At 43.5% G+C, this 144,179-nt stretch overlaps 1 protein-coding gene and 1 long non-coding RNA gene across 2 annotated transcripts; both read left to right on the forward strand.

Annotated features, from left to right (window-relative positions):
• The first annotated feature begins 20,046 nt into the window (after positions 1-20,046).
• On the forward strand, positions 20,047-116,264 carry LOC106998194 (uncharacterized). Its single transcript, XR_013416975.1, has 2 exons — positions 20,047-20,588; positions 112,326-116,264. It is a non-coding gene; the product is annotated as an uncharacterized LOC106998194 (long non-coding RNA).
• LOC106998193 (putative transcriptional regulator encoded by LINC00473) lies at positions 67,415-68,922 on the forward strand. The gene has a single exon (XM_028846993.2). It carries the CDS (start codon positions 67,521-67,523, stop codon positions 68,220-68,222), a length of 702 nt encoding a protein of 233 aa, XP_028702826.2. The 5' UTR covers positions 67,415-67,520; the 3' UTR covers positions 68,223-68,922.
• Positions 116,265-144,179: the final 27,915 nt, after the last annotated feature.

The raw sequence follows: 144,179 nt of genomic DNA on the forward strand, positions 1-144,179 counted from the left end.
ACAAATCCAGAGAACTTGTCCTGCTATAAGAATGCAGTGAGAACTAGATGATGCGTGGAAGCCGTCCAACTGCGCAGGGCAATGATCCTAGGCGGTGGCTACTGGCCGACAAGTGCGCCCCTGCGGCAGCTCCCAGCCTGGGTCTGCAGCTCCGGAGCGCTGCTGTTTTCACTGGACCCTGAGAAAACCATGACTCAAGACCAGAAAGGTCTGGAATTAGAAAGAACAGACCCAACCGCTCTGCTCCTGGGCATCCTATATGTCCTTTGAAGACATCTGGAGAAATGCAGAACACAGGCTGGGAAGAGGAAATTAAAATGATCATGAATATATACAAAATATCAGGCCACTCTCCTTGTAGCCACTTTACCCTAAAGCGGTAGCCCTCTGCCCACCTGACATGTGGTCCAGGCTTTTAATTGAAGACCATGCCTTGAGCTCTGTGAAGTTTTGATGAGCTGCGAGCCAGCAAAGGCTGTCCCAAAGGTTCCCGGAACACTCGCCCATCAGAGGCAGGATAATTTCATCGGGGAATCTGGAGACCTGGCTTCAGAGTGACCAGATGACGGGCTTGCAGACCCTTCACAGTTCCCTGTTAGATGACCCCGTGAATATATATGGCTGCTCACAAGAGGCAATTCCCAAGAGGTGGAACATATTTTTCTGTGTCCGACTCTGGAAACTGGGACCTCCCTCTCCAAGGGTCCTTGCCCCAACAGCTTAGTCCCTGGACCCCCTTTGACTTTGCTTCGCTTTCACACTCTGGTTGAGTCTCTGACCAAAATGAGGAAGGGGCTGCACTGAGATTCCTTTGGGGGTTCACCTGGCTTCCCATCTCCCATGGCTAATAAGTGCTGTCCAGTGGCTTGTTGGAGGACAACCATTAATTAGATACACCAGTGCCGATTTATCTTATTAGAAATCTACACACAAGTAGCCATGAGAATGCAGAAGCTTTCAGGATTCCTAGCGCTCCAGATCGCCTTAGTTGCTGACGTCTTTGCTCCTTGATTTGCATTCATAGCTGGGGGTTTGTTTTGTGTCAGTAACACAAGCATCAGGGCAGGGCTGCTCCAAAGTCTGTGCCCACAACCCCCACTGATGCAATGTTTACATAGATTTATGTTGCAGTAGCTTGAAATATCTGTCGGTTCTCTCTAACCAACCTATTTGCCTGCAAACCCCATTTTTTACCCTTTTTTTGTTTGCAAAACCAACAACTTTGCAAAACCACTTCCAGGGAACGGGAGGACCAGCTCTGCATCCGTGTAGAGCTGCACCAGCCACAGCAAGCTGAGCTCTGTTTATTGCTGCGACTTTCAAAACATAAAGATAAAATATTTGAAGATTTTCTTGAAAAGGGGAAAACGCAGCTCTAGCCCCCTCCATTTGCCGCGGGGGGCGGGGAACGGGGGTGTTGTCCACGTGCCAGACGTGACGGCTTAACGGTTTGATTTATGAGTCTGATAATAAAAATCCCATTAGGCTCCTCTCATTGAGAAAAAGGAGCAGAAGAAAAAAAGCTGTGTGTGTCACCGAGCAGCATTGACGCAGGCGGCTCTGACGGCAGCAGCCGCGGGCGGGCGGGGGGCCCGGGGGGGCCCGCGAGGGGCGCGCGAGGGCCGGCAGTTCCAGCGCAGGGTCCCCTAGCCGCCCCCGTGCCTTTTCAGCTCCCGCCTCCGCTGTCACCATTCCCTCGACCCACACGCACCAGTGCACTCGCCCCCGCGCGGCTCCTGAGTGCCCCAGGCACCCCAGCCCCCGCTACTGCAACCCTGCACCCCTCTGTAGTGACGGGTGCCACCCTATGTGATCCCCTGCCCCTGCGGACCCCTAGTCCTCCAAGGGGAGAGTGAAAGAGGGAAGGGACCTGGGAGGGAGCAGTTCACAGCCCCCCAGGAAGGGGTCACAGCCCTCCCTTCCCTCCAAGGAAGGAGGTAGGACTGGGAGGCTGGGGTCCTGTGTTCCCAGCCCCCGGGGAGTTGCAGTCACTGGAACCTCCCCCACAGGCCCAAGCTGCCTGCAGATAGGGCCCGCAGCCCCTTGTCCAGCAAGTATCCATTGTTCACGGGCTGAGAACACGTTAGAGTCAGGGTTATTTTTCTATTTAAAAAGTCATCTGGGCAGGAAAAAAGAGTAATGCGCTGTGCTCGGAGTGCGCATGTGTGATCCAAGACCCAGTGCCTGCACCCACGCGTGGTTCCCCGTGGACAGAGCCGGACCTCAGCCTGGAGCTGCGGCCACTACTCCCCGGCAGTAGGAGGACCTGGGCCCGGGGCCAGCCCTGCAGACGGTGCGGGGACAGATACCACTGCTGGGCCCACGCACAAATGCTGCTTCTGGTATCCAGGCAAAACAAGCCAAGGACTGCACAGAACATCTGGGGTTCCAGACCAGTGGTTTTCTCACGGTCTCTGAACAGAATGACTGACAAGATGTACTCCTAAGGACACTAGAAAAATAATTGTATCGGTTAGGCCTGATTCAGCCCTCTAGCCTTAAATTTTTACATGTCTACTTGAAATGTAGTGAGATTGATAAGGAATTAGAGAGACTGATAAACAAAAAACAGCCCTTAAAATTCCACTACTAATTATCAAAAAAACTAAAAAACTCAAGTGCGTCCAACTCCGCAATTCCGAGTCCATAAGTCATTCTATGAACATTTTAATCAGCCAGTGCCTAAACTTCCCCCATCAATCTCGCTACACTACATCCCCTTGGGGAGGGAGATGTGCAATTCATAATGTCCCAGGGACATGCAGCTTTCAACCCTCCTGGGGGAGAAGGCACTGCATGTCCCTGGAACTAAAAATGGGAATGTCTGATGCTTGTGCACCAGGATTCACAGCAGCCGTAGCCAGTATTCACCATAGCCGAGAGGAAGGATCAGCCCAGTGCCCCTCACGGATGAATGAGTACACAAAACGTGGTGCATCCATACAATGGAGCATGAGCTGTAAGGAAGGGAGCACTGACCCGTGCCTCAACATGGATAAGAACATTGTGCTCAGTGAAACGAGCCAGTCACAGAAGGACAAACCCTGCAGGATTCCACTTACATGAGGTCCCTGGTGTAGACAAATTCATAGAGACAGGAAGTGGAGTGGTGGCTGCAAGGAGCTGGGGGAGGGGTGTCGGGAGTTATTGTTCAATAGGTAGAATATTGTTCTGTTGGGGATGATGGAAAGTGTTGGAAATAGATCATGGTGCTCGTACCACACCATCATGAATTTAATCAATGCCACCGAATTGCATCCTTAAAGATGGTGACAATGGGAAATTTATATATATATGTGTGTACACACACACACACATATATATAACCACAACAAAACAAACAAACAAACATGAATGTCAGTTAGCACTGATACTTCACCCAGGTTTCCTCTTCAAATTGCCTTCTGGGAACAGCACCCCCAGGCATGGTGTTAGCACCCTCAGGCACCCCAGCTTGAAATGGACCCTCTGCCTTCTTAAAAACAAAGTGAGATAAGATACCAAAAGCCACCAGGGCTCCCTCGCTCATTTACATCTTTTACAAAGATCCCCCTGTCTATTTGAGAATTTGGGGGAGCAGACTACATTCTTACATCATTTGGCTCTTCCCTTCAATAGTGCCTCACCATGTGCACCGCCGAACATAGAATGGATTTTGTGAAGAAAAGTAATTTTGGTGTTTTTGGTTACTGCTAACCTAAGTGTATTAGGTTTCTATTGCTGCTGTAATAAATTACTGCAAATGTGGTAGTTTAGAACTGCAAAAATCCATGATTTATGATCTTACGGTTCTGCAGGTCAGAAGTGTAAACTGAGATGAAAGTGTGGGCAGGCTCTGTTCCCCTGGAGGCTCTCAGAGAATCCCTCTCCTGGCCCCTGGCTGCATTCCTCTGCTCATAGCCCCTTCCTCCATGATCAGAGCCCGCCAGTCTCCCTCTCCTTCTGAACAGCTGAGGAAGGAGCGCCTCTCTTCAGGATTCACACGAATAAATTGGGCAGGCTCACCTGGATCATTTAGGTTGGCCTCCCCATCTCAAGCTCCATACCCTTGACATCTGCAAAAATCCACTACTTTGCAAAGTCAGGTGACATAGTCACAGGCTGTGGGGATTAGGACATGGACATCCTGGGGCCATCTTTTTGCCTACCACACTAAGGAACCTATTCTAGTTTATGATTTTATGTGAAGGAATATTGCTTATGGGAACTCAGAGTCATTTAAGCCAGCTTGCTCACAATTTATAAATATCAGGGTAGAAATAAACTAAGGCTCTCCTGCAGTGACTTCTACTTTTTTTTTTTTTTTTTTTTTTTTTTTTTAGTGGCTTTGATCCCATCCTAGAGTCCTGGGGTGGTTGCTCTGCTATCTCCCTTTTTTGCTGAGTGAGTTAGGCTGGTTTTTGCTCCCTCTTGTCATACTGGTGATGCTCCTCCAATGAGTGTGAACCTTGATTCAGGGCTCTTCCTTACAGCTGAGGCCCTGATGGACATTCACAGGCTCCTGGGTGCAGCCTGCTGGGAGATGGGGCAGCTGCACAGGCAGGAGCTCACTGTTTCAGGATAGTAGTGGGGTGGGACAGGCCTGTTTCCTGGGCCTTGTAGTCTTTTACTCAGTAATGTCTTGGGCTTGCTTATTACTTGGCTGTCACCTTTTTGAAATTCTGAATAATTTTTGAATAAGGGGCCCTGCATTTTCACTTTGCACTGGGCCCTGCAAATTACATAGTCAGCCCTGGGTGAGTGAGATGTGCTACCCAGGTACCAGCCTGTCTCCACAGCCGGGCTCTCCATCCTGAGCATCACTCACCACCAGGAGCCCTGCCCTGAGCACACTTGAGCCTAGACACAGTAGTTATTCCAGGTTCCTGCCATGAATGCACCACTGGGGCGAGGAGGATGCAGGCCTGGCTGCTCCTCTGCTCTCATTAGTCAGCAAGAAAGGCTCTGCTGCTGTAACAAGTGACCCCACAATAGCATGACTCAATGACAAAGACATGGACTTCTCGCCTGTGTTACAGGCCTGAGTCCTGGGAGCCCGGGTTTGCAAGGCTGCACTTGTCCTGGCTTAGCAGCCTACAAGGAGAGGAAGGAGGCTATAACAGGCGACTGGGCTTGGGCAGGGGCACAGCAACTTCACTCCTGTTACTCAAGCAAAGGTAACCCATGCTGGCCACATCTAACTGCAAGGGAGCCTGGGAAATACATGGCCTTTTTTGGGCTCTAATTGTTTGGGCAGAGGGGAGGGTGGGTTTTGTGAAGGATCTCCACCACACCAGCTGCTTCCCTATTGGTCTCCCTTCACTCCCTCCTGCCCCCTCATCATCCTCCATCCTCTGATTCCCTTCTCATTCGCACTGGCTTTGCCTCTCCAGGGTCCTTACAGTCTCCTCCTTTGAGTGCAGAGATGGAGTCTCACTCAGTCACCCAGGCTAGAGTGCAGTGGTGTGATCTCGGCTCACCGCAAGCTCTGCCTCCTGGGTTCACGCCATTCTCATGCCTCAGCCTCCCAAGTAGCTGGGACTACAGGTGCCCGCTGCCACGCCCGGCTAATTTTTTGCATTTTTAGTAGAGACGGGGTTTCACTGTGTTAGCCAGGATGGTCTTGATCTCCTGACCTCGTGATCAGCCTGCCTAGGCCTCCCAGAGTGCTGGGATTACAGGCGTGAGCCACCGCGCCTGGCCTAAAATGTGTTTTCTCATTTTCTAGATTTTGGTGCAGGGCCAGGAGATAGCCACACATTCTCAGTTTACTGTCCTTCTAAAAACTTGCAAAGGCAATGTGGGATGGATTGCATGGCTAGGGGAGAAGGGAAACTGCTGGCCTTTTGCAAAAGAGAGAGCAAATTGTCCCCTTCTTGCTTAAAACTCTTTGATGACCACCCACTGCCTTAGGATAAACCCAAGTCTGAGTGTCAGTCCCAAGGCCCCATGTTATCTGCTCCTTTCGTTCCCTTGCTGCCTTGTGCACCTCCCTGTCCCTCAGTCTCCAGAAGGCCCTTTCTGTCCTGAGCAACCTCACATGCTGTTTCCTCCACCTAGGTCCTCCCTCCCCTCACCTCTCTCCTGGCTGTGGCTCCTACTGTTTTGAGGCTCTACCAGAAACGTCACTTCAAAGAGATCTTCTCTTCCTATTTTCCATCCCAACTGCATTTATTGTGATCAATGAATACATGGTGTAATTTTCCTTCCCAGCACGTATTACGACTTGTAGTTATGTATTGACTTATACATTATTCCCTTTGTTCAGTCCCTGTCTTCCCAACCCCCAACCCCACACACTCTGGCGGGCACTGGCTGTGCTGTTTGCTTGCAGCCTGTGCTCCGTGCCCAGCACGTGGGCAATGCTCAGGAAGTGTGCTTTCTCTAACTCAACAATGACAGAAAGGGATCCTAGGCCCTTAGACTGAGCTACACCAGGCAAAAAGAGAGCGCTTACTTGTAGGTCTGAATTCAGACTCCCACTCTTTATCCCCAGTGATGGCTACTGCAAAGCTGAGAACTAGGACCAGGGTTGACCCTACAGTCTCGTCCTATGGGCTGCTGCAATAATTGGCCACACTTCTGATTTTCTTCCTGCTTCTTCATTTTTCAACCCATATGCAGCATGTTTCCCATTTTCTGTCATCTATGAACACTGCTAATTATATCCTTTGCTTTTACAATTACTTGCTGTTGAAATATTTTATTAGCTATTTTGAGAATGTATTTAAGAAATAAAAGACAATTGTTAGATGCAAGCAATCTCTTTTAAAAAAAGAGACTTAGCGCCAGCGAAATAAATTAAAGATGTTCATTGCAACCATTCCTTGATTTGTATAGAATTTCCTCAGACACATGGTTGTATAAGACTTTCCATCTTTGATCTTTGTTCAAGCTGAACATGTGCACATATACACCATAATAATTCTCTTACAGCACTCGTTGTATATGTTTATGTTTTATTTTAATATTACTATGGTTACCAAAAGAAGTAATCAAAAAATTTTGGATCAAAGATCCAATTATAAATGGATTACATGCCGTGGCAGCGTGTTCTTTTACTTGTACGTTAGTCAAAATCTTAGCATTTCTCTATGGAAAATTCCAGATTTGCAAGAGAATCCCTAACATTTAAAGCCTTAGTGTGTTGAGAAATGCCTCAAATCCGAGACAAGCAACTTCACAACTTTCAATGCCATATGATTTATTTTTGACAGAAGGAAACCCTTGTGTTGCGTTGTTGCAGACAGCACAGGGGAGGAGGAGTTGGAAGACAAACACTTAATAAGAAACAGCAGCGAAGCACGTTCCCAAACATCTCTGACTTTCAGTGCAGCTCACTAGCATGTGCTGCCTACATATAAAAAAAATTATTCCCAAAGCGTACATAGTTGAACATAGGATGTCCAATTTAACTTTGAGCAAAATTCTGCATTTTGTAATTTATAAGAAGACACTTTTTTATGTTGGCATTTAGCTGGGCCTAGCAATTCTTTTACCTTTTTTTTTTTTTTTGACAACTCTTCTGTCTGTTCCTTAAAGACATTTGGCCTCCAATTGATCAGTGCTATCTCTGTTATTGCATATCAGTTACTATTCTAAAGTCAAGATGTTTTGATATATAATAGCTCTTTTTTCACAAATTGACCCAAATCTGTAGTCACTAATGGGTAGCAAGAGTGAAATCTCACAAGAAAATGGAAGTAGTTGAACAAAATACTTTATACCAAATCAAAACATGTTCAGTATGATGAGCGCAGTGCCTACTGTATTTAACTCCTGCCTGGAAACCATCAGAAAATCATTTCGTGCTAAGACAGATGAAAACGTAAGTGATACACCAAAAGCCCCCTTGACTTCTATCTGCCTGATTTTGATTCTACGTCTGTTGTGCGCCAGGTGCCTACCGAATGCTGGAGACTGAGAACAGAGAGGGACATGGACCTGTCGCAGGGTTTCGGGATAAAGCTGAGTGATTGCATTTCCAAGTTCTGTTGGGGGCTGCGTGCTTTGTCCACGTGACACAGTCATGCTACCTTCTGCTCTTGTGGGCAGAGGTGGTCTGTGACACAGTCCCGGCCAATGAGGTGTGAGCCGTCTGCTGGAGGTTTGTGGAAAAGGTTTCCTTTTTCCTAACGACATCAACAATGATGCCAGTTGATGTCAACCTCTCTTCCCTCATCTTCATACCTTAGACACAAAATGGCCCCTGGATCTCCACAGGGAATCTTGTTCACGAAAGGAAGAGTGGGAGGAAGAGGAACAACAGCACCACCAAAGGGCTGACTCTGGTGTTGCTGGGTCTCTGACTGGAAGCAGCAACCACCTCCTTTGTTCTGTGAGAACAAGAGGTTAGGGTTTCTGTTCTAGATCACACGTCTTACCACACACAGGCACACGCAGACACACACACACACAAACACACACACAAACACACACACACACCCTGACTGCCATAATACAACGGGATAAAGTATGCCCTGTCATAGGTTGTTCTGAGGAGCTATCCAGCTTCCTCCCAAGGTGGAGGACAGAGGGTGAGAGCTTCCAGGAGCAAGTGGAGTGGAGCACCACAGAGGGAGCACAGCCAGCCCGGCAGACCGTGGCCTGGGAAAGGAGCCCAGGCAGGATGTCCTGGCAGAGGACTGAGCATCAGTAAAGGACAGAAGCATGAAGGAGCTGGCATGCTGGGAGCTCCAGGTGTTTGTGTGACTGGAGAAGAAGATGCCCCAGGCCAGTGGAGGAAGACAGAGCTGGAGGAGTGGGCAGGATCCCGCCATGAAGGGCTCACTGGGCTCACCTGGGCTGGGGCTCTGTCCTGAGGAGAGTTTCTGGATGTTGTTAAGCTGCTCATATTTCCATTTCATACAGTTATAATGAAGGCTGGGACAGAGGAAAAACTGAGGAAGGGGACGTGTCAGGTGGCCTCCGTGGAGTCTCAGTGGAAAATGAGAAGGGCCTAACGCCAGCCACTGGGAATGGAGAGAAGGAGGGCTTGAGTGATGCCTGGCTAAGGACAGTGATGCAGCGTCTGCAAATGATTGGAGGCAGGTGGAAGACAGGCAGACTGGACCTTGGTGTCTTCCAGGGTGGGGAAAGGGTGGGAAGCACAAGGAGGCTTTCACAGGAGCCCCTGGCACAATGAATGAGAAAGCAGGATGGCACTCGGGACCTGGCTGGAGTTGGAGATTATGTCAGTCCTACATCCCAGGAGCTGTGAGTAAAATACCACAGGGGACTTAAAGCAAGAGACTGGGCACTACCTCACCCAGGGAACAGTGACATGGACTTGACGGACTTGGCCAGCACAGCCAGGCTGATCCTCTTCCAGAAGACGAAGCCCTTTTAGAATCAGAGTTTCAAAGTCCTTGATAGAGGTAAATTTTATAAAGTACACATCAGCGATATTGATACATTCTCTTTCCTTCCCACCTGCACTCTTCATTTTCCTCCTACCAAGGGGAGGATTCCATTTTATTTCCTGGTCACTGAGTTGGGCATAGGATGTGTTGGGAGTGGACATACATAATATCCTCTCCTCTCCTCTTCTTTCTTCCTCCTTTCTTCCTTCCTTCCTTCCTTTCTTCCTTCCTTCCTTCTTCTCTCCCTCCGTCTCTCTCTCTCCCTCTCTCTCTTTCTTTCTTTCTTTCTCTTTGTTTGTTTGTTTCTTTCTTTCTCTTTGTTTCTTTCTTTCTCTCTCTCTTTCTTCTTTCTCTTTTTATCTTCCTTTCTTCTTCCTTTACCTTTTTCTTCTCCTGTCCCTTCTTTCCTGCCTCACTTCCTTTCTTCCTTTACAGCCTTTGTTTGTTAGCCAACTATGCTCAAAGTTCAAAATCTCAAGATTCCGAACTCAAAAATTATACTAAAAACTTCGAGATCTTATGGAAAGGCAAGAAAAAATATAAATACTTTCCAATGAATCAAAGGTGGCTGGTCTCACACCTCCTAGGTGGAAAACATGATCTTCTTCAAAATGACTTTAGGGAGCTGTACTAGTTCTCTTTTTTCAAAGTTTCATTTTTAAATAATTTATTTCTTACTGAGGATCTTCAAAGAGGGGGAGTGAAATTCTTTTCCACTTTCTTAGTGCACTCACCACCAACCTAACACAGGTTACATGAAGAATCAAAATGTTTTAGGACCAGAAAGAATCTTACAGCTCAATGAGTTTAGCCCTTTCATTTTATAGATGTAGACGATAAGATTCAAAAAGGTGAAATAACATTTCTAGAATTAAACAGTGAGTTAACAGTGGTTAGGATAAAAATGAATGAAAAAACCCAGGTTTCCTGAATTTCAGTTAAAATTTTTTGTCTTCTCACTATCTTGAAAGGGAGATGTTTCAAAGACTGTAGACATATAGAGATATGGGTAGATGACAGACAGCTAGCTAGCTAGCTAGCTAGATAGGTGATAGATAGATAGACAGACAGATAGATAGAACTTTGTGATTATGCCTACAAACGACACACACACTTGATTCTTAAAACAAATTCATTATGTAATTATGAAAATTATTATTTTCCCCCTATTTTACAGACAAGGAAACAGAGGCTTAGTAGCATTAAATGACTTTCCCAAATTCACAGAACAAGAGCATGTCAGAATTGAGAACAGAAATCACATTTGGTTCTAATCAATTTATTTCATAGATAGATAGATAGATAGATAGATAGATAGATAGATAGATGAAATCTCGCTCTGTTGCCCAGGCTGGAGTGCAGTGGCACAATCTCTGCTCACTGCAACCTCCGCCTCTCACATTCAAGTGATTCTCCTGCCTCAGCCTCCCTAGTAGCTGGGATCACAGGAACACACTACCATACCTGGCTAATTTTTGTATTTTTAGTACAGACTGGGTTTCGTCATGTTGGCCAGGCTGGTCTTGAACTCCTCACCTCAGGTGATCTGCCTGACTCGGCCTCCCAAAGTGTTGGGATTACAGGCATAAGCCACTGCACTCGACCTATTTCTAGTATATTTTATTACATAATATGGAGGACACCAGATGGAAAATAAATATGCTCGGTTTAGTAGACTAGTATCACAGAAACATGCTTTTGTATTCTATACTCTCAAGTTCACCAGAGCCCAAATTGCTTGAGGGTAAAGTAGGCCTTAGATCCTAACCATTCCAGCTGGGAGAACCAAATTACTTCCTTAAAACACATTAAATATTTTTAAACTAATGCAGATTGATATGGTTTGGCTCTGTGTTCCCACCCAAATCTCCTGTTGAATTGTAATCTTCAGTGTTGGAAGAGGGGCCTGAGGGAAAGTGATTGGATCATGGGGGCTGACTTCCCCCTTGCTGTTCTGGTGATAGTGAGTGAGTTCTCACAAGATCTGGTTTTGTAAAAGTATGTAGTACTTCCCCCTTTGCTCTCTCTCTCCTGTTCCACCATCTGAAGATGTGCCTGCTTCTCCTTCACCTTCTGCCATGACCGTAAGTTTCCTGAGGCCTCCCTAGCCATGCTTCCTGTTCAGCCTGTGGAACACTGAACCAATTAAACTTCTTTTCTGCATAAATTATCCAGTCTCAGGTAGTTCCGTACAGCAATAGGAGAACAGACTAATACACAGATCTATCATGCTTTGGAATTTTTATTTACTGTTCTTTAAAAAAGAAAATAATTGGTAAATTAGAAACTGGTACAAAACCTTTGAAGAATAATTTCACAGTATCTAATGAAACTGTTTGCAGTTACCTGTACTCCAGCAAACCTGCTTCTTCTAGGTCTACACCATGAAGTTATACCTCTCATAAACATCTACATGTGCAAAGTAACTCATTGCAGCATTATTTGTAATTGTGAAATATTAGAAATTACCTAAATATAAGTGTGCAAAGTAACTAATTGCAGTGTTATTTATAACTGTAGAATATTGGAAATTAGCTAAATGTTCAAGCACAGGATACTGGCTGAATGAACTGTGGTACATACACACTGTGGAGTTCTACACAGCTCTTGACAAAATGATGAGGATGATACTGATAAACTGATATGGAGTGATTTCTAGAAAATATTATTAGGTGAAAAGCAGCAAATTGCAAAACAACATATATAGTACACTGAGTTATATAAAGCAAAAAGAGAAAATAAGAAAATAAATTTTTACCTGCTCACCTTTACAACAGGAGATGAAATTCAGATAAACCTGAATACAACGAAATTTGCTTCCTACAGAGTCTGGGAGTGGGAGGGAGATGGAGTGGAAAGAATACAGTGGGAAGGACTCTTCTGCCTGTATTTCTTTAAGTGTAGTTTTGGCTTTTGAAGGCATATTCAAAAAAATATTCAAACAATGACATTAAATCAGTAAGAATGGAAAGAGAGAAAGACCCAAAAACTGAAATGAAATTAAAACAAATGAACTTAACCATGTTTCCAGTGAAGGGCAATAAAAGGGAAATCAACTAAATAAACACAGAATTTAACTATAGATCCTCCAGATTCTGTACTGAGTAGTGAAAGAAATTAGGGGGAGGAGTTGCGAACAAATCCTGACCTTTATTTAGTAGTGCATTTTGTTGTGGAGGCATGGGCAAGCAATTAGGAAACCATTTTAGATGCACTATAGGATACAGCAAGTGAATAAATACATTGATGTTTTTGGGAACCAGGGATTTCACTGTGATGAAAGAGACTTAGACAAATGAATGGCTCCTAATTTCTAAAATAAGTACATGTATGTATATGTGCACATGTATGTGTTTGTGTGTGTGTGTGCACGCGTGTACATGCACTTATTGCTTAGATCTGTCTGCTGCAAAGGCCAGGAAGAAAAGACACCCCAGCAGCAATGAGCACACCTAGTAACTGTGTCTTGGTCTGTCATTCCATTAAAAGGAACCGGTGTTCTGGAGAAATGGCTGACCCCAGGGCCTGGAACAAAGTAGGTACAAATGAGCCCAAAGCATCTTATTACGCCAGAAAGTAAGGAAGTGTTTAGAAATGGTGGGGGCGGCCGGGCGCGGTGGCTCAAGCCTGTAATCCCAGCACTTTGGGAGGCCGAGACGGATGGATCACGAGGTCAGGAGATCGAGACCATCCTGGCTAACATGGTGAAACCCCGTCTCTACTAAAAAATACAAAGAACTAGCCGGGCGAGGTGGTGGGCGTCTGTAGCCCCAGCTACTAGGGAGGCTGAGGCAGGAGAATGGCGTAAACCCGGGAGGCGGAGCTTGCAGTGAGCTGAGATCTGGCCACTGCACTCCAGCCTGGGCGACAGAGCAAGACTCTGTCTCAAAAAAAAAAAATAAAAAGAAATGGTGGGGGCATGCCCTGAGAATGTGGGAGCCAGGTTGAGGGGATTCTCATTGGCCCTTTTAATGGATCAAATATGAGCATCAAAATAATATATAAAGGAATGAATTATGAGCGATTAAATACAGGAATTCATGAGTCCAAGATATTGTGCTATGAATAAATAGGTACATACGTTAGTCATTGAGGCATAAGGAAGTGTTTTTGCCTGTATGAGGGCTGATGTGGAAGAAGTACTGAGTTCGAACATCACCAAGGCACCAGTAGACTAAGCAGGAGTCAGGGTGCTGAGTTAGGGAACTGAGTTGAGGAGCAGGATACTTGTCTTGTCTTCTCGGCTACCCAAAGGCTGCTTATTGGTTGTACCTGAAACAAAAAGAGTAATTATACAATGGGAAAGTCAGATCATGCCTCGATCAGAATTCATACCACCCATGGGACATAAGTGCCTCCAGATTTGAAATTCGGAAACAGACACCACCTCACCTCCATAGCAGTCCCGCCGAGATGGCAGAACCCTAACCCATGCTGAGAAATGTTGTATTAAAAATAGAAGGAAGATGCCAGACGCAGTGGTTCATGCCTATAATCCTAGTATTTTGGGAGCCTGAGGTGGGAGGATTGCTTGAGCTCAGGAGTTCAAGACCAGCCTGAGGAACATGGCAAAACCCCAGGTATACCAAAGAGTAAAAAAATTAGCTGGACATGGTGGCCCATGACTGTAGTCCCAGTTACTCAGCAGGCTGAGGTGGAAGGATCCCTTGAGCCATGCAGGTTGAAGATGCAGTAAGCTGAGATTGCATCACTGCACTCCAGCCTGAGTGACACAGTGAGACCCTGTCTGTATTCTTCAGAAATGTCTATGTCATAAAAGAAAATTTCCAGAAATTTTCCAAAGAAAAATTCCAGAAATTCTCCAGATTGAAGGGCTATAAGAAATAGGGCAGATAAATGCCGTCCTTGAGCCCTAGACTGTAATCTATATGGGACAGGAAGATGGGGAGAACATCATAAAAGACATTATTGCATCAATTGACAAAACTGGGATATGGGTGATAGGTTAGATAAAAGCATTATAGTAATGATGTTAATTTAGTACTGTTGATACCAGTACTGTATCTATATAAGAAATTCTCTTATAGGAAGTTGCATTGAAGCATTTGGGGGCCAAGGGCCTAGAGATATATAATTCATGTTTAGCTGTTTTATAAAGCAAAGGATGACGGTGTACGTGATAGACTAAGTGGGATAAGATGTTAACAAGAGGTGAATCTGGGTAACAGATGTTATGGGTGTTTTTGGTATTATTTTTATTCTTGCAAGTTTCCTGTAAATTTGGAATTATTTCCAAATAAAAGAATAAGACTGTGGGTGATGGAATTTAAATAAATGAACGTATATAGAATAACTAAGCTATGCCACTTATGGAAGGACAGATATGACATAATATTTCTGCAATTATATGATTAGTTTAAAATCCAAGCATAATGCATAGCTATAAAGTCCTTCTTCCCAAAAAAGCTACTTCAAGGCCTACAACAAATGTTCTACGTTATATTATTGGCCCTCCTTTTCCTCATTTATAACAGAGTATTTTGGGGCTGGAGAATTAGCCTTCTTAGATAATTTAATGTTTCTTGTAGCACTAAAAATCAATGATTACATTTTGAATGTTTTTAGATCTAACCGATTTGCAACTTTAAGTAAGCTTCTTCCAGACTTTCTGTGTTTCCTGTACTTATTTTCAAATAGTTTCCCACAAGTTGGAATTTTTTTATTTATAGAAATTGTTGTGCTCAGCTGGTCAATGTAATGGGGTGTCTTAGCCTGTTTTGTGCTGCTATAACAGAATACCTCAGACTGAGTAATTTATAAGCACGGAAATGTTTTCTTATGGTTATGGAGGCTGGGAAGTCCAAGCTCAAGTGGCCAGCCTCTGGTGAGGGCTTTCTTGCTCCTCATCACATGGCAGAAGGAGGCAAAAGGGATTAACGCTCTCCTTAAGGCCTTTTTATAGTGCTGTTCATTGGTTCCTGAAGGCAAAGCCATCAGGACCTAAACATCTCCCTAGGCCCTACCTTCCAACACTGTTGAGATGGGGATTAAGTTTCAAACACATGAGTTTTGGATGGCGCATTCAGACTACAGCTTGAGGGAAGTATCAGTTTGTCTAATGGTGAGTGCTTATAAAGTAGTCTGTGAGCTACTTTGGTTTTGCTCATGTTTTCTGCACTATTCCTTGGAAGTGGACAGAACGAACACTCCATTTATCTGCAGGTCTCTCTTCTTCTCAGAAGGAGAAGAACCTAAAAATGCCCTTCCAAGAGAAGGGAAAATGAAAAGGTCTGACTATGTGAAGCAGCTCTCACACTAAAGCTAAGGTCATCCACATGGCAGAAGTGCTGAAGCCTTGCACAGGGCATTTTTGTTCTTAAAGAACTCCTTAAGGTCTTAGGGGGTCATTGTGGAAGCAGTAATACAGGGATGAGGAAGCAAGGCCACTGACGGCCAAGTGGACACCTGGCATGGAACAAATTGGGGAAGCATCGTCAGAGAATTGCACTACATTTCCTAGGCTCACATGACAAATTTATTACCCTTACCATAGCTTAGATGAAATTTGCCCTGTAATTTGATCAGTTATAACTCTGATAGGAGTAGAGGTGGCCAGAGGAAAGGAAAAGAGTATTCTAGTGCTCGCAAAGACTAATTGCCCACTGTAGAGTAATAGCGGGGCTTTGGGTTCCTACATCAATCTCTCATGAGTCTTAATCGAAGCTCCTTTGACACTGATCTGCTCAGATTAAGTTGGTGACATGGAGTTTCCAGATGTGCAGGATAGGTGACAGATTATAAACTGCACTCATACCACCAGAGTGGTGCCCAGCTAAGAGGGCTGGCATGAAGCAGCATCTGCCCCCTTGACACCAATAACCCGTAATCCTCAGCAAAGTCTAACTTTTTTTCAGGTCCTTCTGCAGAAGGTGGGCAATTACACGTGCACTAGAAGTGTGGGCCTACACACCCTCTCGCCCCACATGGCCAACTCTTCTCCTTTAGCTTCTTAACCCAGAACAGCCTCTTCTAGCTGTTCCTCCTGCCTCTGATTTCACCTCCTTCTGATCCACTCATCAACTTTCCAACTCAAACATGTAGGACACCATTTTATCTCTTTCATAAAGCCCTTCAGGATGCAGGCTCAACCCTTCAGCATAGGCTGAAGGCCCTTAATTGTCTGTTTACCCTCCATCCCAGCACTGGCACCCAAACCACCCTGATGCTCAGCAGTCCAACCATCCCACTCACTCCCGCCTCTGGGGTTGCACACCTGCCTCCACTGTGGAGCTCCCCCAAGGCCTGCAAACCCATCTTGGATGCCGCTCCCCTTGTGGTCCTCTCTCCCACCTCTCTGGTGGCCTGGGCTCCAGGAACTCCTGCACTGGCTGCCTTCATCAGTGCCCTCGTCAGCACCTTGACACCTTGATAGTGTGCCTGCCCCTCTCCTCCGCTGGATTAGGACAGCCTTGAGGGGAGATCCCAGGACTTCATTCTGGAGCCCTAGAGCTCAGCAGTTATTAAATGACTCAAATGTTTGACACCTTATTTGGGTACTCCAAAGCTCCAGAAACAGATATATTTATTTGCTAATGAGAAGGGATGTGAACATATTGAAACAGGAAGGATGGGAAGGAGCAGGCGGCTTTGAGAACACAGGTAAGCCTGAAGGTCCCGTTTACCTCAGTGGTGGCCAAGGGCTAGGTGGGCATGCCCCTTGGTGCCCATGGAAGGCTTAAGGCAGAAAAGAAAAGAAAAGAAGACTAATGGAGAGAAAAGAAAGAAAAAGGGGAAGGCAAAGAAAGGATTGAAGAAGAAAGTGAGGAAGGTAGAGAGATTGCATTTCTCAGGAATCACCAGAGATGTGACAGTGGTCTTGGGCAGATACACACACACACACACACACACACACACACACACACACACATACACATTTAATGTGGGAGATCACTATGGCAGAGAAATGGCCTTTGCCAACCTCCAAGCTCACTTTCTTCTGTGTTCTAAGAGAAGAATCAGGCAACTCCCGAATGTGTGTGAGAGGTAAAGAAAGTTTGATGAGGTTATGTAGTTTTTATGCAATTATAAGCAAAGGCAAAATTCCTGCCATTAGGAAGCTGACATTTTACTGGGAAAATAGACTAAACAAGGCAGGTAAGTGAACTACAAGCAATGCATGGAGGAAGTAAAGCAAAGAAGGGCAGGAATAAGTGCTGGGAGAGGTGGTGTAGCAGTGTGTGGTGGGGTGGACGCTGGAGGCTTCTTGAAGAGGTGCAAGAGGAAAAAATGTGAAAGAGGAAGAGAATGTGCCCTGCAGATATTCAGGACATTGGGCAGAGGAGTTTCTGGAGAGGAATCAGCAGCTGCAAAGGCTCTGAGTTGGGAGGGTGCCTGGTGGGTTCTAGGAAGGCCCATGTGGCTGAGAATAGAGTGAAGGAGGTGTGGGCAGAGTGAGAGCTGAGGGAGGTGGTGACAGCTATAACCCAGACATGATGAGTGTGGGCTTTCCATTCACCAAGGTGGAAAAACTGTGGGAAGAGCAGGTTTGTGATGGGGGTAAAATCAAGAGCCCAGTGATAGCCTTGTTAGGTTTCAGACACCTTCGAGATGCCCCAGTGGAGCTGGTAGTTAGAAACATGAATCTAGAGTTTAGGGGATGGGTCTAGGCTAAATATATAAGTGCAAGCATCATTAGTATTCAGATTTAAACCCACGAGGCTGAGCAAGATCACCAAGGGAGCAGGGAGTGATGGAAAATAAAAGGTCCATGGATGAGCCTTGGGACACTGCAACCTGAAGACAGTGGGAGATGAGGAGTTCAGCAAATGTGACTAAGAGGGAATGTCCAGAAAGGTGGGACACAAATCAGCAGAGTGGAGCGTCTGGAAAGCCTAGTGAAGGCTGTGTTCTAAGGAGGTGGGAATGAGGATTTCTGTCCACTGCAGTGGCTAAGTCATCTTAGATGTCTAAGAATGGACTCTCTGATACAGAGTTTTGGGTTGAATGGTGACCTTCGTAAAAGTGAGATATTGCAGGCGGCAGAAGTAGAACCCTTAAGAAAGTGTTCTGGAACGATTCAAGACCCAGAGAGAGGAGAGAGACCAGAGCCACCCTCTAGACAGCTGCAGTCTGTTGTGAAGGAAAACAGAGAACCTGGGTGGAGATGGAGGGAGAAGGTGGAGAGTCGAGAAAGTTCTGATTTATTTTTCCATAGGGAAATGACATTATGTGTGTGTGTGTAATGGGAAGGACCCAGGAGACGATTTGGAGTGCCAACACAGTTGTGCGGGCTTCCCTCTCATGGCACAAGGGGTTGGGATCTAGTGCCCCAGTGACCTTTTCTGGGGTATGAGCACTAGGGGAGAAAGCTAAGACAGTGGCATCTTCTTGCAACCTTCTCGGACAGGTTGAACCACCAGGAGCTCTGCGCAGGTGTCACCACACTCCTAGGCGTCCGTTGTCACCTGGCCTGAAGCCCGGGTCTTGGGGTAGCAAACGTCCTTAGGTTCACTTCAGCCACATCTGTGCCGTCAGTCCATGGAAGCTTTTGGGTGCATTTATGAAGCTGCGCCCTGTGCCTGGTGCCTCAGAACTCAGTCCTTTAAGTTCCTCCCACCCAGGATCGGGAACGGGCCTTACCATTCTGCCGCTCCTGCAGCAGCTCTTTCTGGCGAGTGCAAGCCCACGGATTCCCCGCGAGCCGGGTTCGGGTGGGGAATCCGCGCAGCAGTCCCCTGCACGCACCCCGCCGCCGTGCCCTCCTTCCCTGCGCAGTGCATCGCTCGGTGCTCAGGAAGGGAGAGCGCGCGGTCCTGGGCCGCCAGCGGTGCTCAGGGAGAGGCTACAGGCTTGGCTTCAGCCCCCGCGTTGCGCCACGTCGGCGCTCCCCTCTCTGTTGCTACCCTCCGTGCTGCGGGATGGCCCTGGCTTTGGTCCCTATCTGGACCTCTTCATGGTGCGGAGACTGATCGCAGTTCCCTACGTTTTGCGTCCCAACTTCTCAGGGACAGAAAATAACCCTGGTGTGTGTTGGGGAGAAAGGGGAGAGCAGGCCTTTGGCCTCTTAAGGGTAGTTTGGGGTCCCCCCCAACTGCGCCGAGGCGAGGGCGCCTGTCCCCAGGCGGGAGGAGCGCCCCTAGCGCCGGCGACGTCTCTGCGGACCTGGTGGTCCCAGCGCGCGGGCATCCATCCATTCATTGCGACTCCAGGCGCGGCGGCCCTAGGACTCCAACCGAAATCTATGAATGGGAAGAGGAAAGAGAACCAATGTCTGTTTGCGCTCCCTGCTTCCCCGCACCCCAGCCTCCCTCCTGGCAGAGCGAACCCGACGCGTAGTGACAAGGGGCGGGGGTCGGATGGGGGGTACTGCGGGGGCGTGCAATAGTGGGAGAGCGTCTGGCTGGAGACTGCACTATTTATATACTCCGGTGCTCCAGGACAAAGAGGGCAGATTCGAGTCACCCCCCTCCCCCAGTCCCAGCACCTCCCCGGCCCGGCCCCCTCCTCTGGAGGCTTTGATTTCGTGACCACCCCCCCGGGGGGGGGCGGGCTGGCAGGTGCGGGGGTGGGAACCGTCTCCGCGGGAGCAGCCTTGCCAAAGGTCCGGCTGCTGACGTCCGAGCGCCCGCTCCTGTCAATGAACGGCAGCGGCAGCCTGGGGACTGTTCTGGCAACGAGGCTACAGACGTCATCGCCTCCTGTTGGACGCGGGGGGGTGTCCGAGCAGCATCTCCGGCTTAAAGGGAAACTCTCTAAGTTCTGGGCAGCCGGGAGAGTCGTTCTTGAGAGCATATGCACCCCCAAATGTCAAGTGCACGCGGACACACACACACACACACAGACACACGCACGCACACATGAGCACTCATGTTCTAGAGAGAGAGGTCTGAGTCCGAAGTTGCTGCTGCTGGGAGCTTGAGCTGAGATGGACTGGTCTTCATGGGCGCCCAAGGCACTGGGTGCAACTTTCCGCGAGACCCCCAGATGGAAAGGTGGGAAGGAGGAACCCCACACACTCGCCTTTTGCGAGAAGATCGGCGCGCACCCCAGAGTGCCCCAAGCCTTTGGAATCTGCCTGCTGAGCGGAGCGCGCGAGCGTGGACAGGTCCCGAACTTGGCCGGCGGGCTTTCTTGGCAACTTGCTTTGCGCAGTTCTCCATGGAACCCTGGACCCACTGTGCTCCCGGAGCCTTACCTTTTTTCTTTCTTTCTTTCTCTCTTTCTTTTTAAATTTATGAACTCGAAATGAAGCGGAAAGCAGATACACGCGTCAGCATACTTTGGCGGGTAAGTTGACCGTTCCTTTTACCTATTATTTAACCCTTGAGAGTCCAGAAAAACTTAGTCCCAATCTTTGTGTGTGTGTGTGTGTGTGTGTACTTAAAAAAACTTCCTGTCCTTTCCCTCCACCCTGTTTAGCAACAAGAAAACGTGTGCGTGTGTGTGGTGTGTTGTGTTTGTGGACGTGACTGTTTGGGGGAAAGGGTGATGAGTGAACTCGAGAAAGAAGAAAGGGAGTTTTTAAAGCCGGAAGACTCAAGGGTTTGCAGAGGAGGGGAGAGAGACTGCAGCCCGCCCCAGCGCCGACTGACAGCCTCGGGGCTAACGCTTGATCCGAGGAGTTTGGGAGCTCCAAGTTCCCAGCGAGGGCTGCGCGCCAGCTGCAAACCGCAGCGGCTGCCGCGCCAGACCCGCAGGTGCCTCCCGAGGCGGCCTGGAGAAGGGATGGTGTGTGCACTGCAACTTCCTTCCTCCACAGCCGGCCGCCCTTCTCCAGTTCTCAGTGGGGACAGGACCCCCTGCGCTTTTGATCTTTCCCTCTGCCGCCACTCTCTTCTCTCCCCCCACCTTCCCCAGTCTCTTTTGCGAAAGATCCTATGATGTCATAGGGGAGGAGGGGGTCCGGAGTCCCCAGCACCTGAAAGCATCACTAGATTGCATTCTGCAGGATTTTATTTTCTTCATCTCACCCAATTTTCCTTGCAACCCATTGAAATCGCATCCTCCCCAAACACTGCAAACACTGTCCTGCCCCTCCTCCCCCCAAGCCAAGCCAAGCCCAGCCAGAAGATACCACTCCTTCATAGCTAGACAGGGCCAGGAGTCCTCACAGCACCCCACCCCATTGCCCCTCCAAATGGGGAAGAAATCCGCTGAGGCACCCAAGGAGCCTCTCATCTCTGGTTTGATCTCTCCTCCCCTCTCGGCTTACCCTTCTAGTTGAAGGAAAAGGAGGAAGGAGGAAGGAGGAAGGAGAGAGAGAGGAGAGAGAGACAGAGAGAGGGAGAGGGAGAGGCAGAGAGAGAGAGAGAGAGAGAGAGAGAGAGAGAGAGAGAGAGGCGCAACACCAGCAAACAGTCTCCTAGACGTAGGGCTACACTGATGGACCGGATTGTAGGATTTCTGCACTGAGTCCCTGCCCCTCTGCCTTTCCTGCCACCCCAAGTCCCTTCCCCTCCTGAAGCAGCAATCTCTTCCATCTCCCTCTCTGGGCTCTTCTCCCCACCCCTTCCTCTGCACCTAACCCCCTCCCCTCCATCTAACCCCACCTTCACTCTCCTCTCCGAGGGGGGAGGGCCAGGGGGTGGGGAAAGAAAACCCCCAAATCCCCAGCCCTGGGCAGAGATGTCGAAGAAACGCAAAGCCCTCGAGGGTGGAGGAGGTGGCGGAGAACCCCAGCTCCCAGAGGAGGAACCCACTGCCTGGTTTGGGGACAGCAGCGAGGAGCAAGGTAGGGGGCGGGGAGGGGGAGGAGAAAAAGGAACAGGAGCACATGCAGGAAGACGTTTGGGAGTTGAGATCCCTCCGCAGGAATGCCCTCGCCACACTTCATCAGAGCTCCCTATAGCAAGACAACTTGAGTAGACTTCTCCCCCACAGATGGGGTTTTACATGTTTCCTCAGGATACGGGGAGTGGGGTGGGAGTGAGCTGATTAGATAATGCTGGAGACCCAGATCTGCGTGGACTTGAAGCTGTGTGGGGAAGAAGTGAGGGTGGGGTGGGAAGGGAAGAGGCCAAGAGGTATTGATTGGGGACAGCTGACTATTTTCCCTCATGCCTGCCTGGCTGTCATGTGCATTGGTGTGGACACACTGTACTGGGGATGGAGGGCCTACATGAATGTCTGTGTGCAGAACACCTGTGTCCGGAGGGCAGGGGTGCCGGTGAGATCCCCCTCAAGCTCGTTGCTGATGAGGGACAGCAGGGAGGGACGTTTACTTCTTCCATGCTTCTCCAGTCCAGGGATGCTTAGGGCTGCGTCATGTGAAATCTTCATTCCCTGCACAGGCAGGGCCCTGTGCCTCCTCCTGAAGTTGGAGGTGAGGTTTTTGAAGCAAATGGGGTGATGTGCTGTGATTTCAAGGAGAGACGTGGTGGTGAAAGCAGTTGGGTACTTCTTTGCCTAGAATAACACCAATGAAAAACTGAAGATGGAAAATTTCCTATGGAAACACAAGTGATCCTTGGGTATCTGATTTCCACATAAAAGAAACCCAGGCAGACACCTTTTATTTCCCTTAAAGCTTTCTGGATTTGGTTTAAAGTAGGCCCCAATGAACTAGCCAGGCTTTTTCCGGGCTGCAGTTAAAATGCAAAGGAAAAATGAACCAGATGGAGATGTTTTGTTGTTGGCTAAGCTGTGGAAAATTCGGTGAACAGGCATGTTGGGGGAGAATCTGAATCTGGATAGGTAGGCAGCTAGGTAGAGGGGTTGTTTGTGTGACTGATTCCTTCCTGCAGCCCAGCTCTGTGGCTTCGGTTGTGGCAGGGGCCGAGCTGGGCAGACAGAACATCCAGAGAGATGGGCTTGGGCTCCTGTCTCCAAAATGGAGGCAATGGCTTTTCTCCTTTGACGTCACAAGAAACACCAAGTCACAGAAGTCCTTTCCCCTGGAAAACATGAATCTTTGTGTGCAATGGGAACCTTCGGCATGGCTTGCGTCCATTTCCAAACAAAGGACGGGTTCTGGTCATGCCCGGAAAGTGCATTTTGGTGACACTGAAAGGAGTTGAGAAGAATCCCACCGCTTAACTCAAAAGGGGTATTTCAGTAACTGCAGGCTTTGACTTTCTCTGCTCAGTTATGATTTTAGAGCAATGCTAGGGCATTTCTTAAGTTACTTTTACTGAAAAAAAATGGCATTTGGTAAGAAATTCAAGGTGTTGCAGGTGACTTTATTTGTATGGTTGGTATTTTTCCATCTTTGGGGGAAATAATTCAATATCACCATGAGAGTCTGGCAAATTCATCAGCTCCATATGCAGCATTTAGTTTTGACCTCGGGTCGCTCTGTAAAGGCGCATAGCCTTTTCTTTTGGTTAATAGCAAACCAAGTCTATGGGAACTGAAACCATTATTATGGTAAATAACAACCTTAATATTTTAATGCTATTTTAAAAATTAATAAATGTATGACTGCCGGCTGTGAAAAGAAATAAGAATTGTGTTTCAGCAAACATTTTTCATCTTTTTGGTGGACATATTTGGTATTAGGATTTAAAAAAATCTATGCTATGGAAATCTATACTACCAGTAGCAAGTCATTCCCACATTCCCCCGGTAATACGAGTCTACAGAGAATATTTTGCAAATCAGAAGAGTCAACAGTAAATACCTGTATCCATAGTACTCGGAGATGATCCTAATTTCAAAATGATTTATTGTACAATTTTTTTTAGCATAAAAATGTCTAAAGATTTTATTGTATCCTTTGTATTTGGCAACTAAAACTGCTACTTGATGATTGTCTGAGAATATGTAACTGTAGAAACCATTGAGGGGTGAACGCTCCACCACCATGGTGTTGGGAATATATTTCTTTGGGAAATGGCAACCATGGCCCATGCCTGCAATGGCGGGAGCACATCTGTGCATTTCTGGTGGATGTCTGTGGTATATGGCTATATGAATACATGGCTGTGCACGCTTTCACGATGGGAAACTGGGAGGCCAGGTAGCTGGCAGTGTTTGAGTGACAGCTGTTCATGACACATAACCACGTACCCATGATTAAGATACTACATTTTCTCTGCCTCTCAAACTCAGTGCTGTTGGTTTTTACCCCTTTGGGCCTCTAAGCCAAATTTGACTGTACACGCACTGCAAAACAGAGAAAAGTATATATGTTGGTGTTGCTGACCTGGATGATAACCTCAGAGGGTTATCTTTTAAGTTCCAACAACTTGGAAGGTTTACGTGTTTGCTCATTTCAACCATTGAGAGTATATTCATAGAATGTATGAAATGAAGGCAACTGGAAATTAAGTTTCAGTGGTGGTCAATGATTTTAAGATGGCCTGTTGGCAGGTTGCTTTGACTTGAAGTTTTAAATAGCTAATAGCTGACAGGCTTATAGGCTGCTTAGAGAGGAGTGCGGTGGGAACTTTGAACGTGAGAACTAAAGCCCTTCGGTCCTGTTCACGTCCTTCCCTACCACCAGTCCATCCCAGAGTGCACGTGGTCTCCAGCCACAGCTGCTAAGTGCTCCTTTCAGGTCCTGTGCTGATACTTCCTGGCTATTGTGCTGTGTGGCCCCTGTATTGTAAATAGTTTCTCTTTAGAAGATTCCTTATACTGATGAACATAGGATAGTAAATGGGTCATTGTGTACACACTCAGATGGTTTTGGTTTCCTCCCTGACCTTAATAGATCCAGCCTGCTTAATTTAACTAGGTAAAAGGGAAGATGAAGTACATTATCCTAGCTTAGATTGAATGTTTCTTTGGATGTCCACCGAAGTTATTTGACATGTGCACATGTGTGTGTGTGTCTGTAAAATTGTGATTACGATATTTTCCTCTTGTGGGCAGCAGCTGGCTGGCTCCGTGTCCAACATGTGTGTGGTCTATACTGATGGAAGATATTAGCATAAAATGTTAAACTTATAAACATTTTTCCTTTGTAACTTAAAGAAAATTGGTGTGCAAATGGACCATGCCAATGATAATTTTTGTTTTGTTTTGTTTCTTCTTTTCTTAATTGCTTTGAACTTGGACATAAGAGTGTGTTACAGTGTTTGGTTAACTATAACTGAATGGACATGTGGAAAGCTATATGGGAAGAGTCTTTGATGAAAACCTTGAATAATTGTATTTATTGATCTTATAACTAATAAGAAAGTACTTCAAAAATTTTTTCATTCTCTTCGCATTCTTTTTATATTAGTCTCTTTTCAAATAATTAGTATTTACTTAAAGAGTTTGGTTTAATCACAAGATATCTTATTAGTTACTATACACTTAAGAAGTAATACTAACTCTATTTTACCAGTTACGCTATAGTTAGAAACCTGTTCTCTTAGTACCTGTAGGTTCTCTGAAATCTATCTCTATTCTCCCCTCTCCCCACTGTCACCCTAATTGGACTATCTTGCTTCGTCTTCTAGTTTTAAGCTTCATGTCTTTCAAGATGGTTTTAAGTTAGGAAATTACTTAACTTAAGTGGTATATTCTTAAGTGGTATATTCTTACATTAAATTAATCTCATGACTGTTTTAAAAGTAAGTAGTTTCTGTTTTGGATGAAATTGGTTAAGATCCTCCCCAGCCCAGTTTTCTGGGTTCTTGCCTTGGTAGTGTTTAAAGCCACCCAAAGGGGAGCCTCTGCGACTGAATGAATCTAGGGGACATTTGGGCATGACCAACTCATGCATTCCTTGAATTTCTTGAGCCATAGTGAAATATGGGTAGCTATTATGTGGTCAGATAAATCAGTGACTGAGTGAACATATGGTTTTCAATAACCACATACCTCTACCTCTCTGATATTACAATAACACCCAGATTTTGTAGCTTTCCTGTATTATTAATGGGTAGTTAGTATTGGGAGAACCTGAAACTGGGTATGAGAAGTAGCATCAATTTTATGCCTCTAAAACTAGTTAAAAGTGAATGTGTATGTTGTTAATTGACCTACATCTACCTAACCCCCTACCATCAGCTGGATTGATCTTTCCAATAGATTAATGTTTCTGATTAATTGTTCAGATTGCCTAATTCTAAAATAGCTCACAAAAATATCTCTCAAAGGGTGATTTACATCACTGATATTAAAAAATGGGCATGACCCTTGGAAGAGGAAATCAATGTTAAAGACAAACAGTCATACAAGCATGCATTTTTACAGAAGTTTGATGGCAAAGGCGGTTATTGTTTCTACATTTGTTAAAGTTCTTGTGTTAGTTTCTTTGGCTTCAAACCAGAAAGGCCACTACCATCCAGGGGGCCAAAGGAGGTGGAAGAGGTGACTTCGAGGAGAAATGGAGCTCAAGAATGAAGGCTGCAGAATGGAATAGAGGCCTCAGTCCTCTCTCATCTTTGGACATGCCCCTGCCTTTTTGATTCAAGCAGTAAAGGAAATGACCAACATCTGAAAGACAAAGTCACCACTATGTGCCTTTTTCCTCCCCTCAGGTTGAATTGAATGGCCTTGGTGATCCAGTTTCTGTGACTTTGATTATGACTTTGGAAATAAATGAACTTACACCATAACTGGACTCCAATCTAAATGATAACTCACAAAGGAACCAAATGAGGGGTAGTTATTAATCTGAAAGAGTGGGGAGAGGAAGTTACCTAAAAACTGGATTCTTTGAGAAGCCACTAGCTGGGAGGATACTCTCTTTTTAGAACTGGCAGAAGTTCTGAGCATCACAGCACAATAATGTAGAGCACCTTTTGATCTAGAGTACAGCAGGGACTCTTCTTTATGTTGTAAATGGCCTATATTTACCTACATTTATATTCCTGTTTGCCAACACTTGCTCCCCAACAAACATGCACCTGGCCCTCCCCTCCAGGGGAAAACAGAACTGCAAATAAACAGAGGTGAAAGTTATGTAACAATGCTGCCTCCTGTCGCTTCTATGGCTAGCTTAAATAATACAGATGGAATACGTGTTTCTCAGGTAAGCAGAAATTATCTTCACCTGTTAGCAGGAGGAGCACTTTTAATAAAAAGAACTGCTCAACTGTGACATGAAATTCTTAAGAGCTCTTTGACTTTGTCTTTCCTTCCTTGAGGAATACAAGGTAGCAATCACAATGACCATTATCTTGATATGATATATTGCATATATCATATAGATACATGCATATATCATATAGATACATGCATATATATTATACACACATGGAAACAATAGTCAGTGGTCATGGGAAGAGGTACAGTAAGTCTTCCTCCAACCCCAAATGTCACCTATATGACCCTGGTCCTTATGTAGCCAACCAGAAATTTCCTGAGCACACACAGGATGATATACGTAACATTCCTTTCATAGAGAGACACAAGTATCCTGTTAAACTGTTCTCCTTATACTTTGCTTTATCCACTTACCTGTGTCTTGGAAATGTATCAGCATATATAAAACTACCTTTGTTGCCTGTATACTATTCCGTGGTACTATGTGCCATAATTGATTTAACTAAACCCTACTGAATGACATTCAAAATACTAGTCTCTTGCTTTTATAAATAAATAAAGTTTTCATAAGCAACCACACAGTACTTTTTGAACACATGTATACATTTATATGTTGGTAAATTCCTGGATATGGAAGTTGAGTCAAAGAGATGATAACCATTTGAATTCCATCGAAGGCTATTTGCCGATACCTGCCGTAATTTTCTTAGGCAGTTTGATCTGTCATGAGTACAGACACTATATTTTGAAAATCCCAAATTGGGATATTTGGTAAATATAAGCATATTTCTCAAAACAGTGAAATATATTTCTCAAAACAGTGAAATAGTCAACAGACTATTTGAAATGTAGAGAGTCCCAGAGGTAGGGTGATTACGCCTAGGATGGATTTTAGGATTTATGAGACAGCTTTTCTTCTTCCCCTGCTCTCTGCTTAAGGTGGGTGTTGGCATGAGCGGTGTTGCATTACATCCATCTCAGCAACAACACATAGGCACAGGTTTGTGATTTTGCCGCAGAATAAACATTGAGGGAATTTAAGTAATGACAGAGAATTAATTCTGTTATTTTAAAATGTGTATTATTTTATTCAAGAGTAAGTCTTACTCTTGAATTCTCAGATAACCACAATGGTAACTCTGGGTGTTGTGACTTTTGCACATTTTTTCTATTTAGAGATTCTTAAATTTGTCAGTCAGAATGTTGGCTCTCAAAGAGTGGGAGTGGTGGTGTCTTAACTGTGACATTTATACCGTGTGGGAGCTGATAACCCCTGCCTTGCCCCCTGTTTTGTCCCTGCCCCTTCCAGTGTGCCTGGCACCTAATGGGTATGCCAGCGTTTCTTGTTGAGTGAAATCATGAATGTTTTTGTAACTGAGCCAACTTGAATTAACAAGTATCTTATTTAATAGAAACTATAATATTTCTACTTGTAAATGACTATAGATAAGAAGAAATATTTATATTGAGCTGTGAAAGTTTTTTATTCATGAAAGAAAATCTGCTCTGAGATTAAACATGCCACAGCAGCACATATTTGTAAAAGCATTTTTCCTTAGGACATAATTTTAAGGTGCTAATACCTGGGATGAATGGGTGAGAGAGAAGTAGAAACATGTTCCCCTTCCCCTTCTGCCTCATGCCTGGGCCAGCTGGGGAGAAAGCCCACGTGCTCCTTCCCTTGGTGCTAATGGGGAGTTCAGCCCACACAAGCCTCGGCCAATGAACAAGAACCCTTACTCAGCTCCAGCTCCCAACCACAGCAGGCCCCAAGCCTGTATCCCTGCTTTCAAGCCATTTTCAGACACACTGGGAGCCAGCCCTCCTCTGTGTAGAAAGCCTCACTCTGTGAGTGATAAACTGTTTTATGTCCTCTTGGTGCGTGTGTCATCAGAGTTGACATCTGAAAGAAATTTTGGGTGGGAGATCTCATGCTCATGGAATACCCATCACAAACATTTTGCTACATTTTCTTTTTCTCCTCCTCCACCTCCTCCTCCCTTTCTTATTCTTCCCTGGCACGCATAATTATTATTATTATTGGCTGAAGTCTTCAGAATTATTTATAAACATTTTGATAAGCTAAATACTTTAGATTTATTTTCTGACGGCAAGACATCCCTGAACATGACCACAATTCAACATCCATACTGAGAATGCTTAACATTAATATAACGTTATTATCTAGTGGGAGCACATATTCAAATGTCCCCAATAATAGCCTGGATACTTTCTCAATCCAGAATCCAGTCGGGAATCATGCATGACGTTGAATTGTCATTTTTTTTTTTTTTAATCTAGAAAAACTCCATGACATTGACATTTTTGAAGCATCTAGGCCACTCATCTTTCAGAAATCCCAAATTTGGATGCATATGATGCTTCTTAGTGATTAGACTCAAGTTAAATATTTTGGACAAAGATACCACATAGATGGCACTGTGCCATTCTCGATGCATCCCATTAGAAAGCACTTGACATCAGCAGGTCCTATCTTGGTGACATTAAGTTTGATCGCTTCGTTAAGAAAATTTCTACCAGACTTCTCCACTGTAAAGAGAAATAGTAATAAACTCTGATTATTCTTCCCTGACGCCATGGCAAAATGTCTGCTCAAAGGTGCAAAATGTTGACAACTAAAATCCTTAATTTAATATCAATTCATAATTATATAAATTTGGATTTTGTTTACATGCCAATATTTTTCTTTTTCATTGAGGTGTAATGACTTCAGATAAGGCACTTTCTGAACTAAACAGCTTAGGTGAATTTTACAGGAAGAACTCAATGGATTTTAACAGAAATAAACACCAAGATGTAAGCCATTTCCAGCATTCCAGAAGGCTTCCTGTGCCCTTTGCCTCATCAGGTCCCTTCCCACAGGTAACCATTGTTCACCCTTCTGACCTCTGTCATCAATTCGTTTGCCTGCTCTGGGACTCTTCTGTAGAAATGGAAAAGCACATCTTCTTTGTCTGGGTTCTTTTCGTCAAACTTCAATCTATGGGATTCAGCTTCATTGTTGCAGTAGGTTGCTCTTTTTAAGTGCTAAGTAATATTCTGTTGTATCACCATTCCATAATTTACTTGTTTTTCCTACTATTGATGGATATTTGAGTAGTTTCAACTTTGGAGCTACTCCAAATAAAACTGCTATGCAACATTTTTATACATGCCTTTAGTGGACATAGACCCTCATTTATTTGAGGCACATACCCTATAGATCACTTTTTATTTCAGTAATTTGTTTAATGTTCTTTATTAGTCATTGGAGCTCCTCAATGAAGGTGTTGATTTTCTACAAATACATCTGAATATCACAAACCTTATATTCATAAAAAATTCAGATGCTTTCATGGGAACACTGAAAATCCAGACATAGAATCTTGATAAATGAACTAGATTTTATCCATAATAGAAGTCTATACTTAATTTTGACTCACAAATATAATTATGCTTCTCTACCGTGGATGTTGAATTTGGTGCTTGTTCATTTAAGTAGTGTATTGTGCTTGATTGAGGACTCTGAAGGAGACTGTATTAAGAAGAGAGATGGACCATCACCAAGTTATACCATCCTGAGGTACAGTTTGCTGGTAGTATGGATTAGTTTACCTCTGAGAAAAACTTACCAGATTGAGGAATCTCTGCCTAGGAAACTCTGTAAGTTCAACTCAAGAAGAGAAGGAATCTGCTGTCTTTCCCAAACTGTTTTTTCTTGCTATTGTGATTTTTGATTTCCAACCTTCTTTATTTTTCTGTATCAGTGTGGCCTAATGACATCCACTTGCTGGTCTTATTTGGGGCTGGCCTGGACTAACTATGAAGTAAAAAGGGACAAGTGTAACTTTATGTCACCCTCTTGCCACAGAATAATAAATCTAATTTTTAAGTAACAGGTTCTGTAACAAGATAGAGAACTTTCAGTTATCTTCACATTTGGTTCCAGCCTGTCTCTCACCAAGGGAACTATCTGTCTGGGACAATGCTTCGATGTGTGCTGACAGCAGAGGGTGCAATTCCAGGGCTTCCGATGCACAGGGTTTGGCTGCTCCAGGAGAGCCTGTGGGGAAGGTGGGGACAGGAGAATGGTGTGGCGCACAGCCCGAGGAGGGCCCTGCTACAGGGTGGCTGGGGAGGACTGCAGAGCCCAGGAACAGCTGTCAGTTATTGTGAGCTGCTGTGGTGCGTGGTGGAAGACGTGACTCTCTGTGTGAGTCTAGTGCTCTGTCAAGTTTACCAAATTCTTGAGTGATTCAGAGAGGCTTTGTAAATGAAAACCCCATGAAGGGTCTGAGTTTCACATATGGGCTTTGATGGCATAAACCAGAGTGAGTGAGTGTGAAGTGGTAGCCAGAGTCGGGCCAGTCCAGGAAGACTCAGGTTCTGGAATATTCTTCGAAACAGTAGCAAAGGCTCTGGTGTCTCCAGGTAGGAACATGTTGTGATTCAAGGCAAATCACCCTACCCCAAGGGTTAGCAAACTCTTGGCTTTGAGGTATATTGAAGCCATTTTTTTCTTAACTTGAAGTGAATTGGAACATTTTGATTGTAGTCACAGCCCAGTCCCCTGTTTTCAATGTGGTATCACCTGTGGCTTGAGATTTAGGTAAAGATTACAAAGATGGTCAGAGGCCTGGTTTTACTCAGGGCCCAACAGATTTTAGTGATTCAGCCTAAAATCACCGGGGCTGAGTCAACATCAGCTGTTATCTTACATGATCATAATAATAATTAACATATCTACATAGCAGTAACTTAAAAGGAGTCTTTTTAGCTTCATTATGAATGTCAAAATGTGTATGGAGAATATAAATTTGTCATGGCATACAAGCAAAATCTATAACTAACTGACAGCATGCTAATTTTATCCATACCCCTCTATGCTTAATAGCAGGCTATTTATTTGCCTACTTACTTCCATTTTTGTTGTTCAGTCTCTGATTTCAGATTTCTAAGATCATCATTATTTGATTGTCTAAAATACAATGCAAAAGAATTACAACATGGAAGTGAAATGTTGTCAATTACAAGGTTTCGTTAAATCTAAGAGAGGTGCTGGGAACAGCTCTACCAACATGCGATGTTGTTAAAAAAACAAGTTAGACTTTGAACTGAAAAAGGAAAATTGATGAGGTTTATCCTATGCCCCTACCACCAGATATTTCTGTTCCATTCTATTCTAGACATCAAAAATGTGCCAAGTGTCCACTAAGTTGAGTGCTGGACACACAGTGTCTCAAGAACAGGCATAGCCTTGCTGGTCATAGTGAGGGTGTTTTGGTTAACTCATAGAACAAAGTGCCCTCTGATAATTTCTTATTTTGCTTACTTTTAGTGTCTGCCTCTTCCCATGAGAATATATTCTCATTAAAGATGGAAACTTCTTTGTGCTTTCTTCCTGTGTACCTCTAGCACTTGGACTAAAGCCTGGCAAATATTAAGTCCTCTTAAACTTTTTATTGAATGAATGTGTGACTGAATGATTGAGTTCCCCTTTTAAAAAAAAGGTTTTAGTAGAGATGAGGTCTCGCTATGTTGCCCGGGCTAGTCTCGAACTCTTGAGCCCAAGTAATCGCCCACTTCTGTCTGCCAAAATGCTGGGATTACAGGCATGAGCCACTGCACCTGGAATAAATTGTCTTTTTAATGGAACTTTTCCCTTGACTTAGGATGAATCAAATGCTTTATAGAAAAAGGCTAAGGGGGACTTTCAGAGGAGCTCTCCAGATAGCCTGAATACCTCCCGGCTCTCAGTCAGTCTCAGTTACAAGTGGCAACAGTCAAAGAGAATAAACTTAAGTGAAAGGCGGTATATCAGCAAGTCCTGGGGAGAGGCCACAGCAGAGGAGGGTACAGAAAGCAGCCACCTCCAGGGTCTGGACCTGGGCTCCTTCTCCTTCCTCCATTGTTCTCCCAGATAAGGAGGTGAAGGGCAGCTCAAGGTCACACCCTCACAATCCCTGCGCAGCCAGGAAAGAATACCTTGTCCCAGTTAACCCAGCCAAAATATCCCAAAGGCAGACACTCCCGTTTCTATAGATAGGGCAGGTGTGTTCCTAGAAGAAAGTGCAAGACAAGACTCTGCAGACAGGCATGACGGTCACCCTCTGTCCCCTGTTCCTCTTGCCAGGTCCCTCTCACTGAGTAAAGGTGGCACCATTGCTGTCCTTTCTGGCTCTAGAGAACTTGCCGATGTTTCTTTTCTTGTCTAGTAAAATTTAGTACAAGTGTTCTCCTTCAGCAATAGAATCTGCCATACTGTGGTCCCAGAGAAGGTACCAATGAGATGTAAAATAGATGTGCAATGCTCTATCAACTGGTAAAGTCTTAATATCTTATACCCATCTGGTTCTGCACTCTTTATCATTCAGCAAAATTGATACTTACTTTTAATTATTGCTTATGATGTCTTCTCTTCCAGATCTCCCATTCTCCACTCAGTATCTCTTTGTGTAGACCTTAAGCCTCCTTGGAGACCCTTGTGAATTTCTACCTTCTCCAGGGAGCTTGGCCGTTTCCACGAGGGGCAGACGGGTTTGTTTCCTCCAGGACTCCAGGGCTCCGGGTGGTGTGCCAGGCACTTACTATACCACCTGGTGCTTGAGGATTGTTCCAATCATTTTTAGATCCCTCTTTCTCCCATTAGCCTGAAGAATTCTAGAGAAGAGATGTGTTTCATGCACATTCTTGCAGTCATTGGAGTCATTGTTTGTGTAGAAGGCCCATGACCATTTTCTGATGGAATAGAGACATACATTTGTGAAAGTTCCCACTTGTGAAAAATGTATGGATGAAAGAGGAGGAAAGATGTAAAGAAATAGAACTCTACATATGTGCATTGATGAGAAGCTCCCCTCTAACTACTAGTGATATCAGTATACAGTATGAGAAGGCAATTTCAAACTTATAATTGATATTTTTAACATTACGTAAGAGGTATTTAATAACTTAATGGACTGATTCAAGTGGTATTTTGTAGATGATAGAAAATATAAGCATCTATCTTGCATGTATATATATATATATAAACTATCTTGCGTCAGACGATGACTGGTGCACAAGGTGGCAAGTTTTTATGCAAAATGCTTTAGTTCTGTTAAGAAACTCTGCATGTTATTGAAGAAAGAAATTGCCCAAGTATCGAAGAAGACATATTGTGATAAAGGAATAAAAAAACCTTACATGCAAAGCCACGTTACTATATTCATAAATGAACACTGCTGCCGTATAGCCATTTCACATCTGTCTGGATATTCCTGTGAAGTCCTGACCTCACCCCTTGTTTGGGATGGGCCAGTCTGGCGCCCACGCTGCGGTGCTTCTCATCTGTCTCCCTTTTCCCTGGGGCCTCTTCAGCAGATCACAGGCGTCTTCAGACTGCCAGCAACGACTGAGTCTTTCTTCAGAATTTTTTTTTTCATAACAAAGATTTTAAGCTTTTGTTAATGTAATACATTCCTTAGTCAATTTCATCTAACTTCAATAAAACTTCCTTTCATCTTTCACTCACAAAACATATGCAGGGATCCTAAGAGACCCCAATTCCATCACTTAATTAATTTATTTATTTTTGAGGCGGAATTTCACTCTTTTTACCCAGGCTGGAGTGTAATGATGCAGTCTTGGCTCACTGCAACCTCCGCCTCCAGGGTTCAAGTGATTCTCCTGCCTCGACCTCCCAAGTAGCTGGGATTATAGGCATCTGCCACCACGCCTGGCTGATTTTTACATTTTTAGTAGAGACAGAGTTTTGCCATGTTGGTCAGGCTGGTCTTGAACTCCTGACCTCATGTAATCTGCCAGCTTTGGCCTCCTAAAATGCTGGGATTACAGGCATGAACCCACCATGCCCGGCCTCCATCACATTTTGGATTGGGCTCAACCAGTGTTTTTTGAATTATGGATAGCAACCTATTTGTGAGCCATGAAATCAATTTTTATTTTTAGTGAGTCCTAACTATATTTTTAAGCAGTTGAATGGAATGGAAGGAAAGGGGAGGGAGAGGGTGAGGGGAAGAGGAGAAGAGAGAAGGAGAGAGTGTGGGAATGGAGGGGAGCAGAGAATGAGCTGGTGTTGTGCAGGGACTTGTGTGTGTCTGTGTGTATTTGGTACTCTTGTCAAATACATTTTTTATTGTGAGTGAAAGCAGTAATAAAATCCCTGGCCGAGACCATATTTTACAGGTATCTTGGTCACAATAAATAGAGCACCAATGCCAGAATTGTTCTGGCCTCTTGGCAAAAAGTAACAAATTATTTAATTCATTGAAGCCAGTCGCTTTGGATGAAAGGTTATCCCTTAAAGGGCTCTCAGCTGCCTTTGTTCACTGAAGGGGCACGCACCCCCATCTCAGCACCCGAGCCTCAGTGCCACTGGAGCCTCATGTCAGCACTGTCCCTGCTGGCTGACATCGTCTAGAGCTGCTTTTGTGTGCCTTGGCTCCCCGGCTGGATTGAACACATTTTAAGGGCTCAACCAAGTCTTCGTCTCAGTCATTCTTCAAGGAACAAGTAGAGTAGGTGTTTTGCAAATAATTTTTTTTCATGACAGAGACCGGGACACATCTCAGTCATAGGTCATACCACCTGGCAAGGTGGGGTGAGAGGAGAGGAAGACAAGAGAGTCATACTGGGTGACCCTGGGCGGCAGAGAGAGTGTGGAGGACCCAGGGGCAGAATCCCTGTCCACCTGCGCAGGTGGCTGCCCTGCTGGTACAGGGAGTTCTCACTTCCCAGTAGCTCCATCCCGGCCAACAGAACAGAATGTTCCCCACCTTCTACCATAGAGTGAAAGGCGCACTCTCCTTTTTAAAATCATTTTTATACTCTTAAAACTTTTCACACCTAATTCTCAATTCTTATTCCAATGTGCTTGGGGAGTAATTATGTATTTTCTTTAAGTGAGGTTCTTTCAGGCTTCCTTTGTTACAGAGTGTACCTTTTCTTTCACCCCCTCACACCCCAGGAGGCTGGACTGCAGCCTCTGTTATTTATGCCGTGATTGCTACTGTGTCAGGTGTCACTCCTTATTCTATACTTTACCAGGTTTCAAGTTAAGCCCCAGTCAACGCCATGGGCACATACAGTTCTTTATTTTCCCCTTCAAGAGTGAAATCTGGGTGGTCTAGATTTGATAGGTACAGAGGTAAAAATAATAAAATAAATAAATAAAAGCTGTGTGGCTGCCAAAATGCCAGTTTTCAAAATTAATGCCAAGTTATCTTTGGAAGTGTCTGGAACGGCTGTGGTTTGCCATACTGCTTCCAATCCCAGACCTGAAGATTTAAACTTTTCTGTTCTCTTTTTAAAAATCAGAAGCAGTCAATTACTATTGTTTTGCCTCTTTTTCTCCCATCTTCAGTAAAATACATACGTAAAACTTGGTTCTTAATTGGCAAGGCACTGTTGGCAGTCTGGGCCTGAGTTTGGAACAAGAAAGAAATGAAAATGAAATGCACAGTCACACAGTCACACGTTTCCTGTGTGCAAAGACCCGGAGAGTGGCTATGGGTGATGGGCATGAGTTTATTTTCCCAGCCCTGAAGGAATTTCAGTCTTATAGGAAGGTAAGAATGTGTGGCATGAGCCCTTAAGTGAGGTCATCCAGTGTGCTGCAGAGGTTTCTGGAAGAGAGTGAATCATTTCTCCTAAGCTTGACTGATTTGAATCATGGATGACCTCGAACTTCCAGCGTGAGGCGCTCAAGAGTCATTGTGGGGGTCACCATCACGTTCAATCACGTATTTAACAATCAGAATTCATTTCTATGCCATTTAAAAAAAATTTAACAACGATTTCTTTCTAGCAACTTCTACTAGGTTCAAAAAGCAAATTGAAAATTTCTTTTTTTTTTGTCTCCCTTTGTTGCCTAGGCTGGAGTGCAATGGTGCAATCTAGGCTCACTGCAACCTCTGCCTTCCAGGTTTAAGAGATTCTTCTGCCTCAGCCTCCCGAGTAGTTGGGATTACAGGTGCCCGCCACCACACCCGGCTAATTTTTGTATTTTAGTAGAGATGGGGCTTTGCCATGTTGGCCAGACTGGTTTCGAACTCCTGATCTCAGGTAATCCACCTGCCTCGGCCTCCCAAAGTGCTGGGATTATAGGCATGAGACACTATGCCAGGCTGAAAAATTTTTTTTCATTATCAAAATAATGGGGTCCAATTCATGTTCTGATAATCTTTCTCCAGTGCACTGTTTCTGTTCTTGTAATTCTATTCATTTATTCTTAAATAAAAAAATAAATGCAATTGGCAAAAATTCAAGAGACAAAAAGATATATAATAAGAAATAAACCTTTTGTTTAATTCAGTAGTGTTTCAAAGTTTTCTTCATATAGACATGGCTCGTTTCCTCTAAGTTTATTTTTAGCTATGTTTACCTTTTTATTGACTTTATAAATTGAGTCATTTCTTCTATTAAATCTTTTAAACAGTTTTTTTTTGTATATGATAACTGTTATGGATATTTTTAAAAGCAGATATTTAAATTTTGAAATGATCTCAAACTTATAGAAAAGTTGCATGTACAGTAGAAATATTTTTTTTCTGAACCATTACCCCAAATAATTTAGTGTGCATTTTCTACACACCAAGACATTCTCTTACATTGACCACCTTACAACTACCAAAATCAGGAAATTAATCATGATACATCTCCATCATCTAATCTTCACATCCCATACAGGTTTTGTCAGTTGTTCTAATAACATCTTCGACAGCAAAAAGATCTGTTCCAGAACCACACATAGCATTTGTCTCTTTGGTTTCCTTCAGTCTGGAGCAACTTCTCGGTCTTTCGTGGACTTCCATGACTTGTGTTTTTGAAGATTTTGAGCGAATGATTTTAAAGATTGTCTCTTCGTTTGAGTCTGTTTTGTTATATAATCATGGTTAGATTGAAGTGATGCCTGTTGGGGGAAATATCCTAAAAATGATGCTGTGTTCATTTGTCCTATCACTGACGGTGTTTACTTTGACCACTTGGTCACTTGCTTCAGGTAGTGTCTTCCAACAGTCTCCACTGTAAAATTACACTATTTTCCTTTGTCATTATGAAGGAATTTGGGAGTAGCTACTCTGAAATCACATAAATATTTTCTTTTTCTCCAAACTTCTTCAATTTTTCATTTGCTGATTTACATGAGTATGGACTTATGGTTTCCTATTTTATTCGGTGGTTTGTAACACATTATTTAATTTATCTTGAAGCTTAAATTGTCCCAGGTTTGGGCAGTGGGAGCTCCTTCAGGGTGGTTTCTGTGTCTTTCGATGTGTACATCTCTATCTTGATCTCTCTCTGTTTAGAGGTGAGACATATATACATATACAAATGCATTTATAGCTGTATTTTTGTCTGTATTTAATCTATTAGGTTGCTGCAAAAGTAATTGCAGTTTTTGTCATTAATGGCAAACACCACAATTACTTATGTGCCAACCTAATATATCTGAAACCAGGAATTCATATCAACACCTTCATTTCAGCCAGTACCATTGGGCTACTTCTGGTTTCTCCTTTTTAGTATTTGTAACTCTCTTCTCCTACATAGCTATAGCTACAGCTATGTCTTACTTGAACAATTGTCTGGGTGTAGCCAATCTCCCATAACTGCTGCCAGCCCCTCCCCAGTGAGGACACTGTCCCCACCCCATCTGGGCTGTGACACCTGAGCCACCACCACTCTCCTCTATCCTTGGCAGAGCTGCTTATCTTGTCGGGGGAAGAGGAAGAAGAGAAAGTTTGGAAGCTAATTTGTACTCCACCACCTTATTGACTTCTGTTACTTACATTTGTTCTTCATATTATTTTCTCAGGTACCTCAGGTAGTTGTTCATAACATGATTTGCAGAAGGGTAATTTTACTTTCCTTTTCGAAACGTTATACCTCATGTCTTTCTCATCTGATGGCCTTGTCAAATGCGTCCAGAATGTCATTAAATAAGGACAGTGATGAAGACTTTATGGGAATGCTTCTTTTGTTTTTCACTCATCATAGTGCTGGCTTTGGGTAGAGACAGGGAGGTTTCATCAAGGTGAAGATTCTTAAGTGCAAACCTGGTACCACCAGAGTCCTGCATTCAACTTTAAGATGGATTCCCATTGACCACGGGGTGCAGGTTCAAGCCGGTAGTGAGGTCAGTGGGGCCCTGCAGGCTCTGCCTTCTGCTTCCTCTGTCTTTGCCTCAGGACTTTACTAATCGTTTTCCTTTTAATCAAGAGTAGATGTTAGAGATAGAAATTTATCACATGTCCTTTTTGCTCATAAATATAATCTTACATGTTTTCCTTTTTGATCTATTAATCATCTTCAAAACATTTTAAAGTTCCTTGTTTACAAGGAAGCCCCAGTTAGACACAACTGAAGTTTTCCATGTCCCTTGGTCAAGGTAGGTCACTTAAAGAATCACATGAAATCTTTCTCTCTCTCTCTCTCTGATTCATGACGCCTCACAGGGTGAACATTTTGGAGCTGCATGTCTGATTTTGTTCCTCCTTGGTCAGAAGAAAATCAGCATGTTGAAAATGTTTGGCCCATTTTCTAGAAACCCATGTGGGTAAGAGACCCCCATTGTGACAGTGGGTGGCAGTGGTGGCTTCACAGTGACGTTGTTTTAAAATGGCACGGAGGTGAACTACTTGTGTTACAGCAAACGTGAGTGACGCCATCCACCACAGTCCGATGGGTTTGATGTCAGTACTGTGTAAAATACAACGACCTGCGTTTGTTTCATTTAAACCTGACTTTTGCGTAGGCACGCTGGTGAATCCTGCACAATACGCCTCGCTAATATCATGCCTCTTGATGAGTCATCTTCTCCTGGCTTCTCCAATACTCTCCTAAGAGCAGGCATCTCTGTCATTCCCTGGTGGAGGAGGGGCACTGCTACCGACCAGCTCACCTAATACCAATCTTTCTGTGCCACTTCTCTATGTATTTTGTACGACGATCAGTGTCTTTTACCCACATTGTCTCCTAACCTTGGACATCTTTCTGTGTGATGCTTCACTGCTCAGCATTGACACCAGAGCTGCTCTGTGTATGTTTAATATTAACAGAGGTGTGATGTCTTACAGGAAGGTTAGCAGAGCGCAATTTTGGGGAGTGCTATTGTGAAACCCAAGAGGAGGCAGAGTTTGTGGTGAAACAGCTACCCATCTGTTTACACATCAAATAAAACACGGGAATCACATCTCCTGTGTATAAATTCAGGAAAGTTGATTAGAGACTGGGAAAATATTCGTAGAGCAATCACGGGGCTATCTCAAAAGCATAGTTGAAGTCCATGTCTAAGAATTAAAAGATAGATGTGTATTACCCAAGGAAAATGCCCAAGACACTTCTCAATTTTGTGTCCTGCATCTCTCATATACAGATGCTATTTCTTTATTCAAATCATCTTTTCCTTATACAGTATTTGTTTTCGAAATGCTTTTCAATCGTTTAGGAAAAAATGATACCAATAGTGTTCAAGATTTCTGACAGTTAAATCATTTTTTTTTTTTGAGACCGAGTGTCGTGCTCTTGTTGCCCAGGCTGGAGTGCAGTGGCACAGTCTTGGCTCACTGCAACCTTTGCCTCCCAGTTTCAAGTGATTCTTTTGCCTCAGCCTCCCAAGGAGCTGGGATTATAGGCATGTACCACCACAGCTGGCTAATGTTTGTATTTTTAGTAGAGACAGGGTTTCACCATGATGGCCAGGCTGGTCTGGAACTCCTGACGTCAGGTGATCCGCCTGCCTCGGCCTCCCAAAGTGTTGAGAGTACAGGCGTGAGCCACTGTGCCTGACCAATAATTTGTATTTATTTGTTTAGAGTCAAGATTGCCTTTGTCTCAAATATTGCAGGGTCTGACACAGGCATAGGGGTGAGAATCAAAGCCCAGGACATCTCTAGGATGTCTTGTACCCTTCCATATCCATATATGGCAAGCACTTGGTACCCCAGATAATTGTAGTTCCCTCTTCTCACTCATTTCTAGAAGCTTAACAGTCAAATTTCTGCCTCTTCTTTAAAACATTTAGAGGATCTTATGGCAACAACTTAGTGTATTACCCTCATTTCCAGTTTCATCTTGTTTTTCCTCCCTCTTTCTCCTTTGTGTAGATTTTTTCATCTATTTATTTTGTATTTTATTTTCTCTTGACTTATTGTGTGCAGTTTTGTAAGCTACCTGAAATCTCTTTTGGCATAAAATCAGAATATGAACACATGAATAACCACAGTGAAACAAATACATGCATTATTATTTGGGGACAAGGTTCACCTCCTTTACTTAATTCATGTACCATGAGGCCAGGGACAATGGTTGTTTATTCTCTTTGCATCTTGCCATGAGAACAAATCTTTGCAAAAATTGTACCAAGGACTCAATGGATGTCTGTTAAATTGTAAAGAGTTGTTTTTGAGTCCATGTGGCAAAGCAGTGGACTTGATATTCACTGCATAATGACAGAAAAAGCAAGTGGGCTTAGTTGTTTTTTTAAGCCAGTTGTTTTTTAAGCATCTTCCATGAGCTGGGCTGTGAGGCCTGGAACACTGCGTGTTGTCCCTCACATCCAGGGTCCACAGTCGAGTAATGGTCACAGACATAAGAACATGCAGCAGGCTACAGTGAGAAACATGGTCAGTATGCAAAATGCAATGCAAAAGTGAGCAGGGGGTCATGTGAATTCACACTGGGCTGGAAAAGCCTCACCTCCATATCTGAATGCTCTCTCTGTGAAGAGCATAGGAAACAAGGGGTCTACAGCCTGTAAAAGTAACTCATAGTGACCTGACTTTCCTAAGCTCCCTTATGAGCCCTGTGGCGAGGCCACTTTCCCACTCTTTCTGTAGACATTGCATCTCTACATTCCCACTGCTTCCTCAACCACTTGGTTTTCGGGGAGGCATTATTAAAGTTCAAATGTGTTAGACTACAATCCCTTGGAAGATGAAGTCCCAACTTTGTATTTCTCTGATCTGAAGGAATATGCGTGTGGGGATGTTTAGTGAGGTTTTCCGATGACAGCGATTCCCCCTAAATCTATGTATTAAATACAATGGAACAGGATTCACAATTCACCGCAGATAATACAGTTTGCTGAGTATTTTATGTAGCTGTGACCAAAACCCACAAAAGGATCAGAAGCCTCTGTAACATCCAGCATGGCTCGTTCCAGTTTACTAGGCAGCTCCTGGGCTGTCTCCAGGGCTGTCGGCTGTAATCGGGCAGAGCCCCAGCTACGTATTCCCTTGTGGAGAGTATTGAAAAGTCAGCACACAGCTCTGTATTAGTATTTATGATCAAACTCAGACTCGCGTAGGCCCAGACATTTCTAAATGTAGACACAGTTTTTTAGTTGCAAGGATAAACCCAAAGCCACTATGAAATTTTTTATTTCCCGAGCAGCATAATGGCCAGAAGTGTGCTGAGTGACAAAGAAACACAAGGGTAAGGATTCCAATATTAGGGCAGGAGTGTGATGATGTAGGGTATCAAATCCCAGGAAAACCTTAGGATCTATTTTGGAATGCAGTCTCACTCTCATTTTGACGGAACTGCGGTGCTTTTCACTCCAGAGTTATCTTCAGCTCCATATTCCCGAGTTCAGTGCCCTGTTGTTGTATGCCTGCCCCTACCCCCGATTTATACCTCAGACTCATCAAGAGCACAGTTCACCTTGTGTCTGCCCCACCCGTGTCTCCTCTGTATCGGGAGATGGCCACGCCATTCACAATGCTACCCAACCCGGAAACTTGGGGCCATCACTTTTCTGGAGAGTTGCGTAAATCCCACCTCCTTGCCATCCCTCTCCTCGGAGCACCTACCTCTTCCCTGCTGTTGTTGCCTTAATTCCAGTCCTCACCATCTCTCACTTGGACAACTTTAGTTTCCCCCTGTAGGTTCACATGTTTAAAATACAATCTCTATATTGCTTCTTCTAAAATATATCACATCCGCATTGTGCCCTTGTAAGGCCCCTGGATGGCCGTCAGGGTCAAGTTTGGCCAAAGGCCCCTTTATTTGCCCCCACCCTGTCACCTGGCCATTTGCCACTCCCACCCCAGTGCAGGCTCCATGCTTCTCTCCCCTGGCACCCTTCCTTCTCCTCTCAGCCTGCTGAGCTTCTCCCCTTCCTTTAACAAGCACGGTCGTGTCTTCTTTATAAAGTGCTCCTTGATTTTCTCACGCAGGGTCTCAGTCCCATCTATATAGTCCCTGATGCACCTTTCTCATCATTACGTGGGTCCATCTGTGTGCCCAGGGCAAAAACAATGTTTAAGGAATATTTTAGCTGTTATTTCGTGTACACATTTCTCCAGTAATTATGTATTTACATGGCCGTCCCCTTCTAAATTGGGCACTGCTGGATAACAGGGACCAGGACTTATAAAGTCTGATTCCCGTGTGCCTAGGATGATCGCTGGCACATACCGAGTGTTTCATTGTTGATGATGATGATGAGAGAGATCATGACTCATCTCACAGTAAATTCCACTAGCATCCCTAAGTAGAATTGGCTGGGCACTTTTTAAAAACTGATGACTATTTCAGATCCATTACGCCCAGATTTCATCTCCATATTTTAAAAACAGTGTGGTAAATCTGGCCATGATACAAAAGAGAATAGGAGAAAAACAATTATAGTGATAAAAAAAATAAGTCCCATGAACAATAAAAGAGTAGTTGAGTGTTCCTTAGCACTCCACACCTCACTTTTGGTCTCTGTGAAATGAGGAGCTGGCGGTTGACCGAGTCTAAGTCCTCTTCTGGTTTGTTAGGAGCCAAGCTGCAGCTGCTTGACTTAGAGAGGACAAGGGAGCAGAAGTTATTTGGGGTAAACCTTGACAAGTTGCTCCCTGTTGCCTTCAGGCTGATCATGAAGAAGTGGGTTAAATCTTATAGGGAGACTGGATAGCTAAAATGAATAATTTCTTGGCAATAAAAGAGAGAAAATAATGAGATAGCTGAGAGAAGCTTTTGCATCTGTAGATTTTAAACAAAGAATCACTGTTTTTGATTGCATGGGTATCACCTGCCAGGAAACCAAAGAGCTTTTATGTTGCTGCTGACACCTTGGCTGATAAATTCTTGCCCTTACTTCCTTCCAACCTCAATAAGGTGCAGTGGACCAGGGGCCCTGAGTCAGAGTTCAGCAGGTGAGATGGCTGCCTGGCCTGAGCCAGGACAGAGGCCCAAGGAGGGATGGCCACAGTTCAGAGGAGGAGACGGAGCACAGCCCGAGTGGTCAAGTAGGACATGACAGCAGGGGGTACCACCTTCCAGCAAAAGGAGACAGATGGTGGGGGCCAAGAGAGGAAGGAGCTGGGGCTTTTCTCAGGACAGGTGTGGCCGTCCCTATGCTGCTGCCTTCCATCGGTCACCCTCCTCTCTGGGCCCCTTTCTTTATTAGTAAAATAACTTGTCCACTTTCAAACACATGCTGAGTACTTTCTGAAAAACTCTCACCACAGTCCGCTGGGGTGATGTTGTCCTTCCATTTTAGATGAGGAAATTCTGATCCAAAGATGTTAAACAACTGTAGCAGGCCACATGGGTATTAGGTCGCATGGCAGGCATTCCCTCCTGGAACTACTTGCCTCATGCTACTTTTTAAAATATCAGCTCATCTCCTGTAAAGATGAGGATAGCAGCACCTACTAGGCCTGTGTAAGTATCCAGTGAGAGAGTGCTGGAGAAGAAGTTTTGAAAACTGTGAAGCATTATTCAGATGTAAGTCATTAGTAAATAAGACAGATTTGTTTCACAGACAAATTTTGAGCTTCCCTGGATGGGAGATTAAGAACATATTTGTTCTTCTCTTGTGTCAGTGTATATATGTGTATGTGATACATATTAGGGTGTGGGGGGATCTAACACAAATCTTGATTCATGTCTTGAAAAATTTTTATTTCAAAGGATGAAAAAGGTTGCACTCTTCATTCAACACATTAGTCATATGTTCTTCTGTCTTAACATATGACAAATTTCCATCTCGAATAAGTTGATGTTTTTGCAAGATTGGCTAGTTCTCATAGTAATTACAACTGTGCACGTGTGTGTGTGTGCATTTACGTATGCATGCTTGCTTCATATGTTAACTAATAAAATAATCAGGTTCAATGTATGGCACCCAAGCTATGGGTTAATCTGCTGATTATTAACCTGTGCCTCTGTTGAGGGTACAGAGGTCTGGCCAAAAGCAGATGGACTTTATTCACCCGAGGAGAGTGATCATGGTCCTGCCATTCCTGCCTGGGTGTCTCATTGGTTTTATGAACCAGAATTTATAAAGATAATAATGAGGACAGTTAATCTTTTGCCTCTACTGGCTAATTTGGGCCTAGATATGACGTCACCACAGCCCATCTGGGAGCTTCAATCCTGACTGATGTCCTCAAGACACGTTACAAAATGGACCAAAATGTGCATGGCTGACATTTCACAGCAGGTGATCAGAGTCTGGGAAAAACAGGAACTCAGACCTTAGCACATCCTGTTCCAGGGCCCCATGGAGACGTATTTCTCCATGCCTGTCAGAATATGCATTTCCACCTGAATTCTGCGGCCGAGCGAAGCTGAATGAATAGCCAAAGGTGAAAATGATTTCATGGTGGACGTCTAAGTTCCTGAAGACAAGAAGTGCAACTGCTCAATCAGGCAGCCAGGCTGGACCCGCCCAGGAGCTGCTCACCTTTGGGGTCCATCATGATTTCCACCCACTCTGGTCACCAAGTAGTTCTGACAGTGAGCAAATGGCCAGCTCCCCTGTAGTGTGGCCCCTGAGGTCTTTGAGTCCTGTGCTATGGATTAAAGGCCATAATCCAAGCAATACACAGATATCTGATCAGTTTTCTTTGTGATGTGCACCATGTACAGAGGGAGCGTTGCCCGTGGGGGCAAATAAACTGGGTTCCAATCTCAGCGGCATCGTGTGAGCCAGGCAACCTTGGGCAATTTACTTTCTGAGCCTTGATTTCCTCGTGTTTCTATCTACCCAGGACTATCACGGGAATAATACTAGACCCTAGAGCTGTAAGGATTTGAAATTACACATGCAAAGTGCCTGGGTAGGGATTGGCAAATAATGCTCAGCAGAAGTCAAGCCCATTGGTGACTTGGGTTGATGTCCTCCCTTCATTGCCCACAAACCACCTTTTACTGCAGGTTGTACCCAGGTAGAGGAGTGAATCTTGGCTAAGAACATGATGGATTTCTGGAAACGAGAAATCATTAAGGGGCTCTGGGGTTTTGCTCTGAAGCGGGCATGTCTTCCTTAAGAATCGTGGTTTCGTTCTGGGGCTCTGAAGAGCCAGAGATGACACTGTACCGTACAGTCTGGGAAACCTCCATCAAGTCGGAGGCAGCATTTTGGAGGGGCCGTGCATTCTGCAGGTGACCTGTCACTGTGACAGCAGTTTTCTAAGCTTGTGGAGGGGCCTTGCAAACCAAACAAGGAGTAAGTGGAGGCTCGTTGGTTGTGGAGCCCTCGCTGACATCATGGTTAAGGCATTTTCATCTTGTGGATAACCAGCAGCCATCCTGCCCTCACTGCATCCACTGGCTATGATGCCATTCGCCACCGCGTGGTAATGAAACCGGCTAAGGCAGGCTTAGCATTTCCACATGATCGCATTTCCTCCTGGCTTCCTTCTACAGGACTGTAGGAAGCGTTATCCCATTTTACAGAGAAGAAAGGTGAACGATTTGCTTGAAGTTGCCCAGCTTGCGATCTCAGGATGAGGACTTGAAGCAGGGCCATCACGCTATGTGGTGACTTCATATTTGTTCTGGGGGACTGAAATTCAGAGGGTGTAAAGCTTTTAAGTGACGACTTTTAAGGAGAGAACTAAGCTCTAGAGCTCTCAGCAACTGCATCCACAGTAAGGTCCCGTACACTCCACCCCCACCCTCCCACCACAAGCCTGGCCAGATAGACAGGCTGGGAGGGGGTCAGTGACCTCATGCTCCTGGCCCAGAGCTGAACGTGGCCTGACCCAGCCCAGGTCCCCTGATGCTTTCTGCCACACTCTCCACAATGCTTCCTCCCCTCTTGTTTCTGCCCAAAGACACATGGAAAGCAATGGAGGCTGCAGTGTTAGCTCCGGCCCCGCTCCTGGGGGCCAGTGCAGAGCTGCCTCCCTCACTCCCTGCCCATCTGTGTTCTCGGCCATCAGACACTCACTCACATTATGGCTGGTGCTCCTCTGTCTTCCCACCCTGCTCCCTGCCTGAGGATCATGTCTGTCTGCGCTCTATGCACAGCTTCTCCATCTCCTCAATGCCCCTGGATCACTGGCGATTCCAGCGCCCTCATATCTGCATTTTCTTTCAAGTTACTGACTCACATCCCTTGCTGTATAGATCTGCGCTAACTGCTGACATCCTCACAAAATCTCTGGATTCTGCAACCCTTTCTAGCTGTCCCCTGCTCTCCTCCTTTCAAGACAATGGACTTGTCTTTGTCCTTGATGTACTAAAATTTAATGACAACATATCTAGGTGTAGCCTTCCAACCTTACCATATTTGGGATTCAGTGGACCTTTCCTCAGTTCTGGGAAGACGTGGTGCCATCTGTGAATGTGCTGTGTTCCATCCTGTCTCTTTCCTTTGCCTGGAATCCCGTAGATGAGGGTCGGATCGGGCCTCCACGTGCTTCTGCATGTATTCAAGCTTTCCACAGTGAGGGTCTGATCGGGCCTCCACGTGCTTCTCATGTCTGCAAGCTTTTTCCACATCTGTACCGGGTGTTCTTTGACAACTTTGTGCTGTGTTCTTGGAAAATTCCTTTGTAACAACTATCACTACTTAATTTAATCTTTGTATGCTACTCAGCCTTCAGTATTTTTTTATTTTCAGAATACTAGTTTTCTTTACTATCGTCTTTATTGTTTCTCATTGGTTTTACCTGTTTTTGCTCCTTCACCTCCTTAATGGCTTTTGAGGTACAGCAGCTCACTTTCTGTCTAGGTGGACCATGTTTAATGGTATAAAATCACCATTTTAATTTTGGATGGCTGTACCTTGGTTCTATGTGTTGGGTTTGTTGTCTGTCTTTCATCCCAGTGGCTAACCTTTTTGCTGGATTGTCCCTTGCTGTGGCTGGTGCAGCTAACTATAGATAAAGCTGCAGGAAGTGGCCTCTGAGTGTGTTCCCCTCATTGACTTCAGTGGAAGTGGGGAGAGGTCGGGTGTTTGGTGTCTGAGCTTTTGAGCTGGCAACTCTCCAGGATGGCCCTCCTAAGTTGTCCCTCCCCAGGCGAGGTCTCTCTGCCAGGAGGCAGGCACCTGGGAAGCAGGAGAGTGGGAGAGAGGGCCCTCTGCAGACCCCACTAGGGAGGTCCCACCAAACAGAAGAGCGTCCCCTGGGGGTCAGGCTCAAGTCCTCTCCCACTCACAGCTTTAACTACTCCCTTCCCGCTATTTTCTCCAGAAACAGAGGGTGTGGATGGAACACTATCCAGGGAAACAATTTTTAAGCTGACTTCCACAAACGTTCCAAAGATATCCAGTCTCCTGAAATGAATGCGGAAACTAGATGATCGTGTATCTCTGATTCAATGCCTATGTAATTAGTATATAATACTTGTCATAGGGAGAGCAGTGGATAAATGGCTCACTGTTTTTTGTGGCCAAACACCGTGATTTTTCCTATATGTTCACAAAAGCATTAGCGTAATAAAGAAAAGCCAGGACTTTGCAATGACCTCTCTTCTTTCCTCCCCATTTGCCCTCCCTCGCTTGCCTCCTCCCATCCCCACCCCATCCAGCTCAAAGGGGAAATCACCTCTTGCTGCCAATATGGAAACCATTGCTTGTAAATGAGGAGCTGAACATTTTTTAGGAATGGCCTCACCTTGGCTTCCCCATCCACAGCACATATTGCAGACTTTTCACTCTAATATATGTGTACGATGTTTGCCAAGAACAGCCTGGGGCAGAAGTGTTGAGCTTCAAACTCTGCTATGTTCAGAAGGAAACTGAGCCCCGTTACCACCCAATCTTGCTGCTGGTCCAGTTCTCAGTCTAGTTAGAGGGACCCTGATGCTGAAGCTGTGCACTTTCTGCTTTTCCTGTAACTGGCCCTCAAGCACTATGGCCTCCAGTTTTCCAGGGAAAATGGAATGTTGAAAGTGGTGAGCTAACACTGCACTCTCCATTGCTTTCCATGTGTCTTTTGGGCAGAAGCAAGAGGGGAGGAAGCATTGCCGAAGGGTGTGGAATATTGAAAGTGATGAGTGATATTGAAAGCCCTCCAGTCATGGGTTGGGAGACACGGCTTTCTTTCTCTTTCTTTCTTTCTTTCTTTCTTTCTTTCTTTCTTTCTTTCTTTCTTTCTTTCTTTCTTTCTTTCTTTTCTTCCCTCTTTCTTTCTTTCTTTCTCTTTCTTTTTTTCTTTCTTTCTTTCTTTCTTTCTTTCTTTCTTTCTTTCTTTCTCTTTCTCTCTCTTTCTTTCTCTCTTTCTCCCTTCCTTCCTTCCTTTCCTTCCTTCCTTTCTTCCTTCCTTTGTTCCTTCTCTCCCTCTCTCTCTCTTTCTTTTCTCTTCTCTTCTTTTCATTTCTTTTCTCTCTCTGTCTCTGTCTCTCTCTCTCTCTCTCTCTCTCCTTCTTTCGAGTTTTTGCTCTTTGTTGCCCAGATTGGAGTGCAATGGCACGATCTCAGCTCACTGCAACCTCCACCTCCTGGGTTCAAGTGATTCTCCGACTTTCTTTTGAAATTGTAGGTCAAGTGGTAATTATTTGTAACTGCTGGTTTTGGCTTTTCTTTCCATTTGGGTCATTTTGTACTTTGCTCCTAGGCACATGCATGTTCAGCCCTCCCGCCTGGCGGGCTTTGCAGTCTTTTGTGGTTGGAGGAGCCCAGGGCGTTGGAGCTCGGAAGGTCCTGCTCGCAGACTGCGGCAGATTGTTCCGGAGACGCTGGATCTCTACTCATTAAACCAGTGGATCCGATGTTTTGTCTCTCTTGCTGAGTGACAGACTGTCTGTGTGAGTTCTCATTCTGGGAAGGATCAGAAATACGTCTCAATAATTTTATCCTGGAATGGAAGCTGAGAAGGACCTTCAAGACCATGCTTGAGATCAAACCCACTGCCAGCTGCTGGGGAACCCTCCGGCCCTGAGACGTGCAGAGTTGAAAGAAGGAGCTGGATTTTCGGCCAGGGCCTCCATGGAGGCATGGACCTAATTCAGACTCCTCCGAACACAATTGTTTCAAACTGAGATAGAACAACTCTGTTTTAAAGGTGGTTCTGTCTTAGTATTATTATTCATGTCTGAACATTTCTGCCTCCTGCCAAATATTTTAAGCTCTTAGAGGCTGGGTGTTATTTCTTATGTATGGGACATATTTTGTCTTTGCAATGCCCAAACACAGCACCTTCATTAATAAGGAGGTTATTGATCAAAGTGGTTTGGAGCTGGACTCCCATGGGCTCTGGAGTCAAATTGCACAAATAAAGTCATTCCTGTGAAGAATGTAGCACAGTGGCTCTGTCAGAAGTCAGAAAACATTAGTTGTAATTATTATTAATCATATATATTTTTTGGTTTTGGGATTTTTGTTTTCTGTATTTTTTTAGAGATAGGTCCCTCTGTTGCCCAGGCTGGAGTGCAGCTGCACAATCACAGTTTACCGTCACCTTGAACTCTTGGGGTCAAGCGATCTTCTCACCTTAGCCTCCCAAGAAGCTGGGACTACAGACATGTGCCAGCAAACCTGACTAATTTTTAAATTTTTTGTAGAGATGGAGTCTCACTATGTTGCCCAGGCTGACCTCAAACTCCTGGTCTCAAGTGATCCTTCCACTTTGGCCTTCCAAAGTGCTGGGATTATAGGCATGATCCCACTGGGCTGGGCCCTGTGCTCTTTGAATGAGTCTGTTAAGTGGCTTTTAGGTAAAGGAAGAATTTCTCATCCCCACCCTCCGAGTTCACTCTTTGAATAGCACAGGTCTCTTGCACTAATAGCCAGGAGGTCATTTTTCTGGCTTTGCAAATGCTCATCCCCCAAGGCAGAGCCAGCAGCTGTGGGGTGTGCTCCTGGCCCACCTCCTGTGCTGATTATAACTTACTCACCAACCCTGGGCTGGCCCAGCTCCCTCAAATGCTCTGAGAGGGTGGAGGTGGAATTGTGACCCATGCAATTAATAGCTCCTTAGGAAAAGGTTCATTTGGAAATACATCATCATTTGCCCATGGCCAAGTCTTAAGATCCCACTCGCCGTTTGATTCTATGACATGATTCGGATTCCATACCATGGTAGAAATATCTGCTCCTGTGCTCGGTGGACGCAGAGACATGTCAGAGAGAAATCCCGCAGCTTACCAGCTCCTTGTATTAATAGTTATGCTTTTAAAATGAGAACCATAGGAAAGGCAGGATCTGGTAAATCTTGTCACAAGTTTAACTAAAAAGACCTGAGTATTTCTCACATTTGCTTGAAGAATAACTTTTCTTACTCACAGAAAGTAAAAGAAAATTTGGATCCTGCCGGTGAATATTATGGGATTTTGCAAGTCAACCATGTTGAATTTCTGTATTAATTTGCTTTTCTTATGTGACTTTCATCATTCCTGTTCAGTTTTTAGAGATACTAGTAAATTAAACACTGTTAGACCCACTTGTTAGAATTAAACCATAAGAAACCACAAAATCAAGTCATCTAAATAGGGTTTTAGAAAAGGATTCAACGAGATGGAGAGAAATTGTCACAGGCATTGATTCCTTCTCTTGAAATCTTCAAAAAAGTGGATAAATAAATAACAGTATTTGGGTTATTTCTCATACTAAAAGGGTACCCTGCTCTCCAGGCTCTAGATTTGCATAATGTAGATTAGTCAAAAGTTAAGTAGAAATTGCTGAAAATAAGATGCTACTATTATGACATGAATTTTACTAATTCATATAATGCACAGTTTTATTTTTTAAAAATCTAATAGTATCAGACATTTTAAAGTTGAAAGGACCCTTGACAATTTTCCCAGTCTGTCTCCCAGTCTTCTGTTCAGGCAGTTTACAAATGTACCCATTTTATAGACGTGACAGTTGAGGCATCAATGTTAAGAATATGCTCAGAAATTGCAGCAAAACAAAACATACAATATGTATCTCCTGTATAGCTTTAGAAATTTTTATATGAATCAAATATATATTTTTACATTTTATGTTATTTTACCTTTGGTAGTTATGTTATACCTCCAAAATATAGGTGCAGGTATTGGCAGCTTTTAACTTTTCATTTGTCATAGTATCCTGTTTGCACTACTAGTTAACACGTTACTAGAATTTAAGTTCTTTAAATTCTCTGGGTTTGCATAGTTGTTTTTTTCTTGTCAATAATTTCTAAGGTATGAAGAAATAACTTTTGTACTCGCATTTAAAATACTTCCATATGTGTCCCATATTAAGATTTTCTAATGTGGATTAGCGTCTGGCTTTGTGAATTTCCTGAATTGAAATGGTGGGCTTCGTAAGAAGAAGATTACAAGTAGCAGGAACAGCAGAATGGTAACAGGCAGACGGTAGAGGTAGACGCCAAGCTCCTGTGTCAGGCTTTACATGGTGGCTAGAGGGGAGGTGGCAAAGGTTTGTGAGGAAGTAAGGGACCAGTCACTTCCATGTTTCAGGAAGCCTCATCTGGAAATTTTGGGAGAAACACTGAATATAGGGAGACTGAAGAGGAGACAGTTTGGAAGTTATTGCCAAGATCCAAAGGAGAGATAATGATCAAAGTAATGGAATGAAAAATAAAAGAGGGATGCCATTAGAATGAACTTTGCCTTCTCTATCCTCCTGCACCTCCAACTCTACACACCGAGCATGACCTTGACCCTCAGGCGATGGGGAGAACTTGGGGACTGTAGCCCTGAGGTGAGTGCGAGCCCTCCTGGGCTCCTTCCTATGCCTGTGGAGCGGTGGTGGCGTAGAGGCCATGACAGCAGCAGAGGAGCTGTCACAGAAACGGCGACCGTTCTCAAAGTCATTAGCGGCCAGGTCCCAACTTGGGCAGCGAGGAGATCCTTGTGGAGTTGTAAGGCAGGTTGGAATGGGCCAGGCTGGAGCTCCGTTGAGTTTGTTGAGTTTTTTGCTCATTGTTGTTCATTCCCTGCAATAACAAAGCCTGTTGCTTTAACTAATTCAACAGTCCTTCTTCATGACCTTCTCCATTGCTTGCCTCTGCTTGTGAACTTTGAAGAAAGAAATGCTGGCCTGTCCAGCCTCCCCTGCACACAGAGGTGGCCATGAGACAGAGCCCAGCTAGTGAGATAGAAAGCCAAGGCTGTGTAGAAGCTTCCGGAAACCCTGAGCCCTCTCATAAGGCCTCCTGGTGCAGCCTCTGGCGGGCTGCTTGGCCTGCTTGCTGCTGTGGCCACCTTGCAGCTGAGATGCAGCCAGGATGAAGCTGGAGTCGGCACAGGTGGTGGGGAGGGAGGACGGAGAGACCCTGTGCCTTTGATGACAATGCAGGCAGCTCCTCCACCCCGCTCTTGTTATCTTGGCAAAACAAACCCTAACCCTGTTTTAGGCTCTGCTAGTTGGGTTTTGTGTTCCTAACTGATGAAGTTAGGAAAGTTCCTGATAACTTTAGGAAGCCGAAGGCTTCCTACCCATAGGTAGACGTTAAACTCTGAATGTCTAGAAGCAAACCGAGTGTCCACGTGAGCGTGTGTGATCTTTAAGGCATGCATCAGTTATTTTGCGGCCGCCACCTTTATATTCAGGTTTGACAACTTAATCTTAGCAATATCAGTATGTCATGAGAGTGGTAATGCCAGAAGCACCATCTACTATAATATTTTGATTTTTAAAATAGTTAAAACATTTCATCTTTCCATACAAAAATCTGCAAAATAATATTTATAGCAGCTTTATTTATAATTGCCCCAAACTGAAGCAATCTGGAAAGGCCATGATTCCAGCTATATGGGTTTCTGGAAAAGATGAAACTATGGAGACATTAAAAAGATCACTGGTTGGCCAGGCACAGTGGCTCACGCCTGTAATCCCAGCACTTTGGGAGGCCAAGGTGGGTGGATCACAAGGTCAGGAGATTGAGACTATCCTGGCTAACATGGTGAAACCCCGTCTCTACTAAAAATGCAAAAAAATTACCCTGGTGTGGTGGCAGGCACCTGTAGTCCCAGTTACTTGGGAGGCTGAGGCAGGAGAAAGGTGTGAACCTGGGAGGCGGAGCTTGCAGTCAGCCGAGATAGAGCCACTGCACTCCAGCTTGGGCGACAGAGTGAGACTCGCGAGACTCTGTCTCAAAAAAAAAAAAAAAAAAAAAGATCAGTGGTTGCCAGGGGCTCAGGAGGATGGAGAGGTGAATAGGTGGGGCACAGGGGAATTTGAGGACCAACCATGCAAAATGCAACCATTTTTCATGTTACCTGAATGGTGGATACACGTCACTACGTACTTGGCAAAGTACATAGAAACTACTGCAGAACTATACAACACAAGGAGCCAACCCTGATATAAGTTACGCACTTTAGTAAATAACAACATGTCAGTATTGGTGCATCACTTGTAACAGATGTGACACACTAGTGCAAGACGCAGATAGCACAGGATGCTGGGATGGGAGGACTCTGTATTGTCTGCTCAATTTTCTGTAAACTTAAAACTTCTCTAAAAAATAGAAATCTATTAATTCCTTTTTTTTTTTTTTTGAGACGAAGTCTCGTGCTGTCACCCAGGCTGGAGTGCAGTGGCACAATCTCGTCTTGGTGCAACCTCCGCTTCCTGGGTTCAAGCAATTCTCCTGCCTCAGCCTCCTGAGTAGCTGGGATTACAGGCATGTGCCACCACACCTGGCTAATTTTTGTATTTTTAGTAGAGATGGGGTTTTACCATGTTGGTCAGGTTAATCTTGAATTCCTGACCTCAGGTGATTCTCCCGCCTTGGCCTCCCGAAATGCTGGGATTACAGCCATGAGCCACTGTGTCCGGCCAAATTTTTAAAAGAAGTATTTACAGCCTTCAAATTTCTTTTATTTCTTTCGATAATAAATATTACTATTTTAGAAGACATTATTTAATTCCTCAGATATTGGAAGGGGTGCTATTAACTGAATGGTTAGAAAGTGCCTCTGTAAGAACAGAGGCAGTGAGGGCCCAAGTCACAGAGTAAGTCCTAAGAGCAAACTCTAATGCAGAGAAGTTTATTAGCAAGCTTCAATAGACACTAAAAGGGAGCTCAGCAGCAAGCTCAAACACGGGTTTTCATTTTATGAGTCTCCCTGCTTCTGCTTCATTTCAGAATTTCCTCTAATGCTGGACTCGAAACATAATTTTTGGGTAGGACCTGAGGGAGGCCGCTGGGCAGTTTCACACTCATGAGAGGATGGAAAACCCACAACTACTTTTGGTTAGGAATGCACTGTGGCCTTTTTTTTTTTTTTTCTCCTCTTATAAAACTAATAAGTGGCTGAGGAAATACCTGTGAAAGATTTACTTAAGCAAAGTGGATGGAGCCCAGGGTGAAGGACAGTTAAGCCCATGTGAGCCCTAGTGGTTGGAGGCTGCGGAGGATTCTGGGCCGTGAGGCCAGGTTGGTCAGGGCAGCTGCGCTTTCCATCCCGTGAAGAGCCCTCTCTCTCTGCCCAGGCAGGGAGTTGAAGGGGTGTGGTTTCCTGCCTCTCCCAGATTTCTTAGTTCTCCCATGAGTTTTCTCCATGTCTTAAAAGAAGAAAAGTAAATGTTGACATTTTTATTTCAGTAGTCATACTTAAGAATCAACACTAACAGAGTCTGCACATTTTAGAATTGAGGTTGCAAATGTGTGTGTGTAAAACTAAGGAACAGTGCCATTTTCTGGTGTTTTTCCTACAGACTGTACAACATAACAAGTTCCTGTTGTGGCCTCATTACCTGGTTTAAACACCTGATTTTGGCGAAAGCTAACCAAGATAATACGCAACATAAGCATGATTTCTTTAGGAGCTGTAGAGTTCTGCTCCGTGAGAGATGTGTGTTCTATTAAAGTCGGGGAGTGAAGACAGGCACAGGTGAAGGAATCAAATCCCTGGCATGATTTCTGGCAGAGGCCATGGGGGTTGCTGGTGGGTGCATGGCAGCTTGCTGGCTGAGAAGCGTTCTGGAGCCAGAATGCTGACATTGAATCCTAGCTGGGCACGTATTAGAGGCATAGCCTGGGAAAGTCATTTAATGTCTCTGCCTCGTTACTTCGCATGAGGACTTGAGGATAATAACAGCACCTATTTCAGGAGGCTATTGCAAGAATGAGATGCACATGTCGGAAAGTACTTACCTCCCCTGGCATAGTAAATTCATGATAAATGTCAACTATTTATTGTAAATGACTAGAGCAAGTGTATGATAAAATGGCAGTTGAAGAGTTTTGGCTAGTTTTTAGCTAGAACAAGGCCAGGCCCTTTGCTGGGCCTCAGTAAAAGCTTGTTGAATGAATAAATGGAAGAAGGACCATGTATTAAAAGAGCCAGGTCACCACTTGCATGGACAATATGTGCCTGCACCTGGATTTGGAGAAGTGAGGGCAGTGGGAGAGGAGACTAAATAATCAAACCAGAAGAAACATCAGGCAGAGGACAGTGCTGGAGAATGGGGAAGAGACTCATCTAAATGGGGGAGGCAGTGTTAGGAGAAAGAGTGAGAAAGGAAGGTTGGAGCCAGATGGAAGGGTCCCATTGGAAGTTCACCCTATGCCAGGAGTGGTGCAGAGGAAGCTGGATGTGACTCCGCTTCAGGACCCGTGGGAGGGCAATCGACTGTTGGTAGGGAAATCAACCAAGGAGCTGTGGCAATTCAGCTGAAGGACGCTGGACATGGAAAGGAGGGCTCTTAGCCAATAGGTCGGAAAATACCCCCAGGAACGGCTCTCAGGTTGGGCAGAACAAAGCTTGACAGAGCAGATCCACCTGAACTGAAGTTCTACGAGGCTCAAAAGTGAGCAAAAGGATGCACAGGTAATACTCAAGGAGAAGACGTAAACAATGTTGGAGATGATGTTTAATATACTCACGTGTGAGTGTGTCTGTTGACTGTGATCTAATGTGTTGCTTTACAGAACTGGCAAATCTAATGTGACTTTGTACCAGTTCAGAGGTAGTTTTTCAGCTCCCTCACCAGCTGAGTTCCCTAAACAGTGTGGCTTATTTCAACCTTGAGAAAGACCTCCATGGCCCCTGCCAATCACACAGACTGACTTCTAGAGCTTAAAGGTGGCGTAAAATGATACAATATGTAAGAACCAAGATAACCCACATTTTTAACATTCCAAACAATGTAGGAAAGAATAATGTCCAAAGAAATCAGGAACTTTTCAAAGAGAACACATGTTCTTTATTAAATCGGGATGAGAGATCAGATCTCCCAACGTATACCCCAGTTTTACATTATTTTATTAATATTTCACATAACTTTTGTTTGTGTGTAGCCCTGGTTCATGTCTGGAGATTCAGCCAGCTCAGGATACGCACCATCCTCTAAGCAGATCTCCCCTTTTTTTAGTGCTTTAGACTTCCAAGGCTTAGCTGAAGGCTCTGCTGTAACTTAAATTGGCCCTTCTCATCCATGGGTACCACTCCTGGGCTGGCTGCTGTTCTCATGACTGGAAGGATGCCTTCTGCATCCGAGTGGACCTGCTCTGCACAGGTATTGGGAGTCTCCTGTGAACGCCCATTTGCAGAAAGCACTCTGTGTGCAAGGGAAGAAGGTTTTAAGCAGAGAGCTGGCAAAGCCTTCTGTGCTGGAGCTCCCGCCCGGTGTCCTTCCTAGGGAACAGGTGCATCGCTCTCACACCCTACGCGGGGTTCCAGGGAAGCAAGCTCCTCTCTCATTCTTTTGATAGAAATCAGAAGCTAAAAATTCCAGGAGCTCGCAGTGTGCAAATAGAAAATGCTAAATGCTGCTCTAGACCATGTTACTGTGAGTGAATCTTGTCGGATAAAAAACTTATGGCTATCAAGCCATAAAAGCCTGTTAAAACATTTAACAAAGACTGTACTTTTGTGTATGCTAGAAGGATAAATATTGTAGTATTTTTTGGGCTCTCTTATTCAGGTCACAGAATATACTCAACTTTATTTTAGACATTTAAAATATATAAAAGGAATAGGCCATATTTTCAAGTCAATTTGACTTTATCTTCTAGGGCAGATAAACTAACAATGATAAAGCAGTCAGCTTCATAAGGACAAAGCAAAAACAAAAGGCTGGACTAAACACATGCAAAATAATAATTATTTTTAAAAGATGCCTCTTGCATTAACATTCTTGTTCCTCCTCATGTTTTAGCTCTTATTATAATTAAATAAAATTTTATTTTTTAATTTTCTCATTTTTCCCCTAGGGGTCATTTTGCTTCCTATCATCAACAAAAATAGCCAGAATGATATTGAAACTCATGAGATAACTACAGATGATCACTTTATTCATCTTTGGATGAGTTCATTTTTCCATTTTTTGGTGAATTTCTGGACACTGATGATAAAACATGACAGAATACTTTTGCTTTCTATGCCACCTCCTTTTATGTAGTATGCCTCCTCCTAAACATTTTTCAGACACCTCATTATGTAACCTGCAGCTCGTAATGAATACATAGCATGTGTATGATATGAATAGAGTTCTTCTAAAGAGATCTCCTACATTTTTATTTTCAAGTAGTTCTTCCTCTGGGGGATGGTCAGTGGGAGATGGCACTTCATAAGGTCTGCGGTGGTCTCCCAAGTCCTCATCCAACGTGTTGCACCAGTTTGTGTTGCTGTTTGAGCTGTGCTGCTGACCCCTTCCAGGGCATCTGCCACGGGCATCTCCTCCAGCCCGTGCACTAAGACTCAAGAGAGTTGAAGAACCAGGGAATCATTGTAATAACAAGTATTCTGAATTGCATTGTACTGTGTGCTAGGTAGGTTTAAAATATAACTCATCCCAAATGGGTTAGTGCGACCAGTATGGCTTATTCATGATGTTTAACTGATTTTATCTTGCCGTGGAGCCTATATTCCCATTGATGGTGGAAGAAAAAATAACATTTTTCTTAGTTAAAGGTAACAATCTTTTCTGGATTGAAACTATTTCTTTTTGAAAAATCGAGTTTCTGAATCCATCAACTCAAAACTCAAATTATTTACTAGGGCCATTTCCTGTTTGCTCCTTCCAAAGTAGGTGTCCAGTGGCAAGACAGATGTGATGGCTTCCTGGAGTCCTGCAGGGACCACACATAATCGAGGCTGTCACGTTTTGTTGCTCGTACCTGACCTCATGTGGTGGCATAGCTTCTCTCACCGGGACTCTGGGCCAAGGCTTCAGTCCTCCCTGTACCTAGTGCTGTGGGGCCAGCTTAGTCACTCCCCTGGGCATGGCCCAGGTGGAAGTCCCATCTGCAGCTTGCTTTGTCCCACCTTGGCATTCATGTAGGATTCAAGCAAGTCCCTTACCTGGCCCCTGGCTTAGACTGTCCACCCACAGCAATCTTGGCTCTGAAACCACCTTGTTTCTCACCTTGATGGTTCCTTGATGGGCCACAGCTCTCAGCTACCTTCCTCAGCAGGAGCACTTGGGAACTTCTGTTGCCTGGAACATGGGAGAGCGTTCTGCCTGAAGGCTACACTGCCATTTCTCCTTTAAGGTAGAACATCACCTTGGTGCAGAGCGCTCCGTAAGGTCTCCTGCCAGAGCCTTCCCGGTGGGAGGTAGGTGCAAGCTCCTCTGCTCTGACTGATTTCTGCCTCCATCTCTGCCACACCCACTACTGATAGGTGGAACCTCCTCCCTAGGAAGGGAGAATCAAGAACTCCTTCTCCTGGCGGTGTACTCTTCTCTTCTTTTCTGTTGATAGAGCTTTATGCTTTCTTTGCCTGATGGTGGGAACTTTCTCTACCTATCCTGAGGTCTCTCCACCTGCGCTTGATATTAAAACTCTTGGTTCAGGTCTTAAAGGTCTTATTTTGGTCTTACTTTTATTAAGTAGAAGAAGCTTTTGCAATTTAAATATCTCTTATCTATTGACACACACACATATATATATATATTTATGAGTCTTTGCATCAGAGAAGTCCATTGTCAAGATTCAGGTTGAATTCGGGTTTGGCAATGTTTTCTCCTATTCCCTGTAATTTACATATAATATCCTGAAAATAAAGTAGAAACTTGCACCTTTCCAGTCTGTTTGATAGGACATTACCTAATGCTGCCCTTTCAGAAGGCCATACTTAATTGGTGAGATGGATAATTCCAGGTTGGGGATAAGTGATGTCTTGCTGTGTCAGGAAGCAAGGAAGCTGTCAAAAACTAATACGATTGTGAAATGAGAAGTCCCTTCCTGTTGGCCAAAAGTATGATAATTTCAACATCAAAAGTAGCAGCGGTTATAGTGTATTAATGCACATTGAATCAATCAAAGTATGTGAATCCATAATGAAACTCAAAGAGCAAAAGCTAGGACAATACTTTTATGCCACAACTTGAGATGACTACTAAACCAACGCATTACATTAAGAATTTGACACTGAAGGGCAATCATTATTTACCTTCTCTTTCCAATATGAACTGCACTGGGGATAATAAGACAGCTGAGTTGATGAGAGAAAGCTCTATTTTAAAAGAAAAAAAGGCCATCAATAATATAGAATAAATGATAGAATTAGAAAATCAACATTAGAGATGTAGTTAATGCAGATCTAGACATTGATCTAAGGGAGAAAAAGTAGCTGTACAATGGAAGGATTGTATGTTCAATCTCTTAACCCACTGTCAACTTTAGCATCAGCAATGGCGGGTCAACCAGGCTTTATGTACACAGCATCACTTAAGTCTAATCCCCAATTCATCAACCTTTAGATCTGACTTTCAGCTTACAGGAAATATGGGAGATAGAGGAAAAGACAAAATGCCTTCATGAGAAAATACCCAGACACGCCCAGAAGATGAAATACGGTCTTCATCAATGACTGCATGTCATTAATAAAGAAGCTGTCGTCCGGGCGCGGTGGCTCAAGCCTGTAATCCCAGCACTTTGGGAGGCCGAGACGGGTGGATCACGAGGTCAGGAGATCGAGACCATCCTGGCTAACACGGTGAAACCCCGTCTCTACTAAGAAATACAAAAAACTAGCAGGGCGAGGTGGCGGGCGCCTGTAGTCCCAGCTACTCCGGAGGCTGAGGCCGGAGAATGGCGTGAACCCGGGAGGCGGAGCTTGCAGTGAGCTGAGTTCCGGCCATAGCACTCCAGCCTGGGCTACAGAGCAAGACACCGTCTCAAAAAAAAAAAAAAAAAAAAAGAAGCTGTGGTAGATTAGGAGCAACCTAAGGAAGGCAACAAGGTACAGTGAATGGCCCTTGACTGGATCCTGAATGGTTAAGCCAGCTAAAGAAAATGTTTGGAGCAACCGAGTAAATGTGAACACAGACTAGGTATTATATAAGATTCATTGAAATGGAAACCTGGAGCTTATTAACTGAAAAAAAAAAAGGTTATAAAATTGTATGTAAAAAATAATTTCATTTTAAGTATGCAAGTTTATATATATAGATAATATGTGAATTACATTCAATAATGTGTTTACTGCACTAATTTCTGGATGGTAGAGACATGGTATTTTAATTTTTAAATTTCTGACCATGTGAAGGTCATGTAGTGAGGCCTGAATGATATATTTATTAGTTTTTTAAATAGCCAGGTAATTTTATGTATTTATTATGTGCAATATGACGTTTTGAAATATATATACATTGTGGAATGGCTAAATCAAGCTAATTAACATATGCATAACCTCACAGAAGTTGTCATTTTGTGGTGAAAACACTTAAAATCTACTCTCTTAGCATTTTTAAAGAAGACAATATATTCTTTTTTTTTTTTTTTTTTTTTTTTTTTTGGAGACGGAGTCTCATTCTGTCACCCAGGCTGGAGTACTGCAAGTTCTTGGCTCACTGCAAGTTCCACCTTCTGGGTTCACGCCATTCTCCTGCCTCAGGCTCCTGAGTAGCTGGGACTACAGGTGCGCGCCAGCACACCCAGCTAATGTTTTGTATTTTTAGTAGAGACGGGGTTTCACTGTGTTGGCCAGGATGGTCTCGATCTCCTGACCTCATGATCCACCTGCCTCGACCTCCCACAGTGCTGGGATTACAGGCGTGAGCCACCGCGCCTGGCCAACAATATATTCTTATTAACTATAGTCACCATGTTTTGCAATAGCTCTCTTTAGCTTCTTCCTTCTGTCTCATTGAACCTTCCTAAGCTTTGATCAATGTAGGGGAAAAGCTGTATGATATTGGTCTAGGCAATTATATTTTTTGGTTGTGACCCCAGAAGCACAGGCAACAAAAGCAAAAATAGACAAATGGGATTGCTTCAAACTAAAAAACTTCTGCACAGCAAAGGAAACAATCAACTAAATGATATCTTTAAATGTAATAATAGCACATTATGGCTGCAGAGCATTTTTACAGCTGCTAAAATGCAATCACACACATTTCCCTACTTGGTTTAATTATTTCTCTATGAAGTAGACAGAGCGAGCATTATTGTACCTGTTCACCATATGTATATAGAGAGCTAGATGGCTTAGTGACTCTGTTAGTTACCTATTGCTCCATAGCAAATGTCTTAGTCTAGTCAGGCTGCTACAATCAAATACTATAAACAACAGAAATTTATTTCTCAGAGTCCTGCAGGCTGGGAAGTCCAAGATCAAGGTGCTGGCAGTTTCTCTTCCTCGTTTGTAGATGGCACCTCCCTGCTGTCTTTTCACATGGTGGAATGGGCAAACAAGCTCAATGGAGTTTCTTTTATAAGGGCACCAATCCCATTCATGAAGGCTACAGCCTCATGACCTGATTATCCCCCAAAAGGCCCCACCTTCTAATACTATCACCTTGTAGTTTAGGATTTAAGCATATAAATTGGGGTGGGGGGACACAAAGATGAAGACCATAGCAACAAATTACCCCAAAATTTACTGGCTTAAACAAACAAGTATATATTGTTTCTCATAGTTTCTGAGGGTTAGGAAGTCAAGAGTGGCTTAGCTGTATGGCTGTATCTCAGAGTCTCTTATGAGATTCCAGTCCAGATGCTGGCTGTAGTTACATCATCTGAAGTTTTACTGGGGCTGGAAGAACTGCTTCTAAGGTGGTTCATGGCACATGGCTGTTGTCAGGAGACACTCTCAATGTGGAGGCTGGCCCTCCCCAAAGCAGGTGGCCCAAGGAGCAAATAAGCAACCAAGTCAGAGGCTGCAATGACTTTAGAGCCTGGTCTCAAAGTGACATGCTCTCACTTCTGCTGCTGTTCTGTTGGTCACACAGACCAACCCCCTTGCGCAACGTGGAGGGTGTGAACACCAGGAGAGGGGAGTCACAGGAGCCAATATGAGTTGGCTCTCACACCCAAGGTCAATGCCACACTCAAGGTCATACCAGCTGGCAAAACTAGAAATTGAAACCTTGTCTTCTGAGTACAGAAGATTTTCACTTCACACAAACTTTTCATAAAAGGACCTTATCTTCTGGAAGTATAGAAGATCTTTTTTTTTTCCAGAATTTTTTTTTGCACAGTGACATAGTTTCAGTATTTATGTGACATCACTAAACACAGAGTTGGGAATCCAACCAGCTCTTTCAAGTAAGAGTGTGTGAATGTGAGTGGGCCCCAGCATACCACAGGCAGTTAGCTCTGCTCTAATGTAAGTATGCATTTCTACACTAAAAACTGCAGGGCTTATGGGAAAATGGGGTTAGGGACACAGCCTTCACTTTTATCAGTGGCAAAAAATAAAAGGTGAGGAACCCAATAAAAATGGTAGCACACATAGTTATACATTTCAACTCATTAAGAAATCCATAAATACTACAGTAAAGATGTCACTTTGAAAAGATCACCTTGAGAAAGACCTGAAGTTTGCTTGTTGAAGTGAGTGTCCCATGCCTGGGGGCCCACCATGTCCACCTCCCTGTCTGCAAGAGGAAGAGAATCAAAGAGTTCCCAAGAGAAAAAGAACAGAAAACCAAAGGAAAAATACACAATAGCTGAGGTTCAAGAGGAGAAATTAAAGAGAAGGTGATATGGTTTGGCTGTGTCCCCGCCCAAATCTCACCTTGAATAATCCCCATGTGTCCTGGGAGGGAGACAGTGGGAGGGAATTGAATTATGGGGGTGGTTACCTTCATGCTGTTCTCCCAATAGTGAGTGAGTTCTCAGAGATCTGATGATTTTAAGAGGGGATTTCCCCCATTTTTGTTCAGCACTTATCCTTGCTGCTGCCACGGGAAGAAGGAGGTGTTTGCTTCCCTTTCACCATGATTGTAAGTTTCCTGAGGCTTCCCCAGCCATGCAGAACTGTGAGTCAATTAAACCTCTTTCCTTTATAAATTACCCAGTCTTGGGTATGTCTTTATTAGCAATGTGAGAACAGGCTAATACAGAAGGGAACGCACAGAGCCGTGCAGCCGGTTGGTGGCGGGAAGGGCTGTAGCTCATGTTGATTTGAACTTCTGAGAGGAGTGTGTGATGAATAATTTTAGGTGTTATCTTGACTGGGTTAGGTGGTGTCCAGATAGCTGGAAAATCATTATTTCTGGGTGGGTCTGTGAGGGCGTTTCCAGAAGAAATTAGCATTTGAATTTAAACACTGAGTAAAGACGATCCTTCTTCACCAACATGGCAGGCATCACCTGACTCACTAAGGTCTCCAATAGAATGAAAAGGTGGAGGAAGGGTGAACTTGAGTGAATTATCTTTGTATGATCTGAGACATTCATCTTCTCCAGCCCTAGAACACCAGGTTCTCTAGGTTCTCAGAACTTTGGACTCTGTATTTATGCCAGTGGCTTCCCAGGTTCTCAGACCTTTGACTTCAGACTTAAGAGTTTTACACCACTGGCTCTCTGGTTCTCAGGCTTTTGGACTCAGACTGAGTTACAGCATCAGTTCTCCAGTGTGTAGGCAACAGATCATGGGACTTGTTAGCCTCTGTAATTGCATGAGCCATTCCCATCATAAATATCGTGTTCAATAAATCTATATACTCAGTTCTCTTTCTCTCTCTCTCTCTCTCGCCTCCCCCACCCCACCACACCATTTCCCTTCCTCTCTCTGGGTTCTGTTTCTCCCCAGGGTTGTGGAGCACCATGACTAATACAAGGGTTATCTAAAATCCTAGAGAGAGTAGTGATAGCAGGTATGGGTGGGTGTGGCTCCTTGTCCTGATGAAATGCATATGTGTGAGATCCATCCTTCCTACTGCATTCACCTGGCTTCTGAGCAACAAAATGGTGCCTGAGCAAACCGACATTGACATGACACTCAAATTGTTCCCTAATTTACCAATCACAGTGGAACAAATCCTCATTTTCAGAAGAAATGTTCTAGCAGAATGGGCTGTAGGTACACCCTGGAAATTGGCAAACACCATAAATCAGGGCTTTCCTCCTGGAGGGCCTTGTCGTAAATACCTACCAGCACACTGTTGAGGTTAAAGCACTTTATGTAGGTTGGTATATAATAGTGCCTAATAAATTATCAGAATTAGCAGTACTTTTCCCAAGAAGAGGTCCAGAGGGATTTGAATGGAACAAGCTGAAACTGGCAAGGGCAGGTGAGCAGAGGCCTGAGACAAGGCAAGGGCAGGTGAGCAGAGGCCTGAGAGTGGGGGCACAGTGGCGAGCCCCAGCAGGTACACACAGCAGGGCCCACTGTCCACAGTGGGTGGCAGTGAGCATAGGTGGGCACACATCGAACACATCTCCCTCGACAGCCTCCTTCTGTGGGTGCAAAGAGGCACTAAAGATGATGCGTCACAAATTATGAACATCCTTAGTGACTATCTTCAAGGCAGAAACAAAACAAGGAACAATAACAAGCTTCAGGAAGGCTTTATTTTGTGAAGGGGTATGTGTGTACACACACACACACACACACACACACACACACACACACACACACATATAAAATCATAAACTGCATTTTTAATTCCCCTACTCTCCCAGCACACATATGGTATACTACAGTGTAGCTGTTGGCAGCCCTAACTGGAATATTTAACAAATAGGCAGTAACAGACATTTATTGAAAAAAGTTTTTATGAGAAAACCCCAAATGTGCACGTTTTGAAGGTGCTTGGCAGTCATGCCTGAGGGGCAGAGTCATGTCCAGGAATCACAGTCTGGATGGCATCATGAAATGATGGCTATACAGATAGGAGCAATGATGGAAGCCAGGTGCATCCCAAGTGGCTTCTGCCCCTGAAGTGCCCAGGGGAGACCTTGGTGATGGGGGATCTTTGGGTCTGCTCTTAAAGAAGGGGTGAAATGGCCGGAGATGGGGATGGCTCTACAGGCGAAAGGTGGTGCATTAGGCCATTCTTCCATTGCTATAAAGAAACACTTTAGACTGGGAAATTTATAAAGAAAAGAAGTTTAATTGACTCACAGCTCTGCATGCTGTACAGGAAGCATGGTGCTGGCATCTGTTCAGTTTTTAGGGAGGCCTCAGGAAGCTTACAATCATGGCGGAAGGCGAAGGGAGAGCAGGCACATCACATGGCAAAAGCAGGAGCAAGAGAGAGTGGGGGAGGGAGGTGCTACACACTTTTAAATGACCAGATCTCGTGAGAACTCTATCAGGAAGACAGCACCAAGCCATGAGGGATCCACCTTCGTGATCCCAACATCCCCCACGAGGTCCCACCTCCAACATTGCAGATTAAAATTCAACATGAGATTTGGGTGGGGACAAATATCCAAATGATGTCAGGTGGGCTCTGTGGGAAGGCCAAGAGGCAGGGAGTATTTTCAAATGGCTGGAGTCTGTCTGGTTTAGACAGAGAGCTCATGGAGGGAGTCTCTCCGCCTCTTGAAGACAAGGCCTTAACATCCATAGAAACACATTTTTATTGATTTCAGAAAGGCCCAAGTCAATGTTTTTCCTTGGGATATAGTATTAATAAATTACTAAGCGCTCCCATCTGCCAACCATCGTTCTAAGTGTTTTACTGGTATCATCTCGTTTAATCCTTTCAACAACCCTATGGGGTGTGTAAATGTTACTGTACCCCATTTGTTCAAGGAAATGGAACCTAGAAGTATCAGTAACTTGCCTAACTTCAGAGTACCGAGTGTGAGATGTGGGCACAAATCCCGGAGAGATTTCAGAGTCTGAGCTCTACTCTCTCTGTATTGCCTCCCCTACCGAGCTCTACACCAAGAAGTGTTGAAGTGTGGGTCAGCAGTCCTGAAGTTGATGGTGGATTATGTTTCTTCTAAAGTCACTGTGGAGATGAAACAAGTTAAGTTCTACCAGTGTTTTTCATAGAAACATGGCTACTATAGCACCAAAAGTTGGAGAAAATTACCTTTATTTCTGGATTTCATCAGTGATAAAGGCTGCTGAATTGTGCATATCATTGGTTCATTTCCCACAACTAATCACATTTCACTTTATTCAAGACCTTTTAAAAATGGGACTGTCAGCTGAGGTTGGAAGGCTCAGGCAGGCGCCCTGGAGAGAATTCATAGGGAGGCACAGGACGGAACTCTCCAAGGAAAGAAGAAGCACCCCCAGAAAGGAGTGCTCTGTGGGCTCCAGGCAGCCGAGGAAATGCGGACGTGAGCACCGTGATTGCACTCCCACGTGCACCAACGCTGCCAGTGTGAACAGAAGCGGAGCCCGCAGAACGCCAGGCTGTGCCGGGAGATGGATCACCATGAAAAACAGAGCCAGAGCATGGCGGGAACTTTCCGAGAGGGCATGTTGTTTCCAGGCGGTTCCACCTTCTAATATGAAACAGTCTTGGTTGATTTTCCTTGATACTACTTTATCCTTGGCCTGGTTGTTGGCAAGTAGCTACCCACGTCTGTACGCGCCCTTGATTAGTTTCCACTGCATGTGTTTTAACACAGTGCTCCTTTTTCCAAGTTTATTTGGGCCAACCCTGTCTGTAAAGATCCAGTTTAATACGAATTTGAGTCTAGGTGCTATAGCCTGGAAATGTACTAAAGGCACTACAACAGATTGCTGAAAGAATCTTTATTCTGAATGCAAAGCAGACACCTAGTAAAAAAATTCTGGAATAATAAAGCAAGCAAGGCTCATGTGCTCAGTTTTGGGGATGCTCCAATTTAAAGGCTTAGTCATTGTCACGGTGTAAGGTTTACCCATTGCCCCCATCACACAGATGTGGGAATGTTGAGAGCTGAGAGTCCTATGACCTATTCTGCTGCCCAAGAACTTGGGGTGGGTGGTAATTGGAGAAATCAAAGTGATCAGCTGCAAAGAATTCCATTGCTGGTGCTTGGTTCTGCGGGATTCTTCACGGAGGTCTTAAGGCAGAGACAAAAACAAGGACTGTGGGAGGCTCCTGTGAGTAGCCCAAAGGGTTTTGGAGTCAGGCAACCTCAGGTTACAAATCCAGTCCTGCAGGTTAGGAGTTGTGTAAACTTAAAAAAGTGACTGCACCTCCAGGCACATCATTTCCTTACCTGCACCTCCTTCTGACGGGTTTTCTGAGGACAATGCAATCCATACCCTGTGTCGAACACTTTTCTAATTAATGATGTACAGACACTGTTTATTTTACAGGAATAAAAATACCAGAAGAACCCAAGTCATATTCATTTAAAGCGGGATGACAAGTGCATCAAAATCTGAAAAATCATCACTAAAGAACTTATCCATGTAACCAAAAACCATTGAAATAAAATTAAACTATTGAAGCAAAATTTAAAAATAATAAAATTAAAAAGTCCAAAAAATTTAAAGCAGTTCACGGGTTTCATTTCTTCCTTTATCAAATTGTATTTGGAAATTTATTATATGTGTCTATGCAAACATTTAAAAAATGTAAAAATGTGGGATTGCATAATACTGCTTACTGATTTACAAATATAAATACATCTACATAGACTTGCACACATGTAGGTGCCCCTTGCCCTATACAATTTCACCATCTGAACTTGCTATCTGAACTGAAGAACAAGAGGTTTTGTAGAGAAAGGGATACTTGTTAACATGTGTGTATATGTAGCTTTTGGGTTATGGTTGGTCTTACAAAAAGAAGGATATCATATATATTTCCTGTATCTTGGTTTAATCAATAGCACTTCCTAGAAATCTTACTAAGTCAACTGGTATATTCTAATTAATTCTTTGTGCTGGCTGCATAATATTCTGTGGTTTAGAGGTGTAGCCACACCACATTTTATTCATTTTATCTCCTATTGATGGGCACTTATGTTACTTCCAGTTTTTTGATGCTATAAACAGTGCTGCAATAAATAATGTTGCACATATGTCCAATTTACTAAAGATTTTATTTCTCCAAATAGAATTTTATTTCTAGCCTCCAAATAGAATTTTATTAGCTCCAATTTCATTTAAGCTGCCCTGCCACACACATACGCAGGTCATCAACCTGGTTATATGTAGAGTGTGTGTGTGTGTCTGTGTGTGTGTGTGTGCGGTTTTGTTTATTTTTGTTTTATTTTTGATGTTGTTGCTCACTGGACTCTGAACACTACAGGACTTCTTTAAATCTATTTCTTGAGTTAAGCACTTGACAAGTGCCCGGGGCCCAGTGTTTCAGAAGACATCAGTCAGGGCCCCTTCACTGAAGGAAGCCCTGGGTGGGTTTTCTGGGGTTCACATGGGGACCTGACTCGTATCCCAAGGATAAGGGCCCGGTTGTCCAGGGAGCACAGAGGCCCTTGGCACCCTCAGCTGAAACTCATCCAAGATTAGCAACATTCCAGCCAAATTCTTGTTTTATTGCATGATTTCATTTAAAAATTGCATGTATGACATGGATAAGCTATAAACAAAATAGCCATTTTAATGAAAACAGCAAGATATATGAGTGGATGTTGCCTTTATTCTAGTTATGTACACAACTTATTAGGAGATGCTCACAGTTGTCAATGGACTCCACGCTACGGCTTTGTGAAGCAGTGTTTGCTTCAGGTGACAGAGCCGCTCTGCTTGCCCACAAGCTGCTCTGTTGGTGACCTGTTTCACAAGGTTGTTTTACCTTGAGTTACTGCTGTGTTCACAGTTGTGCTTCGAGAATGCCAAAGCTCATTGCTCTGTTTGCAAAGATGCTTGGCTTGTTAGGGAGGGTAAAATGCAATATATTTAGACTTTCGATATTGACAGTCCAGCTTTTGACTTCTGAGGTCTTTGTAGAGGAGAGGAAGTGGGAGAGATTGACAGAGGACCCTCCTGTGGTGTGGGGTCTGTGCTGATGTCTGGATTTTTTTTTAACATTTATTATCAGGCTTCATACAGGAGGAAGTGGTTTGTAGAGCCCTGAATTTAGGCTTTGACAGGTAAGAATCTCTGAAATGAACAAGACTAGTTTGGTTAGCATTTATTAGAAGGTCACTGTGTAGGTCCTTAATTGTCTCCTGTTTATAGAACTGGATAGTGTGTGTGTGTGTGTTTGTGTGTGTTTTGTGTTTAATTGTGATTTGCTGCTCTTGACAGGTTTTGTGAAACTGACAATAGCTCTTTCCCAGCCTGTTCTTCTCTAGTGGCCAAAATGTTCACTGTTAATTTATTCTGTTTACTCTTCATTCATTCAACAAATATTTATTCAGTCCTACTATGTACTAAGCACTGTCTAGCCTATAAAGATGTCAAGACATGCACCAACTCTTTCAATACATATTTCTGTTATAAGTTGTAAAAATATTCAGTGATATAAAAATAAGAAAGGTTCTATTAAGAACAGTTTGCTTTTTTAAATATGTAAGTTTATTTTGGATGCAATACGAGACTGAATTCTAATGCAAAGTTGTTTTAAGAGAATGTGAAAATCTCACCATTCACTGACTTAGGAGAAAAGTTACTCTGAGAATTAATAGAAGCTAAATAGAAGAAGATAGTTAAAGTCTGCATGCTGGCTAATGTCTTCTTGTCTTGTACTTTGGGGGAAAAAAGTAAACAAAAGTTTTATTAAGTTTCCAGTAGGTGCCACCTGAACACTTCCATATTCAGGATTAGACAAGCGGCAATGGCACGTGGAACTTGCTAGCCTAGCCCACTGTGTTGCAGGGTTTGGCTTTCCTCCAGCCCTCAAGGGGTGTCTAAGACCTCTGGGATGCTACATAGGATGCAGGCAGAACTGCCTCTTAATGGGGCAAAAAATTGTCATGGTCACCCCTGAACCATATAGAGGAAGAACTTTGTCTCAGTGCAAGCAAATGGTCTTCCAAAATTTGTACAAACAAGTTCCCAACAGTATAAGCTGCATTTAACCCTAAGCAAACCATCCTCACAGCAAAGGTCTTATTCTACCTGCACATTCCTTCCAAAGCACAAATGCCCTTTCTCAGTTCAACGATGAAAGGACTGATGGAAGATACCTTAGAAGAGTGGCGATGATTCACACTATTGGGTTAAAAAGAGAGAATATTGGGGAACAGTGAGGCTCCCCAGTAAGTCTCTACTCATTCTCCAACATCGTTGGCTGCCCTTCATTTGCCAACATGGTCAAATCTTGCTCCTACATTAAAATTTAAGAAGCACCATCTTCCTGGGTTGCAATCACCTCTCTCTCCTTTCTTTTCACAGGCAAAATTCTCCTCATCTTCCACGGTTTGCATTCATTCCCAGTCCTACCACCCTGCCTGGCAGCTCCCTCCACCACACAATGGACACAGCCAGTGGCAGGGACACAGCTCTTCTGGTGCCAGATCTGGCTGACACATGGGTGTAGCATTTGACCCTCATGACCGTCTGTTCTTTCTTCTTTCTTCTCAAAAATATTTCTTGGATTCCTTGACAGCACTTTCTCCTGTTCTCTTTCTCCCTCTCTGCATTCATTATGTTGCTTTTTTCTGCCAATCTTAAATGAGGGTGATATCCACATCCTTTCCTATCTGTTACCGCTTACTCAACATTCTCTCCATGGTTCATCACGTTCCTCCCTCTGGCATCAGTAAAATGGATTTCATATCTCCAGCTCAAATGTCACCAGTTCTGCATGAATACATCAAAGGCTCAGTGTATAAGGACTGCTCAAAACCGAACATGTTACCTCCTCTTTCTGATTCCTGTTCTTCCCCACTCCCTTACCCATCTGCTTCTTTCCCTCATTGTTAAAGTTATTACCATCATCCAACTTTGATGAGTTCAAAATCTGGAATCCATCCGGAATTCTTCCTTATGTGCATCACCTGTATCCAAAAGACAATGGTCTTAATTTGTTTTGTGCTGCTGTAACAAAATATCATAGACTTGGTAATTTATCAGCAATAGAAATTATTTGGCTCACAGTTCTGGAGGCTGGGAAGTCCAAAAGCAAGGGGATATATCTTGTGAGCACCTTCTTGCTGTGTCATCCCATGGTGGAAGGCATCACATAGCAAGAGCACAAAAGAGACAACAAGGGGGCCAAATTCATCCTTTTTCTCAGGACCCCCTTCCAAAATCACGAATACACTCCTGGTATAATGGCATTAATCCATTCATAAGAGTAGAGCCCTCATGACTTAATCACCTCTTAAAGATTCTGCCTCTCAACATTGTTGCATTGGGAATTAAGTTTTCCAGCACATGAACCCTACTTTTGTTCTCCCAGTGAAATGTCTCTCAGATATATCCCATCTCCTCCATTCCTGCTATCTTTGCCTTAATTTTAGTCCAGAATCATTTCTTGCCTGGGATTTTGCCCACGATCTCCCTCTTCCTTAGAAATATATCTTCCTCTCTACTTTCAAAATGTTTTTGAATTCAAATTTGATCTCATCTTTTCCCTGGTTAAATCCTTTAGTGGCTTACCACTTGCTATAAGACAAAGTCAAAGTCCTCAGTGCCCTTTGTCATCTAGTGCTGTCTCCTGTGCATAGACTTCCAGTTCTTTGATTATCTCTGTGCCTTTGCACACACATTTTCTTCCTTGGAAGAACTTCCTCCTATTTCTGCTTTTCTTTCTTACACTATTTAGAGTCTTCTCATTCTTCAAAGAATCCAAAGATGGCCTCCTTTTGGGCCCTTTCCATGCTGTGTTACACTTGCTGGTTTACAAATCTACACCCAGCACTAGATCGTGAACTTCTTGAGGGAAGGAACTATGTCTGATAACTACATTCTTTGTAATTTCATGGAAGCAGTGCCTAACACACAGGAATCTTCTTGAGCCCCAAATTTGCTATTTTTTCACACCCTTGGATACGTGTTCTTCACATTAATAATGGAAATGATAGTGCCATTCCTGCTGACCTTACAGTTGACAGTTGACACTAAATTTGAGACTAAATGTGACAATTTGTATGAAAATATTTCTCAAACTTACATTTCTATCTAAAAGCAATATATTGGTAGTAGTAGCAGTCTTGTTTTATTCTACTTTCTGATTTTGAACACTAAACCACATTGGGAGCCCATCCATGGCATTGCGGAGAGTGGTGGGGTGGAACAAAAGCCACAGATGAAAATTTTGCCATCCTAAGAGCTGGATAAGTATCTGGGAAAGCAGGACACTGGATAGAGTATGCTTTCTTTGCTTTCAGTGAAGTCTTTGTTTCAGTGACCACTTGTTTATGGTAGTTTAGAGGTGCCTGCAGTAAAGCAAGATATAATAAATGCAAAATTAATTTTTTAATGGGGCTGAGGAAAATAAAGATTATAGAGAAAGATGAATCCAGAGGTTTTTTTTTTTTTTTGTCACTAGTTTGAAAATTAATGGTGGTGTAGACAAGTTGAAGGACTAAGTCAAAATTTCAGTCAAAATATCAGATTCAAACTCAAGGCAATGACTATTCTATCTTTGCCATTTTGGTGTAGCTAAATGTCTCTGAGGAGTAAGGTGATGACAAATCTTCAAAAGAGGTGATTGAGGCCAGGCGTGGTGGCTCACACCTGTAATCCCAGCACTTTGGGAGGCCAAAGTGGGCGGATCTCTTGAGGTCAGGAACTCAAGACCAGGCTGGCCAACATGGTAAAACCCATAAAACTCTGTCTCCACTAAAAATACAAAAAAAAAAAAAAAAAAAAATTAGAAAGATCAGCCAGATGTGGTGGTGCATGCCTGTAATCCCAGCTACTCGAGAGGCTGAGGCAGGAGAATTGCTTGAACCTGGAAAGTGGTGGTTGCAGTGAGCTGAGATGGCACCACTACACTCCAGCCTGGGCATCACAGTGAGACTCCGTCTAGAAAAAGAAAAGAGGGAATTGATGTTTAAAAATGAAAAATTGCAAACTGGAGCTGTGCTTTTGTCTCAAAATTTATGTTCACAAACCCCTCTTGCTGTGCTGTGCCTGTGGTTGGCCTCAAGGTACCCCTCAAAGCAGCTGTTTTGGTTCTGACCTGCTCCTGGCTATAATTGGAAGGTAGCCTGTGATGTCTCCCTTTATGTTTCCTTATTCTGGAATGTTGTGTTACATTTTTGTTCTGTATAAATTTATTTCCTATACAAATGCTAGCCTAAAAATCCTGTACCAAAAGATCTCTATATATTCTATGAAATTTGGGCTGTAAAAATCCAGAAGCATTCTGCTGACAATTCTTTAACCAGGGAGAGTTTCCTCGGGGGTGTGCCTTTCATTATGTATATTTGAAAATGAATTTTCAGGTCTCTGCTTCCCATGTGAATTTGTATAAATGTATGTAATAATAAGAAGTAATGCTTTTTTTCATTTTTTCCTTAGAAATGGGCATATATTTTTTTAGGTCATAATATAAAAGATTGACTGGTTTGAGTTCCTTTGTCCTCCACAAGTCTAGAATGAGAAAAACTAGAATTCCCTGGTAATATCCAAATTTATTAATGAATGGATATGTGCCATGCTAGTTACCAGGCAAGGTGCTTAAAAAGAGAAGTAGGGTTTAGTTTCTCTCTCCTGTGGGTCCGTCAAACTTTTCTCAGCCAATTCTCTTCCCTCTCTGGAAACTGTGATGTTTCATCTTCTCCTCGTTGCCTGGTGCCCACTGACAACACAGGGACTGATTTGGGTCTTCTCATGTCTAGACACACTGAAAAGCCATTTTTGCTGTTTCTGCTGTCCAGCCACACAGGTAGAGGGAACTTTACCGCAAGACTTGCTGCTTCCTGAGTGCTCCCCAGGGAAGATTCCTAATGTCCTCAGATCCACAAACCTGGGGAGGGGTTTGTCATCTCCGGTAGCCTCCCCAGACCAGGAATCAGCCCAAGGTAGAGGCCTCTCTCAGGAGCCCACTGCTGCCTGGCTCTCTCCCTCCTCTTTGGTCCTGCCTCTTCCCCAGCCCTGGGTAAACTCTGCCTGGTCTCCCTGGAGGGGTTGCAGAAGGGAATACCTGGAGCGGGGCAACCTGCCATCCACCTGCTCTGGCACCAATGTCCTGAGTCTTTAAAGACTAAGCCCCCTGGAAACTCAAAACCAGTTCTCCCTCAAAAAGTTCAGCTCAGGCTGGGCGCGGTGGCTCACGCCTGTAATCTCAGCCCTTTGGGAAGCTGATGCGGGCAGATCACCTGAGGTCAGGAGTTTGAGACCAGCCTGACCAACATGGTGAAACACCGTCTCTACTAAAAATACAAAAATTAGGTTGGGTGCGGTGGCTTATGCCTGTAATCTCAGAACTTTGGGAGGCTGAGGCAGGTGGATCACTTGAGGTCAGGGGTTCGAGACCAGCCTGACCAACATGGTGAAACCCTGTCTCTACTAAAAATACAAAAATTAGCTAGGCATGGTGGCACGTGCCTGTAATCCCAGCTACTTGGGAGGCTGAGACAGGAGAATGACTTGAACTCAGGAGGCGGAGGTTGCAGTGAGCCGTGATTGCACCATTGCACTCCAGTCTGGGCAATGAGAGCAAAACTTCATCTTGAAAAAAAAAAAAAAAACAAAAAACTAGCTCTCACACGTCAAAAACTTTGGCTGTTCACACTATTCTGTTCCAACTTTTAAGAACACAGATAAAAAATGTAACCAAGTTAAAAAGCCTTATTAACCTTAAGGCTTGATGCCGGTGCCATTCCTAGGCTGGTATTTCTCATGAGTCTCCACCAAAGACAGAGGGCAGGAAGATCTGGACTTCTTGGGCTGAGTCATGCTTCGAGGACCCCTTCAGAGGGCGGTATATTGTTCCCTGTGTGGGGCTGCATTTCCCGTGACCGGCACTAGCCTCATGGTTTCTGCTTTTCTGACTGTTCACCTGCACTTGCCACAGCTGTGCTGTGCCTCCACTCCTCTGTCTCGTGAGGGGACTCTGACCTTTCTGTCATCTACCACATGTCATTGATGAGAGCCAGAGGGGGTGGCCTCCAGGTGGTCCAGCCCAACCTCTGTTCTCTCTCGTTCCTGCTTCTCAACAACCTCCTGGAGCTTTTTCCTCTGGATGTAGGAGAAGGGCCCCACACGCTGGATCACAGCCACGCTTGGAAAGGAGAAGTGACTGTTGGGGAGACAGCCCCTAGGAGAGTTGGGTCTTTGTCTGTTTTATTTTGTTTCTTTACAATACAGCCGTTTCATGTATGACCTCTTCCACCTAGACCCTTGCCTTCTCCCAGAGGTGTGAGACAAGGAATACAAATGTCAGCGGCGACTCTGGAAGGCTGCAGGGAACTCATGCTGCCCATAGAAAAGCACTTAGACACCTTAAACACCTTCGCTATTCCCCACCTTCTTTCATGTTCACATCTGCAAATAATAGGCACTCAATACAATTTTATGGCAAATCACAGAATCAGTTCTGCCTCGAATCCTTTGTGGAATGAAGTGTGAGCATAGGACAAGTGTGCAAACAAGCACCAACACCAGGGTCTGTTTACTCTAGTGCAGCCCATGGCTACTTTATTCCTTTTCGTCTTTCAATAAATAGGTGTTGAACACCTATTATATGCCAGTTACTATTGTAGACAGACATGGTATCTATTCTTGCAAACAGACACTGAGGAGGCACATGAATAGACAGGATGTCAAATAATAATGAGAGCAGCCAAGGGACGGAGCAAGGTGCTCATGAGTGCCGGTCAGAGCTGCCTCCATAGCTGGGCTGGCAAGAGAGACGCACGAGGTGGTTGCACTTGGGCAGAGGCCTGAAGGATGGAAGGAGACCACCGTGGAAAAGTGGATGGAAGAGGAGATGGACCAATCATTTTCCACAATCAAGTCATATTTGAAATGAGCGAGGTCCCCATCTGATATTGCAGAGGTACAGGGGCACCGGAGGGTTCCTAACAGACATCGCCAATGCTCCGTGCTGTCTCACCGTATTTCACGGGGCTGGCGGGTTCTGCCTGTGGTTCCCTCAGTTTCATCAGCACCACAGTGGCTTCCCACGTTCCGGGCTGCGCCAGGCTGAAATGCCAGTTCCTGATCCTGCAAAGAGCCATGGTGATGCTTCCTGTGTGTCAGTGAGCCGGGAGCCTTCCCCGTAGCTCCAGCCCTCACAGCCTCGGCCCTCGTTAACATGGGCAATTAAAGTGCTCAGGATTTTTCACTTGCAGTGTTCTGAATGCAAGTAAGTTGCTTTATGAATGAATAGGAATCTGTTTCTTTCTGCCACTTGCTTCCGTGCACAGCCAGCGTTTTCATCAGCGGCCTTTGGGCAAGGCGTGCAGGGCGTGGGCTTATTGGAATATTGACAAAGGCAGACCTTGAGTATCTTGTGAAGAAAACGAAACTTAAGGAAAAAGTATGACTTGTGAAACTCGAGGCGACTCTGTGGACTGGGAACTTAGCAGGGAAACAACACATTGTTAATTTTCTTTCCTTATTTCTCTGTTTTCTTCTCTGATCCAGTTGGTCACGTCCATAGACCCAAAGAACGCACGCAGAGGAAGGAAATTCAAGTGTTTCCTTCCTGTCTGCTGGGTGGCCACCCACACCCTCTCTCTTCTCTTGGGCCACTTGTCCCTAATTTCTTTTCTTCATGAAGATCCCTGCTGGCATCCTTGGCAGCTCCATGGAGGTGAAAGGGCTCTTCCTCCTCATAACTCTCTAGGCTTCCTGGTGAACATGGAGAAGAAACCATTTTCTTCATTCATCAGTGGCTCAGGGATCTGTGAACCTCCCTACCTGCTGCTGTCACGCCTGGAGTGATGCTGCCTGGTCATTAGGGAGCACTCTCTTCCCACCTGCCGCCCTCACGCCTGGAGTGATGCTGCCTGGTCATTAGGGAGCACTCTCTTCCCACCTGCCGCCCTCACGCCTGGAGTGATGCTGCCTGGTCATTAGGGAGCACTCTCTTCCCACTTGCCGCCTTCACGCTTGGAGTGATGCTGCCTGGTCATTAGGGAGCACTCTCTTCCTACCTGCTGCTCTCACGCCTGGAGTGAAGTGTGCCTGGTCATTAGGGAGCACTCTCTTCCCACCTGCCACCCTCACGCTGGGAGTGATGCTGCCTGGTCATTAGGGAGCACTCTCTTCCCACTTGCCATCCTCACGCCTGGAGTGACATATGCCTGGTCTTTAGGGAGCACTCTCTTCCCACCTGGGTGACAGCAGCTGTGACCCAGCCTGGTGCTAGGTGACGGGCAACTGCAGTGCCCATGCCATGGGCTGGGTCAGATTTTCCTGTGCGTGAAGTTGGCTGTGTTTATCCAAATCTGGTAGGAATGGATCCTTCTAAGAAAATATGCTTTCGACTTCATGATTTTCCAGTGGCACTGAAGGCCCTGCATGCAGGGGGCTGCTAGCTGGGGCATGGGATACATCCAGCCCCACACAGTGGTCACTCGGGGTCCCGTGGGCAGCCTGGCCCAACCTGAGTGGTCGTAATGTTTCTGACGGCCTTCAGAGCAATGTTGTATCATTCTGGCTCATGTACGGAATGAGTCCAGAATGCCAGGGCAAGAGAAATAATATTCCCTGCCTAGGTATCCCCTCTGCCTTTCTCAGAAACAAACAAACACATCTGAGTAAAGAAAAAGCACAACCCTATGTTCGATCCTTGCCCGTGTCCAGCCACTCCCCACACCATCATCAAATCTGACCGGCACTCGAGGACTCCTGCGTGATTTACAAGCATCTTGTTTTAGTTCTTTTGTTTTCTGTACCAACCACGTCATTCACAGTTTACTGAATGCCCCCCGCATGTGAGGCTGTGGACTGAATTCACTTCTTGTTGAATGCTATTGTGTGCCTGGCCATGAGTTTTGTCCTCCAAACAACCCGCTGTGCAGGAGGTCTCATTTTAGAGATGAGGGGTCAGAAGCTCCAAGAGGCTGATTCACTTGCCCAAGGACACACAGCTTCTGGGGGAAGAGCTCAGATGGAAAGGAAACCCGTATGGCTCTAACGTGCAGCACGGTTTAGTTCTTCATCTCATTCCAGCAAGACTGCACTGGAAACTTCTAAATCAAAGGATCCTATCTCATTCTCATTCATTTCCCTGAATACATTTTGGGGACACACAGTGGAGTCGGGCCTGAGCAATTGCTTCTTGAGAAAAAAATGCATTCTTCTCTGAGCTCCTAGAGCCCACCATAGGTCCCAGCACTCAGAAGGAGGCACTAAGTGATGTGCACTGGGTTGAGAGGGGATGTGAGGGAGTCAGAGGTGCTCCAGATGTCGGTCATCAGCAGCCAGGATGTTGGCACCACCAGGTTTCAAATATGAAGACAGCTTTGCCTTTTATTTCCTGTAGAGTGGATACTTTTCAGGAAATGTACCCCTTTTGCTCCACCATGGCCTTTTGAGAACATGCTATTTTTTCGGTCCAGATGAATAGCAAGGGTGGAGGACCAGCTCAAGTCGAGTGTGAGGGGCTGAGCAGCTCACACCCCATGGCTGGTGGTTAAACAGTGGGCGTCTGAGCACTTGCTGATCTGAGGGCTCCCTGGGATCCTGGAGTGGGTCCAGCAGGTTGTGTGGAAACCACATAGGACTGACTCTTCCCTCAGCCCCATGTGGGTTTCATGAATCTCCTTTATTCTCATTCTCTGGTCAATCTGCTCACAGTGCAAATAAGAATGAGTCTTATGCAGGGTAACTTTAAGGTCTCATTGCCAACTCCAGTGAAGACCCCTAAACAGGTACCTTTGAGGATGCCCATGCGGGACCCATGTTTTCCCCCTTTTTACCTACTTCTGAGTGTGATGAAGCTAGGGCTTTAACATACTTACTTTAAATGCATATAGTGTATACATAGTGTATATATAATTATATATAAATATAACATATAAATATTAAATATGTTTAATTACATATAAATAGTACATATGAAATTATATATAAAATAATATAATTTAACATATGTATAACATATATAACATATATATAATTCTCGCCCAGGAGTGGTGGCTCACGCCTGTAATCCCATCACTTTGGGAGGCCAGGGTGGGAAGATCACTTAAGGTTAGGAGTTCGAGACCAGCCTGGCCAATATGGTGAAACCCCATCTCTACTAAAAATATGAAAAGTAGCTAGGTATGGTGGTGCACACCTGTAGTCCCAGATACTTGGGGGGCTTCGGCAGGAGAATTACTTGAACCCAAGAGGTGGAGGTTGCAGTGAGCCAAGATGGCGCCACTGCACTCCAGCCTGAGCAACAGAGCAAGACTCCTCTGTCTCAAAAACAAACAAAAAACTATATATCTATATACGTATATAGATATATATACGTATATAGATATACATACACACACATATGTCATTCTCATGTTAATAATATTCATGAAAGAAAAATGAGAAAATACAGACATATAAGCAGAGAAAATACAAGACTTCCCCAATTCTACCCACAGACCAACACATAAAATACCTTTGTGTATATTCTTTGAACTTTCTGCATAGTAATTTACACATTTATATTATTTCCATAAATAATGTTCAGTTGTTAAAAAATTGCCTTTTAAAAATCTTACATTATTGTGATTATCTTTCCATATTAATAAAACAGTTCTATATGATCATTCTGATATATAATTGCAAATAATTTAACCAATCTGTTGTTGGCTTTTAGGCTGCTTCTAACAGCGTTGTAACTAATATCCTTATGGCTAAATCCTCATAGGCATACTTCATTATTTTCTCAGGATGAATTCCAGGTAGTTTAAGGGCTAGCATATGCTTTTTTAAAATTATACTTTATGTTCTGGGGTACATGTGCAGGACGTGCAGGTTTGTTACATAGGCCATGGTGGTTTGCTGCACCCATCAACCTGTCATCTACCTTAGGTATTTCTCCTAATGCTATCCCTCCCCTAGCCCCCACCCCCCGACAGGCCTCAGTGTGTGATGTTACCCTCCCTGTGTCCAGGTATATTCATTGTTCCACTCCCACTTATAAGTGATAACATAGCATGTGCTTTTTAATGAATCTTAATATGCTTCCATGTTTGTTTCTATAGTTAGTAAACTCCAAGCAACCCCTCTCCCACCCCACCCAAGTTTTTTACATGTGACTGCAAAATCTATAGAAATGCAACATATTTCCATTAGAAAACGAAATCATTTTTGATGTAAAGTACATCTTCATTATAAAACAGAATTACCTTCAGTAGCTCTGAGGCTTAAAGATCTTTGCAGTGACCCGTGAAGTCATCCAAGGATAGCAGAGCCCAGCCTGTCTGACACATCTTTGATGCTGAGCATTGGGTGGGATTGGGTGGAAAGTCTGATTTTTCTCGGGTTGGATGCTGTGCTCTAATTGCCAGTGGCTGGAAGCCTGGCTTGTTTTTCTCTTCCTGTCATCCAGTGTAGGGACACACAGGGAGAGTGTGAACATAGGGTGTGTCCAATCTAACAGCTAGGGTTTCCAAATTAACTGTAAACTCTAAGTCTTTAAAGGTCAATCGAACATTTTGTTCTTTTGTTTGACTTTTCCATTTAAAATAGAACTTTTGCCTCTGAGAATTTAGACATGGACACAAATACTATGGAAAAGTCAAAACAGGAGAGTTTTCTCAACACTAACGGACACATACATATTTAGTTCTAGATTAATGTGTCTAACGGGTGTTTGTTGCCAGGTAAGAAGGGATGGTTTACAGCTCCAAGCAAGGACGGATGACTTCTTACTAGAACTGGCTTTATCAGTGAACATCTCAGGTCCTGCCTTGGCTTGGGGCCTCACCTGCAGAAGAAATCAAAGATGGCACCATCAGCCACTGTTGCTGGTCCGTCACTCACTTCACCTTGCCAGGGTTGCTCCAGGCAGAAAACAGCTGGAAAACTGGGGTCCCAGAGAGATAAACAAGTACACTGCATATTTTCTGTTGAATAAGATTTTTTAAATTTTATTTTAAGAAAACTGAAGATTTTTATGCAATTGTAAAAAATAATACAGAGCCTCATATACCCTTCATGCAGTTCCCCCCAATGGCTGCATCTTGTATAACTACAGTCTGATATGACAATCAACATATTGGCATTGATACAATCCATCCGCCATATTCAGATTTCCCAAATGTTTCTTGCACTCATTTGTGTGTATTTAGTTCTATGTGGTTTTATCACACATGAAACATTGACCACCACTGGCATAGTCAATATACAACACAATTCTATCACTAGTCTCCATCCTGCTGACCTCAAACAGCCACAGCCAATGCTTTTATCTCCCATCATGATCCACTGACAACCACTAATCTGTTTTTTAGTTCTACCTCTCAATAGTTTGCTATTTCAAGAATGTTATTAAAATGATCATACACTATGTAGTCTTTTGAGATTGGCTTTCTATACTCAGCATAATTCTCTGGAAAGTGATCCAAGTGTGTGTTTGTCGCTGAGTACTATTTAATGGTGTGGACATACCAGTTTGTTTAGCCATTCACCCATTGAAAAATATTTGGGTTATTTTCAGTGTTTTTTATTATTACAAGAAACGCTGCTATGAACACTTGTGTGCACGTTTCTGCATAAACATAAGCCTTTATTTCTCTGGCATAGCTGTCCAGGGGTGGAATTACTGGGTCTTAGGGTAAGTGCACGGTTTGTTTCATAAGAAACTATTTTCCAGAGCGGCTGTATCATTTTACATTCCCACCAGCAGCGTATAAGTGATCTAGTTTCTCTTCACCGCACCAACATTTGGTGTTATTGCTAGTGTTTTTTATTTTTTCTATTGTGACAGGTGTATAGTGATATTCATTGAGGCTTTAATCTGCATTTTCTAATGGCTGATGGTGTTAAAGGTCTTCTCATTTGCTTATTTACTATTTATCCTCTTCAACAAAGCAGCTGTTTATGTCTTTGGCCCATTTCATTTTTTCTATTAAATTTTGAGAATTCATTATAGGGTCTAGATTCAAGACCTTGGTGAATATGAGGTGTGCCAACATTTCCTCTCAGTTTGTAGCTTGCCTCTTCAATCTCTTCAGACACTTTTGCACAGCACATGCTTTTAACTTCGACATGGTGCAGCTTATCAATTTTCTCTTTAATGAGTCACGCCTTTGGTGTCCAATCTAAGAACTGTGCCTGGCCCTGGGTCCCAAAGAGCTTCTCCTATGCTTTCTTCTAAATGTTTTCTAATGACTTTTATGTTTTACATTTAAGTTCGTGATCCATTTTGGGCTAATTTCCATATAAGGTGTGAGGATTTGGTTGAGGTCCTTTTTGCATAAGGATGCTTGGATAGGATCTTTGTTTCAGGGGAATCTTTGCCTCTCTACTACAGGATGCTGGCCCACCCCTGCCCCCACCACTAGTATTCTCTGGTGTTCGTCGTGCTATGGGAGATCTTCTATGCAACATGGAAACCATGAATTCTACCACAGAGGGAGATCTTCTGTCCCACTATGAAATTGCGAATTGTAGCACAGAGGGAGATCTTCTATGCAACATGGAGACCAGGAATTGTACACGCAGAGGGAGATCTTCTATCCACATGGAAACCATGAATTGTGCCACAGAGGCAAATGTTCTGTCAAACATGGAAACTAAGAACTGTACACACAGATAGAGATCTTCTGTCCAACAAGGAAACAACGAGTTATACCCACAGAGGGAGATCTTCTATCCAATTCAGGTGTTCCTTATGTGACAGCATACTCTGTATCTAGAACTAGCTAAAGTTTTGTGATGTCATTATTGTTATTGTTGTTGTAGAGGTGAGGTCTTGCTATGTTGCCCAGGCTGGTCTTGAACCCCAGGCCTCAAGCAATCCTCCTGCCTTTGTTTCCCAATGTGTTGGGATTACAGGCAAAAGCTGGTCTTATTCTTTCTAAAGCTGAAGTTTGAGAACTAAAAATCACTTTCAAGGGTAGAATGCATTTTATATTTTCTCTGAAAAATGAATTGGCACAAATTTCCAGTTAAAGTTGTGCAATTTTCTTTAAGAAAAAACACAGTTAATTTTAAAGTAGTAATAGTTATATAGTAGGAGTATAATCCCAAATTGTGTAACTGTTTCCTGAGCCTCTTCCCATGTTCACTGAGATAATTTTGTAAAAGCATCCTAACCAGCAATGGATCCTCTTGTTAAGAAGGCCCCAGTACAAACTCTCTTTATGAAGGACTCACATGCTCTGACTGTTCCGTCACCTCCCAACCACAGCCAGGAGCCTTCTCTGGCTGCCACAGAACTAAGGAGGGGGCACCACTGCAGTCCAGCCTGTCTTAGCATTGCTCAGGGCCCTGTCCCAAAATATTTGTGAGCCAATGTATCTACATATCTATGGTGCTATCAATGGCACACGTATCTGTCTAGCAGGACTTTGTCATCTGCCATGATGTGGTCACTCCTCTGAACACCTGGAATAGGCCTAGTTCTCTTTCTAGCTAGACAAGGACAGAGTTTTGTCTTAAGAAATTGTCTGTACTTTGAAAATCTATTTCCCAGGGATAGTTATGCTTAATACTGGTCAGTAACTATGTTGATAAAAGCAAGCCCTTTGCTTCTGTAATACTTTTGTCTAACCATGTAAAAAGACACATCGTGTTTGTGACATCCTAATTAGGAGCAAAGGCCATTTTCATTTGCATTGTTCATCTCTGCTCCCATCTCACTGAGCTTTAGCAAAGCATCTTGGTTTCCTTTCTCCACCTTAGAGTGCTTTGTTAATAGTACCCGTTTCAGTGGGCTAGGGTGTTTCCCTATTTTGTTGCCTGGAAGGTGTCTACTTTGACCTACGTTAATCTCAGGGCTTGGAGGTAAAGTCATCCTCTGTGTAGACTTTGGGATTCGCTGGGATCCTTGTTTCACAATGTGGAGTCATGGAGGGGAGGGAAGCCCCAGAAGGTGGCTTAGGCTCTCTTTGCATGCAGCCCTGACAGAATCCTTTTGTTAGCAACTCATTGGACTCAACTGAAGGTTTCCAAGATTGAGGAAACATCTGCAAGCAGACCTATCTATGTATGGACAGCGCTATCTGCAGGGCACTTTTCTTTCCGACTCTGACTCACGTGTGGAGCTCATGGGAATGGTCTGGGTTACTTAAGGTTAACCTTTACATTCTCATAACCTCCCACATGCTTTTTCAGAATGCCACCCTGAGGAGTTTTACTATTATTGAAAAAGGGAGTCATTGTTTGACCAGTTGGAGACCAAACAGATTGTCCTAGTTTTCTTGAAAAAAGGAAATGAGTCACTTTCCATATGAATATCTCGACTATCAAAATATTAAACATCCCTTTGTCTACTGTTTTGCTTCTTAACTTTAAGACACGCAACCTCAGCCAAGTAGCACCAGCAAGAACCATCTGCTGTGTACCTCAGCTGTGCTTGTACCACTTTGTCTAAGAGGAGCAGACAGCAAGGGAAGAAGGTCTGGCTTTGATGGGGTGACCCTGCTCACTCATTAGACTCTGTGTGCAGCCAAGTGGTTGGACTTGGCCACAGGAGTCCTGCTGCCTTGGTATACTCTGATGGCAATCAAGACCAAACTTACTCAATGATATGGAAATTGCATATTTTTTTCTTAATCTCAGCCTTCCCATCTCAGTTGATGGGGATCCCATGCTTTTTGTTGCACATCCCAAAAATATTGAGGTTGTCTTTGACTCCTTTCTCTCACATGCAATATCTGATCTATTCAGAAAATCCGACTGGCCCAGTAATCTTCAAGATACATCTAGAATCCTCTCACATCTCATGATTTCCACGTCTGCCTAGCCTGATTTATCCCACCGACATCATGCACCCAGCTTGCTCCTCTCAACTGGCCCCTCAGCTTCTACCCTGCAGTCTAATCCCAGCAGTGGCAGGAGCAATCCATTCATGACATTAGTTGGATTTCACTCCTCAGCTCAGAGCTCATCAGTGCTTCCTGTCTCTCTCAAAGGGAAAACCAGTCTCTTTCAAGGGCCCACAAGGCCCTACGTGGTGTAGCCCAGCCCTTCTGCGCCCACTTCCTGCAATTCTCCCCTGGGCTCACTGTGATGGCAGCGGGTTTCCATGCTCATACTGGAATGCACCAAGCCCTATCTCATCACAGGCCATTGCACAGGATCTCCCTTTGCTTGGAACAGCCTCTTTCCAGGTATCACTGCCTCACCCTTTTGATCTGTACCCAAATGCTACCCTTCTTCATGAGCTTAGCTGGCCCAGCCCGTGTAAATGTCAGCCTGTATCCCCAGCACTCCTGATCCTTCTTCTCCTGTTCTTTTATCCATCACATGTATCATCTTCTAACACACCCAATGATTATAAAATTTAGGATGTTATTGTTTATTATCTGGCCTTACTGCCTCTAGAAAGTAAATTCCACAAGGGTGGGGATCATTGTCATTTTTGTTCCCTGATATCGCTGCCTATGTATTTGATAAATATTTGCTGAATAAATAAACCACCACCTCCAACAAGAACAGGTTGTTTTCTCTGTACTCTTCAAACTGGCCATCTAAGATGCACATTCCTGCAAAGTGAAGTTTGTTTCTGTGCAGTCTACCGGCAGCTGAAACCTAGTGACCCTGGCTTTGAACTCCCAGTTATTGGAGATAATCCAGAGCACAGTCAGGGGTATGGCTGGCACTGGGGAAATTCGTAAGCCCGTGCTGCTTTGGTACACAGACCTGAAGGTCAGTAGGTGGGTTATTCAGCCCTTCCATCCCTCAACAAGCTCCCCCTATTTCCAGGGCCTGGGTGCACATCAGGAGGATGAGTCAAGACCTTTGGAGCCATGACAAAATGAGTCTTTAGAGTATTTTCACATTTTTGTGAACACTTAAGATTCCTTCCTCCAAGCAAATTTTGGAGGAGATCACACTGAGATCGGAGAGGGTGCTGTTTGTGTCATAAGAATGAATTTATTTAACTACTATTTATTATCTACTGTGGTCCAGGAATGTATAATGGAGATACAGTGGTAGAAGATAAAATCCCTAACCCATGGAATATAGTCTAGTGTGTTATTCAGAGTGAAGCAAGTAAATGAATGAACAAATAATAGCATTTCAGGAAAAAAATAGAAAGATCGAGGTAGAAAGATACAAGGGAGGTATGGGCACAGGAAAAGCAGTGAAAACATCACAATTTTCTTATTAATTTCAAAATAGAAGAGTTAAGTATGGCTCATTGCTGACTTTTATATTTGTCCTGAAATGTATAGTAAGCAGGTATGTGTGTGTGTGTGCGTGTGTATGTATGTGTAAGCCCAGTCTTAGAAGAGAAGCATCTTGATTGTCACTCAAAGTATTTATGCCACAGTATAAGACCAAAGGTCTCATTCTTAAAGATAACTGGATCATTTTACTACAGCCTATTTCTTTCTCCGGATTAACAAAGTACTACTCATGTAGAAGATGATCGGCTAAAATTTTTGAAAGGAGTAAGGGCAAGAACTCCTGAGTGAAGGTAGTTCACTAAACGCTAAATGTATGTCCTTGATCATGGTTTGTAGTTTTGATCAGGGGTCTGTAAAGGACCAGCAGAAATTTTTTAGTAATTATGGACCATACAGTTTCTATTGTAAATACTCAACTCTGCCATTATATAGCAAAAGCAACCACAGAAATATGTATCCAAAAAAAATTTGTAACCAGCTAAGTGTGGCTGCATTTAAATACAACTTTCTTTAAAAACGGGCAGAAAGGAAACAGTAGTTTGCTGACTAGAGTATAGTAGTGATTTAGGGTGACTAGAATCTGTCTAACAATATGAAATGGCATAAGCCATACCCCCCAAATAAAATCAGAGACTCTAAGGCATATGAAGGGTGGGCACCAGGGAGCTATCCTCTTTACCAGAATGCACCTGAAAATTATCAAGAAGGGCACGTTCTGCTTCCATCTGACTTCTACTGGAACTTTGAATTTGCTTTCATGTGCACAATAAAGTTCAGAGAAAGTTGGGAAGATCAGAATAAAGAGCAAATAAATAATTATAGCTCTTAAAAACAGGACTGCAAAAGATAAGTTAGAACGGTTTGCTTGGGTTGGCAAACTGCAGACAGCAGTCCCATCCAGGCCGCAGCCTACTTCTGCACAGGCCACAAGCTCAGAATGTTTTTTATATGCTCCAAGGGCTGTGAATAAAAAAAGAAAGGGAAGGAAGAAGAGGAGGAAGAACAAGAACAAGAAGGAGGATACAGCAGAGACTTTAGGTGCCATGTAAAGCTTAAACGTTTCACCACTTGGCCTTAACAGAAAAAGTTTGTTGACTCCAGGCTAGAGAGTGGAAAGATTGGGCGGATAGGAGAAACGTGGTCTGTGGAATACCAAGATCTTGCTATTAACTAAGCCACAAGGTTATCCCCTAGATGGAGGTGGGCCTGGGGCAGCTCAGCCATGAGTACATATGCACATGGCATGTAGTGCCTGCATGCCCAGTCCCCATGTGGTAGGCCCAGTGAGGCCACACAGAGTGCCCTGCCCCAAGAGACAGTGCATACATTCCTATTTTTGATGGGTAGACATCATATTTGTAATGGGAAATGGTGATGGGACAAGGACCTGATGATGATCCACTTGCTATCTCGGAAGAATTCCGTGAAGGCATGAAACTGGCTTGGCTTGTTGAAGAAGCCAAAAGGAAGAGAAAGATTTAATCATTACATGGGTAAGTGTGGAAGATTCAGGACCTCTTTTATCTTCTCTATATTTATTCAAGAATAGAATCAGCTTTTACACCCTGACAATATACTGAGTCTGTGGGTGCAAAGCCCTCCCCAGAAAAATGTGATTTGCATTTATGCTTTTGCCATTTGGTGAGAGCAGATTTCCCATCATCTGCCATTAAAAACCGTCTTCTGTAGCTCATCACCAGGTTGCAAACACATCCGCAAAGACAATCTGAAAGTTTTTGTCATTCGCTAGTAGTATTAACTTCCCAGGGGTCCACACTGACACCCCTAAGAGGAAGAGGGCTTCGCCTGCTCCTGCTCCAGAGATGAAACGTGTGCAGGAGAAATAAGGTGGGCATTTTTCTTGGAAATGTGTTTCTAATATCTGAAAACATAGCCAAATTGGTTTCAAGAACGTCAACGAATGTGCTTTATGTGCTACTATGGGCACATACACAAAACAGCAATATCAAAATCTACTTTTAAAAGGCAACAACTTAAGTACAAAAATCAGTTTGTCATTCAAGGAATTCTGTGAAAATAGTTGTAAATCTCAGTTGAACTACTGGCTGCTTAAATAATTATTGTTTGGAAAGAAGGATTTCCGGCACAATTTTACAATCATTTAAGTACCCATAGCATTAAATCTCAATTCAATATAAATCAAATGGTGGTTTACTGTATATTCTGGTTTGAAAATAAGGCAAGTAGAATGTTAACTTTCTTTAAAGTCTGAAAACATGTGTTATATTTACATTGCCCATATTTTCAAACACTGTTGATAATTTCAGAATACACTCTAGAGAGGGAGGGCACATATGAAAACTCATTGTACTTTCCACTCAATTTTGCTGTGAACCTGACTCTTAAAAAATAAAGTCTATTAAAACAAAACAAAACAAAACAAAAATACATCCATGTTTGCTGTAACCTTCTAGATAATTCTATACATGACTAGGCCATTGTGGTTAAAAAATTCCTGCAGTTTTTAAACGAGATATCACATTTACTCTCTATATTTTTTATATCACCCTGGAATTGTTGAGTTACAGAATTATTTTCCCTTCTGGAATATTAAGGGACTTGATTTTAGTGGACGTCCCGTGTTTATCAACCATTTGTGGGAGATAAGACAGGGCGGCAGTGGCTGGAACCACAGGGCAGCAGGAGGAACAGGGGGTCTGGGCCCTGCACTCAGGGCCTCAGCAAGAAAAAAGGGAATCAGAGGCGATCCAGCGTCTCCGGCTCAGAGACCCCGTGAGGGGCTCTGGGATGCAGAAGAGGAGGTGGCGGCTAAGCTGGGCCTGCAGGATGAGGTGATTGTGACGCAGGGAGCATTGGGGAAAGCCCGGCCTGGGGTGCTCCTCGGGTCCGGACTCACCACTGCCCAGCCTCCAGCGGGCTCCGCCGCACAAAGCACCTGGTTGCCATTTTTTCTTCTTTTACTTTTACTTTATTCAGTTAATGTCCTCTTTTGACTGTTTTAGGAAGCTCGATAGCATACTGATCTGCCCTGGTAGAAGCCAACGTCTTTTCCCTAAATTTGCCCTGCTTCTGACTTAGAAGTAAAGTACCCATTTCGGCACCCCTGAGGAGTGGGGCATTTGCGGGGTGCCTGGAGTGCACAATTTTCCCGCCACTTTATCTCCCTGATTCTTTCCCCTGCAGGATCCCAACCTTGTCCAGCTTAGCTCCCATGTGTCCTGGATGATGGAGGTGATGTGCGCCCTCTAGTCCGGGGTAGAGTCCTAACTGCTCTAAGTCAGCTGTGGCCATGCTCTTGGTGCAGTGAATGCAGTGTAGGCCTGTGATTCAGCCCTGGCCTTGGAGCAGGAAGAGATGTCCGCTGGGAGCACCTAGGGAAGGGTTTTCTTTAAAATGCAAGGGGATTCAGGAGCAGTGAACCTCCCTCTTGCTCCCTGGGTCTGCGTGTGGGAGGGAGTGAGTTTGGAGCTGGCAACGACTGCTCCCTGTTGCCAGGGTGGAAGGAAATCCAAAGGAATTTCGGAAAAGCTGACCTGGAGCTCTGACATTTTTGAGCTGCTGAGGTAACCAATCCTGGAACTACCCAACCCCAACAGGTCTTAGGAGAAACACGGAATTCCAGCGATTTAAGCCACTTTTCATTGGGTATTCTGCTGCCTCCAGCACAGAAAACCCCATTGGCATGGGGCCTGGATGAGGGACAGCGCGCTAGGTATGGTGGAGTGGGAGGTGGTCCATGGTGGGTCAACAGAGGGCGTGGTGTTTAATTTGCTCTAATGACAATAAGGGTGGCCCTCATCCCACAGAGCAAGTGTGACCACCACATAAAAGAGACAGAATTGTTGGTCATTGCTGAAGACCAAAAGGAATCTGTTTTTTTGTTTTGTTTTGTTTATTTCTTTTTACCGTCTTTTGACCCAGAGCCATGCAGCAGCACAATCAATCAATAAATGAAATAAATGAAAGTTTAGTATGCGTGTGGAGCTGGCTCCAAGCGGGAGAAGACGGCAAAGGAGAGGAGCGGTGCCATTTTCTTTGCTCCTTTGTCATTAGGTCTTGTCATTTGTCATGCTGTGTTGTGCCATAAGACACAGCAGCCATAACGGCTGACCTTATTGCCATCTCATAAATGACCTTCATTTATGATATGACAAACTCACTGAAATATTGGCAGAAGAAAACTGAAATGGGCAAATCTTCCTGCATTTTGGGAATCACTTGGTTTGGGAAAGGAAGAACTGCTCTAGGATGGTCCGGTCCTGAATCTGAGTTCTTATTGACCCAGTTATAGCAGAGAAGAACGTGTGGCATCGAACTTGGAATCAGGTCATGAAGTTTCATGATGCTGACAGACATTTTACCTTTTGGTACTGGCAGGTTTTGCAGAAATATGTTTGGATCAACAGATTGCAAATTAGGAACTGGCATCAGTTCTGACAATTGCTGACAACATTTTAAAAGAATATTTAAAATGGAATCATTACACACTCTGAAATTAATGTTCCCATAGCAATGTTAACACGGCCACCTTGTGCCAACGCAATTACTCATTGATTGCTGTTGCTTACATCTAAATTTAAAGTGCAGTATCTAGACCTAATGACATGGTTGAAGTTAGTATTTTGAGGAATACCTCCATATCAAAGTTTCTTTTCTGGTGGATTCATAACACTTTAGACTCAGACTTTGGTTGTCTCAGAAGCATAACCAAAAGGAAGTAAAAGCAATAATCATTAAAAATGCCAAAGTTGGTCCTACATTTGAAGCCCGGAGTTGAAATATCCTGAGTGATGTGTCAGAAAAAGCAGCAAAGTAAAGAAGCCTTAGGCAGGTGGATCACGAGGTCAGGAGATCGAGACTATCCTGGCTAACATGGTGAAACCCCGTCTCTACTAAAAATACAAAAAACTAGCCGGGCATGGTGGCGGGCGCCTGTAGTCTCAGCTACTTGGGAGGCTGAGGCAGGAGAATGGCGGGAACCCGGGAGGCGGAGCTTGCAGTGAGCTGAGATCCGGCCACTGCACTCCAGCCTGGGCGACACAGCGAGACTCCGTCTCAAAAAAAAAAAAAAAAAAAAAAAAAAGCCTTGAGGTGTGCACATACATGGCCATGATTTTGTAGCCATTCTCTTGGCTCTTTGGAAAGAAAAAGCATAGAAACCTGGATCAAGGTCAAATGACACAGCATTGTGTGGTTCTGATTTTGTGTGCAATGCCCAGGGGTGCTCACAGAGTCCACTGGGTCTTTACCAGCTCATATGGTCACTGGAAACAGAGAGCAAGGAAGACAGTAATGGAGAGACCCAGCTCCACTCCCAGGAGAGGAGGAACCTACCCCTTCCCCTGTCTGGTTGTGTTACTGCTTCTCTGGTGCAGAGAGACCATGAACTGCATTGTGGCATGTGACAGCAAGTGTAACAGCCACCTCCTCCACACACACTGTGGCCCTCCGTGATCTGTAACTGTTCATTGTAGCATTTGTGTGGAGTATGTGGTCTGTATCAGGTTTTAATATTTTATTTTAATTTTTGGTCTTAAGTTCAAATTACTTCTGTTCAATGTTTTAAAAATAGTTACAATTTGAGGAAGGGGACGCTGTCACAGCCTTCAGTTGCCTTGTTCCCCAGCATCAGCCTTGAACTTGTCTAATCTCATATTTGGACAGGGCCAATGAGCCAGATTATCATACTTCTAGTTGTACACAAGCAGTTTGATGACGCATTTTCCATTCATGAAAGAAAATTGGTTTTGAACACACTCTAATTGCACGTTTGCAAGTTAGAGCTCCATGCATGCTATTTGTTGGAAGCCCCCTTTGGGTTAATTACAAAGTGCCTAAATGCTATTTGATGATTTTGGAAGTGAAATGTGCATGGGACAGTGTTTCTGTGTCTTGACACCAGTGGAATAGCATCCCATCTTCTAAATTTCACTTTTGCTCTAGAAACATCCTGTACCATATCTGCCATTCAAACAGACCAGTTGTGAGAGTAATTGGGAGAGAATATGGGACCAGAATCCCCTTTCCAATTTTAAGTTTCTGGTCTTAAACATACTTTAAGATACCCCACACTTCTGTGACTACCTCTTCCGCACATCTTTGCCCATGTGTGACACCTTCATTTATGAGATGACAAACTCACTGAAATATAGACAGAAGGAAACTGAAACGGGCAAATCTTCCTGCATTTTGGCAATCACTTGGTTTCGGAGAGGAAGAACTGCCCAAGGATGGTTCACGTAGCTCATCCACTTTTTCTAGAGTGACTCGTTCTGTCTGAGTTGGTGACAACATCCCTGGACATTCTTATTTTTCCCTCCCCTTGACATCTTCATACAGCTGTTTCATGTTTCCCCCAAGTGGTTGTGTCTTTGTTTGGGCATCTGTTCTGTGGCTGGGAAAAGCCTCCATGGGATAATGTGAGGGACAACTTGGTGGGTATCCATAAACCTTGTGAAGAGGAATTATGTCATCACAGGCGAACCCCTGGAATTATGTTTAAGAAATGTGCTCGTAACTCCCAATGAAGCTACGCTTTGGTACGTTAACCCTGTAAGTCTTGGAGGGCAACTTTAAGTTGTGGGTGTGCCCAAGAGGAAATGTCCGTGTGTCTTCTAAGTTAGCTTAGCTCATTGGTGACATCATAAGATCACCATCACCTAGGCAATGGAACGTGTTGCTATGGGAACTGCAAAGCTGTATGATAACACAGCTTCAAAATGTTGACAGTTGGAAAGGTTCCCTTTTTACCGTACTGCAAGCCAAAGGAGGTGTATATGTAGGGGTGGCTGTTTTGATTAAAATATTAGTATTTAAAGTTTGTTAAGATAAACTATTTGGAGACAAATAATTTGTGACACTTAAGATATTTAGAATATTGAATTTTTTGGAAAAACATTACCCTTTAGCTGCATTCAAGAAATCCTTATGCCCTGGAACTTGTGCAGGCCGCATGAAGTCAGAGTTGTTAGGAGGAAAAGATAAAATCTTTTTGCAATCAAACTGTAAGAACCATAGATTTACTGGATGGCTTGTCTCCCACATGTGTGACCTTGACTTTGTGGCACTGATGATTGGTTTATGCACATGTCTTTGCTGTAATTCTTTTAGCCATCACTGCCCATCTCCTGAGAACTCCTGGTTTCACCCCACAGGCCACTGAATCATGAGAGTCCCCTTTTATGAAACCGTGACCCAAGCCACATGCCATGTCCCCCCATGTGTGTTTCCATGTTCATACATACATAGATGTGTGTGTGTGAAGTCAAGTCCGTAAACGTCAGTCCTGCATCCGTGGGTTCAAGCAACCTCGGACAGAGAATATTAAAATAATAATAATAATAACAATACAACAATAAAAATAGTACAAACTTTAAAATATAGTGTAACATTTATTTACATGGCATTTACATTGTGTTAGATATTGTAAGTAATCTAGAGATGATTCACAGTACACAGGAGGATGTGTGTAGGCTATATGCAAACAGTACACCATTTTATATCAGGGACTTGAATATCTGAGTATCTGTAGGAGGTCCTGGAACTCCCATGAACACTGAGGGATGACTCTGTGTGTGTGTGTGTATGTGTGTGTGTGTGTGTGTACAAATTGAGTGTCCTTACTCAACATGCTTCGGACCAGAAGTGTCTAGGATTTTGGAATTTTTCAAATTTTAGAGTACTTGCATATACATAATGAAATGTCTTGGGGATGGGATCCAAGTCTAAACATAACACTTATTTATGTTTCATGTATATTTCCTGCACATAGCCTGAGGTAGTTTTATGTAATATTTTAGATAATCTTGCACACCCATCACATGAGGTCAGGTGTGGAATTCTCTACTTGCAGCTTTGTAACAGCACTCAAAATGTTTCAGATTTTAGAGCATTTTGAACTTTCAGATTAGAGATGTTCAACCCATATATGTATGTGTACATATTTATACAGGTGATTCTTGTTATTTGAGGTAGTTGTTTTATAAAGTTGTCATGTACACTGCATTAGCCAATACTAAACAGTTGCTTGTACTGGTCATACAGGGTTCGCTTTCTGTGACCCTCTGGTCACATTTATCCACTGAGTAATACATAGCCTTACTTTTTGTGTATTTCTATCTAAAGGCATGTTATTTAATTTGTGTTGTTGGTTCAATAACATCAAACTCACCACCAACAGCCCTAACACTCAAGCCTGAACACAATTCCTCTAACATCTGTTTTCTCCATAAGGCACATCACAGCAGTCTCACGACTTGCAACACTAGACAGCACTTCAGCACTGTGCTTGGGGCCATTGTAGGCTGAAAAATCAACCACGAAAGGCAGGAAAATGCAAAAACTGTAGCACTGTGTACACTGCAGAAAGGACACATTTACAGAATGGGCTGAAACAAGAAGGTGGAGCATTGCCTTGTCCACCCTCAGCTGGGAACGCTCCCATTGAGACTTGGACTCTTTCCCTCTCTGCATACACTCAGAAACAAGCACAACACTGCAGGTGTTAATGTGGGAGTTACTGATACGTTTTGTGAGTAGATGCCTTCACAAATGTGAACCATAATCAGTGAGGTCAACTGAATGCCTGTGTGTGTGTGTGTGTGTATATATATATGTAAATATATTTGCATGTGTGTGTGTGTGTGTAGATAGATGATAGATGGATAGATAGATGATAGAGAGAGAGAGGTAGATAGATAGATGATAGGTTAGAGACAGATGATGATGATGATAGATAGATAGATAGATAGATAGATAGATAGATAGATAGATAGACAGACAGATAGATAGATAGATATTCAAACTTCCCTCTCTATAGATTCTTCATATCCACCTGAAGATCTGGTAGTGGACAGAAGGTGAAGGGCAGTCGTCTCCTAGAGGAAAATGCGCACTTCCTGGCCCTCAAAAGCTTCCTCCTGAAAGCACCACAGAAATGAGCACCCTCTCCCAGGTCTTTTGGGTGTTGGCTCTGTGCCCCTCTGGTACATGTCTGCAGGTGCTTCAGTCCCTCTTGGAGGTAGGCCTGGAAGGCCAGCTAAGGGTCTTGGACACAGAGATGCCTGGGGGCAGTTCTTGGAACCTGGTGGGCCATCCATACCCACTGAATGACTGAAATGCAGAAATGCTGATGTCAGGGAATGGAAGTGGGGCAAAGCCCCGTGTTGAAGGGTGTGCTGCCCTTTTCGGTGGCTTATCCTTCTCCGTTTCAGTGGCTGCCCCAGCGACAGTGTGGATGGGAGTTACGGGATTAGCAGTGAGGAGTCACCTTTCAAGACCTGTCTGTATGACCAGATGGAAGTTGTTTCAATTTCTTCATCGATAGAATGACATAAGTACATAATCTGGGGGAATTCTATGGCTCTGAAGTTCTTTATTTAAAATTTGTTTTCTAATTTTGTAATTTTGAGAAACTCCTTTGGAGTTTTGTAATGTCTTTGCTTGCCATTTTAAGAATGCTGCCCTTTGGGTAACTCTTCACAGAACAATGCAATATATCGTTTTTCGTGTTCTCTATTACTAGTATTAATAAAAAGCATTATTTTGGAGAAGAGTTTGTCGATTACTCATGTTGATGTTTTGGCTTTTTAAAGTTATGATAATTTTTGAGTTGTATTATTAGGTTGGTACAAAAGTAATGGCAAAAAACGCAATTACTTTTGCACCAAACTAAAAACAGCATTGTGATTCCTAGAAATTCTCTCGTAGCATCAGGATTAGTCAGGCTGTTTGTGTGTGGGGGGGTGGGGGGGCGTTTTTTAAAATTTGTACCTGTAAAATTATAGATTGTTAGCTGCCACTTGGGAGCATGGGCCGTGTGCTGGGCACTCTATTAAATACGCACTACACCAGTCCCAGTGCTTACCAGTCCCCTCGTATCTCTGACGGTGCATATCAGAATCCTCATTGTTCAGATGCTGAAACAATGGCTTCGAATAGCAGTGACGAAGCTGAGCTGCGATTCAAACCCAGGTGGGCCTGATTCCAAAGTCAACATTCTTTCTCATTGGCTTTGCAAAGTACAACACTCTAAATACACATTAGATTTTATCACATACTTTGGAAATTTTGTTTGCATTTTTAACTCCAGTTTAGTTATAGGATTTTATAGTATATTGAGGGTGGGGTGGCAATGAAGAAATTGAGGAAGTACATTCATTTTACTAGAAGCTAAAGCTTTATCCCCTTTGTAGAACTAAATTAGACTTTAAAAAAATCTCTTGCTTTTAACACCCCCAAGATGTTATTAAAAGAAACTTTCAAATATAGTTTTTATTCTGGCAGTATTGTTTTTAAACTGGCACGACACTATATATACGAGTTGCCTTGTGAATCTTCCAAACAGAAAGCACTGTACTTAGCAGATTTGTCAGCAATTTATTTAGATGCGGTTTGACTATCTGATGAGCCATCACAACATTCCCATCTGTTCATCAGGGAGGGAGTTGGAATGTAAACAGACCCAGGCACTGTTTTCTGACTGCCTGAGTTTTCTGGCCATCTTGTCTACCTTGTCACCAGCGTCCTATTCATTAAAGCCTCAGCGCTCTCTTGAGTCCTGCTTAACACTGGTCGGCCCCATCTCTATGTCTCCACCCCCAGATATGATTGCTCTATGTCATCACATTGCACCATTCATGCCACATGTGTTTATTGAGCATCTAGTTTATGCCAGGCACTATTCTAGGCATTGGGGATACAACAAAGAACAAACTAGAGTAAAAGCCCTGAGCCTCGCATTCTAGAGGAGAAAAGAGAAAATAAACAAGATGCATCCGTTTCAAAAAATACGTTGAAAGTGATGGGGGCAGGTGTTTGATGTGGGAACAAGCCTTATAGACACTTAAGAAGAGGGCATTGTAGACAGAAGGAAGGAAGGAAGGAAGGAAGGAAGGAAGGAAGGAAGGAAGGAAGGAAGGAAGGAAAAGGAGTCCTTTGGAGAAGAAGTTTGCATTTGGTGGAACAGCAATGAGTTGGGGTGATAGGAGAGAAGCCAGTGAAGGGAGATTTGTCAAGGTGGGCTTGGGAGATGAGCACCCATAGGCCATGAAAGGCTTGTCTAAGGCATTTGGCTCTGAGCTAAGTGAGAAGCCAGAATAGGGACTGTCCCCACCCTTGGGAAGCCCTTGTGCAAGGCCAGAGGAGCAGGTGAGAAGCTGCGTGCTGGCCTGGCACCACCCGGGGAGGAACAATCTGCTTTCTGATGCTTCCACCTGGAACCAATGGGGCGGCCAGTTACATCCCTCAAACCCTGCTATAAATGCCTTAATGTCACTCCCAGCAACCTCTGTGACATATCAGGCCATTGCTTCAATTGTTATCCTGCAGCCATAATATACCAAAACCAGGAAGTCATTTTCTATCGTATCTCCTATTTCCCCTAAGCTACGGTGTACAAGTCCAATGGACAGCCACTAACAAGGCGAGCAATATAAAATTGTGCTGTAACTTTGTACAATTTCTTGTCTAAGTCCTTCCCATTGCCAGCTCAAGACCTTCCCACAGAAGTACTCCCACAGAGTACTCAAAACCCAAGGTAACTTGGCGGCCTCTCTCTTTCCCTCTTGTGTGTGGCACAGCCCCAGCCAGGGGCCTTGGGAGTGTATAAAGTCAGGCTCTTCAAAGTCCACAGTGCAGTTCCTTTTCCCTGGACTGATGTGGCACCTTCAATTCCTCTCAAATTGGATTAAACCAAGTTTGACTTTTGTGCTCCATTTTTTTTTTTTCCAACATTTCAATGAATTACCAAGACACAGCTTTCTATAGAGAAGCAACTTTCTCCAGACCTTCATTGCCATTTTGGACACACAACCCCAAACCCAAAATGTGTCCATGGGATCAACCCGCAATGCAAACAACTGCTTTCTAAGCAAAAGCCCGGTTTCTAGGAGGCAGCCCACGAATGATGTGTCCTGCAGCGCACAGCGTGTGGTGGGTGGAGGAAGATGGCGGACGGGAAATCCGAGGAGATTCACCACAGAGCAGCCTTCCGGTGTCAGCTGTTCTAGGGCGCCATGGAAAACACACCGCTTGACGAGACTCCACCCTGGAGATTTACTACTCAGTGAAAAGACACATCCCATTCACGGACTGGGACGCTGGAGTTGCCATGTTCTGGGAAGAGGTCTGTCTTGGCAGGCGGCCTTCCCTCTGGAAAAGCAGCATCTGAAGCGCCCCCTCCTCTGACAAGACAACACGGAATTGGCGGGGGGACACCTCCAGCCTTCACTAGGCTTGCCTTGGTGTTATCGCACGCAGCCTGTGCGTTCAAGGTTCCCGGCCCCGGTGCTGGGTTGGATGTGGATTCTTTTTGGTGGCCTCTGCTGCTGTGACTGGAACCCACATTGAGAAAAGGCAACTCCCAAGCAAAATCGAGCACTCTGCAATTCCTTAAATCCCCTTTCTCTTTTTTCCATGTTTCTCCAACCCAGTGGTAGCCCAAGACATTTTAGGCTGCCTTTGTGGGTATTGTTTATGGACTGTCTCCTTTGGGAGGCACTTTCTCATTCTCTGAGAAGAAACAAAACAAAACACAAGACCCAGCCTTCCCAGGTGGGTGAAGTCCTGCATGGCAGCCCTCCCTGGTTCTCTGTGAACAGGGAAAGAGCCCAACTACTTCCTGTGGCATCATTTCCATCCACCTTGCTTCCTCGTAATAATTTTTGTGAAGATTATTCTGGGGCTGCAAAACAGCCTTACTTTTCAAAGTGTTCTTGCTCCTCCTCTCCCAAGCATTTGCTGAAATAAGAGGTTCCTCCCGGTTTTGGGAAACATATTCCTCAGTTCCTGACTTGACTCCAGAACGACACCTGTTTAAAGTTCACCCTCTTCTTCTCTCAGTTTCCAATGTTGTCCTAAGACTCGAGGTGTAGTTTTTTGTTAGTTCCTTTGTTGGTTTAAGTAGCAATGACTGAAGCCTGTTCTCTACAGATCTGACTACAGTTTTCTCTCTGCCTCTGAACAAACTATTTTGCAGAGCCAGAGATGTCCAGGCATGGCCTCAGCCCTCACCCCTGCTGCTCTGGGCACGGCCTCAACCCTCATCCGTGCTGCTCTGGGCTGTTACACGGTCCTTCTCCCACTTCTGCAGGGAGGCCCATCACTGGTCTGCAGCATCCGCTCCTCCTGCAGGGTGCTTTGTTCCTCTTACTTGCTGGATTCCACGAACTGTGATGGCACTCAGGTCTGGGCAGCACATGAAGCCCTGACACCTGGGTAAGGAGCAGGATGATGAGGGGGAAGGAAGATGAGGCCACAAACTTCAGGGCGACCAGTGACTCTCAGCCCAAACCTCAGAGCTCCTCTTTGCAGTCTGCAGCGAGTGAGTGCGGCTCCCACTGTGCAATGCACTGAGAGTGTCTCTGAAGTGACTTGCACCTGAATCGAGTTCCAGCAATGTGAGGCTCCCAGGAAGTGCAGCTGTTCTCACGGAGGGAGGCTCTCACCCGCCCCTCACCTCAGCCTCTAGCACATACTTATGCCCCTGGCCTTCCACGCTGGGAACAGCGTTACCCACCTCTGGGGAAAGAGATGTAGTGATGGCCCAGATCCTGAATCTCCCACGCAGGACCAGTGAATCTTGCAACCACGGCCGCAGGCCTGCACTGCACTGGGACTCTGGGCGATGGAGCCTTGCACCTCCAGGGTTTTGGCCCCATCACCATGAGTAGTCTCCTGCTATGTAAAAACCAAGAAGGCTTCTTGTCCTGATGAGTTCAAAACCTAGTTGAAAGTATGCAGAGGGGTCCTCCTAACACAAGACCCTGCTCTGTGATTGCCTGGCCCATAAAGAGAGGGTTAACGTTCCCAGACAGAGCCCTACCTCTCAAGACCTGTCCAGCAAGGACAGGGCTGTAAGCACCTGCATTCCTTCCTTCTGCAACCCAGGAGCGAAGGACGTCTTGGCTATTAATTTATTTACCTGGACTCCGATCTACCATGTGACTTTGGTCACGTTACTTCACCTCTCTTGGCAATAGTCTCTTTACTTTTTGCAACCCAGGGACTGGGCTCCTTCAGTGCCTCTTAGAACTCCTGATCCTAAGGGAAAGGATCTGACCTTTAGGCAGTGTAAGTGTTCTCTTTCCTAGGCGCCTCTCCTATTCCAGGCTTCCTCTGTTCCGTGGGTTCCTCTTCCTCCCCATGTGTGCATCCTCTGGCACCTGCCAGAGGACCCCTTCCCAGATGTTCCTTCCACCTCATCTTCCCATTATTTCCATTCTTTCAGCTTGCTTTGTCCTAATCTGACTTTTTGAAGCCATTATCTATTATTTCATTATAAAAAGTCCAGCTTGGGTCCCACCAAGTTAATTTCGTGACTGACTATCGGTTTGAGACCTGGAGTTTGAAAACCATTGCTCAACATGAACTTAAAGGCCAAGTGCATAACCCCTGTCATTCAAGTGGCTTTGGTACCATGGGTCCTAGGACAGGTCCCTGCAGAAGGCAAGTGATAGAAAAGGGAGAAGGGATCTCAGGACATGAGTTCATAGGAGGCTGGGAAAAGTGTGAAATGTTTTTATGCTGGTAAAGCTAAATGGAGAGCTTCCTCCTTTCCACTGCATCCTTGGAGCAGTACTGATCAAAGCACTTTGTGACACAGAAGGGTCTTACATGACCTTAAGCTCCTCTCCAGGAGTTCACTGTTCCAAGATGACTGGCTTTGCCACCAGTCTCATGTAGGGAAGGAAGGAAGGAAGAAAAGGAAGGAAGGAAGGAAGGAAGGAAGGAAGGAAGGAAGGAAGGAAGGAAGGAAGGAAGGAAGGAAGGAAGGAAAGAAGGGAGGAGGGGAGGAGGGAGGAGGGGAGGAGGGAAAGAGGGGAGGAGGGAAAGAGGGGAGGAGGGAAGGAGGGGAGGAGGGGAGGAAGTAGGGAGTGAGGAATGAAGGAGGGAGGGAGGAAGGAAGGAAAGAGGGAAGGAGGGAAGGAGGGGGGAAGGAAGGAAAAAAGGAAAGAAGGAAGGAAGGGAATGAGGAAGGAAGGAAGGGAATGAAGAAGGAAGGAGGGAAGGAGGTAGAGGAGGGAGGAAGGAAAGAAGGAAGGAAGGAAAGAAGGAAGGAAGGGAATGAGGAAGGAAGGAGGGAAGGAAGTAGGGGAGGGAGGAAGGAAAGAAGGAAGGAAGGAAGGAGGGAAGGAGGGAGGGAAGGGGGGAGGGAAGGAGGGAGGGAAGGGAGGAAGGAAAGAAGGAAGGAAGGAAGGAGGGAAGGGAAGAAGGAAGGAAGGAAAGAGAGAGGAAGGTGGGAGGGAGGGAAGAAGGAAAAAAAGGAAAGAAGGAAGGAGGAAAGAAGGGAGGGAAGGAGAAAAAGGGAAGGTAAAAAAGAATAAGGAAAGAGGAAAAAATTGTTTTATAAAATAACACATCTTTTCCGAATTATAAGAACATATACTATTACTTTTATGACTAGATTTGTGTCTAGTAAGGTTATTACTGCTTTGTTTTTAAACCTGACATTTGGAGAACTCCATGTGCTGTCGCTGGTTGCATGCAGTCTTGCTCCAGGCCAACATTGTTAATATTTGGATTCTATGAACCTTTACCACTTGCAAGTGTTTAATAATCACTCTCATTCTTTGAGGCTTTTTTGTTGTTGTTGTTGTTTTGTTTTTTTTGTTTTTTGTTTTCAGTTAAATAAGTATTGGTCAGGCGCAGTGGCTCACGCCTGTAATCCCAGCACTTTGGGAGGCCGAGGCGGGTGGATCACGAGGTCAGGAGATCGAGACCATCCTGGCTAACACGGTGAAAACCCATCTCTACTAAAAATACAAAAAATGAGCCAGGCATGGTGGTGGGCGCCTGTAGTCCCAGCTACTCCAGAGGTGGAAGCAGGAGAATGGTGTGAACCCGGAAGGGGGAGCTTGCAGTGAGCCGAGATCACGCCACTGCACTCCAGCCTGGGCAACAGAGCAAGACTCCATCTCAAAAAAAAGAAAACAAAAGAAAAAAAAGTATTAGATGCTTACTGCAGATAATTACAGAAAAAGAAAATAATTTTTAAAATTACCATGTAAATGGCTATTTAAAATATATAAACATATGTATTTTTAATATTTAAATGCATATATGTATATATATATGTGTTTTAGATTCCTTACAAGTATAACCATGCTATTTACAGTTAATAAAAAGTGTTTGTTAGTGAAGTTAATAGATATGGACAAGATTCTTAATGATTATTAAATAAAGATTAATACCTATAAAAGATCAAGATTTTTAAGGGTTGAGTTGCTTTTAATTGTATGTATGTAAACGTAGACTAGGAATAACAATTTAATCATGTCTACTAATTGAAACAGCCTGTACATAGACTTTGTAGACATAAATATAATAAAATTTCATTTATTTATGATATAAAATTTCATCTCTCCAATATTTGAAGTGAATTTCCTGAACTGGTTGAAATTAGTAAGGTTTTGGTATGAAAATATCATTATTTTTGTAAAGTTAAAGAAATCACTTTATGTAGTGGAATGGCTTTGGCTCTGCATAACAATTCTTTACAAACATCTACATCTACGGTTGTTTGGAGACTGGAGAGTGGTGATGTTTGCCTTGTACACGGTGAATAACATATTCTATTAAACAAAAGCTCATAATGACTAAATAATGAAAGACGTGAAATATCTAAAAATGATAAAAGAATTTCGGCAAATATGACACAAAAGCTAAAATAACAAAGAAAACTCAAATCTATTAATTAGTAGACAAATTACTTTGGTAGACATTGTTGAATGAAAGTCTTAGAATGTGATCAATATTATGCTGCTTAAAAAAAGGAGAGTTGAATGTGACTTATACTGGATTTGAATCTTTCTGAGTAAGATTCCATGGTTATGCCCAAATGCAGTACTAAGTGAAAACAAAAACACTAAGGGAAATTAATGGAAATTAAGACATTCTAACTTAGAGAAATGTAAAATATAAAAAGAACACTTCTTTTCTTATGTTTACATTTGTTTGTTTAATAATCTAAAGTATAGGAGATCCTTGCCCTCCAAAAAAGCTTGCTGCCTAGAAAAGTCTCCTTAGAAGGATGTGACCCAAATTAGGGGAAAAAAATTGTACCATAAAGAGAGAAAAATTATTGAGTGAGGCTTTATTTTGAAAAATTGAAGTTAGTGATTATATTTATAGTCTAAGATATTAGGTATTAATTTCCTGTATGGGTTGATTCTTAAGTTTCTTTTTACTCTTGGCCAATGACCTCTCTTCATTGTTTATTGCAAAAATAGGATCAATCATAGAGACTTCCCTGCCTCTTTCCCTGTGGAGGCCCATCCAGATCCATGGAGGTCTCCACATCTCCCATCTCCCTTCCCCTAAGGCATATGTAATGGCCTCACTCCAACACAGACCAGCCCCTCCACTGCTGCTTCAGATTCCATTCCCTCTCTCTTCTCAAAGACTTTGTCTTGAAATTACCTTCCTCTTTACTATACCACCAATTGTTTCCTTTGTGCTTGGCCATTCCCTTCAGCATTAAAACTTCTCTCATACCTTTCATCTTTGGTGTAACAACCCTCCTAAGTCCTATGATTATCTCCAGTTACTGCTGTACTCCTCTGTTCCCCTTGAAACCAATGTTTCCATTCCCACTTCCTCAGCTGAGATTCTCTTCTTGGCCCACTGCAACCAGGCTTCCATCTCTCCGCTCCAATGAAACCATCCTTCTTAGGGTCCCCAGTGGCCTCCTTCTTGCTAAATCCAGTGGCCATTTCTCTGCCCTCTTCTTGACGCCCTCTTCTTTTTCCACAGATGACTGCTTCCAGCTTAAAGCATCCTCTTCCCTTGGTTCCTAGGACACCTCATCCTCCTGTTTCCTCCTGACTGTTCTCCATCTTCTCTGTTGATAAATGTTGGAGTACTCAGCCTTTTTTTAGTATCTACGCTACACTTTCTCCCTAGGTGATCTCATCCAAAGTAATGGCTTTAATCACCATCTTTATGAAAATAATTCCCAAAATGTTACCTCCACCTTTTATCCTTCCAACTTCCAGTGAGTAGCAGCCTGTTATACAACAGTTTCCTGGACCTATGCACATGGATGTCTTATTGAAACCTCAAACTCAACATGTCCAAAGGAGAAATCTAATTTGCCTTCCTCCAATTGCCTTTTCTGTCTCCTAGTTTACTTCCAAAACGAATCCTAAATTCATGTACTTTCCTCCATCTTCACTAGTACTAAACTAGTTCAACTTCTAACCAAATTAGCCTTCCTCCATGTTCCACAGTGTAGTCAGAGCAGGCAGAAAAAGTTTTATAAAAACTGAAACCATATAAAACACAATTAATTAATATTCTCCAATGAACTCCCAAAGCAGAAGAATAAAATTTCGAACTCCTTACAAAATTCTGTAAAAACTGAACCTCACCTAACTTACCAACATCCTATTACTCTCCTTTATCATACCTCAGTTTTACTTCGGAAGTAAAGCAACAGGACTTGACAAAGAGTTAAATGTAGGAGATGAGGAAAAAAGTGTCAGGAGTGACTTCTGTGTTTCTATCTTGCTCAATTTGTAGTGTTAGTAACAGTAATGCTGGCTGCTGTAACAAATAGACCACATATAAATGGCTCAAACACAACAGAAGTTATTTCTGGTTCACATAACAGTATAAAATGTGTGTTCCTGGTCTGGGCAGCTTTCCCTCATGTACCCAGGACCCTTTCTTCTGCAGCCTTGCCTTCTCCAGGGACTCACTGTTGTCTGTGTCCAGACTGTGGAAGGATGATGAGTGTGGAGAAGACACATCTGCCCTTCAGTCTTCGCCCAGAAACAATGCTGATACCTCCACTGACATTTCACTGGCAAGAATAGCCTGTGGGCCACACCTGAAATGGGAAGGAGGCAAGGAAATATCATCGCCAGTGGGTAGCCACTTCCTAGAACTTCCTTCTCTAGATGGGCTCACAAATTCCAGCCCTGTCACAGATAACCATTCTTTGAAATAAGGAATGCTGAAGAGAGCCAGTTCTGTGAGGGAGTATTGGGAGTTCACACCATATCAAGCAAGAGCAAAGAGAGGAGAAGTAATTCAGGGTGCACCACCTGTGCATGTGATGCCAAAAGCAACCCACCAGTTGGGATAAAAAACAGTCAACTTACCATTTGACCTTGAATCCAGAAACACCAATCAAAGGAGAATGATCACTGGTCGGCAGCCGGCTTGCCTCTTGCTCATTTTTGCATCACATAAATCCAGCCGAGGAAGCACAGGTTCGAGTTGTGGCATCTGTTTGCAGATCTCTGAGAAACAAGGGTTGTGGTCAGAGGAGTGGAGGTGCAGTTGGTTGATATGGGGTGGGCTGTTCTGATTCTGAGAAGACCATGAGCTTGTCAGACAGAAATGTAATCTGCATATGTGATCCATGCAGTTCTATTTATAGATTGTATATACATATACAAAATGTGTCTTTGTTTTTATTCAATTTGGAAATAATTATTGACCATGATTTCCTACAGCTCACACAAATAAGGTAAGAACAAAGGTTATCAATAGTTAATAATGGACTGGGACTATTTGAAAAGCAACTTGGGACAATGGAATGAATCAATATCTCTGGATACTCTGACCTCAACCATGCATATCAGATAAGCTGATGTCTGGTGGATAATTTTAAGTGACAGGACTGGGGACAAATAAATGAGAACAAAGAAAATGAGAAAAACAATTCTTTTTTTTTTTTGAAACGGAGTTTCACTCTTGTTGCCCAGGCTCGAGTGCAATGGTACAATCTCAGCTCACCACAACCTCCGCCTCCCAAGTTCAAGCGAGTCTCCTGCTTCAGCCTCCTGGGTAGCTGGGATTACAGGCATGCACCACCACACCTGGCTAATTTTGTATTTTTAGTAGAGACAGAATTTCTCCATGTTGGTCAGGCTGGTCTCGAACTCCCGACCTCAGGAGATGTGCCCGCCTCGGCCTCCCGAAGTGCTGGGATTACAGGCATGAGCCACCGTGCCTGGCCATGCGGGGCATTTTGTAACAAGGGCTGAGGAGCCACATGAGAGGCAGGGGAGGTGGAGGCAGCCCACATGAGACCCGGAGCCCTCATGAGGACCTGGGCTTTGTTCTCTGTGCCATAGGAGTCACCGGCTGTTTTAAAACAGAGGAGAGAATGCTCATTTTTAATACTTTAGGTGAATTACTCTAGAAAGTGAATTGAAGACATACCTGGTGTGGAGCTGGGCGTAACAGGAGAGGTGCCCCTTTTTGCCACGTGGCGTGGAGGTTCATTCGTTTAGCTAGCCTTGGGGGAGCACTGAGTTCCTGCCAGGCGTCGAGACAGGAGCTGGAGACGCCACAGAAACAGGGCCGGGTCCTGATAGATGAGGGGCTTCCAAGTGGGTGAATATGCTTCGCTGCGGAATCATCAGAGCCTGTTGGTGGAGAAATCAGTGGAGGAGTCCACGTGGAGGCTGAGCTGGAATGTGCTGCTGTCTACAGTGCTTCGTCCCACGCACCCTGGGCTCTCCCTCTCCTATTATTGGCTGTGCACATGACCGTGACCTACAACTGGGCCTTTCGCTCATTAAGAGAGTGCCTGGGTCTGGTTTTAAACACAAACTTGCCCCTTGCTTCAGTTAGGGGCCTGTTATCATTAGTCTGGTTAGTTCAGGGAACATCATATATTTTGCTGTGTAATGATCACAGTGACATCCAGTAACTATGACAGTGAGTTGGATAGATGTGAAGCCTGCAGTTCTCCTTTATAGACTGATTATTGAATTTGGCCTTGAGCTGGAGCCTGAGAAGGGAGAAGTAAACTTTGTCTCTGATTTGTCCTGTAATCCTTTTTCTGTTACCAACCAATTATAACCAATACTCACTGGGTTTGGAAGAAAGGTGTTCACTGGGTTGGAAGAAATACTACAGTCTCTCCTTCTTTACAACTAGATGTATGTACACATGGGGTTTGGAGACAGAGAGACAGAGAGAGAGACAGAGAGAGGCAAAAGAGAGAGAGAGAGATGTGTGCCCACTGGTCAGATGCCTTTATTTTTTTATTTTTAGTTTTAGTTTTCTTTGAGACAGTCTTGCTCTGTCACCGAGGCTGGAGTGCAGTGGCGTGATCTCAGCTTACTGCAACCTCTGCCTCCTGGGTTCAAGTCATTCTCCTGCCTCAGCCTCTGCAGTAGCTGGGATTGCTGCCACCTGACACCATGCCCAGTTAATTTTTGTATTTTTAGTAGAGACAGGGTTTCTCCATGTTGGTTAGGATGGTCTTGAACTCCTGACCTCAAGTGATCTGCCCGCCTCGGCCTCCCAAAGTGCTGGGATTACAGGCATGAGTCACCACACCCCACCCAGATGTCTTTATTTTTGAGTGGTCTGACTGGACAGACCTCCACATGTCTCCAAAACAGAGAGCACATCTCCCTGCCCCTCTCTTTCAGCCCCCATTGCCCTCACAGGGCAAGGGGCAGGAAGATCCACTAGATGTCGCTGAGGCTGCGAGGGCACCGGCGAGCCTGTGGGAGTCCTGCTTGCCTCCCCTGGCCTCCTGGCCTCCTTGGCTCCTGGCAGCAGGACCCATCAGATAGCCCTGGCCAATCAGCCCTCCCCAATGGATCTCGGAAGAGCCAATGAAAATCAGTGTATGGGGAGATTCAAAAAGAAAAGGGAAAAAACAGGTTGCTGAGCAACCCAACTCCGTAAGCAGAGGGAGATGCTATTTTTACACCAAGAAGGTGGCTGCAGTTGATTCTGTAGCAACTCCCAGGAGAGCAGAGCTCTGCCTTAGCCAGGGTAGGAGCTCCTGACAGCCCAGGAATGAACCACAGGATGCAGCATCTGGTAGAGCCCAGCGAGCGCACACAGCTTTGGGTCATGGGTGCCAAGGCCCCAGGCACCACCCTTTAGGGTTCAGATTAAATGTGACTTCTTTAGAAAGGCTTCCACGTTCAGTCAGTCCTTCAGCATGCCTGTGCTGCTTCTGCATAGCACTCACCTGAATGTGTAATTATAAGCGTATTTTTGTGATTTTTGCAAAACATCTCTCTGCCCACTAGCCTGGAAGCCAAGGAAGGTAGGCACAGTGACAGTCTCCATTCACCACTGTACATCCCAGCCCCTAGCCCATTCTCTGGCCCAGTGGCTCTCAGTCAATACTCAGGGAATATGTGAAAACAATGGCTGAATATTAGTGTGATGGTTGTGATCATTATTAAATGTAAACTTTAGTCAAAGTGTGGGAAAGAGTATTATGATCTCAATAGTTTTTCTTTAAGTTGCTACCAGAAGTATCTTTCAACAATAAAAATACCTAGATTCTGGCAATTACTGAGTGAGGATCATCCCCCAAATTAACCAATATGTTTGCATTGGTACCACAAAAGTTGCTGGTCTCATTGTTATGCCACACACTCTTCTGGATGCTGGGAAAGATGCACAAATGAACAAAGGCCCTGTCCCCATGGAACTCACATTGATCCGTGGGAAAAAGACAAAATCAAAAAGTGAAGGCAAGAGCTGCCAGGAGGCCTCCATGGGGTCCCCGAAGGCCTTTGGATCAGATGACTTTTGAGAAGAGACCCAAAGAAGTGGGGGAATGAGGCATGTAGACATCTGGAGGAAGAACCTTCTGGAAACACAGAGACTCTGAGGCTGCTGTAGGGACAGCAGCATGTGACCGAGTGAGGAAGGCAGTGCGCTGGGATGGAGCAGGGAGGAGGCAGCAACCAGGTCCTGGGAGGCCTTCCAGACCTGCCATGTCACATGGAGACAAAGAATGGACAGGAATGACCTGAGGACTGAGTCTGGGAGTGGGCGCCGTCCAGTGTTTAGGGGTGGAGAGGTTGGGAGGGTCCCAGGGAGGAGAATGAGAGCATCCTGAGGTGACACCCTCAGGATGTGGGATTCCCAGGAGGTAAGGGACAGCTGTGGCACAAGGCTGAGGGGTGAGGATTGGATTTGACCACATGTTGATCTCAACAGGAGCTGTTTTGATGGTGGGATCACAGCACAGGAGTGACAAGGAAGAGATCCCCAATCTCAAGGTTTCTTGCTTTGCTCCATGCCCCGGAGTGGCCTGTTCATTTTGGAGTTCCGATATGAACTTCGAGACCTAAAGGGTGGTGCCTGGCACCTTGGCACTGTGACTTGAGGCTGTGCTCGCTCACCAGGCTATACCAGGTACTGCACTGTGCGATTCATTCCCAGGCAGTCAGGAGCTCCTACTCTGGCTAAGGTGGAGCTCTGGTGTCCTAGAAGTTGCTACAGAATCTACTGCAGCCACCTTATCAGTGTAAAAACAGTGAGGGCTTAGTTTATCACTGTGAAGGAGATGGGAGGCAGCAGGGGGATCTGGGCACAGCAGTAAGAAGACTGGACTAAGTTTCTGCCACAAAAACAGAAACAAACATGGTGTGCACCATGCCCAGGCCTCTGCACCCACTAGCTGGATCTGACTCTCCCAGCTGAGCCCCGATATGGTAGAGACCCAGCTTCAACTGCAACAGCAAAGGCCACATCCTGCCTTGGGCTGTGGCGAGAACAGGACGGGAAGGACCTGGGCTTTGATAATCCTCTGGCATACAGGCTGGCACCCACCCAAACACCTCCCATCTCCTTCACAGTGTTCCCTCTCAGTCCGAGATCGAGGTATGGGCATGGCTGTGTTCTCTCCAAAGCCCCATGGAGGATCCTTCCTCACCTCTCCCAGCTTCTGGTGGCCATGGGCAGTCCTTGGCTTGGGGTTTCTCTGACCACGTCTTCACAGGGTGGCCGTCCTCTGCCTCTGTGTCTGTATCTCCATGGTCTTCTCCTCATGTCTGTCTCCTCTTCTTATAAGGATACCTGTTGTACCGGACGTATCAGAGTGGAGCCTGCCTGATGGAGTATGACCTCATCCTCTCTTCATGACATCTGCAAAGAGTCTATTTCCAAATAAAGTAGCATTCTCAAGTACTGCAGTTAGGAGTTTAACATACCTTTTACAGGGACAAAATTCAACTCTCAACAAGAAGACAGTGGAAATTAGGTAGGAAGGATGGTTGAGAGGCAAACCTGTACTGAGCCAGGCTGAGGAGTTCAGACTGTGTTCCTTAGGCCAGGGGCTCTCAGTCCTGGCTATTTATCAGAACTACCTAAAAAGCTTTTGAAGATGCAGATATCAGATTCTACCTAAGCCTACTGAATCAGTCATTCTAGGATATGAAATGTTTAAAGCTCCGTGGGTTTCTAATACTTACCCTGGGTTGAGAGCCACTGCTCTGGCTAAAGAGGACCTCTTGAAAGGTTTTCATTTCTTGTGGTATCAGTTTTAGAACAGCTTGCAGCTTTGAATAAATATACTATAAATAATATTATCACATAATATTATCACATAATATGAACACATATTTATATGCATTTTCTGTTTCCATCCTAAAAGGTGACCCTTTGAATTGAGAAGAATCCTCAAGGTGCTGTGGCCAGCCCTGCACTCGGCAGGACCACTGCTTATCTTCTCCATGCGTGCTTCCTCAGGGAATGTGGTACAGGGTTGTGGTCCTTCTCCAGGAGCCAGAACTGCTCTTGGCTCCCCGTTGAGTTTGTGGTCTATTAAAACTCCCTCCCACATCTTTTGCACACGAAGGGCTATAAATCTAGGTTTTCCCTGTCCACTACTTGTGCAATTGATTTTTTTGGAGCCTGAATGCAGGCCTTGACTTATATCTCTGTTTAATTTCATCTTGTGGTTTCAGCCAAGTGTTCTGGCCTGTCGAGGCCTTCTGTAGTTTGAGTCTGTCATCTTTCGCGTTAGCGCCATCTCATAAATTTGTCTTCTGCAGATTTGATCAACACATCTTTTCGGGCTTCACCAAATCGCTGAAAAACCTGCTACCATGTCACAGGAGAGACATATGATATTCCTCCAGAGACGGCTCTCCTTTGGAAAGCACTCTTTGGGAATGTAGTTCCTAAATCAGCTGTCATATTGAACACCCAGTCAAGACATATTTTATTCTCAGAGCATTCTTTTGAAACTTCAGTCATCCAGCAAGTGCTGCAAATGTGCCACTGGTCCTTGAAGGACATACCAGGAGGAGCAACGAGGGGAGACAAGGTGCCCAGGGCCATGAACACATCACTTGGTCAGCACCAACAGAGTTCCAGCCACAGATAAAGAATCTTCATTGCCAACTTTGACCTGAGAGCAATGAACGGGTCAACTAAGCAGCATGTGTTCATTACTAACATGGCACCATCTTGGAAGCCAAAAGCTAAAAAAAAAAAAAAAAAAAAAAAAAAAAAAAAATGGCACGAATGTTGTTGCAATTCCAAATCCTACTTAGGTTCTATCAACTACCTGGACTGTTTAATTCCACTCAAAAACCTTTATTGAACTCCTGCTATATATTTAGGAGGGTCCTGAGCACTTGAGAATATATGAATATGTGGGTATATGGGAAAGGAAAGGCATTAGGAACATGGGAGGGGGCGACCAGAACCCTGGCTGCCTGGCTGTGTAGATGCATGAGTGAGAAGTTCAGGCTCCCTCCCAAGCAGACACATCTGCTTTAAAGGCTAGTGCTGCTGTTTACTGGCGGCGTTTCCTCCGTCAAGTTAATGAACTTCTCTGAGCCTCATTCTAGCCATTATAGCTATCTTAAACAATATTCACATTCTGGTTAAATGTCGACAATAAGTAGAAGCCTAACTAACAAGACTGAGAACAAAATGAGAAGCATGAAAACAGTCTGACTTAGGAGAGTGCCTAATACATAGTAAGTGGTCAAGACAGCAACCTAGGAAAGCCCAGCAACTAAATTTAACGTGGACAAAAAATCGGGCATTCGCAGGGCGAGTGACAAAATCTGAAGAGTGACTGTACAGTCATTAACATTGCTGTAGCGATGCTTATTTCCTGATTTTGATAACTGCACTGTGGTTATGTATTATTTCAGGAGGCTGCGTGGAGCATACATGAGAATGCTTTATATAATGTTTGCAACCCTTTTGTAAATGTGTAACTATTTCAAAATGGAGTTAAAGAGATGCAAACATCAACTCCTCTAATGCAAGTGTCTATTCCAGCCCATAAAAGCTTAACTCCTGAATGGGGAGACAGCAGGTGTGAACATGAGACCTTCCCAGAACAACTAGAAGAGAAGGTTGTGTGGTGCCAGTGCTCGCATGGGTCAGAAAGGCTGGAGCGAGTAGGAGCTGAGGGAGATACAGATCTTCTAGAGCTCCCTTGCTCAATGCCTCGATTCCTCTCAAGTTCATGGTCAGCCTTCCCTTGGACAGAATGATTGCCCAAGACCCTTTTGACTTGATGGAGACAACAGTGCAATTCCCCAGACTATTCTTGGGGAGGGTGAGGCATGACACTCCCAGTACAAGAGGCTGAGAGAAATGCTCCAGAGTGGGCTGCAGAGCAGCAAAGATGGTGATGGGTCAGGGCAGGGGAGGGAGACACAGCCACTCATAGGGGTCAGAGGAGCTAGGAACACAAACATGGAGCTCTGAGACCTGCAGAAGGGACACCACAGCCGGGAGTCCAAGGAGAGCACATGCACCTACGCCTTGGGGAGGCTGTCATACCTCCAGCATACCAGCTGCCATGACACCTTCTGGTAAGGACGGACGGTCACAGGGCTCACACACGGTGGCCAGGCTCGGCATTCCCTTGGCTTTTCTTGCCACTGAGGGCACTGGGCAGAGCAGCCCTGCCACAGTGTGATGTGGAAGGTCAGTGGATTCTCTGTGGCCATCTCCACTTTGGTCAGAGAGTGCTGGGGAGTGAAGAGGGTGGAGTCCAGCCTTCTCTGGAGAGGTCCCTTGTGGACTGTTTTTCATGACCTCCTCCTGCGTCACCCGAACTCTCACCTCATGGTCCAGGAAGGTTCCTGCTTTGCACCTTCAACTCCCGTCTCCCTCCATCACATTCCAGTGGTACCAAGGAGTTACCACTGGAATTTTCTTTGGAACTGAAAATTTCTGTGGACAAAAGTCCAGCAGCTTCTGTTCAGAACATGTATAAATAGTTTTTCCTTCTTCATTCCCCTCATGGATATTTTGTGCTTGGATCACGCAGGGTCGGTGGGGGAGAATCGAGTTTTACTAGGACTTACGATGAGTGAATATTGGCAGCTGCAAAACTTCATCACATTAAAAAAAAAAAAAGTCCAAGGTGTTTTCTCTGTACAAGCGCAAGAAACACCATTCAGAGTCTGTGATTATGGGGGTGATCACGAAGGTTATTAATAACCAGGAATAAGGGTCATGCCTTTTATTGCCTAGCATGGAGATGAGACACACTATACCTACAGTTTCAGCTATGTGACCTCCTATTAACTAGCCTAGAATTACATTACAGATGCCTTGAATTTTAGTTCCATTCAACGAAGAAGAAAGAAAAATAGGAAGGAACAAGAATAACAATAATGACAACACTGCACTCCCACTGGGATCCCTTGTTCTAGTCTCCTACAGCAGCTTGGAGTAGGACTGTGACCAGGACCTGCAGCCACCTGGTCCCCTGGTGACAGGGAGAGGCAGCATGCTCTTGAGGTCAGGTTGTAGCCAGTGTTTCAGGCTGGACAGGGGCCCCATCAGAGACCCCTGGTGAGGTTACCTTGAGGTTTCCGGGACTCCAAGGGACTGGTTCTCCCTGGCTGAACCTGGGAGGCTGGGAGATCTGACTCTGTAGCAGCAACCGCTTGGGGACAACTGGGGACAACTCACCCCCAAATGCAGGGAAATGGGAACAGGGTTGAGTGACAAAGAACACCTGGGCCCTGGTGACACCTGAGCCTCAGACCAATCCACTCCTGAAGCTTATCAGTTACATGAACTTGACCTTTACGTGAGCCAGCACATCCCAAATGAGATGTGACACAACTGAAAGCTACTTTCCAGATGTTTGGAAAGACCCTTTGAAACATCTCCAACACTGGACAGAAATTCTAACACTTTAAGGAACGCAATGGGTGACAACGTGATCAGAATGCACAGAGGGCTCAAAATCGTCTCTACGGGCTTCAACCACCAGTCTCACAAAATGTTTAATATCTTTCTGTTTTAAAAAGGCAGCCTACTAGGTTGTAAGGTTGTGGGAAAAATCATTTGTTATCTTGTAGAATTTGAGAGAGTGGAGACCAACCCAGAAAGGGGATAATGAGAAAACCTAAAATGCTGCTCAGACTTGTCCTGTGTTGGAACCACAGTAGAGATCGCTTTAGTAATACAGAAATTATGGCCTTTGTTTCTTTTGTAACTTGAAAGTTAGAACAGCTCTTCATTTACAGAAGGAGCTCTGTATAAAGTGATAGAGACCTAATGGCCTTATATGGCCACCCATACCTGTATCTGTTCCTTTAACTCTCTCACCGGGAGCATATTCTGTTCTTCACCTTTCTAACTCTGTAATTTCTCATTGAAAAGCAGGAACGTCTTCGGGCCTACCCAGGACCCACTGAGAAACATAGGGGCACAATGGGGGCTTTCCCTACCTGCCTAGAGGAAGAAGAATGACTTGTAACTCTGGCAGTAACATTTTTGCCATAAGCAGAGGGTCAGTGGGTGCTGACAAACTCAACAGTTTCTAATGAGGTCCACACATACTCAGGAGGATAAAAAATTGAGGATTTAAGGCATGAGTTAAACAATTAAAGCCACTGTCGCAGAGGGATGTTTTAATTATTTTATTGTTTGTTATCCTTCTCTCCCTTAACTATCTAGCTAACACTTTCCAACTTAAAAAAGTAAATGCTATTGACAAACGGGTCAGGCCACCTTCCTGTCTTCCTCTGTGGTATGATCTTTCCAGTGATTGCTGCCATCAAGTGGGAAAGAGAGAAACAGCAGGCTCCGCACGTGGGGAGTGACTTTATTTGCGTGATGACAACACAGAGATCCTGGTTTCTGTCTAAATGACTCTAAATGACATTCAACTAAAGTCATACAGGATGAGGGAGGAGTGAGGGAGAAGTCAGTGAGGAGTGAGGGAGGAGTGAAGGAGGAGGGAGTGAGGGAGGAGTGAGTGAGGGAGGAGTGAGGAGGGAGGGAGGAATGAGTGAGGGAGTGAGGAGTGAGGGAGGGAGGAGTGAGTGGAGTGAGAGGGAGGGACGAGTGAGTGAGGGAGGAGGAAGTGAGCGAGGAGGGAGTGAGGGAGGAGTGAGGAGTGAAGGAGTGAGGAGTGAGGTAGGAGTGAGTGAGGAGTGAGCAAGGGAGGAGTAAGGAGTGAGGGAGGAGTGAGTGAGGAGTGAGTGAGGGAGGAGTGAGGAGTGAGGGAGTGAGGAGTGAGGGAGGGAGGAATGAGGGAGTGAGGAGTGAGGGAGGGAGGAGGGAGGAGGGAGGGAGGAGGGAGGGAGAAGGGAGTGGGGTGAGAGAGAGGGAGGAGTGAGGAGTGAGGGAGGAGTGAGGGAGGATTGAGGGAGGGTGGGAGGGAGAAGTGAGTGGGGTGAGAGGGAGGGAAGAGTGAGGAGGGAGGGAAGGAGGAGTGAGCTGGGTGAGAGGGAAGGAGGAGTGGGGAGTGAGGGAGGGAGGAGTGAGGGAGGAGTGAGGGAGGGATGACTGAGGGAGGGAGGAGTGAGGGAGGGAGGAGTGAGGGAGGGAGGAGTGAGGGAGGGAGGGAGGAGTGAGTTGGGTGAGAGGAAGGGAGGAGGGAGGAGTGAGGGAGGGAGGAGGGAGGAGTGAGGGAGGGAGGAGTGAGGGAGGGATGACTGAGGGAGGGAGGAGTGAGGGAGGGAGGAGTGAGGGAGGGAGGAATGAGGGAGGGAGGGAGGAGTGAGTTGGGTGAGAGGAAGGGAGGAGGGAGGAGTGAGGGAGGGAGGAGGGAGGAGTGAGGGAGGGAGGAGGGAGGGAGGAGTAAGGAGGGAGAAGGGAGAGAGAGGGAAGAGTGTGGTGAGAGGGAGGGAAGAGTGGATGAGTGAAGAAATGATTGGTGCAATACTCAGCCTCTTGGGTTTCCTGCAGGAAATCTTCCTGTGTTGTGTTAGTCTGGAGAGTCCATAGAATTTCCAAGTAGAGTCACAGTCCTGTCATGGAGGACACTTGAGGGGCAACAGAAGGAGGATTTCTGAGATTGGTATTTTTTTGCTGCCAAAAACAGGAGAAGCCTAGGGAAGCGCCCGTTTATGCTCTTTTTCTAACGTGTCCCTGGATGGAGCTAGCAGCTCTAAAATATCCGCTCAATGACGGCAGCTAAATCAGAAAGCTTGCTGGGTTCCCTGAGTGCAGATGTAAGCCTGGAGATACTCCCTCATGAACCCGATGGTGTGGCAGAGCAGATGGCTTTTCTCCTTTGGAAGCTGGCACAGTTCACCAAGAAGACTGAGAACGTCCTTGCTTAGCGAGGTGTTGCACATGAGACTATAGATTGGGAAACAACTAGCAATAGCGCGTTTTGTAGAAGTAACAATGTGTGCAAATGATTCATTATCTAACTAAGGCTTTCTCTCCTTCCCGCTGGCACCTGTGGTCCATATTCCTCCATAGGCAGCATCACACCCTGATTTACACCATAGAGCCTGCATGATATCAATCCCAAGGGGCAAAAATGTGGTTCTTGGGGTAGCAGCAAAAATAGTAGATACTACCATGGTTTGTGGTCCTCTAAAGCTCAATGCTTCCCAACAAAATGTTACTTCTTAGTTTTTAAGTTCTGTCTTTGGATTCTCTTGGGTAACCCATAGACAGCATTGATATTCAGTTCATAAAAGATACACAAAAAGTATGCAAGATCAGGAATTTTAAAAGCTAAGGTAAATAGATGGCTATGATTGCAAGACTTTTGACTCACTGCTTGAGCTCTGCCATGTTCACAGGTGTGGATGTTTTATGTATCTATGTATTTGGCCAAGGTTCATTATATTTTCTAAGTCTGAAAACCGATGTCTCTCAAATACTCAACTAGTGAATTCCCCTCTTTCTGGAACTCTAATTAAATGTGTGTTCGACCTACTACTCTATCCTCCATAACTCTCACTGTGCTTTTCAATGTTCTGCATTTCTTAGGCTCATGCATTTTTGGAGTGATTGCTGAGCCGGACACTGTTCAAGGCACTTGGAAAACATCCACAAACAAAACAAATAAAAATCCCAGCCTTGATAGAAGTTACCTTCCTGCACAAGGCAATAGGCAACTGAAAAAGCAAGCAGGACAGGTGTGGGGGCTCATGCCTGCAATCTCAGCACTTTGGGAGGCCGAGGCAGGTGGATCATGAGGTCAGGAGATCGACACCATCCTGGCCAACATGGTGAAACCCTGTCTCTACTAAAATACAAAAAACTAGCCGGGCGTAGTGGTGCACATCTGTAGTCCCAGCTACTCGGGAGGCTGAGGCAGGGGAATCGCTTAAACCTGGGAGGCAGAGATTGCAGTGAGCTCATATTGTGCCACTGCACTCCAGGCTGGTGACAGAGTGAGACTCCATAAAAAATAAATAAATAAAATAAAATAAAATAAGCAAGCATAGGTAAATCAAATGGAGGATTGGAAGGTATTGCAAGGTAATGAGCTATACTGAACTTGAAAAGGTAAAACCAGGTGTGTGGTTTGGGAATGCTGGGATGGAGGAGTGAGTAAAGATGATCAAGGTAACTTCTTTGAAAAGGTAAGTTGGAGCCAAGACTGTAAGTAGGTGTGTGAATTAGCCATATAAATAACTGGTCTCAGGCAGAGGGAACAGCCAGTGCGAAGACCTTAAGGAGCGAGCATGCCTAGCATGTCTTAGAAACAAGCAGGCCAGCATGGCTGAAGGGAAATTAATGAGGAGAGGGAATGGAACAGGGTGAGGTCAGAGATGCAAAGAGGAGGCAGATCAGGTAGGGTCCAGTGAGCCATTGAAAGAACTTTGTCTTTTCCACTGCTTGTAACTATTCAGAGAAGGAATGACGTCATTGGCATTTCAAAATGATTGCTCTGGCTCCCATTGTTGTAAAGGGCTGAATGTAGGCATAGGAAGGCCAATCAGATAATCAGAGTGAACTTTAATGCTGGCTTGTAAAATAAAGATAAAAGTGAGACTGGTGAGAAAATATCAGACTCTGGATGTATCTTGAAGGTAGAACCAACAAGATTTGATGATGGGTTGGATATGAGTTCAGAATGCAAGAGTTTTTCCAGATAACTCCAAGCATGTTGGTCTTAGTCACTAGAAAAGTTATGAGAAGAGAAGGCCTGAGAACGCTGCTAGCTGAGAGGACTGCACGGGCAATTCTGTTCCCTGTGAAGAACCTGGCTCACTTACAGCATGAAAGTGAAGGAAAGGTTCAGGAGGAAGGTTAATGATGGAAGCTTGTCAATCTGTGCATTCTGCATTACAAAATGACATGACTTCAGAAGTTGGGGAGGGTAGAGAAGGACAAAACAGGGAATATGCAGAGTTGGTATGGAGATTAGAGTGCTGTGATGAAGGGGAACCCAAGAATCTGGGGGTTCTTCTGGTGACTGGTATAAACATAGATAATGCAAAATGAGGTTGTCCAGATAGATTCAAGGCAGGGAGTGTTAGTAAGGCTGTGAGTGTGGGGCAGAAATGGGTGGGACTGTAGGGCTCCTTCTTCACCCCGATAGTGGAAGAAAAAGGTTCATGCTCATCTTTCAGTTCACTAATTCTCTCTTCAGCTGTGTCTAACCTGCTAGTTAACTCATTCATTGATTATTGTTTTCTTTTGTAAATCTTATAAATCTCTCCAATCGTTTAAAATAATTTCTGTATCTTGCTCATGTTTTCATGTTTTACTTTGCCCTCTTACTATAGGAAACTTATTTATTTATTTAAAACTTCACAGTCTTCTATATCTAGTATTTCCATTTCCAAAGCATTCCAGCGACAGATTCTCCTCTCTGTTGTTTCCACTTACTCTCATTCAAGATGGCATCATGCTTCCCACTGTGAGCTCATGCTTAGTGTGATTTTATCCATGGAAGTTCTGTGAGATACTAGAGAAAGATATGTTCCTCCAGAGAGGATCTTCATTTGATTTTTTTCAGACACTTCTTGGTGCTACCAGTCTGACAAGACTTTAAAACAATGGCCTTGGTTAGTCTGTGCTCACAGAGTAAATGTGAATCCCAAACCAAGCCAACATGTGATACAGATTCTCCATGGGACATATTTTCCCTTCCAAGAAGCAAGGCCAAGAAGTTTCCATTTTGTTTCCTTCTGATTTCTTCTTGTTCAACTCTCACTGAGCATCTTCTGGATTCTCGTTTCGTGTGGGATTCCTGTTCCTGTACTCACTTTGCACAGGCAGGCCCCAGGCTGTTTTCTGACGTCTGTGTGCTCAACAAACCCATCAGGAGCATCAAGCACTTTTGGGCTGCTCCTGGCTCCAGAGATGCAGGGCTCCAGGACTTCTGGCTTCAGGGCTCCAGGGTTCCAGGGCTGGAGGATTTCCAGGACTTCAGGGCCCAGGACTCCAGGGCTCCAGGGCTGCAGGGCTCCAGGGTTCCAGGGTTCCAGGGTTCCAGGACTCCAGGGCCTGCTGGGATCCACATTCCACCTATACCATCCCTGATAAACTCAGCTATGCCCATAATAAGATTTCTGAAAAACTTTACCTAACATTTTTAGAATGTTCTGTGGCAAGGAGTTTTCATACTACAATGATTCCCAAAATAAATTAAATTTTATGTATTTTTAGTTTTCTTGGCGTAGTGTACAACTTATGATAGACAATATTTATCGAGGAGATGAATATACACATAGACACCTAAAGTTATATAATATATATAAAATCCCATATTTAAACTTAGTTATCTGTAAAGTCTCTCTATCTTTAGCCAAAAGAGCATAACAGGTTATTTTATTGAGACTTTCTGTCCTCCCTTCCAATGCACATATGGGTACATATATCTACAAACATGCCGATGTGCAGCTCTAAAAGAGGAACACAGAACATAATTGTTCATTTGGCTTTGCCCATGTGTCAAAGACATCCAATAAAGGCAAACAAGAGTGAAGGACGCGCTGGATCTGCCCAGGAGCTTTAGACAACCAGGCCTTCCCCGCTCCCACCTTTCAGCCAGCGCTGAGCAGAGCTGTCCTCAGTGAGGTCTGCACCTCTGTTCATCCTCAGGCCTCCTGCTCACAGCATGGGAGAGGGCTTCACTTTGCTGCAGTTCCCACCTCACCCTCACCCACTGATACGGTTTGGCTCTGGGTCTCCACCCAAATCTCATCTTGAATTGTAATCCTCATAGTGTCAGAGGAGGGACCTGGCGGGAGGTCGTTGGATCATGGGGGCAGTTTCCCTGATTCTGTTCTCATGATAGTGAAGAAGTTATCATGAGATCTGACGGTTTTAAAGTGTGGCACTTCTCCTTTGCTTCTCTCTCGCTTCTGCCACCTTGTGAAGAAGGTGCCTGCTTCCCCTTTGCCTTCCGCCATGATCCTAAGTTTCCTGAGGCCTCCCCTGCCATGCAGAGCTGTGAGTCTTTTCTTTATAAATTACCCAGTCTCTGGTAGTCCTTTAAAGCAGTGTGAAATAGACGAATACGCCTACGTTTCAAATCGATTTTAAAAAGAGACACAACATGCATTTGGAATCTTGGTAAGTCTGAAAGCCACAAAGCACAGCCCTGTAGTTCCCAGCTCTGGGTGGGCCGTTTTCCTTACTTGGTCTACACTGCCACCTGGTGGTAAACGGCGGCAGGGGCGTGCACATGAAGGCCCCACTGCAGTCTAGGCGGAATTCTGTAATTAAACCCACATAGGACGACACAGTCTTGCAATTACGCGGCGTACCGCCACTGCTCCCTTCTTCCCTCCCTCTGTGTTTATTTCCTTCCCCTAAATTATTCCTGTGTTGTGTCCAATTAGCCCTGAAGCCCTCACAGCTGAAGATGCTTATAATTTTCTTAAACAAAGCCTGGCTCATTGCAGTGTTCAATTAATCTGACCCATTATTGTGGTTGTTATCAAAAGGAGATCAATTACACTTGATTTGAGTTCGTTTCTGTGCTCCTCTTTAAATGTCTGCAAGGATGTTTTACATAAAATTCATTTCAGTCATATCAGGATTGAATAGTTTATATCAACTTTAAGTTTCTGTGTTTGAGTCAAACAAACCTATGTGATTTAAATTGATTGAAATTATGTATGGTTTTAAAAAAATAGTATAGTTGGGAATTTCTGGGGGGAGACCGGGGTGGAAGGTAGGACAGTAAAGGACCCATGGCTTCTGATTTCAACTCTGCCACTCGCTGTTTCTGGGACTTTGGGTGAGTCACTGAACCGTCTGTGTCCCAGGCAGGGCTTTCCTCCAGCTGCTATCCAGGACCTGCATTTTTGTGGTTCTTTAAGTACTAACTAAGATGGGAGTCAAATCTGGGCATCAAAAATTGATGAAAGACGCTTTTAATCACAGTTTTATAAAACTGTGGGGAAGGAACACCGTTTTTAAAATGTGCGCCTCTAAACTTTCCTGCCTTCCGGTCCCCCACCCTTGCCTTTGCAGTCTCCCAGCAGGCACCATGTGTGCCCCAAAGCACAATTTTTATTTCTTGAGACAGTGGCTCTTCCTTTGGTCCCAGGTGCCTGTGCCATTGGGACTATGGGTGACCTCCTGTTTAAACACGCCTCCCCCCTTCTCCTCACACCCTCCCAACACCCTCCACCACCTGCTTCAACATCTGTGGAGGGAGGACGGCTTCAGGCACACAAATGCCCTGGGTGCTGGTGGGCTTTCTCTCCAGGGTCTGCATACCTGGCTTCCCCTCAAGGACCTCCCCTCAAGGACAACCAAGCTGAGTCCCTGAGACCTAGGATCTGAGCTTATTTGAGCTTATTGAGCAAGGTGGTGGGGCGTGGCCTGTCATTTAGGCCTGTGTCTCTTTAGCTTGAGTTCTGTATGGGTGGCTTAGGGTAGATCAGTGCTTACTGTTCAAAATCGAAGCTGGGATTGCTGAGATCAGACACCTCCTCGTGTCCCTCTCAGGTTCACAGCATCTCAGTGGGTTGTGCAAGGGTCCTAGCAAGCCCACCTCCTAGCCAGGCCTCTGCCACTCCCGCTGTTGCCCCTAGACCCTTCAGCCGGCCTTCCTGCCTGAATGCACATAAGGTTTCCAGAAACTGAAGATCCCCTCACCCTCCTTTGGTGGGAGGAGTTCTTTTTTTTTTTTTTTTTAATGTTTTGAGATGGAGTCTCAATTTGTTGTCAAGGCTAGAGTGCAGTGGCGTGGTCTCAGCTCACTGCCTCCCCCAACCTGGGTTCAAGCGATTCTCCTCCCTCAGCCTCCTGAGTAGCTGAGATTACAGGTAGCTGACACCATTCTGGGCTAATTTTTGTATTCTTAGTAGAGACAAGGTTTTGCCATGTTGGCCAGGCTGGTCTTGAACTCCTGACCTCAAGTGATCTGCCCACCTTGGTCTCCCAAAGTGCTAGGATTTCAGGTGTGAGCCACTGCATCTGGCAGATCCTTCTCCTCCTCCTCCTCCTCCTTCTTCTTCTTCTTCCTTCTTCCTTCTTCTTCCTCTTCTTCCTCCTCTCCTCCTCCTCCTCCTCCTCCTCCTTCTTCTTCTTTTCTTTTTTTATTTTTTTGAGACAGAGTCTTGCTCTATCGCCCAATCTGGAGTGCAGTGGTACAATCTTGGCTCACTGCAACCTCTGCTTCCCAGGTTCAAGCAATTCTCCTGCCTCAGCCTCCTGAGTAGCTGGGACTACAGGCGTTTGCCACCGCGCCTGACTAATTTTTGTATTTTTAGTAGAGATGGGGTTTCACCATGTTGGCCAAGCTGGTCTCAAACTCCTGACCTCAAGCAGTCTGCCCGCCTCCGCCTCCCAAAATTCTGGGATTACAGGCATGCGCCACCGCGCCTGGTGCGAATCCTTCTTTTAATTTCTGATTGTGATAGGTGAGTTTTCTTTTCTTCTGTAGCTTGGCTCCTGGGATTGAGAACAGGGATGCAATAGACCAAAGCACCAAAAAATTCTAGAGGCCCTGAAAAAGCACTGGGAGATTGTTTCATAGCCATGATCAAAGTTTGCCAGGAGGGAGGCTTTTTTTTTTTTTTTTTTCCTGAGTGATCCTTTCTAGACTTATTAAGTAGCTGAAAACGATTTTGGAAGATACATGTGCCATGAATGACAGAAGACCATGTGTACTTCTCAACACACATTTGCTAATACTGTGTGGAAATGCTGCCATCCTTGTATGCTTTTGAAGATTGTTCTCAGTTTTCAGCAAAACACCGTTGAGTCTACAACTCATGGCCATGCTGAACCTAAATAAAAATGCAGGTGGAAACTTAGCAGTAGGGCTTGTTATCTTTTTTAAGCCAGTGACAGGAATACTTGATATACACCTACCTGAGGTCTAGATTCTTTTAAATTAGACATATTTTATAACTTATTTTATGCTTGGTTTTATAATATACAATGGTATTAATGACCAATTTTTATTTATTCAATTCATACAACACCAATATCATGCTATGATGCGCTAGACACTGCCTTATACACCACGTTTAGGAAGAGACAGGGATGTCCTTGGGGAACACAGTCTAGCTGCTCAGACAGACGTAGCCACAAGTAAGTCTAATAAAATTGACGAAGTTCCATGAGAGATGGGTCATGCAACCATTAGAATCAAGGGTTACTCTTCTGACTAGGTCGGGGATAGCCATGGAGTGGAAATCAATCTGCCACGTATTTCAGTTTATTTCATGCTTGAACTGTCACTTAGATCAGTGGTTCTTTGGGCCAGAGGGCTGATTTCTATGTGACTGGTGTCTGATGAAATGAGAGGATGCATGAGGGGAGGTGCTGTGTGTGTGGCAGCTGCCATCAGTAATGTCATCAGGTAGCAGGTTATGTGAATCATTCATTAAACCCTTCTGCCTGGGCGGCACACTTTGCATAAGGTACAAATAATTTCATGGACAATGTTTTTTCAAGTGACTTATATTTTTGCCACAGTAAGAGAAAAAAATATATATGTATGATGGAGGGGGCAGTTGAATCGTCAGAGTGAAAAGAAATAATCCACTTACAGATTCTTGGATTAGCGCAGTCATTTCCTTCACTCTGTGCATTTGGCCAAACGCAACCTGGGGGAGGCTGACCTAAAGAAATTGCTTGGGCTGGGCGCAGTGGCTCACACCTGCAATCCCAGCACTTTGGAAGCGGGCAGGTGGATCATGAGGTCAAGAGAGCGAGACCATCCTGGCCAACATGGTGAAACCCCACCTCTAAAAATACAAAAAACAAACAAACAAACAAAAAAATTAGCTGGGCACAGTGGTGCGCACCTGGAGTCCCAGCTACTCCTCAGGAGGCTGAGGCAGGAGATCACTCGAACCCAGGAGGCGGAGGTTGCAGTGAGCTGAGATCCTGCTATTGCACTCCAGCCTGGCAACAGAGTGAGACTCCATCTCAAGAAAAAAAAAAAAAAAAGAAAGAGAAAAGAAATTGCTGGTTGCTGTGTCCTCAGCTAGAAAACTACATGTAAAGAATGTGATTTGTTTATATTTACAGAGTGTTTTACTGTCTTCAAGGATGGAGTTTAGATGTTACTTATTTAAGCATTTCTGGTTTTTGAAGGACTGACATTTTGAAATTAATTGAACATTTCCATTCCTATTAGCCAAAGCATTGCCTGATTTTCTGGTTTAGTAAAGAAGGTGAAATGCATCAGAGAAGCCTAGAACCCATCTCAACTTCTTACAGATTCTGAATATACAACCAGTCTTTTCAAAGTCTGGTTTTGTTTACCATTTTTCTTTTTTGTTCAAAAACATGGTTTGTGTGGTTTAAGGAACAAAAAGAAAGACTTATGAAACTACACAGAAGGCTTCTTAAACATCAAAAGCTCTTATGAAATGACAGAATGATGAGTTAACTATAAAGAAATGAGAAACATATGGATTAAATTTCCCTTGAAATGCACATGGATTGAACAACTAGGAGGAAAGAGTGCTTGGCAAAAAAGAATGCTTTGGGTTTTCCTGGGCCCAGAAGGTTTGATAAATCACTTGTAGCATTTTGCCAAACTTAGCCAGCTGCCAGCTGAGCCTGTTCCCAATGAAAAGTCCTCACATGGTATGATTTTGTGATTGGGAACTAGTAACACTTAATATCAGAGAAAAATGGCATCACAACACACCAAAGTCCCTGGCCAAGGTTGAGGCAGAAGAACGTGGGGATGGAGTAGATGAACATATAAAGGACTCTACACTTTCAAAAACGTATAAGGGCTCATTTGGGTAGAAAAGTGTATGGTCAGAAAAAAAGAATCTCATTAAAAACTGGAGGTGTTCAGGGCAAAATGAGAAGACACTTCTCTGCATCCAGCATCTGGCCCAACATCCTTGCATTTTGAATTCTGAAAACAAATACAACCTAATCATAAACAGGAACAGATGTCCACATAGATTCAAACCCCACTCCTAGTACCAATTCTCTATCAGTCTGGATCCAATCAGACAAGAGAACCTACACAGTAATTTGAAGAGGGCAAATGTATACCACGACAATACTTATAAGAATCTAATTCAAATACATTATTGTTGAGCACAAAATAATGTAGAAAGTTAACTGATATTGACTCTACACCTACTTCCGAAGAAGGACTATTAGGAGGCCAAATGGCCCAAAGATGCCATCTGGCATCTTTGCCAAGAGGACTGAACTGACTCATGCACCTGGGCTCACAGCCCTCGGGTGCTGCACAGTCCTCCTCTTATGAAGAAAAAGAAATGTTTCCCTAGAAACCTGTACAAATTATTCTTTTTCTGGAGCTTTACTTTCCAATAGGCAATAATTTCTGTTTCCTCCACTATTGGTTTTTATGGGCTTCATGGATCATAATGGAGACAAGTTTGTTAGGATAAATTTTCCAACTTTACTGGGTTAAAGAGTGTCCCCTTGCAGAATTCATGTCCACCCAGAAGCTGTAAATGTGACCTAATTTGGAGACACGGTTGGCCCCTTCATGGCCGTGATTTTCACATCCACTGATTCTACCAACCACGGATTGAAAAGATCACAAAATTTTTAAAAAGTATGACAAAAAATCATACAAATAAAACCATAAGTATAACAACTGCTTTCACGCATTTACATTAGGTATTAGAATTAGGCATTACGAGTAATCTAGAGAAAATTTAAAGTACCCAGGAGGATGTGTGTAGGTTAGGCAAACACTACACCATTTTACATCAGCGACTTCAGCATCCGAGGATTTTGATATATGTAGAGGGTCCTGGAACCGATTCCCTGAAGATAGCAAGGGATGGCTGTAGGGACTTTGCTAATGTAATTAAGTTAAATGACATCATATTTGATTAGGGTGGGTCTAATCCAACAGGATGGGTGTCTTCAAAAGAAGGCCATGCATAGACACAAAGACCCAGAGAGAGGACGGTCAGGTGACAACAGACGCAGAGGTTGGATGTTGATGGGGTTCTCTGCTGCCATCAATTTTGATCCCCCAAAATTGCTCAAACTATAGTAAAGCTAAGATTTTGAAAGTCCAGCAGCTTGAACTCCATTAGCAAATTTGATAAAATTCACCATTTCAAAGATAAAATTCAATTAATACAATGGTGACCATTGTATGAATGTTATACCTTTAAATACCCACAGTAATAATTGTCAGAATGAGTCAAATCATAAACAACGCAATTTTCTGTCCTAATTTAGCAGGTGCCTCTAAGTCTGTATGAAATGCTGGGAGACATTATATCCAGGTCAGTTGCTCCCCCAATTTCAGGCTGACATTTGTATCAGTGTCTAACAAATCACTATGAACTTAGTCGCTTCAAACAGTGTGAATTTATTATTTGGGCAGTTCTAGAGGTCAGAAATCTGAAGTGGGTCTCACCGGGCTAAAATCAAGATGTCAGCAGACCATCTTCCTTCTGGCCGTTCCAGGGGGAATCTGTTTTCTTGCCTTTTCTACTTCTCGAGGCTGCCTTCATTCCTTGGCTCATGGCCCCTTCCTCCATCTTCAAAGGCTATCACTGCGATGTCTGCCTCCATTGCTACATCTCCCTTATCTGCCTTGACCGAAGTGACCCCTCTTATAAGGGGCCCACCTGGATAATTCAGGATCATTTCCCCATCTCAGGACTGCTCATCATACCTGCAATCTTCCTGTTCCCCTGTAAAGCTCCATATTCATAGGTTCTGAGGATTAAGACATGGTTGTCTTTGGGGAGCCATGATTCTGTCTCCCACAACATCTTTTTAAACCAGAAAAAACAGGTTACTGTTTCTTCAAGATGTCCACATATGTCACATCCATATTTCTTGTCCTTACCATCCAGGCTTCTACAATATTTTAGGAACATCGCTTTAAGTGAGGATGATGATGACTGGATAGTAGGGAAGTGATTGATGCTTCATAGCTGATGATTTACTTGTTTACTGACCCTATAAGTAGCAGTGTTAAAAATAATCCCTGATGATAGTTCGTTTTCCGGCGATTTAACGCTTCCTCTTAATGCAGCTACATAAATCTAATGACCATGCATGACTTCTGAAATTAGGTGACTTAGCGGGGGGAAATATTCAACAAAGATATAGAAATCTAAGTTACTGCTTCTTGCTGTTCACGTAAGACTAGAGGCATCCATGGTTTGGTTTCCAATCTGATTTTACAAAATGTGGCAGGGTTTTTGGGTAGTAAACAGGGCAGTGGTGTCTCATGGAGTCTCTCCAACTAGAATTCAAGGTGGACTTTTGTTTCTGCTAAGTATCTTTACATGAAGTGGTATCTTCAGTTACCTGGCCCCTTGATCATCAGTCTGTTTATCTCTGTGCAGTGGAGGTGCCGCGTACGTGCATGTGCTTTGCTTTGGATCAGTCTGTTTATCTCTGTGCGGTGGAGGTGCCGCATACATGCATGTGCTTTCCTTGGGAAAGACTAGTGTTTGAATCCCAGCTCTGTCACTTGCTCACAGTGTGGTTTTAGGAAAATTACTTAGTCTCTCTGAGCCTTTGTTTCCCTTTCTCGTAAAATAGAAATAATAATCTCACCTTCCTCAGAGGGTTGTTTGGTGCAGAATGCTTTTATAAGATATAAAACATTTAGCTCAGGGATTGGACAATAGAAAGCTCTTGGAGAATGTTAGTTATTATTATATGTAATTTTGTTACAATGTTTGTGAAGAGGTAGAGTAGGCGGGTTTTCATTTGGGCACTTCAAAGGATTCTAATTTCAAATACGACTTTTTATTAAAGAACCACATTAAGATTTTTTTAAGTATCACATTATTTATAAATATGTGAGGTAATGCATATTAATAAGCTCAATTGAGGCATTTCACAATTATGCATATTTCTAAACACCATGCTGTACACATACGTAAAAATTGTGTATATATGTGTATCTATACAATTTTTGTCAATTAATCAAAAGGATATTTGGAAGCGAGAAGAGAATTTCAGGAACAACTGAATGGGGCAGGCTGACCTATAGACCTGTGGTCACTCTCCCAAGAAGAATGGCTGTCCCAGTGGAAAGCACTAGTAATGAGAATGAGGAGGAGGCCAGCTGGGAAAACATTTTAAGTGCAGTTCTCTTGGGGAGATAGGAAGGTGAGGAAGGGAAGACTGGCAGGAACCTAAGAGGGCTAGGGCGTCCGAATGCATCACATCCTATATAGAATTTATCACAGGAACAAAATCAGAAGAGGAAGAATTTCATCATTTCTGAAAGGAGACTAAATGATGGGGCTTGTCAATGAGTCGTAAGTTTTGAGACCCACACGTGTGCCAAAACAATTATCCATTCTGAAAGCAGATAGTGCCTTCAGGAAGAAACAAAAGTAATAATTAATTTTTTTTCCCTCAAACTAAAAATACCAGGCATGCTTGCTACAGAATCCAGGTTATTAGTGCTCTAAATGCAGATACTTCAAATATAAATTTCAAATCCACAGTATTTGCTTATATACAGCAGGCTGACTTTCAACGTGACTACTTAGAAATTCTGTGGATGGTGCATTTCAGTTGGAATTTGTTTTCTTACAGCTGCTCCTCCCTTTGCTGGATTCAGGACTTCAGCTGGATCTGGGAGCAAAGCTAACTCAAACTGTGATTTCCGAATGGCCAGCGGACAGATTGCAGCACCAAGTTTAACCTCCAAACAATTCTCACTGGGATGTTATGATCGTTTGCAGGCTTTCCGCTCCATGACGCACGGAGGCTTGGCGGCCACTCTTAAAGAGAACTGGGAGGCTTCAGGTTTTTAACCGATGAGGGTCCCAAATAAGGAATAGTTTATGCAGTGGTAACTTTGAACTTTGGGGAGAAAAAGAATCTAATAGAAAATATTGAGGAGTAATATCCTCATTTGTTTTGCTACCAGAACCCGGATTTCTGGACTTTTCAGTTTTTACATGGGAATAGTCAGAATGAAAAGCCATTCCAAAGACTCTTTTTCCCATTTTTGTTGATTTCTTCAGGTGCCTAGGAGTTGCACTGTTTGAGCCTTTAGTCTAATTCATTACCCTAGGTTTCCTTTAATAAACAGAGATTAACTGGTCTTCAAATTAGAATGATACACTTCTTTATTTTAAAAAAGCCAGCATCTGGATTAAGTAAGGTTTAGATTTTCTTTTCTTTCTTCATTTGATAATATCTATGATGAATTTCTCACAGGCTGGTTTTGCGTGTTTTAATATAATATTTTCTGAACTCATTGCTAAGTATACCCCCTTCTTGCTGGTCTTGCAGCCTCAGGAAACCCAGGCTGTTGTTAACAGTCCTAGAAGCCCCAGTGCATGTCCTGGCACTTGGCACGGATCAGTCACATCATAAATGCTTGTGGTATTCATTAATTCACAAGTTCCAAAACAATTTTCAAATGTGTAGGAATCATTTTAAATTCTGACTGTGGCTGCCAGATGCATAGACCTGCTCCATGTTATCCATAAAAGCTTCTCTGTCTCTAGGAAAAAAAAAACAAAAACAAACAAACAAAAAACACTTTATGCAACTATGATGTGGTAGAAACAGTTGTGGGCTTTTTATCAGGAATATTATGCCCTAATCCCTGCTCTGACCTTCACAGCTATTTTCCCATAAACAAGTCAATTAATTTCTCCAAAGCCGAAACCCCACACTTAAAAACCAATAGAGGAAGAAGGCACAACAATTATCAAACATCTGGTAGGATTAAATATCTCCGTGTTAAAACAAACACAAAAATAAAAACAGTCAAAGAAAATCAGTCTTATCAGAAATCAAAAATAAAGAAATCACAGTGAATATTTTGGGTCAGTAATGACAGGTACAGAAAAAAGAACTAAATGTGTACTCTCGGGAAGGTCTGAAAATTAGTGCTTGGGCCAGTTCTGGACTTGAATGTTTTCCTGAGTAAAAGCTTCTGAAATTAATGGTTTTGTCTTGTGTTAATCAATAGGCATTTACAATTTAAATTCTTTGGGGGCTGCTAAGGTAGTTCCCTCTGAAGTGCTTAAAATGTCCCTAATGACTATTAAATGCCCCTGCGTAAAGCTGGGCAGCAATAAAAACTATTGCACACCTACTGTATACCAAGGGTTAGTCTGGCGGAACTGTTCATGAAGATGACCAAGTATGACCAAGGTGGCATTTCCATGAGTTTCCACAGTATTTCTTAAGAGATCGGGGTTTTGATGTTCATACTGTAGTCCATTTATACCAACTGTGACAGACACAGTGTAGCCTCCTCTCCTGATGTTATCCTCCTAGTAGGAAAAGCACATGCACGAGTTTGTCCTAAACCAACTCTCTGGGGAGAATTGAAGGAGGTAGATTTATTTTCTAAAAGATGGACCCAAGGCAGCTCTCCCCAGCACACACCAACAATCCCCCAAACGTTTCTTAATAACTGCACTCACTCACCTTTTTGTATTATTCTTTAAAACTGTGCACACTTCTTTGCTTCAAATAGATATGTTTTTCCATTTTCTGTCCCATTCTAGGAAACTGACTACTAGTTCCATATTAACTAGAACAAATAACTGGGTCCCTACTGACCCAGTGTCCTTTCTTAGATTAAGTTCCGTGTCTTTTTGAGCCCTAGAGAAGTGAGGAAGCAAATAAGGCTATAAATTGCCTTTGAGAATTTGATGTCTGCTACCAGAAGGAATAGTGACATTCCAGTGCAGACTCAGTGCGTCATACTGGATATTGGACGCATTGCTGACAATTTGATGGAAGCTTTTAGTGAGCTTGAAATATATTTTAATTCTTCTTCCACTTCCCAATTTCAATTGTGAATAATTTGAACTGTGCAGACATTTGCAAAACAATATTGGAGGATATACAAAACACATACTATTTAACATTCATTAATAAGCACCATTATTTGTGTAACACTTACTGATTTTAAACAAACCTGGTTATGTCATCCTTCTTATCTTGCACAGGAGAAGAATAAATTCGTAGAATAAATTCGTGCCCCAGTTAGCATGTCTCACAAACTGAACCTTAGATCTGAGAATCAAGGTAACCTGCTTACTCTGGCTAAATATTTTTTTTCTAATGCAAAATAAGTTCTCTTCATCCCTATGAGTAGCAGGCTACCAAGGAAAAGTCTGTCTTTTTTTTTTTTTTTTTTTTTTTTTTTCCCAGAAGCAGGTAGCTCCATTAGTGATGGCTCCCAACACTGAATCTGTCTCCACATTTGAAAAACACGGTTTCATGAAGGCAAAATGAGAAAAAGCAATGCTAACTGGGAAACTTGAGGTCTGCACGTGAGCTGTAATTAGTGCTACAATTCTTACTGTTTCTTCTCCCTTGTCTCCTGAGCAGTGATCAGTTCTGGCTGTCTTCATTTCCTGACTGCTTTGCCCTTACAATAATACCATAATGCTTGATTTTCTCACACAATGTCATTTGCTGGGACTTGGAGAACAAACCAGCCTTTGTCCCTTAGAGAAGAGTGGTAATAATAGAAATCTATATTTGTGTTATGTTTTCCATTTGTGGAAGAAGCAGCAGGATTTTTATCAACATTTTTAAGAGTCTTAAAACCTGTACATACTTTAAATTCCTAAATGATTAATTTTTTTTAAAAAAATCCGGTAGTAAACGAATAACTTATTTTCAGATATTTGTACATTTTCCTTCACAGTATGTGTTTCAGTGAGTTGGAACAAAATAAAAAAGGAGTAGCTTAATTTATTTTTTTCATTCAAATTAAAAAGGGCAATTTTTTTGCATCTAAGTTTTAAAACGCATCCTTCACACCTCCTCTAAAAACATATGCCTTCATAGCAAAAATCTTATGTCAAATTCAAATACTGAGCTTAAACCCAAATAAGCTTTTTTAAGTTAAGAAAAAAATCTTTAAAGGCTATCTGTAATACAAAGCTCAGTTTTTAAAATGAGATCAGCAGATGCTGCTCTCTCTTGCAGAGAGAGTTGAATTAAAGAAAACAGTTGCCTTTCAAACTCTGAATTTATAATATGAAATTACAAATTATCACTGTTTTGCAGATGTTCAAAAGAAAACAGAGAGAGGCTGAGGGACCTTCCCCACAGAGCAAGTTAGCAGAGGAGACGGGAACCCAGGGAACGACCTCTCTGCACTGCTGTCAGGGTTTTGTTCGGCTTCCCCACAATGTCCTAGTAGTAGTATTTTTGTTTTTGGATATGTTGAGAACTCGCCATTTAAGGAATTCAAAGCGTTGGTGTTTGAGGGGCAGAGATTTTAAACAGAGGAGATGATTTTGACATCATCTTTCCTGAGTATTGGATTCAAGCTGGAGACTCATGTCTCAGTGCAGGAAGCCTGGGGCTTGTGGGGGGATCTGGCTGCTCCCCTGAACATTCTGGCTTCCCCTGCCGGGAGGCTAAGGCCCAGGAGCAACCAGGCCAAAGAGGGGTTAGAAGTCTCCATTTTTCATCACGTGAAGGATGTGAACGCATCTGCCTTCCACGTTGGCGTTACCCTCAGCAAGCATAGCTTCTCCTTCAGAGCTGAAGTCTGGGATCACCTGAGACATCTGGCTCCTGGAATCACCTGGATTCAATGCCACAGAGTCCAGGTTTCACTGGGGATGTCCACGAGCACGTAGCGTTCACCTGACTCACTGAGTAGTGTTGGTGGTGGTTGCTACTCCTCTATTAGTGTTCTGTGGTCTCAGGATATGGGCTTTTGTCCCAGCAAAGGGCTGCTTTGAGTATTTGTGGGATTTCAATTGCACTCATCACTTTCCTAGTGAAATCTTCCATATCAAATAAAGTGCTTTTTGTTAAAGAAAACACAGCTCCCCTCATCTTTTTGGCCAGAATTTGCTTCCTGTCCTTCTGCCCACCCTAAGCAATCATGGCTGCCAAAGGAACAATTGCACTCATTGTGTTCCGTCAGGAGGGAGTCCACCCCTACAGCTTGCACAGGGACAATTCCCCCCACACTGCACTGGGGGAAGGCCTGGAGTGCTGTCTAGAAGGAAGAGGATAATGCTGAAGGGGCAGCCAAGACACATCCTCTGGACCCACCAACAAGTTCAGTGAGTATCAGCACCTCAACACTCACCACGTGTGACAATGGGGGCATAAGCCTTCAGTTACTAAGAGGGAGGAGTCTCCTTGCTGCAAGGTTAATAAAGGCAGTATTTCTCGGTGGGGTTTCTGGGTACTGGCTTAAAAACATTTTATTTGCTTTAATTTATTAAACGCGTGGGATGTGGACTCTTTCTTACAAATGAAATGTACATGTTACAAATACAGTAAGATTGATAAGACTAAGAGGAAAATGACAGCCACAGAAGCATGTACTAAGTTGTTTCATAAAGGCATGCGCTGACTCCCTCTGTGGCCATCCTCAACTGAGACCTTGCAAGGGGAAAAATGCATCCAGTTGAACACAGCAAATCCCTGAGGAGTACAAGGCACACTTCTGACTCTCAGCACCTCCACAATATTGGCCCAGCTCAATTTCCCAGATTTACTGGTCTCCAGTGAAAAGCTTCACTGAGTCAGTCTGTCATTTCCTTGAAAACACCTTGATTTCCACCGTCGATCCTGTCTCCTCTTGCCCTTTCCCAACCACTCCTGTTTCTCCAGCCTTCATAGATACAGCATACCCCCACCCCCAGGATCAAAGCACCCCACTCCAGGCTGCTGTCTCCCTTTGCTCCAGTCCCCCTCAGTCATCACCCCTGGGGTTGGCACATGAGCCCTGAGGTTCTGCCTCTGGGTGCTCTTCCTGGCGCTTACCCTGCCTGGGAAGTGCATGCAAACCCACCCGCTGCCAATTCCCCATAAACTTGACCTTCGCCAGACATCTCCCTTTAAAGCATCAGGGTACCTCAAATTCAGCTTATCCTAAACTAGTCTTACTCTAGATAGTTCACTCAAAATGTCTCCTGCTGAATGTTTTCTCTTGAAAAAAAATTGGTGCCACCTAATCAGCCATGTGAAGGACCAGAGTTCCCCCTCCATGCAATCCTCTCTCCTGTCCCCCTGCATTCGCCTCACCAGGTCACATCAGGAGTGCTGTCCCACTGGGACTCATCCCCACCACTCCATCCCTTCATGTCCAAAACATCTGCAGCTTTTCTTGCTTTTTGTTCTAGTTTAAAAAGTAAAGCACACATTTTTTATTTGTATAAAGTTTTTATTCAGCACAATATTTCCCAGATTAATCCGTCCTATATCAATAATTCATTCCTTTTAATCTTTTCTTAATACATAGTAATTGTACATGTTTATGGGGTAGATGTGATTTTTCAATACATGCATGCACTGTGTAATGACCAAATCAGGGTATTTAGAATATCCATCACCTCAAACATCTATCATTTCTTTGTGTATCATTTCAAATCTTCTCTTCTAGCTAGTTTGAAATATACAATAAATTATTGTTAACTATCGTCACTCTACTCTAGTATCAAACAGTAGAACTTCTTCCTCCTCTGTAACTGCATACGTGTGCCCATTAGACAACTTCTCTTCGTCTCCCATTTCTGCTGCCTTTCTCAGCCTCTGATGACAATCATTCTACTCTACTTCCATGAGATCAACTTTTTTAGCTCCCACATGAGTGAGAACGTGATATTTTGCTTTCTGTGCCTGACTTGTTTCACTTAATATAATGACCTGCCATTCCATCTATGCTGCTACAAATGGCAATATTTTGTGTTTTTTTATGGCTGAATAATATTCCATTGTATATATATACCACATTTTCTTTATCCATTTATCCTCTCATGGGCACCTATATCAATTCTGTATCTTGGCTATTGTGAGTTTTGCTGCAAGAAACACAGGGATGCAGGTATCCCTTTGATATACTAATTTCCTTTCCTTTGGATATATACCCAGTAGCGGAATTGCTGGATTGTATGATCATTCTATTTTTAGTCTTTTGTGGAATTTTCATATTGTTTTCCATATGGTTTTACTAATTTGCATGCCTACTAAGAGTGTATGTGAGTTTCCTTTTCTCTGCATCCTCGCCAACATTTGTAATTTTTTATCATTTTGATAGTAGCCATTCTAACTGGATGGAACAAGACAATGTCTCATTGTGATTTTGATTTGCTTTTCCCCAGTGATTAGTGATCTTGAGCATTTTTCATGTACTTGTTGGCCATTTGTATGTCTTCTTTTGAGAAATGTTTATTCAGGTCCTTTGCACACTTTTTAATGGAATTGCTTGTTTTTCTTACTGTTAAGTTGTTTGAGTTCTGTGCATATTCTGGATATTAGTCCATGGTTGGATGAACAGTTTGCAAATATTTTCTCTTCCATTCCAAAGATTGTTTCTCTTCACTCTGTTGATTTTTTTCCTGGCTGTGCAGAGCTTTTTAGTTTAGTATAGTCCTGTTTGTCTATTTTGTTGTTGCTGTCTGTGGTTTTGAAGTCTTTGTCATAGAATCGTTAAAACCAATATCCTGAAGTGTGTTTTATCCATGTTTTCTTCTAGTAGTTTTATGTTTTTTATTCTTAAGTTTAAACCTTAAGATGACGTTCTTAAGTCCATTTTGGGTTGATTTTTGTATATGGTGAGAGGCAGGGTTCCAGTTTTATTCTTTTGCATATCGATATCCACTTTTCCCAGCATCATAAATTGAAGAGTGTGTCCTTTCTCTGATGTATGTTCTTGGTGCCTTTATCAAAAATCAGTTTGCTGTAAATACATGGATGCTCTAGTCTGTTCCATTGGTCTTTGTGTCTATGTTTATACCAACACCATGCTGTTTTGGCTACTGTAGCTTTGTAATGTATTTTGAAGTAAGATAGTGTGATGCCTCTAGCTTTGTTCTTTTTGTTCAGTATTGCTTTGGCTATTCATGGTCTTTTGTGATTCCATATGAATTTAAGGATTACTTTTTCCATTTCCACAAGGAATGTTATTGGTATTTTGATAGGGGATGCATCAAATCTGTAAATTGCTTTGAGTAGTACAGTCATTTTAACAACATTAATTCTTTCAATTCATAAGCATTGGATGTCTTCCCATTTGTGTCCTCTTTGATTTCTTTCATCAGTGTTTTGTAGTTTTTATTGTAGATGTCTTTTACCTCCTTGGTTAGGTTTATTCCTAGGAAGGGTTGCTGTGGTTTTTTTGTAGTATTGTTAATGAGACTGCTTTCTTGATTTTTTTCAACTAGGTTGTTATTGGTGTATTAAAATGCTACTAACTTTTGTATGTTGTTTTTGTATTCTGCAACTTTACTGAATATATCAATTCTAAGAGTTTTTGGTGGATCTTTAGGTTTTTCTCCATACAAGATCATGTAATTTGCAAAGAGGAATATTTGACTTCTTTTCTAATTTAGATGCCTTTTATTTCTTTATTTTACCTGATTGCTATGGCTAGGACTTCCAGCACGATGTTGAATAAGAGTGGTGATAGTGGGCATCCTTGCCTTGTTCCAGTTCTCAGAGAAAAAGTTTTAAGCTTTTCTCCGTTCAGTATTATGTTAGCTATGGCTTTGTTATATATGGCCTTTATTATGTTGAGGTATGTTCTTTCCATATGATAACCATATGGATTTTGTTCTTCATTCTGCTGATACAATGTGTCTCATTTATTGATTTGTGTATGTTGAACCATCCTTGCATCCCTGGGATAAATCCCACTTTACCATAGTGTATTATCTTTTTGGTGAATTGTTGTATTTGTTTTGCTAGTAGATCATTGAGGATTTTTTTCATCTATGTTCGTCAAGGATACTAGCCTGTAGTTTTCTTTCTTTTCTAAAAAATTGTGTCCTTGTCTGGTTTTTGTATCAGGGTAATGCTGGCTTCATGGAATGATTTAGGAAGAATTTCCTTCTCTTCATTTTTTGGGAATAGTTTGAGAAGAATTGGTCTTATTTGTTCTTTAGAAGTTTCATAGAATTCAGCAGTAAAGCATCTGGACCTGGACTTTTCTTTGTTGGAAGACTTTTTATTACTGATTCAATCTTGTTACTTTTTATTGGTCTGTTTAGCTTTTCCAGTTCTTTCTGGTTCAATCTTCTTAGGTTGCATGTGTCTAGGAATTTATCCATTTCCTCTAGGTTTTCCAATTAGATATCAAATAGTTGTTCATAGTAGTCTCTAATCCTTTGCATTTCTGTGGTATCAATTGTAAGTTCCTGATTTTATTTATTTGGGTCTTCTCTCTATTTTTCTTGCTTAGTCTAGCTAGCAGTTTATCAATTTTGTTTACGGTTTCAGGAAAGCAATTTTTTGTTTTGGTGATCTTTTATTTTTATTTTAGTCTATTTTGTTTAGTTCTACTCTAATCTTAGTGTTTGTTTCCTTGTAATAATTTTGGGTTTTGTTTGTTCTTCCTTTTCTAGTTAAGTGCATTGTTAGTTTGTTTATTTGAAATCATTCTGCTTTTTGCATGTAAGCATTTATTGCTATAAATTTTCTTCTTGTCACTCCTTTTGCTGTATGCCATAGGTTTTGAAATATTCTCTTTCCATTTTCATTTATTTCAGGGCATTTTTAAAATTTCCCTCTTAATTTCTTTACTGACCCAATGGTCGTTAAGGAACATGTTTAATTTCCATGTATTTGTATAGTTTCCAATGTTTCTCTTGTTGTTGATTTCTAGTTTTGTTCCATTGTAATCTGAGAAGATACTTAATATTATTTCAATTTTTAAAAATTTGTTGAGACTTGTATTACAGCCTAACATATGGTCTGTCCTGGAGAATGTTCTATGTGCTGATAAGGAGAATGTGTATTCTGTAGCTGTTGAATGAAATGTTCTGTAAATGTCTGTTAGGTCTATTTATTCTATGGTGCAGATTAAGTTTGATGTTTCTTTATTGATTTTCTGTCTAGGTGTTATGTCAAGTGCTGAGAGATGTAGAAGTCCCTAATTGTTGTATTGGGGTCTACTTCTCTCTTCAGCTTTAATAATAATGGCTTTATATATCAGGGTGCTCTGGTGTTGTGTGCATACATATTTAGAAGTGTTATAGCCTCTTGCTGAATTGATTCCTTTATTATTATATAAAGACCCTCTTTGTCTCTTTTTTGTTTTGTTTTCAGACTTAAAGTATATTTTGTCTGATATAAGTTTTGCTACTCCTGCAAGCTTTTTGGTTCCCATTTGTATGGAATTTTTTTTTCCATCCCTCCAATTTCAGTCTATGTGTGTCTTTACTGGTGAAGTGAGTTTCTTCTGGAAAATTATAGTTGAGTCTCATGGTTTTTTTTTTTTTTTTTCCATTCAGTCTATATATTTTAATTGGGGGATTTAAACCATTTACATTTATGGTGTTCTTTGTAGGTGAGAACTTACTCTTACACTTTCTTAATTATTTTCTGATTGTTGTACATTTTTGTTCATATCTTCCTCTTTTATTATTTACCTTTATAATTTGGTGGGGTTTTCCCAGTGATAACATTTAACTCCTTTCTATTTCTCATTTGTGTATTTTCCAGTGAGTTTATATTTTTGTGTGTTTTCATGATGGTATATATCATCCTTTCTCTCCTAGATGTAGAACTCCCTTGACTATTTCTTGTAGCACTAGTCTAATAATGATGAATTCACCAGTTTTTGCTTTTCTAAGAAAGACTTTACTTCTTTTTTATTTTTGAAGAATAGCTTTGGTAGGTATAACATTCTTGTGTGGCGTTTTTCTTTTTTTTTTTCTTTCAGCACTTTGAATATGTCATCCCATTTTTTCCCGGCCTGTTAGATTTCTGGTGAGAAGTCTGCTATTATTCCAATGGCGATTCTCTTATATGTGAACTGACTCTTTTCTTTTGCCGTTTTTAGAATTCTCTCTTTGTCTTTGATTTTTGATAGTTTGTCTATAATTTGCGAGGAAGAGATGAAAGCATATAAACAGGACACTTTGCAACCTTAGAATAGATAATTTTTATTCTAAATGCAGCACATACTTGCACACTTGTCTTGAAAATTGGTTCATAGGTTAAGAGACTGTGGACGCCCTTATGCACCAGTGCATGACTGTGTATGGTTAACCCAATCATGCTTAACAAACTGAATTAATAGAAATTCATTACTGAAAAGCCAGAAGTGCACTAAATAAAATCCTAATAATTCAGGACAACACCAACAGGTGCACTAAGGGAAAAGTGACTCAGAAAACACTGAGCTAGATCGTCAACAGATGCAGTCATACATATTTTAACTTTGCTTTACACATCCTGATTTTAAGTAACTAAATTATCTCTACAATGCATTTTAGTCACACACATGTTTAAACCCTTACTGGTGAAGTGAGTTTCTTGTGGAAACATATACTTGGGTCTTACTTATCTTTTCTCCATTTAGCCAGTTTATATCTCTTAATTGGGGGATTTAAACCACTTACATTTATGGCGTTATTTGTAAGTGAGGACTTACTTCTTCTTTTTGTTAATTGTTTTCTGATTGTTTGTATATCCTTTGTTCATTTCTTCCTCTTTAAACTCTAAATTTAAACTCTAAAAATTCCTTGGAAAAGATCTTTTTCGTGTGAATCTAGTTGCAGATATTTGAGCTTCCTGTATTTGGATGTCTGTATCTCTTGCAAGACTTGATAATTTTTTTAGCTATTATAAATTTAAATAGGATTTCTATTACTTGCTCATCTCTTCTTGTGGAACTCCCAAAATTCAAATATTTGATTGCTTTATGGTGTCCCATATAGCACATAGACTTTCTCCTCTTTTTTTATCCCTGTTTTTCTTGTCTAAGTTATTTTAAAAGACATGCCTTCAAGTTCAGAAAGTATTTGTTTTGCTTGATCTAGTCACTTGTTGAAGCTCTTGACTGTATTTATTATTTCTTTTACTGAATTCTTAAATTTGAGGATTTCTGTTTGTTTTTTTATGCTATCTATCTATCTCTTTGTTGAATTTCTAATTCAGATCACGAATTGGTTTTTGGCTTCTTTGTTTATGTGCTCTCTTATATCTCACTGAGTTTTTTTTAGTATCATAATTTTGAATTCTTTTTTAAACATTTCATGGATTTCCTTTTCTTTGGGTTCTGTTACTGGAGAGTTATGTTCCTTGGAAGGGTCACATTTCCTTGCTTTTCATGTTTCCCATGTCCTTACACTGATACTTTTGGATCTAGTTTAACAGTTTCTTCTTCCAATTTATAAAATTGGCTTTATAGAATGACACTTTCTTAACAGATGTATCTATAGTGTGGGTTGGGTAGAAAGCTTTGTCTTTGATTCTGGGTGAGCACAGTAGCATAGTCTCCTTGTGATTTCTTCAGTTGTATTCAGTGTTGGTGGTGTCTGTGAGTTTTTCAGTGGCTTAGACTGTGTTTATTAGTGGACACTGTGGTGAGACTTTGCTTGGGATAGGAATGCCAGGTGGGTCAATTTTTGGGCACAAGTGGTGGTAGCAGTAGGCTGCGCAGTCTGGGTCTTGAACCTCCAGGTAGTGGTAAAGCATACATTTTAAAGAGAACTAAGAATGTATAGAAAAAATATTTTAAAGAGTAAAGTAATGAACCTAAATGTCATGGCTCCTACATAATCTTCATTAACGTTTTAACTTACTTGGATCATGCTGTACCCATAGTATTATATGTTAATTTCTTTTTGTTTTTGGGAAAACAGGCATTTTCCTGTTATTGAAATTCTTCATTTGATGTTTTTCATGGTCCCATAATAGTCTGTCATAATTCGTTTAACTATTTGCCTATTTGGGAACATTAATTTTTTTGCCTAGTATAAAATAATGTTCCATGAACAACTTTATGCTTAAATATTAAAATACTTGTCCATATCTTAATCTTTTTGATGAGATTTGCCAAATAGCTTTTGAGGAAGGTGAAGATGGGTTCATTCCCACTAGTCACATATGATATTTCACATTTTACTCTGTGAAGCATTGTGTATTATCACTTAAAATTCTTTGTTAATTTACTATGTAGGAAAGCAAATTCTTTTATGCTTTGGTCTTTGACTAATGCATTTGGACACTTACTATCTTATTCACTGTTTATTCTAGTTAATCTGTTAGGGCATTTGCCCATTCTGGTGGAGAGAGAGGAGGATAGATCATAGTGTATGATTTCTTTACCTTTGAACTCTCTGCTGTGTTTTTCAGGGTTCCTTTAGAACCTTGTCTTCTAATTTTTCCCAATTCTTTCTTGGCCTTTTAATTTTGCTTATAGCATATAATTTTTTTTCAAAGTCTTCCACATTTTTTTCTGACAAATTTTAAGAACAATAACTCCTTAAAGTTTTATAAGCAGGTGGTGACAATATTAGTTTTTTTTTTCTTGTAAAGGATCTGACCGGCTGCTGTTTAGCAAATGGGCCAGAACAGCAAAGCATAGATTTTAGGTACACAATGAGAAGTGTCTTTAGCAGCAACTGACAAGCAGGGTCCTTGGGCAGGGTACATAGCCAACCTATGCTCCCACAGCCCAATTCCTTTCAGTCTTACCAGCTTTTGGATAATTGCATTTCCCCTTACGCAATTCCCTTTAGGCATGTTATTAAGTGCCTTAATGACACTCAATATTGCTAATAAAGTCATGCTTAAAGTTGGTTACATCTTGATCTCTTGGTTGAGGATTTTGTGGTCAGCTATTCATGCACATTTCAAGAAAGTTTGTCTTATCTTCAACAATTACATTCAGAAAAGTTTATTTTATTTCTGGATTCTGGAAGAACCTTGGTATTTGCAGTGTGTTTCTTATCTGTATTTTAAGAGCTATTGTAGTATATCCATGTCGTACTATCTATATTCATTTTTGTTTATTGATAGCAAAGTGAAGTATTATATGACTGACTCCCATACTATTCAGTAATTGTGAAATAGAAATAAGAATTTAAAAGGAACTTTTATAAAAGTTTTATAAAGAAAACATGGGACAAATGGGAGAAAGGAAATGAATATGCTATATTGTATCAACTTAGGTGATTGGCATATTTTGCTTCAAATTGGGCTCCGAGTTTCCTGCCAACATTAAAAGGTAGTTATATGCAGTTATCTAGTTTATATTGTCAGAAGGGGTTGAATGCTTCTTTCTAGTGACATAAAACCTGTTTTCTAGGATTTTGCTCCAAAAATAATTTTTCACTTGGGGCCTCATTTAAGGCTCACAGAACAATAAATGAGGAGTGTCCTCCACTTTGCCCCAGTAAACGCAGTATGAGTTTCAGAATCCTGCCTCTTAGAGCAACCGTAAATGAAAGCTAAACGCATAAAAGCCAGAAGACAACAATGAAATGCAGAACAACCTAGACGACCTGGAGCAAAGATCCTCACAACAATAAATGCAGAACAACCTAGACGACCTGCAGCAAAGGTCCTCA

Source organism: Macaca mulatta, chromosome 4, assembly GCF_049350105.2.
Source record: "Macaca mulatta isolate MMU2019108-1 chromosome 4, T2T-MMU8v2.0, whole genome shotgun sequence".
Taxonomy (NCBI): domain Eukaryota; kingdom Metazoa; phylum Chordata; class Mammalia; order Primates; family Cercopithecidae; genus Macaca; species Macaca mulatta.

Excerpts from the sequence above, each read along its gene's own strand:
- LOC106998193 (XM_028846993.2), top strand. The coding sequence starts at position 67,521 with ATGGCTACTATAGCACCAAAAGTTGGAGAAAATTACCTTTATTTCTGG.